At 42.1% G+C, this 144,179-nt stretch overlaps 6 protein-coding genes across 10 annotated transcripts in view; 2 read left to right on the top strand and 4 right to left on the bottom strand.

The window, feature by feature from the left end:
- Positions 1 to 17,517: 17,517 nt before the first annotated feature.
- On the bottom strand, positions 17,518 to 62,244 carry NAGPA (N-acetylglucosamine-1-phosphodiester alpha-N-acetylglucosaminidase). Of its 2 annotated transcripts, none has more exons than XM_077480537.1 (11): positions 62,077 to 62,244; positions 53,914 to 54,396; positions 50,547 to 50,686; positions 47,782 to 47,890; positions 44,313 to 44,441; positions 33,828 to 34,033; positions 31,392 to 31,439; positions 30,569 to 30,697; positions 22,022 to 22,141; positions 21,819 to 21,900; positions 17,518 to 19,978 (listed from the first exon to the last, which is right to left on the bottom strand). In XM_077480537.1, exons 1-11 carry the CDS (start codon positions 62,223 to 62,225, stop codon positions 19,747 to 19,749), a joined length of 1,827 nt encoding a protein of 608 aa, XP_077336663.1. In that variant the 5' UTR covers positions 62,226 to 62,244; the 3' UTR covers positions 17,518 to 19,746. The 2 variants fall into 2 exon arrangements, with proteins under 2 accessions (XP_077336663.1, XP_077336664.1); XM_077480538.1 differs by lacking the exon at positions 62,077 to 62,244 and adding an exon at positions 55,571 to 60,250.
- A 10,388-nt stretch (positions 62,245 to 72,632) lies between these two features.
- LRWD1 (leucine rich repeats and WD repeat domain containing 1) lies at positions 72,633 to 108,164 on the bottom strand. Of its 2 annotated transcripts, none has more exons than XM_077480535.1 (16): positions 108,030 to 108,164; positions 103,633 to 103,734; positions 101,357 to 101,591; positions 99,530 to 99,649; positions 97,662 to 97,814; positions 97,282 to 97,386; positions 96,808 to 97,152; positions 95,502 to 95,628; positions 94,401 to 94,486; positions 92,546 to 92,753; positions 91,641 to 91,713; positions 87,141 to 87,281; positions 82,808 to 82,911; positions 78,193 to 78,354; positions 76,612 to 76,730; positions 72,633 to 73,117 (listed from the first exon to the last, which is right to left on the bottom strand). In XM_077480535.1, exons 2-16 carry the CDS (start codon positions 103,710 to 103,712, stop codon positions 73,091 to 73,093), a joined length of 2,085 nt encoding a protein of 694 aa, XP_077336661.1. In that variant the 5' UTR covers positions 103,713 to 103,734; positions 108,030 to 108,164; the 3' UTR covers positions 72,633 to 73,090. The 2 variants fall into 2 exon arrangements, with proteins under 2 accessions (XP_077336661.1, XP_077336660.1); XM_077480534.1 differs by having other exon boundaries at positions 72,633 to 73,145; positions 108,030 to 108,163.
- Position 108,165: 1 nt separating this feature from the next.
- On the top strand, positions 108,166 to 114,708 carry LOC143982107 (alpha-ketoglutarate-dependent dioxygenase alkB homolog 4-like). The gene is made up of 3 exons (XM_077480536.1): positions 108,166 to 108,309; positions 111,128 to 111,322; positions 113,607 to 114,708. Exons 1-3 carry the CDS (start codon positions 108,208 to 108,210, stop codon positions 114,261 to 114,263), a joined length of 954 nt encoding a protein of 317 aa, XP_077336662.1. The 5' UTR covers positions 108,166 to 108,207; the 3' UTR covers positions 114,264 to 114,708.
- A 2,822-nt stretch (positions 114,709 to 117,530) lies between these two features.
- LOC143982105 (leucine-rich repeat and WD repeat-containing protein 1-like) lies at positions 117,531 to 124,599 on the bottom strand. Its single transcript, XM_077480532.1, has 3 exons — positions 124,456 to 124,599; positions 120,049 to 120,150; positions 117,531 to 117,983 (listed from the first exon to the last, which is right to left on the bottom strand). The coding sequence occupies exons 2-3, from the start codon at positions 120,126 to 120,128 to the stop codon at positions 117,722 to 117,724; spliced, it is 342 nt and encodes a 113-aa protein (XP_077336658.1). The 5' UTR covers positions 120,129 to 120,150; positions 124,456 to 124,599; the 3' UTR covers positions 117,531 to 117,721.
- On the top strand, positions 124,592 to 131,186 carry LOC143982103 (alpha-ketoglutarate-dependent dioxygenase alkB homolog 4-like). The gene is made up of 3 exons (XM_077480528.1): positions 124,592 to 124,735; positions 127,541 to 127,735; positions 130,085 to 131,186. Exons 1-3 carry the CDS (start codon positions 124,634 to 124,636, stop codon positions 130,739 to 130,741), a joined length of 954 nt encoding a protein of 317 aa, XP_077336654.1. The 5' UTR covers positions 124,592 to 124,633; the 3' UTR covers positions 130,742 to 131,186.
- Positions 131,187 to 134,270: 3,084 nt separating this feature from the next.
- The window catches only part of PRKRIP1 (PRKR interacting protein 1), a 38,049-nt gene continuing 28,140 nt past the window's right edge, over positions 134,271 to 144,179 (bottom strand). The window contains exons 5-7 of one of the 3 annotated variants that reach the window (XM_077480529.1): positions 138,301 to 138,353; positions 135,580 to 135,657; positions 134,271 to 134,862 (exon numbers count right to left, since the gene is read on the bottom strand). In XM_077480529.1, the coding sequence (XP_077336655.1) occupies positions 134,783 to 134,862; positions 135,580 to 135,657; positions 138,301 to 138,353 (211 nt within the window). In that variant the 3' untranslated portion in view covers positions 134,271 to 134,782. The remainder of the gene's footprint in view (positions 134,863 to 135,579; positions 135,658 to 138,300; positions 138,354 to 144,179) is intronic. The other 2 variants (XM_077480530.1, XM_077480531.1) reach the window with 2 other exon arrangements.

Genomic DNA, 144,179 nt, shown 5'->3' with positions numbered 1-144,179 from the left:
ACATGTATATGAATAGCACAGTAATAGGAGTCTATTCTTAAGCGAATCCAATTGAAAGCTTCCAATTGGTCGTGGGGGCCATTCCACACGAGGAACACGTCATCGATATACCTATACCAGAGAACAACGTCCCCCATGAGGGGGCCCAAATTCTTTGATTGACCAATCATATGTTTCCACTCCCCCGGTACAGATTGGCATATGATGGGGCACAAGAGGTTCTCATTGCAACACCCTGTACCTGGAGGAAGTGGGAACTATTGAAGGTAAAGTAGTTGTGTTGCAGTATGAACTCAAGGGCACAGAGAAGAAAATCATTGGTCTTTTTTTCAAATCCGCTGTTTTGGGAAATGATGCGTTTAATGCAAGCTAAGCCTTTATCATGGGTTATGGAACTGTACAGAGCCTCCAAATCCATCGCCACTAGGGCTGACGTGGGGGGAAAAATACAGACCATCAATATTCTGAAGCAAATGCATGGTATCACGAATGTAGCTAGGTAAATTGGCAACATAGGGACGTAGATGTCCATCATGGAATCTACTAGGTTTTTCTGTTATGGATCCGTTGCCGGATATTATCGGTATGCCCGATGGATTTTTCATGCATTTATGCAATTTGGGTAATGACGGTAGGTATCCTGGGTAATCTGTATATAGTCCCACTCTGATTTAGTGAGAATATTTTGGGCATAAGCATGATCCAAAGAGTAAAACTCCTGGTGGAATTTCTCAATTTTGATCGTTCAAAATACGATTACACATGTCAACATACATTTCATTGTTCGTTATAACAATATTGCCCCCTTTGTCAGAGGGCTTTATCGTTATACCCGAATTCTCCGTCAGTGTCTTTAAAGCTTCTCTTTCTTCTTTGGATAAATTGTCTTGACCGTGATGTAACACTTTGATTTTACAAATTTTGCTACCAGTTAACTTTACGAAGGTCAACACATTAGAGTTGCTATTCAAAGCCGGAAATTTATCGGACTTATTTTTGTATATGGAAGATATCGGGGGTTCTGTCTGATCAAAACGTCTTAGTAAGTGTTCCAGATGGATCTGATCAATAAGGTCTGGAGTCTCATTTTCCTCTAAAAAGAGTAACCAAAAGTATCCAAGGCTTTAAGTTCCTGTGACTTGAATTTGGGCTTTACAGGAACCTCTTTGGAGTACATTTGTTTTAATATCAATTTTCTAGCAAACAATTTAAGGTCTTTGTTTGTCTCAAACTTATCGAAGTCTTGATTAGGACAGAACCTAAGGCCTCGGGCAAAGATTTGAGTTTCCAAATGTGTAAGTGCATAAGAGGACAGATTCACAACATTTAAACTTGAGATCGATACCTCAACAGAAGAGATAAATTTATCGCTTACCTGATCCGTGAGTCCCTGCGATTCGATGTCTCTGATTGATTTGACCGAACGATCAACTTGTGCACCATTGAGTTGTGGTGCTCTGTTCCCTAGGGGCAACAACTTGGGAAGGAGAGGGTTAAAGTCAGAATGAAAGAGGAGGGGGCATGCTGGAACTAGCTGTTTGATTCCCTGGTGTCGCTTGAGTGCTGCCATGGGGAGGCCGATGGGCCATGTGATTCTGTGATACTTTTTTTGTTGTTCAATTTATCGCTGGATCCACTTCCATTAGATCCTCCCTTGGATTTCCTAGATATTTTAGATCTTAGGGGTCCCTTGGAGGAAACTGAAGATACAGATGATGCATCAGAAAGACCAGGATCATTGTGATATGATCTCCATTTTGAATTTGCTTTCGATCTAAACTGTGTATTTCTCCAATTGTAGGCTTTATTCTCTTGGAATGCATTTTGATTCCTTAAAAGTTTTTTCTCCTTTTTAATCAGAATGTCTCTATTAAAATGTTCTAAATGTTCATTCAATTCATTATCAAACTGTACATATGACACATGGCTTTTAGGCCCCATTAAAACCTGAGCGTTGTAGCTTGAAGCCTGAAGCTACAAAACTCTGGAGGGGAAAAAATCTATTATTCTAAATGGCGATGGTTCACATCTCCACTCCATGTCGCCTTAAGCTGAACGCCTGAAGCTCAAACAAGTTCTGGACCCCTTTTTGTCGCTCAAATCAGGCAGATTTGGGCGTTTCTCTTTTTTACATTGTTGACCTTTTGCCCTGCACAAAATTGTGGCAAAAAACGCTGCAAAATCGCAGTAAAAAACGCTGCAAAAAAACGCCGCAAAAAAACGCCGTAAAATCGCACGATTTTCTGCCTGAAAACTCTACGTTCAGATGTGAATGGGGCCTTAAAAGCCACGAGTGAGATGTACAGAGGTTCTAATTCCCTGTCGATTTCCTTTATTGTTTGATATTCATCTATCAGCAAGATGATAACCTGAACAAGTGGACAGATTCTACTCCCATGCTTTTTTAAAAGACAGTCTGATATTTTCTAAGGTGGGAAAAATTTTAATGCGTAATCCTAATGGATTAATATTGTGCTTCAAATAGTGTTCCAAACTGAAAAAGATAGGATGAAAGTTCTGTATCTTTTTGTTCCTTTTGAGTGAAATTTTTATAGAAACCTGACATAGCATTATCCCAATTGAGGCCTGCATAATTTGTAATAATGATTATAATTCATAAAAGAATTTGTGTATATATATACACACACACACACACACACACACACACACACAGTGCCTTGCGAAAGTATTCGGCCCCCTGGAACTTTTCAACCTTTTGCCACATTTCAGGCTTCAAACAAAGATATGAAATTTAAATTTTTTGTGAAGAATCACCAACAAGTGGGACACAATTGTGAAGAGGAACTAAATCTATTGGATATTTTAAATTTTTTTCGCAAATAAACTGAAAAGTGGTGCGTGCAAAATTATTCGGCCCCTTTACTTTCAGTGCAGCAAACTCACTCCAGAAGTTCAGCGAGGATCTCTGAAAATGTTGTCCTAAATGACTGATGGTGATAAATAGAATCCACCTGTGTGTAATCAAGTCTCTGTATAAATGCACCTGCTCTGTGATAGTCTCAGGGTTCTGTTGAAAGCGCAGAGAGCATCATGAAGACCAAGGAACACACCAGACAGGTCCATAATACTGTTGTGGAGAAGTTTAAAGCCGGATTTGGATACAAAAAGATTTCCCAAGCTTTAAACATCCCAAGGAGCACTGTGCAAGCGATCATTTTGAAATGGAAGTAGTATCAGACCACTACAAATCTACCAAGACCTGGCCGTCCCTCTAAACTTTCAGCTCAGACAAGGAGAAGACTGATCAGAAATGCAGCCAAGAGGCCCATGATCACTCTGGATGAACTGCAGAGAACTACAGCTGAGGTGGGAGAATCTGTCCATAGGACAACAATCAGTCGTACACTGCACAAATCTGGCCTTTATGGAAGAGTGGCAAGAAGAAAGCCATTTCTCAAAGATATCCATAAAAAGTCTTGTCTAAAGTTTGCCACAAGCCACCTGGGAGACACACCAAACGTGTGGAAGAAGGTGCTCTGGTCAGATGAAACCAAAATCCAACTTTTTGCCCACAATGCAAAACGATATGTTTGGCGTAAAAGCAACACAGCTCATCACCCTCAACACACCATCCCCACTGTCAAACCTGGTGGTGGCAGCAACATGGTTTGGGCCTGCTTTTCTTCAGCAGGGACAGGGAAGATGGTTAAAATTGAGGGGGAAGATGGATGCAGCCAAATACAGGACCATTCTGGATGAAAACCTGTTGGAGTCTGCAAAAGACCTGAAACTGGGACGGAGATTTATATTCCAACAAGACAATGATCCCAAACATACAGCAAAATGGCCAAGTCAAAGTCCAGACCTGAATCCAATTGAGAATCTGTGGAAAGAGCTGAAAACTGCTGTTCACAAACGCTCTCCATCCAACCTCACTGAGCTCGAGCTGTTTTGCAAGGAAGAATGGGCAAGAATTTCAGTCTCTCAATGTGCAAAACTGATAAAGACATACCCCAAGCGACTTGCAGCTGTAATCGCAGCAAAAGGTGGCTCTACAAAGTATTAACGCAAGGGGGCCAAATAATTTTGCACGCCCCACTTTTAATTTTTTTATTAGTTAAAAAAGTTTCAAAAATCCAATAGATTTCGTTCCACTTCACAATTGTGTCCCACTTGTTGGTGATTCTTCACAAAAAATAAAAATGTTATATCTTTATGTTTGAAGCCTGAAATGTGGCAAAAGGTTGAAAAGTTCAAGGGGGCCGAATACTTTCGCAAGGCAGTGTGTGTGTGTGTGTGTGTGTGTGTGTGTATTTTATCAAAGTATGCTGAAAATGAAAAACACCAAAATGAGGAAGTGGGTATTTACTACCCAAAAATTTAGAAAATATGGGTTTGTGGTGTTTTTGTTTTTAGCAAATTAAGTCAGCCGACCCACATCCCCAAATTGTATAATAAATCACTAAAAGTGTTTCCTCCAATTGGGACTTTTGAACGGGATGCTGCTTCAGTAAGGTCAGGTAGTATTGTCAAAAATATTGCTTATTTATTAAGATAAAAGATATCATGGTTGTGCAGGACACAGAGATGCAGGATGCAAAGGGGCAAATATAAAAAGGTAAAAATTACAATGCATATAAACCAACACTCAATTGAAAACAATTGTAACAAGAGAGCTAATTCAACGCGTTTCGAATCTATGGTAATAGTTCTCTTCTTCATGGGTAAGTGGTTACATCAAGACGATAAGGTCTATAAATGAGAAAAACATGAATGTAAAAATACATAGTCGGAACATAATAATGATTGAATAATTCACTATGATTGACTTCAGGGAATAATTAAACATACACTGACCCTGCGCATCGCATGAAGATTTGCAATAAATTGTTGCATCCAAATTAAAAGCAAATTGAGGAAAGCTGTGGCCTTGAGGGCAACCATTATAGCTCGGAGTGACATCACCATGTGACAAGCATAATTGGACGCCGACCGTTCCTCTCCCCATCAGGGGCTGCCGTGCACCTGAAGGGTGCTCATTTCATGGCTCCACCCCCCTACTTTGATGCCTGGGCTGCTAGTGGATGGCTGACAAATATAAGCAGACACATTACATGGGTCCCTTGTATGTGGTATACCGAGAGGGTTATGGACCTATGTAGACACTTCTCTGCAGTAAGGTAATGCACCATCTTGCAACTATATTGGCTTGGTCTATATTTTGGCATACATACACATATATGCATTGCCGATGGGGTACATATTCATGTCCCCTCTTTTTATTCCTCAGCTTTTAAGTAATCTAGTAATTATTATTTTATATATTTATTCCTTATTTGCAGTCCCTTGTCCCATCCCTGTTTGGGTGAGTGGAAACAGTCTACTGTTTGGTCTCTGTAGCCTTGCTTTGCTTCACAGCAATCAGGCCCTCTTCCCTCACATACCTCGTAGCCGGCTTGGTCGGGTGGGTATATTTTCACCCATACCATGTTAACGATTCTGAATTTGGGGGTATTCTGTCTGGCTATGCCTTTGATATATATTTTTTTATATTTACTCAAGTTGTACTTATTTTATTTTTAGTATTCTGGGCCATCCACGTGATATACAATCCGGGCTCTCTGGGGTGCCGTCCTAGAGCGCCCTCTGTGATTTGACGATCTTTTTGAGTAATCTGGCCTTTCCATCTCAAGTACGTCTGCCTTTCTGAGCTCCAATGGTCGTGCTCAAGGCCGCAGCTTTCCTCAATTTGTTTTTAATTTGGATGCAACAATTTATGGCAAATCTTCATGCAATGCGCAGGGTCAGTGTATGTTTAATTATTACCTGAAGTCAATCATAGTAAATTATTCAATCATTGTTATTATTTCAGTGTTCTATGTATTTTTACATTCATGTTTTTCTCATTTATAGACGTATTATCGTCTTGATGTAACCACTTACCCCTGAAGAAAACTATGATAGATTTGAAACACGCTAGGTTATCCTCTCGTTACAACTTTTTTTTCAATATAGTGTTGGTTTATATGCATTGCAATTCTTACCTTTGCATTTGCCCCTTTGCATCCTGCATTTCTGTGTCCTGCAGAACCGTGATATCTTTCATCTTAATAAATAATATTTTTGATAACAATAGTGCCTGACCTTACTGAAGCAGTGTCCCATTCAAAAGTCCCAATTAGAGGAAACCCACTTTTAGTGATTATACTTACCTGTAAAATCCTTTTCTTTAAGTACATCATGGGACACAGAGTTAGGCTAATATTCATTACCTACTGTGACATCCTAGAGCAATAGCCTTGAGGGGAGGGAGACACCTGCTAACATCAGACCTTATACAGCAGCCCGCCGTACACTGCGGCCAAAAGCCAAATCCTTGGCTGCTCGAACATCCACTTGATAACATTTTGTGAACATATGCACTGAAGACTAGGTAGTAGTCTTACAAATCTGAGCCACAGATGGTGAAAAGCCCAGGAGGTTCCTACACTCCTGGTAGAATGAGCTCTCAACTTAAAGGGAGGAGCTTTGCATTTCAGACCATAGGCCTGAATGACCAATTGACGGACCCAACTGGCAATGCAAGCTGCCTGCCCCTTCTTGGGTCCTTTTGGTAAAACAAAAAAAGGAGTCTGATCCTCAGATCTCCACAGATCTAGACAAACCTTGACTGCCCAGAACAACATCCAAGGAATGCAGTCCTCTCGCCGAAAGAGGCTGAGAAAAAAAAAAAGGCAACATTATGTCCTAATTTAATTGAAATGCCGACACTACCTGTGTCAAATGGGATGGAACAGGTCGTAACATGACTCTGTCGTAGTGAAGGATAAAGTATGGTTCCCTGCACGAAAGGGCTGCCAACGCCGACACCCTTCTAGCCAAGGTGACGACCATCAGGAAGCTTGCATGACAGCAAGTCTAATGGAATTTCCTTGATAGGCTCAAATGGTTGTTTCTGTAACACAAACAGCAACAAGTTCAATTCCCAAGGAGTGCAAATTCTAGTTGTAAAGCATGGAAGGGGCATAGCTTGCCATCCCTAAATATTTGAGTCATATGAGTGATCCCATATTGTTTCCATTTTGCGCTATATTGTAGTTTCTCCAACTCCACGTACCATTTACACAAGTTGGACTGAACCTGGTGTATCCCTCAACTTGTTGCACTAACCTTATTCCATACTTTCTGCATCAAATTGTAAGTGGGGTAGAGCTTATTTGATTTAGCAAACTGCAATCCTTCCAGGCCCTCTGCAACTTCCCCCCCCCCATAGCAATACAGAGAAGTTGGGTCTACCAAGTTCAATAATAGATTTTTATCTGGGCCTAGAACTGGCTATGTGTTGTAATTGCGAGGCCAGATAGTAGAGACATGGGTTTGGAAGAGCCAACCCACCTGCCTCCTTGACTAGCTGCAACTATTCCAGTTTCACCCTGGCAGTCGAATTGTGCCAGATGAGAACGGAAGATTGAAATAATGATGCAAAAATGTTTCAGTGAAACAACCATCAGAGAGTTGTGGAGTATTTATAGGATCTGTGGCATTAGGATCACTTTGATCAAGTTTATCTTACCTCCCGGAGAGCTTTTCAATCGGGATTACACCTTGAACCGGCCCCAGCGACGGGGACAGGTCCAAGGTGATATATTCCAGAGGGTGGGGTGTGACCTGTACACCTAAATACCTGAATTCAGAGGATACAGGCATATCCATTTAGGGATACCGATTGCGGTGTCTTATCCAACATCATAAGTGATGACTTGGTCCAGTTGATCACTAAACCAGAGTAGTGGCCAAACCTTTGAATGACCCCCATGGCCTCCCTCAGGGAGGACAACCTGTCTCCCAGTAGGAGCATGGCTCGATAGCGAGAGCAAACAAGAGAGGGGATAGAGGGCATCCCTGCCTTGTGCCTACAAATAGGGAGCGTAACACTGTACTTTAGCCTGACTCTGTGATCCCTGCCTTCGGGGGGGGCTATATAATAATTGAACCCATGCAATATATTCCTTCCCCAGTCCAAATTTGTGAAGGATAGCCCATAGATATGACCATTTAATACTATCAAAGGCCTTGTGGGCGTCAAAGCTCTATCCCCCATGTTATCAGACCTGGGCTTAATATTATTAAACAGCTTGCGTGAATTTATAGCCATCGATTTCTAAGGCATAAATCCTGCTTTATCGGAATGAATTATGGAGGATATTACCTTGTTCAATCTTATGTATGGCCAACACCTTTGCCAGTATTTTCACATCTGTCTGAAGAATGGATATCGGTCTGTAGAAGCCCGGGGTCCTTACCAGGTTTTAGGAGTAAGACTATAATGGCTTTAGTCAGAGGGTGGGAGGCACCCATTTTTTTTGGCTTTGTTGAACACCTAACAATTTAGGCAATAGGGTCTTGTCATGTTGCTCTGCAGGAACACCATCCTTCCCTGGTGCTTTGGAGTTAGGGAACATCCCGGTTGCCACTTTAAGCTCCTCCAAAGTCAGAGGGGCATTTAGTGGTTGCCTTGCACTATCTGACAAAGTCGGCAGTTTCACTTCCCCAAGATGTGTGTAAAGAATCTTGCATGTAAGTTTGCAGAGTTCGGTATAAATCAGAGTAGTAGGACTCAAGCACTGACATAATTTCATCAGGTGCGTTTGTGACAAGAGTCAACTTAAAGGCAGAGAGAACCATCTCGGTAAGAGTCTGGATCAAAAGCCTCTGCGACAGAGGCAGACATCAACTGCATATCTTGTCCAGATTGCTCAGAAGCAGACTCATCCGCCAGGCCCTCCACAGAATCCAGAGTTTTTAGCTCTTCCCCATCGTCAACCCATTCCTGCTTCAAACTAGGAGGCTCTGGGAGGGGGATCTGTCACGCTTCTTGCCACCCTGCAGGATGCAGGCATACATGGCAGGAATCCTGTGCTCTAACCCGACTAGGGCCAAGGATAGACATCCTTGGTGATAAAGGGTGAAAAGCTAGTACAGATATATTAACCGGTTTACTAGTGAATAACTGAAAGCTAGCAATTTAATGTGTAATTGGTGCAAGGATAAGATTAGCTATTGTGCATACATATGGACCATGGTATAAATAGGTGTACTTACACCTACATGTACTTACGAAAAATTGGAGATATTGCACAAACAGTAAATATAGGGTTAACTGCAACAGGGTAAAATTGATTAATTAACAAATTAATTAACTATAGTTGGTTAATAATTCTCAAATAAAATTAGAAAAGGGACTGAACTGAAAAAATAATTGATACTGACCAAGAGGAGATCAACTTTGAGGTAACCATATATACCAAGGGGAGTGTTGTGGTACTTAAAGACAGTCCCTAAAAACACAGCACTGAATGGATTCCTGGATAAGGAATCAGTGAACAAAAAGCATCCAGCCAAGAGATAAAAAAAAATCCCAAGAGTTTACTGGAGGGTTTTGAGAGGTAGCTAGGGTGCTGGTAGCCATTGTCTCATAATTTGGACATTTATTGTATAATGTTGATATGAAACTATTGTCTGTCAATATGTATGAGTTTCTCTTTTACTACCAATTTCGCACTGGAGCTCATGTTTTAATTACCATGTTAGGGTTTTTTCATATTAATAAATACAGATTTTTTCATATATTGTTCATTCATTATTCCCTTTTTTATGTTTTGCTGCCTAAAAACCCCAATTTAGGGGAGCCCTTCCCATTTTTTTTTTTTAACAATAGAAGAAAGAACTGGAATTAGTACCATATGACCAAAATCTGATGAAGCAATGATGGGAAAGCAAAGACGCTGTCGCACTCTACCTTAATGATCGCCATGTAAAACAAAATCCCTGTATAGAACCGCCGCTTGGGTAAAAAAAAACAGCTGTGGCAGATAGTCAGGTAAATGATGCTGAAAGGCGTCCTTAAAAGTAAATGCGCCCCGCCTGTAGCCAACCAATCAGAGAAGCCGATGTGATGTCATCCAGGCACCCGACACACTCATGTCCGCGTCGATGTCCTATCATTGTGGAGGTGGGCAGGGCCCGTAACTATGTGTGTGCTGACATGGAGCTGTCAGGAAAGACTGGTGCTTAACGCACTGGGTAAAGTGGCGACCCAGTCATGGGTGTGGCTAACAAGAAACATCATAAAAATGGTGGTCAGAAAAGCCACATCAGAAAGCAAAACAATGAATGCCACAATATTTCACACAATAAACCAGGAACATATGCTTTTTTTAATCATGCCTTTATTGGCTCAGTGTCAATGTATGAGAATACATTTTGGCTCAGTTTGTGCGTACATACAAAATAAGGCAATTCTGTATAAATTTTTTTTTACAAAAAACATCCTTAATTTTTATAAGAAATTAATACTTTCATCAACCACAACTGCATCACAAAACTGATTACAAGGTCCTGGGCAGTTCTTGCAAAGTTATCTTTGTTTCTTTGTTGCATTTACACTTATACTGTAGGTTGCCCTGCATCCAGTCCCCACCATACAAATGTAACTGCAGTTACACTTTAAATAAAGGTTCACAATAATTCCCAGGTTAGATATAGCTACTGAAGTGCAGGTAAAGAGAAAGTATAGTGCAAGTATTGCAAGTACATATTTTTGAGTTAGTACTGCAGTGTTTACCATCAATACTGTAGTTAGTATTGTAATGATCCCAAAACACACATTAAACTGTTCTACAATTCAAAAATTAGGACATCTGCTGAACACCAATGAATGAAAGAAAAACTATCCTTCAGAAAAATCTAGTTCCCTCATGCACACTGAAGCTCAAAAAAGCTGCTTCTTCAGGCTTTTGAGCTTTTTTTCCCCTCCGCCTGTAAATGCCACTCCACGTTAGCCTATGTGTCCATGCACATTATAGGAATTTTTCCAGGAGTTTAGTTGAAGGGGAGTTTACAGCCATAAGAAAAAAAAAAAAAAATCACTTGTGCGTTCAGGAGAGGAGCTTTTGAGCATGAAAACGCTCAGAGTGTTCCCATGTTAATGCATTCTAATACACTAACAACAGACGTGGGAACGAGCATGCAAAAATGCGGTCTTTTACCTAGTTTTTGATGCTGCAAACTCAAGTAGGAGAAAAAATGTCTAAGGTTACAGCGTGCATGAGGCCTTACAATCTTATGCTGTTAATACTTTCTAAGTTCGGACCTGAAACAAATATCAATGGTCAGTTACATTAGAAGTTCTTATGTACATACATGTAGCTAGGCAAGTAGCAATGGCAGCCTTCATGTATCTCTTTATTTTTTTATTTAACTGAAACTTTTTTTTTTTTAAAAAGGATAATTATATATAATCCTTCGCCTTCCCACTTAAAAGCGGTTGTATGCTTTAGTAGGGAACCCCCCCCCCCAAAAAATAAATAAATTATGAAATGCTTACCTTAAATCGAAGCTCCTGCACTGCCACCGTTCATCACTGAGAGAGCTAACATGTTGCCTCGGTTATTCTTCCAGGTTCGCGGCTCCAGCGCTGCAAGTGGCCGGAGCTGTGATGATGTCCTCTTGCCGGCAAGGAGCTCCGATTTTCAGCAGCGTCCGCCGGACCTTCAGAGTGTGTGCGTTGCTGACGTCAGTGGTTGCATGCAAGGTGAATATCTCCTAAACCGTACAGGTTTAGGAAATATTCATTTTACCTACAGGTAAGCCTTATTTTAGGCAAAACTGTGCAAGCTGGGTATAAAACTGCTTTAAAAAGACCAAAGCCCTGATCCGGTTGCCACAGAAAAAAAATCATAAAATCAAAAAAAACTTCAGAAAATAACTGGAGCAGAACCAGGAGCTCAGAGATCTGCAACACAACCTTTAAAAAGAGACCCTGACCCCATGACTAACTTTTAAGTAAAAACACAAATTAAGTATACATGCATTTACATGCCTAATGCAGCATTTTTTCTTTACATAAATCATTTCTTCTCGTTGCATCTCTAAACTTTCTACAAATGTAAACACGTTATGAAAAAGGTAAAATTTCCTAGAACATATTCCCTAGCAGAGTCCTCTTCCTCCTTGCACATTATAGCCCTCTCCTCTTCTAGAAGTGTCTAATTACTCTCAGTGCTGGTCCAGCTCCATGACCTGAATATATAGCCTTTTAAGCAGCAGCTGGGGAAGGAGTGAGGGGGGAATACTATAGAACAGGGGTAGGCAACCTGGGGCTCTCCAGCTGTTGTGGAACTACATTTTCCATGAGGCATTGCAAGGCTGGCAGTTACTACTCCCAGAGGCATGATGGCACATGTAGTTCTGCAACAGCTTGAAGATCCCAGGTTGCTTAACCCTGCTATAGAATGTCACTTGACTGACAGCTCAGAGTCTGTTGGGTTGGCTGACATCACACCCAAGATAATGGCACCTAGTAGCATTGTCATGACTTTTAAAAGGTCTATAATGGAGGCTTTCACAGGTAAATAACATACATAGATTTAGTTACATTCACATTTATTCTTATGGAAAGATTGTTGTTGAAATGAATGGTCTGGTGACAAGGTCTCTACAAATACTATTCTCAGTGCTTTGTATTATTCCACAAAACAGTATATCAGTATTGTCTATTCCACCAGTTCATGAGGCTGTTCTGGGTCTCTACCTCCCTGCACTGACTGACTACAAGTAAACCGCTAAACGAGCTTTTAAATGTAGCCAGAGAAAATATGAAATTTAATCAGAAAGGTAATTTCTACCCCATAACCAAAAGAAAGCAGTCGAGTGAGGTCACTGCTAGCATAGACTGACTAGAGATGCACAGAAATTTCAACGGCTGAAACATATCAGGCGAAAATTGGGTTTTCGTAGTTTGCGGATAAAGAAAAGGGTGCCGATAATGGCACCGAAAACGCACGCAATTTTCGGTGCACCTCTAACTGTGATATTATAAAAGCATTATTATCAACAGTGAACCAAGATTGTAACATAAGCCCATTGATAATAAATGTATATTACAACTGTCAAACTCCCCTAAGAAAAATAATAAATGTATAACACCATGTGGATACAGTTTGCCAAAACTTAAAGATAACGTATTGTTGCATTTTAAAAATCCTAGCTGAATCCCCCCCAAGGGAACCAAGAGCTGGTAGCACTTGGTCCAGTTCTGATCAGTGCTCTGGTTGTGTAGCTAAGGCAGCCAAATGTGCCCCACTTCCTATTAGTTATACAAACTACTATGACACAGTCAGTGCTGTGTTAGAGGCAGCGGGTAAGGCTACAATTAGGAGATTTGGCAAGTTGGAACATTGTACAATCAGAAAATGTGGGGAAGGGGGCTGTGACCACGGTGCTGGCTTTGTAGGAAGGCCCACACATTTGGCTTCAGCCTGGGGTGGAGCGACAGCCAGCACAAACCGTCATAAAAATTTAATTTTATCACACAATGGTCCACAATCAAAGGCTTCATTGCACTTGGTCTCCTGGGGGATTCAACAAGGATTTTAACGCTGTGGCGATAAGTCTTCTTTAATGGCATTTATTTAGTAAAGGCAAACCAATATGAAAAAAAGCATGTGAAAGTCAATTTAAATATGAAGTACACTATATTACCAAAAATATTGTGACACCTGCTTTTCACGCACTTGAACTTTAATGGCATCCCAGTCTTACTCCGTAGGGTTCAATATTGAGATGGCAGCTGTAACATCTTCAACTCTTCAAGGAAGGCTGTCCACAAGGTTTAGGAGTGTGTCTATGGGAATGTTTGACAAATCTTGCAGAAGCGCATTTGTGAGGCAGGCACTAATATGAACGAGAAGGACTGGCTCCCAGTCTCCCCTCAAATTCATCCCAAAGGTGTTCTATCAGGTTGAGGTCAGGACTGTGCAGGCCAGTCAATTCCTCCACCCCAAACTCTCTCATCCATGTCTTCATGGACCTCGCTTTGTGCACTGGTCCAAATCATTTGGTGGAGGGGAAATTATGGTGTGGGGTTGTTTTTCAGGGTTTGGGCTTGGCCCCTTAGTTCCCGTGAAGGGAACTCTTAAGGCATCAGCATACCAAGCCATTTTGGACAATTTCATGCTCCCAACTTTGTGGGAACAGTTTGGGGATGTCCCCTTCCTGTTCCAACATGACTGCACACCAGTGCACAAACAAGGTCAATAAAGACTTGGATGAGTGAGTTTGGGGTGGAGAAACTTTACTGGCCTGCACAGAGTCCTGACCTCAACCCAAATAGAACACCTTTGGGATGAATTAGAGCGGAGACTGAGCCAGGCCTTCTCCTCCACATCAGGGTCTGACCTCACAAATGTGCTTCTGGAAGAATGGTCAAACATTCCCAGAGACACACTCCTACCTTGTGGACAGCCTTCCCAGAAGAGCTGAAGCTGTTATAGCTGCAAAGGGTGGGCCAACTCAATATTGAATTCTACGGACTGAGACTGACGCCATTAAAGTTCATGTGCATGAAAAGGAAGGCATCCAAATACTTTTGTTAATATAGTGTATGTAAGGTAGAATGCATGAGAAAACATGCATACTGAGAAGAAAACAAAAGCACATCCAAAAGCACTTTTACAACCTTCACCTAGACTTATTTAACCAGAGGTCATTGATGCCCAGGCTAAACTTTGCAGTGACAGCATGTGTTGGTTAACACAATTTCTATTACTAATTAGCATATTTAAAAAATTTAGAAGGTATTTATTTGGCACATTGTGGTTTAACCCTTCACTGCTACAGACTTAAGGCCATACAAGATTAATTTTCTTTTGTTCAACCTGCTGGTTGAATCAATTCCCCCATACATACACATTCGAGGTGGATGGGGAATATCTCTCCTAAAGCTGGTGGCACTGATTGATCAAAAACTTTCTAACCAGATGCTTGTACAGAAGTTAATTGAGAGATTGACTTCTGTACAGCCTGCCCACAAATGGGTCCAAATTTGGCCAGTTCCTGATGAACCAGCTGAATTTCGATCCATCTATGTATGGATCGATGTACGTCAGCAGCAGTAGTGGCATGTAAACATTGTTTGCTTTCTCACAGTGAGCGCTCAGCTTTCTTGAAGTGATTCAGACAGCTGTAAGCTGCCGGAACACTTCCACATGAACTCGGAGGTTAAAGAAGTCCAGCCAACTGCACTATGCTATCACATAAAGGGCCGATCAGCCCCCTTGTGCTAATAACAAAAAAAACTAAAAATAATTAAAAAGTGTAATAAAACAATATTAAAAAAAAAAAAAAAAAAAAAAAAAAAAAACACACATTTTTTTCAAAGCCCCACCACCCCACCCATATAATAAAACAAAAATGTACACACATATTGGATATTGTATTAGAATATATTTTAGAGCCAACTCTAAATTAATGAGCTTTTAAAGTGTTGCTTACAGACAACTGTAGATACAGTAGGGTGTGCACAATTTTAAGGCTTGACGTGCTTGGTATCTATTTTTGCAACACAACTTAAACTTTTATATTATACAAAAAATATGGGAGTTAATGAACTGTACCTATAATAAGGCTTACCTATAGGTACTGTAAATAGGAGATATTTATTGTAGATGCAGCTGGTGACATCACTGATGCATGCGCTCTGAAGGAACGGCATACCCGTGCCGTCAATGGCAGTTCCTGCGCGGGAGTGATGTCATTGTGGCTCCAGCCACTCACAGCCAGAGTCCGCAAAACCGGCAGGAAGACAAGGTGAAGATGTTAGTGCGGTGAGAGTATGCCGCTGGAGGCCTTCTTTCTAAGGTAGGTTTCACATAATGTGCATACTAGCACATTATGACATTGCCTTGCAGGTTTTCAAAAAATAAAAAATTTAAAAAGCCAGCAGATTACAACAGCTTTAAATTGAGTGTGTGCACTAAAATAATGAGTATATTTTTCACTGAAAAATATCAGTTGCGCTAATATTGTGAGACAAAAAAAAAAATAATAAAAAAATGTAATTGCCCCTTATATTCTCCACAAACACTACATTTTCTAAAAGGGATACCCCTTTTAGAAAACATGTAATGTTTGTGGAGATTCAAGAAATATTCAGTCCTAAAATGTGTATTTAACGCATGCGCAAGGATAAAACAAAAAAAAAAAAAAAAAAAAAAAAGTTAATAAAATACAGGGGTTGGACAAATACTAGGGAAACACTACATGATTTGGGAGGCCTGAAAGTGATAACGTTTTTTCGCGGAAAGTGGAAGTGATGTAACATTTTTTGCTTCCGCTGTGTGATAAGACACCTAGCTAACAGAGTCATGTCAGAGTTTCAAAGAGGGCAAATTGTTGGTGCCCACTTAGCTGGTGCTTCTGTGACTGAAGCTGTCAATTTATTTGTGGTGTCGCGAGATACAGTCAAAAGGTTATGATGGCATATAAAGTTTCCAGGAGAACGTCGTCTGATAAGTATAAGCGCAATAGACATGGTCAACTGACCAAAAGAAACAAAAAGAACATTGTGCAAGATTGTGACCCATATTTTTGCATAGTGGTAACAGATTCAATTATCTACAACCCAAGACTTGTATTTGCCAATTCCCCAGAGAATTCAGGCCGTGTTGGATGCCAAAGGCGGTCCAACACCATGTTTGGTAACAATTTTGTTCTTTTACCATACTTGTTTCCATAATTTTATCCAATCCTTGTAACTGTTCTGTTTTATTATATGCTGACAAATGTACTATAAATGTAATTGAAAATTAATTTTAATATTTAAAACCACTGTCAGATTTTTTTGCAATCTGTGCCCCAGGAAGTTTTTACTTTCTGAGCTGTAGACCGTGTGAGGGAAATCCCCTATTAGAAAGTTGTCACGAGTGCATGATGTCACAGGAAAATTAGATCCACAACACAGGCACAGAGAGCAATAAAAACCTGACAGGAGTTCCAACTGTTCAGCACTTACAAATCTTAAAAAAAAGGTTTTGCCTTTAGTTATACTTTAATAAAAAAAAAAAAAAAAAAAAAAATACACCACCTGCTTGCTTCATCTAATAAACACAAAGTGTCCATGAGTAATATTTTGTACTTGCCTAATTATAGAGAAAAAATACTTTACATTTCAGGCTACGTTTCCACCCATGCGACTTGGGACTGCAAGTCGTACACCATGATTTCCAATGACTATCGTTCATATTTGTGCGACTTCAAGTCGCAGTTACTTCAGCCCCTGTTCACACCGCATCCAATTTGCAGGACATTTTAAAATACATTCATTTGAATGCATCTGGTTCACATATGTGCGCTGAATTCGCACTGCGCATTGCACAAAAAACGTGTGAGTTTACTGGGCATTGCGGTGTGAATTACAAGCCCATTATCTTCTATGGGAACGTATCTTATTCGCAGATGCATTCCGTTCTGAACACGAATTCTCTCCTTCTCCTCACTACATCTCCCCCCTCTCACTGCTCACTAATCCACAGCTAAAATGCAGAGGAACCTCTGAACAACTGATTTTTATCTTCGCAGTGAAACTGGAGCTTCAATTCGCAACGCACATGTGTGAAACCCGGTCCCTGCACTACTTTGGTCCCACTTTGATGCGACTTAAGGCCCACAGACCTCAAGAATACACAGGCATTGCTTCACGGCAAAAAAAAAAAAAAAAAAAAAAATAAAAAAAAACAATCACACGACTTTCAGGTCGCAATAGTGTAAATCTAGGCTTATAGTGTAGCCCTCAACATAAAGAATATAAATAACCAAAAAAAACAAAAACAACTTATGCATGCCCTTTTAGTTTAAATTGGCTTTCTAGTTGCAAAATGTTTTCTTCCTGACGATCATTACTCATGCCCACATAGTTACTTGGCAATATTTGAAATAATCAGTTTAGATAATATGTATATATAAAAATTAGGATCTTTACAGTTAAAATAAAAATCCTTTTTGGCTACTGTACTTAACATAAACGTCCTCTTCACATTGCCGATTACATGGTTCTTCCTTCCAGGGCCATGTTTTGCAGGCACAGGGATGCACAAGGTGTTGCGTGCATCCCCATGCCAGCAGTCCCATAGAATTCTATAGCACAGCCACTGTGCTCAAATATGACATTTGTGTGGGTGTGAGTGCCTGTCCCCGAATTCCCAGCAGTTTGGGGCTGTGCACCAGCACAAATGTCATATTGAGGCACAGTGTCCATACAGCCGCGTATATCCATAGACATCTATGAGACTGCCAGCAAGGGGATGCTCGTGACACAGCCCTGCACAGGGCACACAAGTAATTAGCCATGTGAATGAGGACAAACATTTGCACATGCCCTCCACTGACTATAAAACAAAAAATATATTGGCACTTGAATAGTGGAGGACAAGTTCAAACAGGACCTTTTAAGACATAAATCCAGTGTCATGGAAATACAGACATATAATAAAATACACGTATACATTCATCAATATTATCAGGATCAAAACAGCGTCCTGAGTACTGTACCATTATCATCATCAGTGATCTGATGGTATACTCATTCATTATCTTCAAGCTTTAAAACCCCAGTACGAGGTTGGGATTAGAGGTCGACCGATATTTGCCGTTTTTTAAATAATCGGCATCGGCCGATTTGAGCTGATAAAAAGCCGATTTAGAACTACAGCGGGACTTTTCTATTACAGAAGTCATTTCAGTCAGTGTAAGTTGCCTGAGTCGTCATAGCAACACTTTCCTCCTCTCTGGGCAGCCTGCCAAGAAAAGAACTAAATGATACAATGTTTACACTTCTGAATGAATGAAGTCATCTCTCTGTGTAGAAGTTCTCAGTTTAACCATTTAAAGACTAAATCTTTTCTGACACTTGTTGCTTACAAGTAAAAATCTTGTATTTTCTGCCAGAAAATCACTTAGACCCCCCAAAAATGATATATATTTTTTTAGCAGAGATCCTAGGGAATAAAATAGCGGTTGTTGCAATATTTTATGTCACACGGCATTTGCACAGAGGTCTTTCAAATGCATTTTTTTTAGGAAAAAAATACACTATTTAAAAAATAAAATAAAAACAGTAAAGTTAGCCCATTTTTTTTTTTTCGTCCAAAAGTTTTGACTACCCGTTTTTATTTAATGTATAGGTTTTTTTTTTTAATCTAAATCATACATACAAGTAAACTGATTGGGGGTTTTGTTTTGTTTAATAAATGTTTAAATGTAAGAAATTTTCTGTATCACGTATGAAGGCCGCTTTCACACTGGAGCGGGCAGGCGTTGATGGTAAAACGCAAGTTTTAGCGGCTCTTTACCATCATTTTAGCGGTGCTATTTGGCTAGTGGGGCACATATAACCCAGCTAGCGGCCAAGGAAGAGGTTAAATGCGCCCATGAAGCACTGCTGCCAAATCGCATTGCATGCGCTTCGGCAGTGGTGCCCATTCATATCAATGGGCAGGAGTGGTGGAGGAGCGGTATACACCACTCCAAACGTGCTGCTTGCAGGACTTTTTTTTTAAGATCCTGCCAGCGCATCGCCTCAGTGTGAAAGCACTCTGTCTTTCACACAGACTGCAGGGGAGCCATTTTACAGGCGCTATTTTTAGCCCAAAAGCGCCTGAAAAACGCCCCAGTGGGAAAGGTGTGTTAGATCAAGGGGGATTAAAAAATAAAAAAGGAAAAAAATAAATAAATAAAATAAAATCGGCCTAACATATCGGCCCAAAAAAAAACGGCATCATATATCGGCTATCGGCCGCCATGATTTCTAAATATCGGCATCGGCATCAGCCAGAGAAAAACCCATATCGGTCGACCTCTAGTTGGGATGAATGTAAGGCACAAGGTTTCTGCATGTCATAGATTGCATAGGTAGATGCTGAACCATCTGCTTCATATTTGTCCTAGCCTTCAATCTCCACTTTTGCGAGGTGAGGTTTCCACATCTGTATCAGAGTTGTACAAATCGCAGGACTCATACATATCTGGAACATCCACATTCCCATTAATTTTTCGCAGCTGCTGGTAGGAATAGGTCCAATCTGTACGTTTTTCTTTACATGTCCAAACTTGCTTGATATTAAACACAACACTGATCACAAGAAGCAAAGCAAGAGTGCAGGTTACTATTGCCCATGTTTTTCTGCAAATGAAAGGAGGGTGGGTTAAACAGAATACAACTGTAGTATCAGGGTTAAAGCGGTTCTCCAGTCAAATCTTTGGTATCAGCTGACTTCATAAATTGGACACTTATCTGTCCATGGATCAAATGCTGCCCTTACCCAGGCTTATTTTTCATTAGCCTTTGGGTTCCGAGCATCTTAAAAGTGGGCAATGGGCTGCGACAGCTTGTGGCTTCAGAGCCGGCTGCCAATAGCGCTGCACATTGTGAGCGGTGCCGCTGTCTTCTGGGAACTGTGACGTGTCCCAGAAGACTGCAGGAAGGGAGGAGAACTTCTGCTTGAATTGCCTAGGCAATCCAAGTGGAAGTGAGAGCGGGTACCTGTCAAAACCAGGTAGCCCCCCCCCCCCACAAAGATTACATGACAAATTACGTAAAGGAGGGGTGGAGAGGACTTAAAGCAGAACTTCCCCTTTTGGGTGAAGCTCCACTTTTACAACTAATCCTTTTATTTACTGAAATATACAGGATTTTGCTCATTGTGCGATTGGTTAAATAAAATGTAAAACACTGACTGAATCTAATCAAAAGCAGAAGTAGTATGAACTATATGTCAGTAACAGTAGCCAGATTTTCCAACCTATCCTGATAAAATGGTCAAATGCAGAGAAGCAGTATGGGAGCCAGGATCTTAAGCTCACAACACACATTACAATCTGAATGTACAATTTCTGTTAGATCTACCAACAACTAGGTAGTTCAATAGCCTGCTTGACTGGATACAGACTGATTGGCTAGTTTAGCTAGGTCCTCATATTACATTCATTTTTTTAAATCTAAAGTTGATTGTACAGTCTGATTGTAACATGTATTGTGACCCTAATGCCCCGTACACATGATTGGACTGTCCGACAACAAAACCATGGAATTTTGTTTGAAGGTTGTTGGCTCCAACTTGTCTTGCATACACACGGTCACACAAATGTTGGCCAACAATTACGAATGTAGCAACATACAAGATGTACGACGAGTGGATAAAAAGGAAGTTCAATAGTCATGTGATCTCTCCATTATGAATGCTAGTTTTTCAAGAGTGCTTCCAGCTTGTACTTGATTCCGGAAATGCATGGACTTATGTGCGACGGACTTGTGTACACATGATCGGAAAGTCCGACAACAAACATTTGTTGGCGGAAAATTTGAGAACCTGCTAGCCAACATTTGCGGAAATTCAGAGAACAAATGTTCGATGGAGCATACACACGGTTGGACTTTCCGCCAACAAGACCACATCCAACATTTGTTGTCGGAAAATACGATTGTGTTTACGCGGCATTAGAGTTGTTTAAAGTAGAAGTCCGCCCTAACACTAAAATCCCTGCATCTACAGACATCCACGATCTAACACTAACCTATCTAGCCCTGTAAAGAAGAAATCAGTATACATACCTTTCCACCACTGAAGACCGGAGTGGCTTCAAAAAAGGTATGCATACTGATTTATTTTTTACAGGGCTAGATAGGTTAGTGTTAGATCGTGAATGTCTGTAGATGCAGGGATTTTAGTGTTAGGGTGGACTTCTACTTTAATTTTACTGCAGAAGATCTCTGCACATTAGACAGGTTTCCATGCCACGAGTGTCTACACTCTCTGCAGCGTTTGTGCTGGGAACAGAAATAACACAGGGCCAATGTCCCAGCACTAATTATTTAAAAGTACACTTCAGTAAAACAAGAACATTTTGTGCTCTTGCAGACATATGTCCAGGATTTTACAGCCCATACAGGAGAGGGATGTTTTTGCAAAAAAAAAAAAAAAAAAAAAAAAAAAAAAAAAAAAGAAGGGACACACAAAACTTACTCAGTGAAATATATTATTTTGGCATCAGAAGGTACTTCTTTCCACCAAGAAGCATACATCAGTGATTCCGTACAATGACCAACTGAAATATAAGAATGTGAATTCAAATTAAACACACAAGAGTTCTTGTTGCAATCACTCCAACTGTAAATCATCTTAATTTTCCTGCGTTTTTTTTTTTTGTGCAACAAATAAAAGCATACCTTCTTTTGGTACACGCCCATCAGTAATATTGCAGCTTCCAGTAGCATGGTCACAGTAACACTGCTTTTCACAATGGCAAACTTCTTGGCACTGTAAACCATAAAAACCAAGTGGGCACACTGCAAAGAATAAATAACACATTACATTGTTAGGCAGTATAAATATACAAATAAAATGTATAGATATTTCAGATTTTTCTACTTATTTATACAGTGCAGTTTTACTTTAAAATATTAGTGCAAAATGAAAAAGTGAAATATACCTAAGATTCAAACACTTTTGGATTTATATGGGCTTTTAGTTGGGAAAATATATATATATATATATATATATATATATATATATATATATATATATATATATATATTTTTTTTTTTTATCACACGTAAATGATTCAAACAAATTTTAATATTACACAAAGATAACCCGAGTAAATACAAGATGCAGTTTTTAAAGTTATTTCATTTATTAAAAGGGAAAAAAGCTGTTCAAACCTGCCTGGCCCTATGTGAAAATGTAATTGCCCCCTCATGCTGAACCATGTATGAACTGTGATTAACCACAATTTTTGGGCAAGCCGAGTTAAAATTTCACTTGCCACACCCAGGCCTGATTACTGCCAGACCTATTGAAACAAGAAATCACATAAATAGTAGCGGTCTGACAAAGTGAAGCATGCTAACTTATCACAAAAAGCCACACATCATGCGACGATCTAAAAAAAATTCAAGAACAGATTAGAAACAAAGTAATGTACATGTATCGGTTTAGGAAGGGTTTCAAAGCCATTTCTAAGGCCTTGGAACTCCAGTGAACTATGGGGAGAGCCATTATCCACAAATGGAGATAACTTGGAACAGTGATGAACCTTTCCAGGAGTGGCCACCCTACAAAAATGACTCCAAGAGCATGACCAGGACTCATCCAGGAGGTCATAAAAGAACCAAGAATAACATCTAAAGAAATGCAGGCCTCAATTGCCTCAGGTAAGATCAGTGTTCATGATTCAACAATAAGAAAAAAAGACTGGGCAAAAATTGCATTCATGGAAGAGTTTCAAGGCCAAAGCCACTGCTGACCAAAATAAATAAATAAATAAAAAAAAGAGAATACAAAGGCTCGTCTCACATTTACAAAAAAAAAATCTTGATTATCCAAGACTTTTAGGCAAATATTCTATAGACTGATGAGAAAAAAAAGTAACAAACAAAAATTTGGTTCAAACAAAGAAAAATTTAGGTTTTGGCGTGGCCTAGTCAAAGCCTGGACTTAAATCCAAATCCAATACAGATGCTGTATCATGACCTTACCCAGGCCATTCATGCTGGAAAACCCTCCAATGTGGCTGAATTAAAACAATTCTGCAAAGAAGCGTGGGCCAAAATTGCCCCACAGCAATGTGAAAGACTCATTGCCAGTTAGCATAAACGCTTGATTGCAGTTGTTGCCACCAAGGGCGACACAACCAGTTATTAGGTTTAGGGGGCAGTTACTTTTTAAGTTAAAGCCAGGCAGGTTTGGACAGCTTTTTTGCCTTAATAAATCAAACTACCATTTAAAAACGGAATTTCTTTATTGTACATAATCTGACACAGAGCCTTAAGTAATTACTTAATGGGTTATAGGTCACATTCAGGACACTGGTATACCCAATCCAAGAAGTTCACTTCCTATATAAGCCCTCCTCCTTCCATGAGCACATCAGCTCTTTTGCCAGTGTCTAAGATGTTGGTCACAAGTGAATATGTGCTCTGTGGAGCTCCAGGAGGGATCCATGCTGGATTTTAAAGGATGGTACCTGAGGGCCTCATATCCGATGCACAAGGTTTTGCCTCTCTTTGAAGGGCTGAACCCAAGAACCTAGGGCTTTGGTCTTGCTTCATTACCTGGCTTCCCTGGTGGGGTGCTTTACAGGTCCAAGGGAGTTGGAACCAAGATATATAGGGACCCAGTCCTTGAAGGTTTGCTAAACACAGCCCACCATGATGGGTAAAGGTTGGATTTTAATTCAGCAAACCCTGCGGCGGGGATAAGGTAAGGGAAGAAACTTGGGTATTAAAAACATCTATGTACTCTTCCATTAGGGAAAAATCATGCCTTAATTCTCCACTAGAGGGAGTCTATGCACATACCTTACTCTGTTTGCTGTAAAGCTCAGTCTGTGTGTGGTGGTAGCAGCGTGTGCAGGGAGATTTTTTCCAAGGTAAAAAAAAAATCTGCAAAATGTTTTCCTCCTCCTCCCCCCCCCCCCCATGGGACCAGAGGGTTAGGGGGGACATCAGTACTGTACCCCCTTACATTACACCTCCCCGCTGCGGGGGGGGGGGGGGGGGGGTGCGGAGGTCCCGCTGGTACTGCCAATTGTTTTACTGTGGATGATATTACTGTTTGTCCGACTGCTGCTGGATGGGCTCTGCCTTCCTTCCCCCCTCCTCAAATTGATAGTGCAGCTGCTTCTTACATCTCAGCCCCTGTATACGTGACCGAATATGTCCTTTCCTTCTCCCCGCAGGGTCTGGAAGAAAGATTAACGGCTTTAATCGCATCCTCTATTCAAATGCATAGGACGATACCCCTCCCCCACTTCAGAACCTTTGCAAGGGGCAATAGTGGTCACAGGATGAGGCGTTACCCTCACTCGATCAGGAGGAAAAACAAACAGATGATTCCTCTGTGGAGATAACAACGGTAGATTAACCTTTTTCAGCCTCTCAATCTGCAAAATTGCTGATGCAATCTCTTACGCAGATGGTTCGCTCCACTTTCATGCTACCCCTAATAGAGTCTCCTGAAAGCTTGGTTTCTTCCTTGGGTTCCTTAAAACCTTCGCAACCTTTCCATGCATTTCCTGCACATGCATTACTAGAACAGCATACTTTTGCTGGATGGGATCACCCGGATAAACATTGTCTACCTCCTAAGATTTGCAATTCTCTATCCCCTGGAGGAGAAATTCTCGAAAAGATGGAAAATACACGCAGTTGGCGCTATGTGAATAAAGGCCTAACTTGCCCAGTAGACAATGCACAAATGCTTAAGGATCCAACAGATAAAAAGTTGGAATCCCTGTTAAAAATCTACTTTTTACATGGCAGGTGCTGTTACTCAGCCTGCAGTTGCTACAACAGGCGTCTGTCAATTCCTAAAGGACCAATTTAAACAGGCCCTTAGAGAGCTTCCTGCACAACAAGCTCGGGATTTGGCTGAACTACCAAAAGCATTATGCTTTGCCATAGATGCCATTAACCGCCTAAGAACCGCCTCACACCAATATACAACGGCAGAATGGCACGGCTGGGCACAAGCACATACAGGTATGTTGCCCTTTAAGTGCCCAGCCATGGGTGACGTGCGCGCCGCCGGCGGCGCACCAGTGACCTGGTCCGGAGCTCAGTGATCGCGGGACCCACATACTCGATCGCTGCCGGTGTCCCGCGATCGGGCCACAGAGATACCGTATTTGCCGACGTATAAGGCGACTGGGCGTATAAGACGACCCCCTATTTTTCAAGTGAAAACACAGGTTTTGGGCAATACTCGCGGTATAAGACTACCCCCCTTCTGAGGCAACACCATTTAAAAAAAACATTACAACCATTAACAAAACACAAAGCAAGAATGCCAACTACTCATCCGCCATGCTGTGATATGTCATAAAGTAAATCAAACAATAATAAACACAAACGAACAGAGATCTATTGAATGCCACAACTCTGAAAAGTAGAATTTTTCACTAACCAAACCTATACCACTTTAGGGTTACAGTCTATGGGAATTGTCCACCAAAATGCATTTAATAACCCCCCTTTCATATGTTCCAGATTTACCTGTCCCTCTTGGGTGCCTGGGACCTCAAAGGCAAATAGCAGGATGTATAGTAGTAGGAGATCAGTGAATGGATTTACCCAGGGAAGTATGGTGAGCAGTGTATTATTTTAATGAATACAACGCCTGCTTGGATTGGCAGAGGCTGTAGCATCATCAGCCCTTGCCTCTCTAAGCCAATCCGAGCAGGCTACTCTATGTAGCCTGCTCAGATTGGCAGAGGTTGTTACTCCAATCCAAGCAGGCTCTGTATTCATTAATAGAATACATCGCTCGCCGGGATTGGCTCAACGGCGTATACTGTTTGTAGCTGAAGCCACATACAGTATTAGAGGGCTGACATCCATCGGGCAGCATTGTATACCTGTATACCCAGCGTATAAGACGACCCCCAATTTTTGGGCATTTTTTTTTAAGTGTAAAAGGTAGTCTTATACGCCAGAAAATACAGTAAGTGTAAATGAACCTCTCCTCGTGCCTCCTAGTGAGGCTGTCACTGATCGTCTGTTCCCTGTTATAGGGAAAGACGATCAGCGATGTCAGACGCCAAGCCACACCCCCTACAGTTAAAAACCACACACACACTTAACCCCTACACTGCCCCCTAGTGGTTAACCCCTTCACTGCCAGTGACATTTTTACAGTAATCAGTGCATTTTTAATTGCACCGATTGCTGTATTAATGCCAATGGTCCCAAAAATGTGTCAAAATTGTCCGACGTGTCCGCCATAATGTCGCAGTCACAATAAAAAAATAAAAATAAAAGCTGATCGCTGCCATTACTAGTAAAAAAATAATTATTAATAAAAATGCCATAAAACTATCCCCTATTTTGTAGATGCTATAACAAACCACACGCTTATTGCGATCTTTTTAAACCAAAAATATTTAGAAGAATATGTAATGGCCTAAACTGAGGAAAAAAAAATTTTTTTTTTATATATTTTTGGGGGATATTTATTAGAGCAAAAAGTGAAAAATATTGATTTTTTTTCAAAATTGTCGCTCTATTTTTGTTTATAGCGCAAAAAATAAAAACTGCAGAGGTGATCAAATACCACCAAAAGAAGGCTCTATTTGTGGGGGAAAAAAAAGGACACCAATATTGTTAGGGAGCACCGCACGACCACGCAATTGTCAGTTAAAGCGACGCAGTGCCGAATCGCAAAAAGGGGCTTGGTCCTTGAGCTGCAAAATGGTGCAGGGCTTAAGTGGTTAAAGATTCTACTCACCAGGCATTCTGCCTTATTCTTATGCTTGTGCATATGCGTAGAATCCTGTGGTTAAAAAATTGGTTCGCTGAAGCATCATGTAAAAACCTCTTAACTGGTTTCCCTTTTCATTGGGAGTGACTATTTGGAGAAGACTTGGACAAATATATCCAATTTCTAGTGGAAAAACCTTCAAACCTTTTTATGGTACCAAAACTAGATGTCAGACACATTCTAGATCTAAAAAAATCGAAATCAGTTCCTGAAGATCAGCGCCTTTTGCATTGAGATGCTCAGGTCAGTAGTTTCTATCCTTCTAGGAGAACTTCTATATCAGGGATGCATATCTGCATGTCCCTATATTTCCCACTCTCCAAACGTTTCTGAGGTTCAAAGTAGAACAGCAGCATTTTCAGTTTGTAGCCAGCCTTACCCTTCTGGCTGGTCACAGAAACCCGGGTGTTCACAAAAGTGCTGGCCCCACCTCTAGCCAGGTTAAGGGCACAGGGCATAACAGTCGTAGCGTACCTAGACGATCTATTACTAATATATCAGGCGGTGGCTCATTTGGAGCAAATCGTACGCACTACAACCAACTATCTGAAAAGTTTGGGTTGGATTCTGAACCTAGAGAAATGTTCCTTAACGCTAAAAAGGCTGAAGTACTTGGGTCTGATCATAGACAGCCCAGGAAAAAAAGGTGTTCTTGCCTCAGACAAAAACTCCGTAAGAGAGCTGGTGTGGATGGTCAGGTCAAATGGCGATCCCTCCATTCACCTTTGCATGAGGCTGCTAGGAACCATGGTGGCTTCATTCGAAGTAGTTCCCTATGCCCAGTTTCATTCAAGACTGTTGTAAAACAGTATCCCGTCTGCTTGGAAACAAAACAATTCAAGCTTTAGACTTGCCAATGCAGCGGTCCCCAAGAGTGTCCCAAAGCATCCATTGGTGGTTACTAACCCAGAATATGCTGAAAGGAAAATCCTTCAGACCAGTCATCTGGAAAGTGGTAACAACGGATGCCAGCCTTTCAGGCTGTGGAGCAGTACTAGAGAAGACAACTGTCTAGGGATATTGGTCAAGAACCGAAAATAACCTATTCCATCAATATCGTAGAAATTCGGGCAGTATGTCTGGCTCTAAAGGCCTGGACCTTCGGGTTACAGCTTGTCCTGTCAGGATTCAATCTGACAATTCCACAGCTGTGGCCTATATCAATCACCAAGGGGCCACTGAAAGTCTCTCAGCGCAGAGAGAGGTGAACCATATTCTAAGTTGGGCAGAAAGGAATGTTCCGTGCCTATCGGCAGTCTTCATTCCGGGAGTAGAGAATTGGCAGGCAGACTACTTAAGTCGCCAGCAGTTATTACCAGGGGAATGGTCTCTTGACCCCGACATATTTGGGTCAGTTATCGCTACCCTGATTAATGCAAGGAAGCCAGCTTCCAGAACTATAGAGTCTGGAGGACTTAAGTTTCCTGGTGTGAATCCAAGGGTTGGCACCCTTGGAGCTATAGCATAGGCAGAATTCTTGGCTTTCTACAATTAGGGGTAGAAATGAAAATGGCCTTGAGTACTATTAAGGACAAGTTTCAGCTTTATCTGCCTTATTTCAAAGACCACTTGCTACTCTCTCTTTAGTCCAAGGTTTTATGTAAGGGATTACGTGGCTTAATCCACCCGTCAAACCTCCCTTGAACCCTTGGTACCTGAACTTCGTTTTGTCGGTGTTACCAAACAGCCATTTGAACTGATACAACACATTCTCCTAGTCCTGACTAGGAAGTTGTTATTTTTGGTCGCTTTCTTGTAAAGAGCGATATTAGATTTGTCACGAAGACAGAGTGGTTTTATGCCCTCATCCAGACTTTTTGTCAAAAGTGGTTTCAGGTTTTCACCTGAACCAAGATATTGTCCTGCCATCGTTTTTTCCAAAACCATGTTCCAGGAAAGAAAAAAGTCACTACATTGTCTTGATGTGGTGAGAGCAGTGAAAATCTATTTAAAAGGCAACTGCTCAGATTCGTAAGACCGATGTCTTATTCTATTATTATTTAGGTCCTCAAGTCTGGGGGCACCCTCCAGGTTGTGTCTCCCTCCCTTCAAGTAGCATTGCTATGGGACGTGCCATTAAGTAATTACTTAAAGAGAAGGTCCGCCAAAAATTTTTTTTTTTTTTTTAAGTCAGCAACTACAAATACTGACTTTAAAAATATGGACACTTTCCTGCCCAGGGCGCCCACAATGTCAGCACCCGAAGCCAATCTGTCGCTCGGCTCTGGAGTGCTGCCAACATCTTCAGTAACGGAATCAGGAAATGAAGCCTTACAGCTTCACTTCCCGGTTCTCTACTGCGCATGATGCACTGCGCAATCTGGATGGTCCCCTGTGGTCTCTTGGACCCGTGTGTTTCCCAGCAGATAGCGGGGGCGTGGCAGGAAGAGGCCCGGAAGTGGGTGCAAATACTTATTATTATACAGGTATCTACACCCCCTGAAAGGTGCCAAATGCGACACTGGGGGGTTCCGAAAAGCAGAGGTTCCATTTTTGTGTGAACCTCCACTTTAAGGCTCTGTGTCCCCATGAAGTACAACAAAGAAAATAGGATTTTTATAACAGCTTACCTGTAAAATCCTTCTCTTGGAGTACATCATGGGACACAGAGGTCCCTCCCCTCTTTTTTGGGATTCAAGTATATTGCTTTGCTACAAAAACTGATGTGCTCCTGGAAGGAGGGGTTATATAGGGAATAAACTTCTTGGACTGGGTATACCAGTGTCCATCACCTGAAGGTGGCCTATAACCCATTAAGTAATTACTTAAAGCGGAGTTCCAGGCTTTTTATGTTTATTAAAAGTCAGCAGCTACAAAAAGTGTAGTTGCTGACCTTTATTAAACAGACACTTACCTGTTCCACAGGCCAGCGATGTGGCCAAAACGTAGCGCCGCGCCTCTCCTCCTCCTCTCCACCAGCGCCTCCATTGCCACTCTGGGCACCCGGCCGCGACAGATTTCTGCTTCACGGCCGGGCACACATGGCGCATGTGCGAGTCGCGCTGCGCTCCCGGAGAGGACAGGCGATCTCCTGGGACCCGTCACGTGTCCCAGGAGAACGCCTAGAGGGAGGGGCTGCCCAAGGCGAAAGGAGGAGTCGCCATGGCAGTCCCTGGGGGTGGAAGGAGGAAGGGGGACAGGAAGTCCCCCTCCTAACAAAGCCCCCCCCCACCCCAGAAAAATGACATGCCAAATGTGGCATGTAAGGGGGCGAGGAGTACTTAAAGTGAAAGTTCCATTTTTGTGTGGAACTCCGCTTTAAGGCTCTGTGACCCATGATGTACTCCAAGTAAAGGATTTTACAAGTAAGCGGTTATAAAAATCCTATTTTTCTCGGGTTATCTTTGTTTAATAATAAAATCTGATGATGATCTGAGTCATTTAAGTGTGATAAACATGCAAAGACAAAAAAAAAAAAGCAATGTGAATGATAAACTATAAATTTTGATCAATACCTTCTTCACAGTAGGGCCCGTGGAATCCAGGTGGACATGTACAGTTCCCATAAATGTGGTCGCATGTCCCATTGTTCTGACACAGACACTTGCTGGCACATCCATCTCCATAGTAACTCTGAATGCATGCTAGACAAAAGAAAGAACATGGAATATGAACATTCATTACTTCCATGTGGCAAATTATACTGTTGCTTGCTTATCTGGATGTCCACTACACTTTAATAATGCTCTCTGCCATTGGTTTTGCTCTCACATTTTACAATTTCCAATATTTGTAATGAAACTGTTGTAAACTGAGCATTTTTAGCTGATAGAAAAACAGCTGCAAACTCAAGGGCCGGAAATATGGAAACCTGAATGTTTGCTGTGCTGAGTTTTTCCCCATGATCAGACATTTTCTGCATTTCTCAATTTCCTCTTCCTTGTTGTTCTTAAGGACCTGTGCACACGGGTTTGTTTTTGAGCTGCTTCAGAAACGGTAAGCAATGTTTTCATTTGATCTTACAAGCAGTGTTCACCCATTTATAACGCAGCATTTACTTTGCTTGCATACTTTTGGTACATGCAGGATGTCCCATTTTCGATACATCTGAACTGTTTTTTTTTTCTCAAAGATATGTGCAGATTGAAAAAGGTTTATGGTGCTTGCACCTTTAGCAGTTTTTTTTTTTGCCTTTGATAATTGTTTATAACCATACAGGTTCACTTTCTCCACATATAAGAGCTCTTGGGAAGACTCTGTGACCCCAAGGGAGCCTACACATACCACTGGTGTAAACCCTATATGTTTACCCTGTAATTAGGCAAGCATGAAAATTACCATCACTGCAGTTACTGCCTGTCCAGCCAGCGTCACATTTACATCCAACTGAAATGAAAGAAAATAGAACATTTTAGAAATTTAACATTATAGTAAATCATCTAAACATGCATTATACTGCATTAATGTGCATAATATTTTCCTACAAGTAATTCTAAAAGCATAAGGTTTTTTTTTTTTTTGTTTTTTTTTTACTTTTTTTGCATTCAAGTAAAAAACCTTTCATGATCAGCTAACCCCAGACCCCCTTACTTACCTGGCTTCTCTTTTGTTCCAGCGATGTGCCATCAGCTGCGGTGCTACTCTCTCTTCCAGTATTCATAGGACACAGACGGCAGTGGGAGCCATAGGCCAAAAAAATTACTTTAATGAATTAGGCGCACGCAGATGTACGTCCATTTTTTGAAGAGGGATATCTCGGTAGCGGCAGCTGCTGCTGCCACAGCCGAGATATCCATCTCTTCAGGCGCCAGTCGTATGTGCGATAATGGTGGTTTCTGCAGCAGGTTCGCCGCGAGATCACCGCTATCAGTGGCAGGAGAGGTGTCACCCCCCTCCCGCCGCTCTCCTGCACCCTCCGCCGCTTACCGGAGCCATCGGTAGTGGTACAGGCGATCGGGTCCTTTCCTGTGCTGGGTATAGAGACGAGTGAGGCCAAGATGGCCCCCAATCGTCTCTATACCATAGGAGGGCGGAAGCAACGTCAAAACGTCACTTACGCCCATACCTCTTAAAAGGTATATTTTTTCAGTGTCATTTTTTTTTTCAAATGACTATTTTTTTTTTTTTATTGCATTTAAGTTCAAATATGAGATCTGAGGACTTTTTGACCCCAGATCTCATATTTAAGAGGACCTGTCATGCTTTTTTTCTATTGCAAGGGATGTTTACATTCCTTATAAGAGGAATAAAAGTTATCCATTTTTTATTTTGTTTTAAAACAGTGTAAAAATAATAAAATCAATTAAAATAAAGTAAAAAATAAAACGTTTTTTTAAAAACACCCCGTCCCGACGAGCTTGCGCGCAGAAGCGAGCGCATACGTGAGTAGCGCCCGCATATGAAAATTGTAGTCAAACCACACATGTGAGGTATTGTCGTGATTGGTAGAGCGAGAGCAATAATTCTAGACCTAGACCTCCTCTGTAGCGCAAAAAATGCAACCTGTAGAATTTTTTAAATGTTGCTTATGGAGATTTTTGAGGCGAAAAGTTTGACGCCATTCGACGAGCGGGCGCAATTTTGAAGTGTGACATGTTGGGTATCAATTTATTCGGCGTAACATTGTCTTTCACAATATAAAAAAAAAAAAAAAAATTGGGCTAATTTTACCGTTGTCTTATTTTTTTTATTCAAACGTTTTTTCCAAAAAAAGCTCACTTGTAAGACCGCTGCGCAAATACGGTGTGAAAAAAATTATTGCAATGACCGCCATTTTATTCTCTAGGGTGTTAGAAAAATAAAATAAAAAAAACACAACAATCTAAAATGTTTGGGGGTTCCAAGTAATTTTCTAGCAAAAAAAAAAAAAAAACTGTTTTAAACAGATTGGCTTTAAACTCCATGAAACGCGTAGAGTCCATACTCAGGGATGCCAAGTCAAGTTCACCCTAATTATGAATTTTATTAATTATATTTATATCCAATGATAATCATGTTCACTTGATCTGTGTATCCATTTAATTACATTTTAGGATTGCTTGCACCAATTATGTTTTCTCCATCTACACACCTTATATGCCAATATGATTTGTTATGCTATGTTATGCATGATTTATATATTATGATACATTATACAATACTCATTAATTGAATTATATCTGATATATATTGATGGTTTAGCAATTCCCCATGGTTACACAGACCTTCCCATGCATGGGGCTGTGATAATGAATTTACTTTTAGATATCCCAAATTACGTCCAAAAAATTCACACTTGGGGATGATTAGTCAAGTTTACCCAATTACTAAGCCTTTAATTAGGATTTATATTCTAGGATAACCATGATCACTTGATCTGTGGATCCATTTAATAAATTTTTTAATTGTGTTTGTACTAATTATGTTTTTTCTATTACAAATATTAAATATATTAAACATGATGATTAATATTTTTATGCCATGTTATACATGATGCATTATATATTATGATACATTACTTATTATTTTTCATGAATTTAATGTAATTTCATTTACTGGATTAATTAGCAACTTTCTATGGTTACACAGATCTTCCCATACAGGAAGAATTTACTTTGAGGTATCCCAAATTATCCTAAATACATATTCCTCAGCTAAAGTCCCACAACTTCCCTTTTCCGTTTATTGTAAAATAGATGTGAAATAAGACCCCTTCTACAAATAGAAAAAAAAAAAAAAAAAAAAAAAAAAAAAACAACACACAATAATAATAATAATAATAATAAAATTACATACTCTGGGTGCATTTCCCATGACCACTACAGTTTGAAGAGCCACAGAGAAGGACGTCACAGGAACTTCCAGTCCAGTAACCAGTACAATGACATGCTCCTGCAACACACTGTCCATGGCCTCCACAGTCAGGGGGATCACAGTACGGTTCATGGACACAGACAACAGTAGACACACTTCGTGGACAGCGCCACATTGATTCATTCAGGCTATGAAGACAAGAATTAACACTGTGACAGGCTACAATTACTGTAAGTGATAAAAGGAACACATTCTTTAGCTGTAATAGAAAAAAAAAACATTAGGCTTCATGCAAATTAGCTTATAAAAATGCTCCTAGCAGCAGCTTTTTTTTTTCCACTTCTAGAAGCAAATAGGATAAAACACTATGTGTCCATGAACACAATTAGTCTAGAAGTGTTTTTGAAGCTTCAGCTGCCAGGAGCAGAAAAAAAAAAAAAGTATATATAATAGGGTTTTTGTACTCACCATAAAATCCTTTTCTCTGCAATACACAGACCGACACAGCACCCACCCCTCCCTTTTCTCTTTACGTTATACTGCTTGTTGACGTATTGATGACTGCATGGCAGGCTGTGGGGTTGTTACCTAAGGGACCGCCCCTTGGGTGGAACTGGAAAGTTCTGTGTTTTACATAACATGTAATGCCTAGTATTCTCCTAAAAGGTGGCCCAACAACCCAATGGCTAAGAGAGGAGCGGTGTCGGTCGGTGAATTACAGAAAAAAGGATTTTACATTGAGTACAAAAAAAAAAAAAAAATCTAATTTTTGCGCAGAGCAGCCACCCAGTAGCATTAAAGCTAAATGGGCTGGTCAGTAAGTGGATAAGCTAACAAAAAAGGTCAGAAAAAAAAGCTGGATGGAAAAACACTCATAATTAGCTTTTTTGTGCCACTTTTAGAAGCATTAGCGTTTATTGCCGTTTTCTGTGTTGTTCCTCTACGCAGAAAAAAAAACCTGCTGGAATCTAGGAGTGTTCACTGTTTTATTTTTTATTTTTTTTCCTGCAGGTAAATCACTCCAAAAAAAAAAAAAAAAAAAATGCTAACTTTTTTTCTTCTCTATTAGCCATTGGGACATCCTCAAGCAGTGCCAAACCAGCATTAAAAAATAAATAAATAAATAAATAAAAAAAAAAACATTTCATCCACCAGTGGGAACTAGTGTAACTTTACACACAAAAAACAGTGCGTGGAAAAAAATAAAAAAAATAAATCTACCACAAAACCAGGGTACCCTCAACAGGAGTGACTACCCACAACCGCACTAAAAAAACTGCGGAATGTAATGCAACAGTGCACATTAACTTAACGGTACTGTGTTTTTATCCAAAAACCAGGAAAAAAGAAAACTATTGCATACCCAATTGCAACTATACGGCCGCCTGAAAAACTTTGCGGCCAAAACAGGCATCAGCTGATGCACCAACGTCTACCTTGTAGAACTTGGTAAACGTGTGGACAAATGAACAGGTCGCCATTTTACACACTTGGGCCATGACCGGAAAGGGGGGCACCTGCCCCTTCAAGGTGTAGGCTAGACTACAATCTGTCTGATCCACCTGGAAATGGTGGCCGACAAGACCGCCATGCCTTTCTTTGGACCAGCCACTGAAACAAACAGCGAGTCTGACTTCCGAAAGGGAGCCGTGGCAGACGAATATACCTTCAGAGCCCGAACCACATCCAGAGCGCGAAGGGCCACCTCCTTAGGATGTGTCGGCTTAGGACACAGATGGTAATACAATGTCCTCATTGATGTGAAATGCCGAGACCACCTTCGGCAAAAAAAGATGGTTGCGGACGCAACACCACCTTATCCTTGTGGATAACCAGGTAGGACGACTTGCAGGACAAAGCCGCCAGTTCCGAAACCCTCCTGGCCACTAGAAAGACCACTTTCTGGGAAAGAGTCAACAGAGGGATCTCCTTGATATTTTCAAATATTGTTTTTTGCAGCGCCGATAACACCAGGTTCAGATCCCACGGGGGTAACGGTGGACGCACCGGAGGGACTACATGTTGCACCCCTTGAACAAAAGGTACTCACTAGTGAGTGAGATAACAGGGGTCATTGAAAAAGGACAGCCAAGGCTGATATTTGTCCTTTAATGGTGCTTAACGCCAACTTCTGGTCTACTTCTCGCTGAAGAAACAGCAGGATCCTGGATATAGAAAAGGGAGCGCGGATGCCATCCCTTTCTCCTCACACATGGAGATGTAAGCCTTCCAGGTACGATGATAAATCTTCCTAGAAGAGGATTTCCTTCTCTCAACATAGTGGGGATCACCGAGTCTGACAGACCTCGGTTCCTCAACCCCTGGCTCTCAATAGCCATGCAATTAAAGCCAGCGATGGTAAAGCAGGATGGAGAATCGGACCTTGAGACAGAAGGTCCTCTCGTAAAGGCAGTCGCCAGGGGGTGTCTGCCACCAGCCGCACTAGGTCTGCATACCAAGGACACTGACGCTTGTTCCTCCTTGGCGATTGTCTGACTGGATCCTGATCGGACGCCCTTGCAGTCTCATCGACCATGTGGAGAGGCATAGCCTGATCGCTCTCAACTCGAGCAGATTGATTGGCAATTTGGATTCCTCCGCCGACCAGAGGCCCTAAGTCGACTGAACCCCCATCACTCCACCCCAGCTGGATAGGCTGGCGTCCGTTGTGATCACTGTCCATTTTAGGAGGTAGGAACGACTTCCCGGACTGAAGCACCGGGGACCTCAGCCACCAGATCTCTGACTAACTGGCACACCTGGATCTGCCGATACAGGGACAATGTAGAATTGTCCCACTTTGACAAAATCTCCTTCTGCAGAACTCTGGTGTGGAACTGGGCATACGGTACTGCCTCGAAGGAGGCCACCATGAGACCCAGAATTCGCATGCAGAAGCGAAGCGACGACCACTTGCGGTTCATCAGCAGTTTAACCGCGGCTCAGAGTCTGCAGCTTGTCTGAAGGGAGAAACACTCTCGCTTCCCTGGAGTCCAGCAGTAAGCCTAGGTACTCCAAACGCTGGGTCGGTACTACCACCGACTTGTTTAGGTTCAACAGCCACTCAAATTCCTGCAGGGTCTGCATGGTGATCGCCACACCCTCCTCTAACTGAGGCAGAAGATGCTCTCAGGAGGAGATCGTCTAGGTATCCCACGATCGCAATCCCATGTTTTTACAGTAACGCCAAAACTGGAGCCAATATCTTGCTAAAGACTCGGGGGGGGGGGGGTACATGCCAAACCAAAAGGGAGAGCCACAAACTGATAGTGGACTTCCCCGACTGCCAACCACAGAAACTTGATGCCGGAGGTAATTGAGAGCTTTTAAATCCAAGACACCTTCCTTCTTGGGAACTACAAACAGATTTGAGTAGAACCCCTGAAAACGTTCCGATTCCGGAACAGGTACAATCACCCCGTGATTCAGCAAGTCCCTTATGGCCCCCAAGAGGGCCTCCCGATGAGCCGGGAGAACTGGAATGCTGGAGGGGAAGAATCTGGCGGCCAAGAGAGAAACCATCTTGTAGCCTGAGGAAATCATAACGCAGACCCATTGGTCGGACAGTCAAGAGGACCACCTGGCTGTAAACTCCCGAGGGCGACCCCCCACCCGAGACACGGGTGGGGGCAAACCTTCATGCAGTAGCACTTTTGTTTGCAGGCTCGTTAGGCTTGCAGTTCCAGGGATGTTTCTGTCCTTCCGTGAATGTCCTGTTGGGCTGGGGACGTTTGGCAAAAGCTCCGGGCGGACAAAAAAGCCGATTGTGAGTGGAAAAGGAAGGCCCTTGCCTACGGCATGGCTCCTTAGCCTTCTTGGCCTGTGGGAGGAGCGTACTCTTTCCACCAGTGGCATTCTTAATAATGTTATCCAAAGAGGTTCCAAAAAGCCGGTCGTAAAGGAAGGGAGGATCCGTCAGGGCTTTCCTGGATATCTGGTCAGCAGACCAGCATTTTAACCAAATCAGGCGCCGCAGCGCCACTGCTGACACTTCCCCTGTTATCCAGGGCTTCAGAGTATCCAGGACCGCGTCACAAACGTACTTAAAGCGGGAGTAAACCCGCTGAATTAATTTTTATTTTTTTCCTGACCTGCAAGGGAAAAGGCATAATGAGCTAGTATGCACCGCATAGTAGCTCATTACGAAATACTTGCCTTAGAACGAGGCCTCGATATCTCAGACGATCCACGGTGAGGGAGCCGACATGTTCCCGCGGCGTGTCTTCTGGGTATTGCGGCTCCGGCGCTGCGATTGGCCGAAGCCGCGATATCGTCACTCCCGCGCTTGCACGTGGGTGGTTTCTTTTCGGCAAAGTCCGGCGTCCACTGGGCTTTCAGCCGAAAATCCCCTGTGTGCATGCGCTGCTGCAGTCAGCAGCGCATTGCGAGGGGAATATCTCCTAAACCATACAGGTTTAGGAGTTTTTTTTTACCTACAGGTAAGCCTTATTAAAGGCTTACCTGTAGTAAAAGTAAAAAAAAACAAAAAAAAACAAACAAACAACCAGTATACAACCACTTTAAGGCCTTGCACTAGTTGGTCTGCTAGTTCCACGCAGACAGGAGAAGCCCATTGTTCTCCCAATTCACGGTGAAACAACTTTGCCCACTCAGCAAGACCCCTTTCACACCGAGGGCGTTTTGCATTAGTAATAGCGTCTGCAATCCGCCCTCAAACTGCTGCTCCATTCATTCAGATGCCAGTACTGGTCGCACGGCTGACCCCCACAACCGTGAACAAGGAACGAGCCACTGCCTCGGCCTTCCTGTTCGTGGGATCCTTAAATGCAGGAGTCCCCTCTACCAGGATCGTGGTTACTTTGTTTAACCTGGATACTGGGGGGTCCACGACCGGAGGAGCCGACCACTTTTTGAGAAGGCTCTCCTTGAAGGGGTAACGCACCGCCATGTATTTCGGGACCGAAAAAGTCCATTGCGGGAGATCCCATTCCTTGTAAATTAACTTAAGTCAGATATGGGAACACCTATCACACGTATCACGCACAGCTGTAATAAGTGCTCCAACAAGCACTTTGTTGCGCACGGACCCGGACGGGGACTCATCCTCACTGTCCGAACGGTCCTGGTCAGCGTCATCTGAAACAGAGCTGGGGTCACCAGCCTCAGCAGGGCCCGAGTCTGCGTCAGAGCTCTCCCCAGAGGACGGGGGGGGGGGGGGGGGGGGTTGGTCGCTTTTTAGCACCCACACACCCCCTCCATCTTGGCAATTAAATTGAAGACCGCTGACAAGGCATTCCGCAGATGAACCGGTTGCAATTGCCTGGATTTCGGGGGAAGAAACTCCAGTTTCTGAAGCATGCTGACCCTACCCTGTCTGCCACCCGAAGGGGACAGCGACACCCTCCTTACTGTTGCTGGCTGAGGGGCTCTTTCCCGCAGTACTCACCACCCTGAGGGGTTCTGCGCTATCCAGCAGGTAGTTTCTGTAGTCTCTGTTGGCTCCCAGGTGCAGAGGAATCATCTCTGTGTCGGTTGAAGCAGCTGCTAATGGCGCTGAAACCACTCTGCAGTGTGCTCAGGCTCAAAGACAATGGCCGCCCAGTGTCCAGTATAAGGACATAAAATACAGGAAAAATGGCCGCCAGAGCACAGGAGCACATGCTGCCGCTAGAGAACACTGAAAAACATGTTCAGGCTTCCAGAAGACGGCCGCCGGCGCCCAGTAGAAGGACAAATCACAGGGAAAACGGCCGCCGAAGCCCAGGAGAGAATGCTTTACCTTGCCCACACCTAAGATGGCCACTGACGCAAAAACTATGAGGGACAGAGGGAAACAATGGCAGCGAAACAGCGCTGCACAGGACACAAGTACGGCCTCACAGGCACCTTCCAGGGGACTTGAAAAACAGGACCCAGGCACAGCCAGCCAGTGCAACCCACCCCCGCCAAGGTGAGAGCCCTCCCGGAGAGCCCCTGCACAGACACACACACACCGCTCTGCAGCATCCCCCACAGGGAGGGGGGGAGGGAGAAAGGGAGGTGAGGAACCTCCAAATCGACCTCCGAGGTAGGGAGAGCTGTACTTACCAGTCCTGAAGAGCTGGGAGACATTCCATCACAGACCCACACTCTGATCAGTCAGGGGTGGCTGCTGGCCCGGCACACTGTGATGCAGACATCAGTAGCCTGGTCATATGTGTGCCCTGGAGCATAAAACCTCATCGACCACCTCTGGAGCTGAGGTTTCGTCATGGCCTGCCTAGCGCGGAGATGCGGCCTGCACACGCTCGATGGCCAGGCTGGGGAGATTACAAGGATAAGGGTATCCAGCCTGTCACCCAGCCGGCTGTTGATAGCAGATCACAGGATCTATCATCTTGTGCAAAAAGCCAAGCTTCTGCAGAGAGAAAAAAAAAAAAGACAGACCGATAGGCCCGTCAGGGTTGCTAGGTCCTTCTCCTTCACTAGGCAAAATAAAAATGATGACTGCATGGCAGGCTGGAGGATTGTTACCTAAGGGACCGCCCCCCTGGGTGGAACTGGAAAGTTCTGTTTTACATAACATGTAATGCCTAGTATTCTCCTAAAGGGGGGCGTAACAATCCAATGGCTAACAGAGGAGCTGTGTTGGTTGGTGAATATAAGAGAAATCACGCATATATACACCTTGGATCTGCATTCCTGGGTAAGGGGCGCACGTGCCTGGCTGTGCTGTAATTCGTCACAGCACATGCCAATCACCAGGTCTTGGCCAGTGATCGACCACCCGGCGATTGGCTCTGAGTCTCACGGAACACAGCTCTGAACGTAAACAGCACAGAGCTGTGTTCAGTCACAGGGGATCTAGTTGGTTTTTCATTTCCTGCTAATCAGGGAATGAAAACAACTAGATCCCTGGTAAAAGCAGCACACACAAACACTTAGTAGGCACACATTTAACCCCTTCCTGCCCAGTGTCATTAGTACAGTGACAATGCAAATTATTAGCACAAAATCACTGTAATAACCGCACTGGTGATATCAGTGGCAGTTAGTTGCCACTCAATGTCAGTGTTGGATTGGCCCAAGCATTACACATCGTTAGGCACTCCTTGTTCGCCCTAGATGTTAACCCATTCCCAGTCTGTCATTAGTACAGTGATAGTGTATAATATCACCGATAACTGTATTAGTATCATTAGTGATGTCAGTGGCAGTTAGTTTGTTCCCACCACACTATCACAGTCCTATTATAAAAGTCGCTGAGCACGGCCATTACTAGTATTACAAAATAAATAAATTCCATAGCCCATAGTTTGTAGATGCTTTAACTTTGACACAAACCAATATACACTTTTTGGGATTTTTTTTTTTTAACCAAAAGCATGTAGCAGAATATATTTTGGTGAAAAAATGTATTAGGAGATTTATTTTTAATTTTTTTTTTTTTTTTTTTTTATACAGGATAGGTTTTATAGCCGAAAGTAAAAAAAAAAAAAAAAGTTTAATTGTTGGTCTTCTTTATTTTATATAAATAAAAAAACCAGGAAAGAAGAAAAGAAAGATTGATTTGTGTGATTATATATATATATATATACACACACACACACACACACACACACACACACATACATACATACATACATACACACACACACACAGACACATATTATATATATATACACACACACACATATAAATTTTGTTTGAGTACAGCATTGCATGACCACACAATTGTCAATTAAAGTTGCGCAGTGCCGTGCAAAAAGTGGCCTGATCATGAAAAGGGTAAATCAAGTGGTTATAGTGTGCATGGAGCCTTTCAAAATCAGAGTTATGCAGCCAAAAAATAAAGAAATGACAGAGAACAATGTTGTATAGCAGCTTAGTGAAAATGTGCACAAAACACCTTTAAAACTATGCTATAAAATGACACTAACACACAAATAATGTAAATCTGTATTCATCTCAACTTGTGAAAGCTGCAAAAAAATTAAACAAAATACTAATATACAGTGTGATGACCTATACTTTGTGCAATTCAGTTAAAGACAAACTAAAATTGTAAAATGTACAATAATACATGGTTGCACAAACATGCATTAACTGCTTTAATATTGGGCACCTTCATCCCTTTCCTGCCCAGGACAATTTTCTGCTGTCACATTTTGAATGAAAATTGCGTGGTCATGTACCCAAATGAAAATGTTATCATTTTCTTCACACAAATAGAGATCTTTTATTGGTAATTTATCATGGTAAAGGGCTGCCGTGATTGTCTCTTTACTGTAATCAGCTGTGTCTAAAGCACACAGAGTGTATCCGATGCACCCCCCCCCCCGGGCACATTAGAGGCACACACAAGGGAGGATATCCATAGACATCCTCCCAGAACTGGAGGCCCACGCCATCTTTCAGCTATAGCGTAGGTGGCAAGTGGGTAAACCAATACTTGTAGCAGCACATTTTGGGGTAGGAGTACATCAGCATGGCACATCTTCCTTTGGGAGTCTTTCCACTTGTCCTAAACAAAAAAAATTAAAAATGCTTCGAATGTGTCAGATTGTGAGGGAACCTGATGCGCACAGACCGATTCAGGTCACCTCACAGATTTTCAATTGGATTCAAGTCTGGGCTCTAGCTGGACCATTTCAAAATGTTAAATTTTGTTCAAAGATGCATTTTTTTTGTTGATATGATGGTATGATTTGAATCGTTCAGCTGAGAGGTGAAATTCCTCTTCATCTTCTTAGCAGAGGCCTAAACGTTCAGTGCCAATATCGGCTGATATTTGGAACTGTTCATAAGTCCCTCCACCCTGACTAAAACCCCAGATCCAGCTGAAGAGAAACTACTGCTTCAAAACATAATGCTGCCACCACCATGCTTCACTGTGGGTATGGCGTTTTTTTGGTGATGTGCAGTGATGGTTTATATGGCAAACATAATTTTTAGAATTATTGCCAAAACATTTAATCTTGGTCACATCAGACCGGAACACATTTCCCACATGCTTTTGGCAGACTTGATGTAGTTATGTTCCAGGCTTGGATGTTTTCAGGCTTCAGTCTTGACACCCTACCCCACAGCCCAGATATATGAAGAATACGGGAGATTTTTGTCACAGGTGGTACACAATCAATACCTGCCAGAAATCCCTGCAGCTCCTTTAGGCTAGGTTCACACATATGCGAATTGGATGCGTTTTGAACCGCAATCAATTCGCATAATATGTGAAAGAACATTGCTTTCTATTGCGTCTGTCCACATATGTCCAATGCAGCCAAAGTGCAAATTGAAAAAAATTAGTCCTGTCAGTTTTCTAACCAGTGTGGTCCTGCTCAGGTGCGAACTCAGACCCATTGACTTCTATGGGAATGCTTCTGAATTGCACATGTCATTCAGTTGTAAACAGGATAAAACCCTGACCTGATCCTGATGTAAACCTGACCCAATACCGATGCAAACCTGACCTGATCAAAAACTGACCTTTAACACTGAACAACTACTTTGTCAATTAGCTGTGAAAACGGAGCTTCAATTCGCACTGCACATGTTTGAACACAGCCTCAATGTTGCTGTATGCCTCTTAGCAGCCTTCCAGACCAGTTTTGGAGGAATGTCTAGTTCTTCTTAGTAGGGTCACTGCTGTGCCATATTTTCTCCGCTTGGTAATGACTGTCTTCACTGTGTCCCATGGTATATCTAATGCCTCGGAAGTTTTTGTACCTTCTCATAGCGAGATCCATTTAATGCTTTGTAAGCTCTTTATGGATCATTGCTTTTGTTGTAAGAGACTGGTTCAACACCATCATTTTTGTGTTTCGGATGCATTTACATGCGTTTTTGATGCATTCTGGTCATCTCAATTAAGGATATGTGCATTCTGGTGCATTTTCCAGTGTTCCATGCAGCATATTCTACTTTTGTTGACTGCACTAGAACACACTACACTGGTGTGAACTAGGGCTTCAGAATACATGGAAAGTACGTTGCATGCGTTTATTTTTTATTTTTTTGTAGATTGCAAATGCAGTGGAGTGCATTTGGTAGGCATCTGTCCTAAAAGGTCAGAAAAATTCTACTAAAACAGCTGAACTTTATATAGGCTTAACCAGTCGCTTACACTGATGGTAGGTGTGTACTGACTACTATCAGTTTGAATGTGATTGATTAATTCTGAACACATCCCTAATTATAAGAGGGTGTGTACACCTATGCAACCACTTTATTTTATTTTTAATCACCACTAAACAATTTCCATTTATTTTTAAGTGAATTGCACAGAGTATAGATCACATTAAAAAGGTGGAAAAAAATTCGGGCCATTTTTACTAGGGTGTGTAGACTTTCTTTCCACTGTATAATTCATTTAAATATTTGCATGATTTATAGTATTGGTATAACACTATTCAATTTTCAGCCCAACCCTGGCAAAAGCGATTAATTTCATATAGCCTGCCTAGCACTTTTCATACATAAATGCATCCCTTATTTTGATTAGAGAACTGAAATTTCAGTACATACCAATGATCGGAAGGATAACTGGCCAGGGTTTCATTAAGTACCAGAGTGGCTGATCCCCCTCCATCAAGGTTAATGGCATTGTAAACTCCTCGATCCTTTAGGAAATTGGCCATCTCCCACAAGTTTAGGCTGAAGATTCAAAAGAAAAATAGGATTTTTTTAAAATTTTCCAACAAAAATGTTTACATATATACAGTAGGTTGGAGAGATTTCATGACATAATTCATAATCAAGTCACCCTCTTCTTTACAAGTTATGTATATGCTGGTTATTTTGAAATGACGATGTTAAACTGTATACGATATTGATTAAACCCTACTCATCCAATCTAGACTGGCCCTGCCAATGCATGCCAGCGAGTTGCTGTTCCTGGTTGGCAGTAACACCAATATGAAGGCATCCAGCCTCTGCAGCTTACTATGACGACACCCCAGAAAAGCACAGGGCAACTGAGTGACAGCAGCTCATCCAGACAAGCACACATGACTGATCCAGAGTTAGCACTGGACCCATAAAGTGTAAGGCTGCTTTCACACTGAGGTGCTTTGCAGGCGCTAAAGATAGCGCCTGCAAAGCACCCTGAAACAGCAGCTGGTGTGTCTCCAGTGTGAAAGCCCCGGGGGCTTTCACACTGGAGTGGTGCACTTGCAGGGCGGTCAAAAAAGTCCTGCAAGCCGCATCTTTGGACGAACAGCGCCGCTTTACCAGCAGCGTCCGTAACGCCCCAGTGTGAAAGTAGCCTTAGACCTAAATAGGAGTCATGCGACTGCTGAAAATAAACGATTTAAAAAAAAAAAAAAAAAAAAAAAAAAAAAAAAAGGTACTTATTTCATTATATTTTGGCTGATTTTACCATGGATTGCTGATTTATTGTGGGCCTTGCTAAAAGAGTTAGGGAATTGATTAAAGTTTATATATTCATTAACAAAAATGTTTCTGTCTTTTATTTAGAACACTGACATTATCAGTTAGGAGTAAAATGTGCAGCAAATCTATTTCTACAGAAAAGACACATGAAGAATTGAAGAGGCCAGCTTGAGGCCAGTAGCACTGTTACCAATCCTGCTGAATACCAAACAAACAAAAAAACAAACAGGGTCTCGCAGTATCTCTGCTAAGGCTCCATGCACACTGAAGCTCAAAAAAGCTATTTCTGGACGCCAGATTGCTGGCAGAAAACGCTGGTTGAAAAACCTGCTTTTAACAGCGTTTTATACTAGCGTTTTACAGCGTTAGCGTTAATGGGAGTTTTTTATAAAAATACACAGAGGACACTCCAAAAATCCCACAATGCATTGAAAAATAGAATGCCGAACACTAATGAACAAGCGTTTATCAGCGTTTGTCATTTTTTGGCGCTGAAAAACGGCACTTTGAACGCGAATTTCTGGTGTTCAGAAAAAAGCCCATAAACTCCACTGCTCATTAAAGCTGAAAAACGTCCATGTGTGCATGGACACATAGGCTAACATAGAGTGGAGTTTATGGGCTTTTACAAAAAACGCCCAAACTCCAATAAACTGCAGTTTATCAGCTTCAGTGTGCATGGAGCCTAATAGTTAGACATACCATGTAGAATAAGCTCTGATCTCCATATGTAGGCAAGACTCCGGATGTTGCAGACCTGCTGATCTCATTTTTTTATGCATCTGAATTTTCAGAATGGTCTCACTTTAAGGAACAGGCATGTTTGCCGACCTGAATTATGCATTAACTGTATTGCGTTTTTCTTCAAAGTCAAGTCTAGGCTGATTTAACCACTTAAGGACCAGGCCTCTTTTTTTCAGACTTGGTGTTTACATGTTTAAAACTGTTTTTTTTTGCTAGAAAATTACTTAGAACCTCCAAACATTTTATATTGTTTTTTTTCTAACACCCTAGAGAATAAAATGGCAGTCATTGAAATACTTTTTTTCACACCGTATTTGCGCAGCGGTCTTACAAGCGCACTTTTTTTGGAAAAAAATCACTTTTTTGAATAAAAAAAATAAAAGACAACAGTAAAATTAGCCCATTTTTTTTTTATATTGTGAAAGATAAAATGGTACGCCGAGTAAATTGATACCCAACATGTCACGCTTCAAAATTGCGCCCGCTCATGGAATGGCATCAAACTTGCTGGCGACATTTAAAAAATTCTACAGGTTACATTTTTTGCGTTACAGAGGAGGTCTAGGGCTAGAATTATTGCTCTCGCTCTACCGATCGCGGCAATACCTCACATGTGTGGTTTGACCACCGTTTTCATATGCGGGCGCTACTCACGTATGCGCTTGCTTCTGTGCGCAAGCTCGTCGTGACGGGGTGTTTTTAAAAAACTTTTTTTTTTCTTATTTATTTTAATTGATTTTATTTATTTTTACACTGTTTAAAAAAAAAAAAAAAAAAAAAAAAAAAAATGGATCACTTTTATTCCTATTACAAGGAATGTAAACATCCCTTGTAATAGAAAAAAGCATGACAGGTCCTCTTAAATATGAGATCTGGGGTCAAAAAGTCCTCAGATCTCATATTTGGGCTAAAATGCAACAAAAAAGAAAAAAAAAAAAAAAAAAAAAAAGAAAAAGAAAAAATGACATTTAAAAAAAATATACCTTTAAGAGGTATGGGCGGAAGTGACGTTTTGACGTCGCTTCTGCCCTCCTATGGTATAGAGACGAGTGGGGGCCATCTTAGCCTCACTTGTCTCTATGCCCAGCTAGGAAGAGGACCCGATCGCCTCCGCCGATACCGACGGCTCCGGTAAGCGGCGGAAAGTGCGGCGGGAGGGGGGGTGGCACCTCTCCCGCCGCCGATAGCGGTGATCTCGCGGCAAATCCGCCGCGGAGACCACCGTTATCGTACAGCCGACCGCCGCCTGAAGAGATGGATATATCGGTTGTGGCAGCAGCTGCTGCCGTTACCGAGATATCCCTCTTCAAAAATAGGACGTACATCATCGTGTGGCGGTCGGCAAGTGGTTAAACATTTTTTTTTTTTGCAAATCCATTTACTACCGTATGTGATGCACAAGCCTAAGGTAAGCAGAAAGCTTCTTTTACCATCCCTGTCTCTCCAAGACACTGCAGCTCCATGTTGGAGGGTTTTAGTAACAGAGGCAGTTCTATCAATCCAGAAAGCAGAGGTCAGGACTTGGTGTAGCAAGGTACTGAATGACAAGGTACAGGCTTGTGAACCAGCATGGACAATGTTGATAACCATGCCATCTGCAGTTTTTTTTTTTATCCCACTGTAACGCAATTAGGCACAGTCTACATGAGAGTGACAATTCTATTCTAAGTTCAGGAGTAATGCAGTATTGTTGCCACCCCATCACGGGAAGCTGCATTAGGTATACTTTACTGGCAGGATTATAAAGCATTTGTGGGACTTTGCAGGGGGGACTGAAAGAAAACTGTAATTGCAGATGCACCTATAATTAAGTGCTGCTGTACATTGTTCTTTAACAGGAGGCCATAGAGAGACTTACCCTCTCCCATCAGTCTGTCCATCTGCATGAAACAGAATAATACGCCCCTTTTCATCATGCCCCAGTGCTGTTCTAGCCGATATCTTATTAATAAACGCATCAAAATTTCCTGGTGAACAAAAGAGAGAGTTAAGTTTACCGAGATGGAAAAAAAAAAAAAAAACACACACACACACACACACACACACACACACACACACACACACACACACACACACACACACACACACACACACACACACACTTTCTACATTTTAAAAAACTGCTGACAAGGAAGCTTTTTATGGCAGAAGGGATTCTTTATGTCTGACAAATACTTCGCCCTGTCTGTCATTTTTTTTCCCCAAGTGTATATTCCTGGGGCAAGAGTGCATGGAGGGGAATGCAGATATCGCAGCGCTGGAGGAGATCACTTTGCTGGGTGTGTCATACTTGCACATTATGGGATAAAGCTCCCAGGAACCAATATTTCGCATTTTCTAGGCTGCTTACTTCTGCTTTTACATAATATCGGTGTATACTTTAAGGCTACTTTCACACTGAGGAGCTGGGCGCGCTGGTGGTAAAGCGGCGCTATATTTAGCGGCGCTTTTCGGCCGCTAGCGGGGGTAAACCTGCCCCTCTAGCGGACGAAATGCGCCGCTAAAAGAAAAAGGGTTAGGTAAAAAAGGTAAAAAGGGTTTGGAGCGCTGCCCCATTGTTTTCAATGGGAAGGGGCGTTTTAGGAGCAGTAAATATACCGCTCCTACAGCGCTCCAAAGATGCGGCTTGCAGGACATTTTTCAGCGTCCTGCAAGCGCACCGCTCCAGTGTGAAAGCCCTCGGGCTTTTACACTGGAGATACAGGAGCCGCTGTTTGAAGGCGCATTTTCTTTAGCACTCTAGCGCCTACAAAGTGCCTCAGTGTGAAAGGGGCCCAATTCCATTTTGTGTATTATCCCTCAAACATTGAGGCATCGAGATGCCATCTTTGTGAGTCACCCAGAACAAAGGCAGCATTTCACACTGGATTACTGCAGGGACCTAGAAGAAATATACAAAGCACACCAAAATTCAAGAAATAGTACATAGGCCTCTTGCATTCAGAGGATATGCGTTTATGCCACTCTTCAACTTTAGGGACTAATGCCGCGTACACATGATCAAACAAACAATCTGGTGGAAAAGTCCGGCAAACTTTTTTTACCCAAAAGTCTGGCGGACTAAGAAAGTAGTTTTGCACCAAAATATGACAATACAGCAGTGTGTGTGCTAGACCACCGTACTTTTGAAATGAACTGACTTTTCCCGCACGGAGAAAAGACCGTTCATTTTGAGTGCGGCTATGCTTCATTCGCTGGCCCCGTCACCTGGTATGGACTTAAAGGGGAAGCCCTACGGCAAAAAAACGGCATGGGGGTCCCCCCCAGGTCCATATCAGACCCTTATCCGAGCATGCAACCCGGCCGGTCAGAAAAGGGGGTGGGTACGAGTGAGCACCCCCCCTCCTGAGCCTTACCAGTCCGCGTGCCCTCAACATGGGGGGGGGGGGGGGTGCGGTGAGGTCCCTGCCCATTATGATGTCACAGCCCCAGCATCCTCTGGGACTGTGACATCATAATGGGTGGGGACATCATCCGGCGATGTCCCTATATAAGTCGCTGCACGCCGTGTGCCTGTCATTGTGGCCAGAGACAGCGATGAGTCAACAGCTCAAGAAGAGAAAAACAGAAGGCCAGAAGACAGCGGCGACAGAAGACCGGGCCACCGCTTGTAAAAGAGCTAGAAGAAAGCACGGAGGCCTGGCAAGAAGAACCAAAGAGGGGGACAAGACCCCCGAAGAGGGGGACAAGACCCCCGAAGTTGGAAGAAGAGGGCGGCGACGAAGAAAAGAGCTAGCAGAAGACGTCCCCCAAAGACGGAAGAAGACCCCCGGAGCTGTGCAACAAACCATTTTTAACCCTTGTGGGTTGTGTTTTTTTTTTACATTTTTTTCACAGGTGAATGGGTAGGGGTACATTGTACCCCATACTCATTCACATAGGGTGGGGGGCCGGGATCCCCCTTATTAAAAGGGGGCTCACGGATTCCGATAAGCCCCCCGCCTGCAGACCCCGACAACCAATGGCCAGGGTTGTCGGGAAGAGGCCCGTGCAGCCCCCCCTTCCCCAAAGCACCCCCCCATGTTTAGGGCGTGCGGCCTGGTAAGGCTCAGGAGGGGGGGGGGGGGGGGGGGGGGGGGTCGCTCGCTCGTCCCCATCCCCTTTCCTGACCAGCCGGGTTGCATGCCCAGATAAGGGTCTGATATGGACCTAGAGGGGGACCCCCACTCTGTTTTTTTGGCGTAGGGCTTCCCCTTTAAGTCCATACCAGGTGATGGGGCCAGCAACGCTTCATTCGCTGGGCTCGGTTACCTGGAGCCGCGCTCAAAATTAACGGACTTTCCTCCATGTGTGTGCGCGTGCAAGTCCATTAATTTAAAAAGTACGGCGGAAAAGTCCCGTGTGTGGGCAGGTCAGCTCGTTCGGACAGTCCGGCGGACTTTATGGCGATTTGTCTGCTAGACTAAGTGCACCGGATAAGTCTGATCGTGTGTACGCGGCATAACATGATATAGATTGCAAAAAAAACAAACAAACACACACACACACGTTAGGCCCAAATCACATAGCATTTTTAATGGACATTTTATAGAAAAAATATATATATTTCTTGGAGTATTTGAAACTCATCCTGAAATTGTGGCACTTTGATAAGGAATATAGCAGGTCAAAGATTAAACTAACCTGTAGTTTGAGTCTCCTCGCATTCCACACTCTTGCTCTGGGAAATATACACCTCTCCGTTCCGCAACAACCACACAACTCCACTCACAAGCTGTACAAAAGGATTCTCCTTATCCAAGACCTCCTCTTCAGATAGATAGCTATAATACACATAAAGTGGACACAATCAAATAGCTTAAACCCTTATTTCCCCATCAGATGACAAATATTCTAACAAAGTTCAATTTGTTATAGAGAAAAAAAAACGCTTACTAAAACCAGACAAAGATGATTTAATGATATTTCATTAAAAGGGAACCCCTGTATCCCTTAAAGCATGGGTCTTCAAACTATGGCCCTCCAGTTGTTCAGGAACTACAATTCCCATCATGCTTAGTCATGTCTGAATGTCAGAGTTTTACAATGCCTCATGGGATGTGCAGTTTTGCAACAGCTGGAGGGCCGTAGTTTGAGGATCCCTGCTTTAAAGGAAACCTGTATTGAGAATAGTATGCATGCTGCCATTGTACATCTCTTGTGACTCTCTCTTGTCTCTCTTTTGACAAGTCTGACATTCTGATTAAAAAAGGATAAGTTCACCTTTTACAGGTTAAAAAAAAAAAAAAAATGCGTATTTAGTATTTTTTATTTCTGGAGCCTCTACAGCACTGCACCAGCAATCTGCCAGTGTATCTGTGTGCACGTGCGGGTAAGCAGATACAATAGGACAGGAAGAGAGAATGAATTACCACGGCGCTTCACCAAGTCATGGTAGTTAATTGAAAACTACAAGCAGACAGCCGCAAAGGCTGCCAGACCTTGTAGTTTTCCCATTCTCAGAACACTGTGAATGAGTGACAATGCCGTCAGGGGAGAAGATCCCTGATAGCTGTCAACTCGGGGGAATCAAGGGGTGCGGGGGCTGGTCCATTTGTAACAGGTTACACTCTGAATATGGGTGCAACATGTTACAAAAGGTGAACATATTTCAATTTAAAGTGGTTCTCCAGCAGCCACAGATTCTGTAGCTTCTGACTTCCAATAACAGGACACTTACTCGACCAGAGATCCAGCTCCATCCTCACCCAGGCTAGTTCTTCACTAACCTTTGGGTTCCCCGGTGCCGACATCTTATCTGTGGGCAGTCGGTTGTGTTGCTTGTGGCTTCAAAGCTGGCTGCCTACTGGGCTGTGCTTTGTGAATGGTCCCACATTCTTCTGGGACATGTCACAGAATAGGAGAAATTTAGCGGAACTGCGCTTTAAAGCCAGTAAAATGCTAGGCAGTTAGTATTTTCGAAAGGAAGTCAACAATGGTGACTTCAGTTTCCTTAATAACTGAATTGCAGACATACAGATAGAATAAAAAAAAAAAAAAAACCCTGTCCCACACTGAATAATCAGAAAGAGGACTACAACATTTCCTGGTTCAGCATTACAGCTTCATGTGTCACCTTCCCATTTATAGCACAAAGGACATGCTGCCGATATATTCTCTAATGAGCAGGCTGGAGGCAGAAATGTGTTAGAAAAGGCTGCAAAGCTGAACCAGGGACTCAACGTACCATAAATTAGCAAAATAAATAAACAGTGTACATATACAGGCAAGTTCAGCTTTTTCTCAAAATTATTCCAGACCCCCACACTAACCCCCCTCTACACATTTAGCTGTGTTATCAGGTCTGTATTTACCTCCTCTGAAAGCTGCAGTCTCCTGCTCTGTATGCAGCCTGGTTGGTAAAAATCCTACTGCTCCTGCTCACTAACATCCCATAGACCTGAATGGGACATTCGGGGCAACTGCCCATTTAAGAATATGAATGTTAGCTCACAGGAAGCCTGGCAGAAGAATTCTATTTTTCTACGTGAAAATGGTGCAGGAGACCAAAGCTGTCGGGGAAGGCAAGTATGAAGGGGCAAGGGCCAAAAAGTATTTAAGGACTAGGCTATATTAGTTAAAAAAAAATAAAAAAAATAAAAAAAGGAAGAAAAAAAGCTGAATTCACCTTTAACGGTTTGGCAGGATTTTTTCTTTAACCTTTGCATTTTTTTGTTGATGTGTTTCCAATGAACGCAATAAAAAAACACACCAAAACATATCACTGTGCATTTTAGGGCCCATTCACAATTTAGCGCTGTGTTGTGGTTTGTTAACAAATGCATGGTTATGCTCCTTGTGTTGCATGTTTAGCGTGCAGCATTAAAAGAAAATTATGTGCATTTTTTTTTCCAGAAACATACTTACCTAGGTGGATGCAGTATCAATGCTGCACCTGTCCACCGCCAGCTCTAAGACTGAGAACCAAGCAATCAAACACTGCCGATTGCTCGGTTCTCAGGGCACCCTGAGGAGACAGCTGGTGACTAGAGAGCGGTAACTGACAATCTGCCCCCCTGGGCTGTGGAGAGGATGGGAGCCGCCAGCTCAGGCTCTCAGCAGCTCGCTGAGAGTCTGAGCCATGCCAGTCTAGGCATGTGGGCGGATCCTGACTTAATTGCCACAATCAATCTTGGACCACCTCTGTGACATCAGCCGACAGCAGCCCACTGACAATAGGTCACGGGAGTGCAGAATGAGCTGCACCCCTGTGATCCACAGGAGAAATACAGCCAAACGAGCTGTAAAAAAAGTAGATCACATATAAGGGCCCATTTGCATGGGCACTGAGGTCTGTAAAGCTTGAATGGGCTGCGTTTATGTGGCTTCAGCTGCCAGGTGCTGTGTGCAGTCCATGTAAGTACATGTGAATGCAGCGGCTGCATGGACACAGCTGCCTGTTCTAATTTGACAGGAGAGTGAGTAGGTAGCGCCAAATGCAGACAGTCTTTCAGTGATTGCTCACCTGTATGGCTGTCAAATTAGGCCAAGAAACCATCAGTGCAGTGCATTGCATGGGCTGCCTGCATGTAGCATTCTAGGCTCAAGCCACATAATCCAATGCCCTCTCATGGTCTACTGCAGCCTCTCCCTGAACCTTTTCAACATCCTTGAAATAACTTTTCAGTCTCAGGGAACCCCTGCTAAAAATTACTACATCTACAACTCATGATACATTAGTGTGTTGGTCAGTGGGAAAAATGTTCCTTACACTTGTGGTCAGTGGGAGGAATTCCCCTCTTACAGATAGCTAAAAAGATCTATTAGGTCATTGTGAACTCATTTGAGAGGCAGAAATTGCCAATTGCTCACGGAACCCTAGCAACCTCTGGAGCATCACTAGGATCCATGGAACCCTGGTCTATGAGCCTTAGTGCCTGTGTGAATGAGGTCTTAGAGATTGGTTAGCCCTGTATTTGTCCAGTCAGCACCACCAGTGACCCAGAGAAGTCATAAAAATGAATACAAATAAAAGCATGGAAACTCGTTTACAAATTACAAAATTTCTTACCCAATCACCATGGTACCATCAGCCCTAATGCCAAACTGGGCATTTTGTATTCCTTTTGAGTTCTGTACCAATCTGCCATCGCTGACAATGTTTCCAAGACATTGAAAAGTTGTAGTATTAAAATATCCTCCGTTCTGGGCCACAAGGCACTTTCCATATTTTGCAGTTTCTTCCACAGTTGCCGTCAAATTACTGGCACATCCTCCAGGACTCCCAGGCTCCAGCACAGATACAGTCCTCAATGGGTTATTGACAAATGTAAAGTGCCCATAAACAGCCTTTTTAGGAAAACCATTAAACATTGAGATATAAGTCCTAGTGAAAGCTGTCGGCCATGTTGTATCATTATTACTAGGCCATGTCTCGTGCGTTTTGTTTCCATGAGTGACACGCAAACAGTCTCTGGTCTCACGATGGCTACGGCTTGGTCCATGCTTAGAAAGGGGGTGATAAGGGGACAGCAAGTCATCAATCAGTGAATTTCTGCAATAAGACAAACACAACAGAATTATATTTGTTCATTTTACAGCACAAAGAATGACAATATAAACTTCTATTATTTATAACATGTCATTAACATTTAGGCTGTGCAGTTTCTGTAGAGATTTTATTTTTATTTATTTTTTTTATTTTTTATTTTTTTTAGCAATTAGATGGATCAGAGCAATTCCGATTGGTCAAAGCAGTCACATGCCTTTGCTGACCAATCAGAAGCACTCTGATCGAAGTGCTACAGAAGGAAGGGGAAGAAGAGTCCGGATTTGAAATACCTAGACCTCTACTCCAGCTGCATTGGCACTGACAGCTCATCCTCCATGCAGGTAAGTAAGTTTATCTTTTTGGAAAAGGTAAATTTACTCTTTCAGCTGAGCTCCAGCCTTACGGTATATATTTTCCACACTTGAAGCAAGCCCTTTCCTGTGTTAAAACTGATTGCTCTGAATCTTCTGCAAACTTGCAGCTCCACAATATAACCCTTTTAAAGTGGTTGTAAACCTACAACACATGAATAAATACTGTTGCCAGGATGATAAAGTATTTATCTGTACGTGGTAGGGCTGCACAATTTTGGCTAAAATGAGAATCACGATTTTTTTTTTGCTTAGAATAAAGATCACGATTCTCGTGGTGTAACATCTTTCACATTAAACAAAAAAAAAAATAATAAAAAAAAAACAAAAAAAAACAACTTTATTGTTTAGTTTAGTTTTTTTAAAATACATTAAAGTGTATTTTTTGTTTTTTTTAAACATATCATGTTTGGATGTTCCAAGTAATTTTATAGCAGAAAAGGTACCAGTTACTTACCGGTAGCTGTCTTTCTGGGAAATATTCCAGGACGGCACACCTGAGAGATGAGAGGCTCCTCCCTACAGGAAACACAATCAATCGACAGCTGTTTTAAGTCCCCATCCTTCCCCTTGATGCTCAGTTTGTAGAGAAGTAACTCCTGAACCCGGTTCACAAGGGAAATCATTCCTCATAGGCACTCACCTTCTAGTGTTCTACAATTTTCCCTCCTCCAACGGGCGGGAAGTAGGCCTGCCGTCCTGGAAGATTTCCCAGAAAGACAGCTAACGGCAAGTAACTGGTACCTTTCTCAAGTCATCTTCCAGGATGGCACACCCAGGAGGATAAACAAGTACCTCAGGCCTACCTTAGGGTGGGGCCACTGCAAGACCCTCTTGGCGAACCTTGGTTCTGCAGTGAGCTTTACCGCCACTCCATATGCTCATATGCTTGATGAAGGTATCTTAGTTGGATCATGCGGCTGATCTGCAGGTCTGCTCCACGGATGTCCCTGCCTTTTCCGCTTCGGATGCAGTATCTAGGTGGAATGGGCTCTTAAAGATGGAATCAGAAAACAGGTTAAACTTGTAGGTTAGCAATGTTGCCTGTCTCACACATCTAACAACCATGGCCTATTGTGCCTGTAGGTGCTACTTCGAACCAATAAAAAGATAAAAATCAGAGACCTGTGTTGTAAGACAAGGACACTATATTAATCAATAAGAGGGCCTGTCTTAACACTACCCTGTTCAGGGAAATAAAACTGCAAAAAAGGGGGGGCCTGACAGACAACCTTTTTTGTTCCTTTTTATCATTACGTCAGCAGAGACTAAAGGGAAGCCTACTTAAGGGTAATAGATCAACAGAAGCTTGATCCCTGGGTTTAAGGCATGCCCAACCTATGGCTTTACTTACGCCTGAGAGCCTACTTCAGGGGATTAAAGTCCCTAGCAGGAGTAGACTACCCATATTGCTACGTCTAGTTGTGCTAGAAGGGCGAAATGAAGGCCATGCACCGAGCCAAAACCTATTCGATCGTGTATACATCTTTATACTTCATTCTCAGGCCCTAATACTCTTCTGAACAGAACTCTCCAAGTTCTTACTAAACAGGGCGATTCGTTATCCCCTTCCTCCAGTGTCCCATAACCCTAGGAAATGGTTCTGGCATCCCTGAATGTAAGGGGGTCGAGGTTTTCTGACATGTGGCATCTGCAGCCCGAACTCCTGGCCCCTCCATTGAAAAGAAGGCTGAAATACAAAAGGTGATACATTATTAATATCACAAATAAAAAGTTCATAGATTGTGGGCATGGCACAATAGATTTAGACAGAAAGGACACAAGCATAGACAACAATTTTGTGTACTCGAGTGTGACTAGCTAAACCAAAATATCAAATATGGGAAGAGACCCAAATCTGAACCTCAACGTAGACAAACAGTCCTCACAGTCTGGTTTTCTGATGTGCTGCCAGATGTAAAAACATTAAGACACAAGCAAACCCTAAATGCTGCGAATTTCTGAAGTGCAGCTAGCTAGGTCATTACTGATATATAAATACAGGAAGGACAGGAACCCCCTTTACTGTTGTGTTTTAGTGATGTACAGCAAAACAAGGCTATAAAGACAGAAAGACCCAAACTTCTATGTTGCGTATTTCTGACAAACCACCAAATACAGTTATAAGATCAATATGAACACCAATTGCCGTGTTGTGCATTTCTGCTATGCCACAGGGTAAAATATGGAACACAAGACAATCCTTTCTGTCATGCACTTATGTAGTGTAGTTCAGATAGAACCAACACTGAGAAAGGACACAAGCAACCTGCAGCATTGTGTTTTTCTGAAGAGCAGTAAGGCAAGGCAATATGAAACAGAAAGCACCAACAAGCATCAATCTTGAGTATTTCTGCTGTGCAACAACATAAAAGCAGACACTGAGGAAAAAGACAGACAGCCTTTACAGCTGCAATCTTTCTGGTCTGCTGCAAAATAAGACAATAACGCCATGATGAGTATTCCTGCTGTGTAGAAAAACCTCAACCAGAAGGGACAGATAAGCTTAGGGCTCCCACACCCGTGCGACCCAACCTGCAACTTGGGACTGCAAGACGCATGAGAAGTCATACACTATGACTTCCAATGGGTATCATTCGTGTCTGCGCGACTCCAGCAGTCCCCGATTCCTGGATCCACAGACCTCAAGATAACACAGGTCGCAGGGGAAAAAAAAATAGCAATTTTCAGGTCGAACAAGTGAGGGGTCCCCAATGCTGTGACTCCCTGGAGGAGTGCAGCCAACAACCCCCTGCTGTGTATCCCTAAGATGCAGAAAGGTACATCAATGAGAAACACTGCTCACTGCTGTGCCTGATATACAAACGATAAGGCAGTAAATATAGGACATACAGGACACAAACATTCAATCTTTGTATATGTCTGATGTGTAGCAATATACCAATACTGAGCAGAGATGCCACCAGCCTCAATGTGTCTCTCAGCTGAGCAGCAAAAACAAAATCAGAAAAAGACAAGCAACCTTCACTGCTGTGTCCTTTCTGATATGCAGCCAATAAGGCAGTATATGCAAGCCATAAAAAAAGGACAGACAACCTTCAATCTTGTATATGTCTGATGTGCAACAATATAACAATTCTGAATAGATAGCACATCCATATTGAAGCGATTTGGCCTTGCGACTCAACATGACAAATCGCATAGCTAAAATCAGCACGACACCACTTTGTGGTGCTACACAGGATTACCAAAGGCAGTATATGTACTACACCTGGCAGGGGTTCAATTTGTATTTCTGCTATGTAGCCCAACAAATTCGAACCATCAATTTTCACTGCTGCCTTTCTGATAAGGCAGTAATACAGGACACAAAACCCCACAGACCTTAATCCTGTATATGTCTGATGTGCAACAATTAAACACTCTGAATAGAGATAGCACATCCATATTGAATGATTTGTCATGCGACTCAACATGTCAAATTGCATGCTTAAGCTCGGCAGCCATTGCCGTTAATAGCACTGTCTGAGCAGAGATGTCACCAGCAAGGACAAACCTTCACTACTGAGGTCTACTGGTGTGCAGCCAATGAGGAGTCATGGTCTATCTCTTTATGAAATAACCAGCAGGCAATTTATTTCATAGGCATAGCCTGGGCTGTAGATACTAAACCTTCACCACCAGTATATACACATGGGGGGGGCAAGGCCTTCCGTTCCTCATTCCCATCTGAGGTGGTTAAGGCAGACATCCGCCGTAGTGAACTGGTGCCTCCTCGCTCTAGCGAAAGGAGGATGTGGGCGCCTGCTCCTGCTGACTCTCAGCCTTCCCTCCTGGGTAAGAACGCCGCCGCCATTTTCTCGAAGTTTGAAAATGACACGGGTGCTTGTTGCCGCGCCCTCTCCAGCAGCCCACGCAAGCTACCAGGCACCCAGGAGTCAGGGACACGATCCCCCTGGAAAGAACCGATGGCCAGCACCCCCGTCTGAACAGCCACCTGGACAGGTAAGGAGGGGAGACAGGATAATGGCCCCTGAAGTTCTGGGTACACCACTGTACCCAGGGTCCTTCAGCTCTCAGGGGGGGCTCTTCCAATTTCTGATGCCCCCCCTGAGGAAAAGATAGGGGAACCCCCCAGGAAGGACAAGAATATCCTACCAGAGCCAGAGGCTTCCTAAGCTTGTGGTCCGGCTCCCAGGGGGAGACCACCAGCCCCAGGCTTCGGGTCATTTGGAAAAAAACTGTTTCTCTGTGTAGGGAGAAACACAATCAAAAACTGAGGATCAAGTAAAAGGGTGGGGACTTAAAACAGCTGTCGATTGATTGCGTTTCTTGTAGGGAGGAGCCTCTCATCTCTCAGGTGTGCCGTCCTGGAAGATGACTTGAGAAATAAATGATTTTTACTAGTATTCAACAAATGTCAGAAAAAGTTTGGTCTTTAACCACTTGCCTACCGGGCACTTGCACCCCCTTCCTGCAAAGTGGATTTTTCAGCTTTCAGCGCTGTCACACTTTGAATGACAAATGGAGCGGTCATGCCAAATTTTTTATCATTTTATTCACACAAATAGAGCTTTCTTTTGGTGGTATGTAATCACTGCTGGGTTTTATTTATTTTTTACCCAAAAAAAAAAAAAACAAAGACCAAAAATGTTGAAAAAAAAAATGTTTTACTTTTTTTCTGTCAGTAAATTTTTTAACCAAGTCATTTTTCGCCTTCACCAATAGGCTGAACTGGTGGGCATTGATGAGGTGGCACTAATATGCTGTACTCATGAGCACTGATAGGGTGGGAAGCAATCAGTTAAATGGTTAAACATCCTTCATTTACACGCAGGAGTTCTTTCCTTTGATAAAAGAACGAAAAGATACTTTTTGTTTCTACTTATTTGTGTATGTTGTGATTAAACTTGACAAGGTGCCTGGATTTTATTTTTTACTTTTTTGTTTTTCCCCAGCTGTGAGAACTCTCTGCACTTGTTAGATAGAATCGCGACATGCTGTTTTGAAGATTGGGAAGAGAAAAAGATTGCAATTCTTAACGATTAATTGTGAAGCTCTAGTACATGGCTTCTAATTCTAATCCTACCTTCCACAACTCACCCTCTTTCCTACACCGAGCCCCACAAAAGTCCAGAATCCATGGGTGGGTCTACGCTGCTGCGCCCGGTGGGCAGAGCCGTGATGTCACTAGCCCACCTCTACACTCCTTGTGCTGGCAGCGGCGCAAGTACTAACCTAATGCTTGTTATACTAGACGCTCACAGCCCCCCTGTGACTCCTGCGCTTGTGCCACACAGGGTGTAGTGGGGAGGAGTTTTCAGTCTAAGACAGGTATTTGCACCCACTTCTGGGCATAGACTAGTCATAGAATAGTCTATGCCTCTTCCTGTCCTGGCGCGTTGTCTGCTGGGACACACACGGGTCCCAGAGACAGCGCGGACCATTCCTATTGCGCTGCGCGACTCGCGCATGCGCAGTAGGGAACCGGGAAGTGAAGCCGCAGCGATTTACTTCCCGATTCCCTCACCTAGAATGGCGGCGGCAGCAGCAGCCGAGTGATCGATCGGCCTCGGGCTGCCGACATCGCTGGATCCTGAGACAGGCGAGTGTCCATTTATTAAAAAAGTCAGCAGCTGCAGGCTTTTAATATTTTTTTACAGTGAAATCCTTCTTTAAATATGAGATCTGGGGTCAAAAAGACCTCAGATCTCATATTTGGACTTAAATGCAATAAAAAAACTAATAAAACTGTCATCTGAAAAAATTATATTGAAAAAATGTGCCTTTAAGAGGTGTGGGTAGAAGTGACGTTTTGATGTCGCTTCCTCCCTGATATGGTATGGAGGCGGGTGGGGGCCATCTTAACCTCACTCATCTCTATACCAAGGAAGTGACAGGATCTGATTGCATTTGCCACTGCCAACGGCTCTGGTAAGGGCGCGGGAGAGTGGCGGGAGGGGGGGTGGCACCTTTACCGCCGCCGATAACAGTGATCTTGTGGCAAATCCACAGAGGCCACCATTATCGTTTACCGAACCGCCGCCTGAAGAGATGGATATCTCGGTTGTGGCATCAGCTGTTACCGTTACCGAGATATCCCCCTTCAAAAAAAAAAAAAAGGGACTTATATATTATCGTGCGCCGGTCGGAAAGCAGTTAAAGACTAAAACTTTTTTCTGACACTTGTTGCTTAAAGCGGAGGTCCACCCTAAAGTGGACCTTCCGCTCATTGGAATCCTCCCCCCCTCCGGCGCCACAATTGGCACCTTTCAGGGGGGAGGGGGTGCAGGTACCTGTACAGTACAGGTATCTGCACTGTCTTCCGGCATAGATTCTGCAGAAGGTACGCCCCTTTCCGCAGAATGTACGCCCCTTTCCGAAAGTCCCCCGCTGCCTACTGGGAAACACACGGATCCCAGAGACAGCGGGGACCATCCTTATTGCGCAGCGTGACTCGCGCATGCGCAGTAGGGAACCGGGAAATGAAGCCGAAAGGTTCCACTTCTTGATTCCCATACCTAAGATGGCGGCGGCAGCACCCGAGAGATCGGCTTCGGGTGCCGACATCGCGGGCGCGCTGGGCGGGTAAGTGTCACTATTTTAAAAGTCAGCAGCTGCAGTATTTGTAGCTGCTGGCTTTAAAAAAATAAAAATAAAAAATAAAAAAAAAACGGCGGAACTCCCGGCAGACTCCCGCTTTAAAAGTTAAAATCAGTATTTTCTGCTAGAAAATGACTTAGAACCCCCAAACATTAAATTATATATATAACTTTTTTTTCTTTTAGCAGAGACCCTATAGAAAAAAATGGCAGTCATTGCAATAGTTTGTCACATTGTATTTGCGCAGCGGTCTTTCAAAAGCAATTTTTTGGGAAAAAAAATACACTTTAATTAATTAAAAATAACTAAACAGTAAAGTTAGCCCAACCTTTTGTATAATGTGAAAGATGTCACACCACGAAAATCGTGATCTTAATTCTAAGCAAATAATAAAAATAAAAAAAACACGTGATTCTCATTTTAGCCAGCATTGTGCAGCTCTGGCAGCTCTAGGTGGAATGCTGGAAACTGATGTAATTGGGGGCTTTGGTGAGCAGAAACACTTACATCAGAGTTCCCCTTTACACCAAAGTCCACAGCTTTCCCACTTAAAACAATAAATAAAAGAAATTGCTGTGCGCCACTAAAGTGTTCGGTTTTGGCCCAAAGAGAAGGTGACAACCCTAGGTATAACCCAGCTGTAGGAGGAAACTCAGGCCTCTCCTGTTCATATAAACACAGCCTCCCAGTCACTAAGAATGGGGAAGTTAGGATACGTCATCATAGAATTAGCTGGGTGTCCATGTACCTGGCGCTGACACACAGCCAGCAGTGCAGTATCAGTGCGATCCTCAGCGTGTCCTTCCAGCGGGCACCGGGGGTGTTATGTGCCCGGACACAGCGCACCAATCTCATCAGCCGGGCACTCTCCTCTCTCCCTCCACTGGGCGCCGACATGTTGGACACAGCGCGGTCACATGACTACTTCCGGGAACTCCCAGCACTGGTACCACGTGACACGTCATGAGTAACACGCTTCCTAACAGAACTGTGTTTCCTCTTATCACCTTGTGTGCTCTACTACTCCAATTACTGATCACATGAGCTCAGTCACAGAGCCACTGTAAGCCAGTGTAGTGTGAGTCCGAGCCTGACATCATCCATGACTTCACCTGCCTCCTGCTCATTGGACCCTTTTCATGCTGGAGCATTAAAAATAGCGCCTGCAATTCGTCCCAAAACAGCTGCTCCATGCACTCGGGCCTTCACACTGGAGCGGTGCGCTGGCAGGGCGTCAGAAAAAGTCCTGCCAGCAGCTTCTTTGAAGCAGTGAACTCACGACTCCTCCACTGCTGCTCCCCATTGAAATCAATGGGGCAGCGCTGCAATACCGCCAGAAAAACGCTGCTCCGGCAGCCTTTTGCGGGTGGATTTAACCCATAAAACAATGGTAAAGCGGCACTAAAAATAGCGCCGCTTTATCGCTGACGTCCAGGGCGGCTCAATGTGAAAGGGGTCTTACTTAGACCCCTTTCACACCACACCACACCGCCCATAGTGTGGGCGATAAAATGCCGCTATTTTTAGCTGCGTTTTAACACTGGATTTGTGGCGCATTTCGGCCGCTAGCGGGGCGCTTTTACCCCGCTAGCGGCCGAGAAAGGGTTAAAACCGCTGGAGATATTACAGTGCTGCCCCATTGCTTTCAGTGGGGAGCAGCGGTGGAGGAGCAGTAAACACACCGCTCCAAAGAAGCTGCTGGCAGGACTTTTCCCTGACGTCCTACCAGCGCACCACTCCATTGTGTAAGCCTGAGCCGCAATCCACCCGGCGTGAAAGGGGCCTTAAAAAGTTTGTAAAACTCTCTGTGGAAGGCTTACCTATAGGTACAGAAAATATCTCCTAAATATGCAGTGTTTAGGAGATAATTACTGTGTGTTGCGCCAATGATGTCATCGGGGCACATGAGCAGTAAAGAAACGGACCTCCGTGCCGTTTCTTCACGAGTGCATGCATGACTGGCGGCTTTGGCGCGCATTCGCAGGAGTGACATCACATGACTCCGGCCAGTTACAGAGCTGGAGCCCGCGGCCCCAGAAGGAAGAGGGGCGAACATGGATGCAGCGGGGACGGCGCAAGCTTTGTTTCCAGGTAAGTGTCACATAATGTGCTAGTATGCAATGCATTCTAGCACATTGCGCTTTTACTTTGCAGGGGCACCAGGGTTTACTTCCTCTTTAACCACTTGACAACTGGACACTTAAACCCTGACCAGACCAATTTTCAGCTTTCGGTGCTCTCACACTTTGAATAACAATTACTCAGTCATGTAATACTGTACCCAAATTATTTCTTTGTCCTTTTTTTCATACACATAGAGCTTTCTTTTGGTGGGTTTTTTATTTTTTGCGCTATCAATGAAAAAAAACACGAACATTTTGAAAAAAAAAAAAAAAAAAATTTTTTTCTCAGTTTGTGATAAAATTTAGCAAATTATTGATTTTTCTTCAAACTTTGGCCACAATTTATACTGCTACATATCTTTGGTAAAAATAACCCAAATTAGTGGATATTATTTGGTCTTTGTGAAAGCTGTGGTGCAAATCATAAAAAATTGATCACACTTGATGTACTGGTGGCCTATCTAATTTCTTGAGACCGGAACAAGCCAGGAAAGTACAAATACCCCCCAAATGACCCCTTTTTGAAAGTAGACATTCCAAGGTATTTAGCTAGATGCACAGTGAGGTTTTTGATGTTGTCATTTTTTCCCACAATTCTTTGCAAAATTAAGATTTATTTATTTTTTCACAAAATTGTCATAGGTTATTTCTCTCACATGACATGTGTATACCACAAATGACACCCCAAAATACATTCTGCTACATTCATCCTGAGCATTACGATACCACGTGTGGTACTTTTTCACAGCCTATCCACATAGAGAGGCCCAACATGCAGGGAGCGTCGTCACGTGTTCTAGGAGCATAAATTACACATCTAATTTCTTGACTACCTATTACACTTTTAAAGGCCCTGGAGCACCAGGACAATGACACGTGGCACTGATGACAGATGGCCTGTGACACTGACAGATGGCACTTGTACGTGGCACTGATATGTACTGTAGGCACTTTATTTTCCCCCTTTTTTTCACTCATAATCTGTAGCCGTTTGCTCTCCCTCCTCACACTCTGTGTGAGGAGGGAGAGCCGGTGATGAGAGATGATCTCATATGTTTACACACGAGATCATCTTTCATTGGACACTCAGATCGAGTGCTAAATGGCCGCTGTGATTGGCCATTTAGCAGGATCTGTGATTGGCTATGTCCAAGGGACACGGCCAACACAGAACTTCCCCAATGCGCATCCATGGCAGTGCTCATTGGGGAAGTAAACAGGACGTCCAGGGACGCCCTCCCGGTCATTGTGCGCCACGCTGTAGCCGTCTTTCGACTATAGAGCAGACGCCTAGTGGTTAAAGTGTTAGTTCACCTTTACCAAAAAACTGCCTATGCAGGTAAGAGGTGCCTGTAGATAAAAACTGTGTATCTTTGTCTAAACTTGAAAAATGCCCTTGTTATAGGTGTAGGCCATTTACATAACTCCTGAAACCTGACTGAAAACACCCTAGGACAGTGATGGCGAACCTTGGCACCCCAGATGTTTTGGAACTACATTTCTCATGATACTTATGCACTCTGCAGTGTAGTGGAGCATCATGGGAATTGTAGTTCCAAAACATCTGTGGTACCAAGGTTCGCCATCACTGCCCTAGGACCTTGCTAAGTGGGGCCTAGCTGTTCCTGTTCAACATCACAGGAGTGAGCTCTCAAATGCTAAGCTAAGAGGTACCGCATCAGGGGAGAGAAAGTGCATAGGAGGGGGTTTGAATCAGAAAGCTTGTTCCCATGATGGTGAGGTGAGCAGTAATGGCTAGGCCTGTCATAGCAATGTTCTAGGCATTTTCCAGTCAGGCTTTATGAGGCACCTAAAGTGCCTACCCCTTTAGCAAGGGCATTATTCAAATTTAGTCAAAGCTATTTGAACAGTTTGTTTTTATCTACAGATGCCCCGTATCTGCATAGGCATTTTTTTTGGTAAAGGTAACCTATGTCTTTAACCACCTAAATACCAAACACTTTTCCCCCTCTTCCTGCCCAGGCCATTTTTAAGTTATACAACACTGTACCCAAATTAAATTTTTATCACTTGAGACAAATAGAGCCTTCTTTTGGTGGTACAGTATTTAGTCACCACTTATTTTAATTGTGTTATATAAGCGAAAAAAATACAATATATTAATAATAATTTTGGAAAACAAAAACTTTATTTTTAGTTTCTATAACCCAATTCACTGTATATTATCTAGTCTGTGTGAAAGTTATAGTCTATCTAGTAAATAATACAAACTATGGTATAATATATATATAAATTTGAAAATTGATCAATCCTGATGTACGGACTTAGCAAAAGTCCCTAAATATATCCTGTATTTTGTAGACACGATAGCTTTTGCGCAAACCAATCAATATACACCTACAGCGATTTGTTTTACCAAAAATATGTAGAAGAATATATATTGGCCTAAACTGATGACTAAATGTGTTTTTTTATATATTTTTTGGATACGTATTTATTTTTTTTTCTTCAAAATTGTTGCCCTTTGTTTGTTTTATAGCGCAAGAAACAAAAACCGCAGATGTGATCAAATATCACCAAAAGAAAGCTTTATTTTTTGGGGTAAAAAGATGTAAATTTTGTTTGGGTATAGTATCGCACAAACGTGCAATTGTCAGTTAAAAAAAAAATGGCCTGGTTATTAACCGCTTGCCGACCGGCTCACGCAGATATACGTCAGCAGAAGAGCACCTACAAGCATATTAACCACTTGCCGACCGCCGCACGACGATATACGTCGGCAGAATGGCACGGGCAGGCATATGGGCGTATATATAAGTCCCTGCCTGCCCGCGGGTGGGGGGCCCGATCGGGCCCCCCCCCGGTGCCTGCGGCGGTCGGCATTTCTTCGAGAGCGATCCGGGATGAGGGGGCGGCCATTCATTCATGGCCACCCCCTCGCGATCGCTCTCGACGAATGGAAATCCCCGGTGACATCACTTCCTCTCCTGTAATGTAAACACAGGAGAGGAAGTGATGTATTCTCTCCTCCGTGTCGGTATTTTCCGTTCCGACACGGAGGAGAGCGGATCGGTGAGTTGCACCAACACTCTACACACACAGTAGAACATGCCAGGCACACTCACACCCCCCCTTTACCCCCCGATCACCCCCCCAATTACCCCTGCCCCCCAGTCACAGTGACACCAATGTCATTTTTTTTTTTTTTTTTTTTTTTTTTTGCATTGGTGTCATTTGTGACTGTAATAACTGTTAGGGCAGTTAGAGTTAACCCCCTTTAGTTCTAATGTACCCCCCTAACCCCCCCAATAAAGGTTTAACCCCGTGATCACCCCCCGTCGCCAGTGTCACTAAGGCTGGGTTCACATTGCAGCGGTTTATGAGAACGAATGTGATTCGCACCGCACTGCAGTGCAAATCACATCCGATCTCTGTGCGATTCGAGTTCAGCCATTCGCCGCACCCGCCGCACCCGCCACACCCGCCGCACCCGCCGCAAATTCGCACGGGACCCTTTTTTTGGCCCGCAGCAGAATCGGATCGCATGGGTGTTCACACCATGCGATCCGAGTTTGCAGATCGCACTGCGATATGCGAACTGATCTGGGGGTGTCAGTAACATTTCACTGACACTCCCAGCAGTTCGCATAGGGCAGTGTGAACTGCCGCCGGGAGGCATGCGATGCGGGAACCCGCCGCGGATTCGCGGCGTTTCCGCATCGCTCCAGTGTGAACCCAGCCTAATAAGCGATCATTTTTCTGATCGCCGTATTAGTGTCACAGGTGACGCTAGTTAGGCAGGTAGGTATTTAGGTTCGCCGCAGCTTTTTATAGCGCCAGGGACCCCCATATACTACCGCATAAAGCCCCCTGATTGCCCCCTAGTTAACCCTTTCACCAGTGATCACCATATAACTGTTACAGGTGACGCTGGTTGGTTAGTTATTTTTTTATAGTTTCAGGGCACCCGCCATTTATTACCTAATAAAGGTTTAACCCCCTGATCACCCGGCGGGTGTCATTTGTGACTAATAACTGTTAGGGCAGTTAGGGTTAGCCCCCTTTAGTTCTAAGGTACCCCCCTAACCCCCCCAATAAAGGTTTAACCCCGTGATCACCCCCCGTCGCCAGTGTCACTAAGGCTGGGTTCAGATTGCAGCGGTTTGAGAACGGATGTGATTCGCACCGCACTGCAGTGCAAATCACATCCGATCTCTGTGCGATTCGAGTTCAGCCATTCGCCGCACCCGCCGCACCCGCCGCAAATTCGCACGGGACCCTTTTTTTGGCCCGCAGCAGAATCGGATCGCATGGGTGTTCACACCATGCGATCCGAGTTTGCAGATCGCACTGCGATATGCGAACTGATCTGGGGGTGTCAGTAACATTTCACTGACACTCCCAGCAGTTCGCATAGGGCAGTGTGAACTGCCGCCGGGAGGCATGCGATGCGGGAACCCGCCGCGCATTCGTGGCGTTCCCGCATCGCTCCAGTGTGAACCCAGCCTAATAAGCGATCGTTTTTCTGATCGCTGTATTAGTGTCACAGGTGACGCTAGTTAGGCAGGTAGGTATTTAGGTTCGCCGCAGCTTTTTATAGCGCCAGGGACCCCCATATACTACCGCATAAAGCCCCCTGATTGCCCCCTAGTTAACCCTTTCACCAGTGATCACCATATAACTGTTACAGGTGACGCTGGTTGGTTAGTTATTTTTTTATAGTTTCAGGGCACCCGCCATTTATTACCTAGTCTCACTAGTGTACCCCTAAATTTAGGGGTGTCTACTTTCCAAAATGGGGTCATTTGGGGGGGGTTTGTGCCATCTTGGCATTTTATGGCCTTCAAAACTGTAACGCCCTTAGAAAGCCTGAAGGCGGTGCTTGGTTTTCGGGGCCCCGTACGCGGCTAGGCTCCCAAAAAGTCCCACATATGTGGTATCCCCGTACTCAGGAGAAGCAGCAGAATTTATTTTGGGGTGTCATTTCACATATGCCCATGGCATGCGTGAGCAATATATCATTTAGTGACAACTTTGTGAAAAAAAAAAAAAAAAAAAGTTTGTAATTTTCCCGCAACTTGTGGCAAAATATAAAATATTCCATGGACTCAACATGCCTCTCAGCAAATAGCTTGGGGTGTCTACTTTCTAAAATGGGGTCATTTGTGGGGGTTTTGTGCCATCTTGGCATTTTATGGCCTTCAAAACTGTAATAGGTAGTGAGGAGTGAAGTCAAATATTTACGCCCTTAGAAAGCCTGAAGGCGGTGCTTGGTTTTCGGGGCCCCGTACGCGGCTAGGCTCCCAAAAAGTCCCACATATGTGGTATCCCCGTACTCAGGAGAAGCAGCAGAATTTATTTTGGGGTGTCATTTCACATATGCCCATGGCATGTGTGAGCAATATATCATTTAGTGACAACTTTGTGAAAAAAAAAAAAAAAAAAAAAAAGTTTGTAATTTTCCCGCAACTTGTGGCAAAATATAAAATATTCCATGAACTCAACATGCCTCTCAGCAAATAGCTTGGGGTGTCTACTTTCTAAAATGGGGTCATTTGTGGGGGTTTTGTGCCATCTTGGCATTTTATGGCCTTCAAAACTGTAATAGGTAGTGAGAAGTGAACTCAAAAATTTACGCCCTTAGAAAGCCTGAAGGCGGTGCTTGGTTTTCGGGGCCCCGTACGCGGCTAGGCTCCCAAAAAGTCCCACATATGTGGTATCCCCGTACTCAGGAGAAGCAGCAGAATTTATTTTGGGGTGTCATTTCACATACGCCCATAGCATGTGTGAGCAATATATCATTTAGTGACAACTTTGTGTAAAAAAAAAAAAAAAAATTTTTTTTTGTCATTATTCAATCGCTTGAGGCAAAAAAATAAAATATTCAATGGGCTCAACATGCCTCTTATCAATTTCCTTAGGGGGTCTACTTTCCAAAATGGGGTCATTTGGGGGGGTTTTGTACTGCCCTGCCATTTTAGCACCTCAAGAAATGAGATAGGCAGTCGTAAACTAAAAGCTGCGTAAATTCCAGAAAACGTACCTTAGTTTGTAGATGTGACAACTTTTGCGCAAACCAATAAATATACAATTATTGACTTTTTTTTTACCAAAGACATGTGGCTGAATACATTTTGGCCTAAATGTATGACTAAAATTGAGTTTATTGGATTTTTCTAATAACAAAAAGTAGAAAATATCATTTTTTTTCAAAATTTGCGGTCTTTTTACGTTTATATCGCAAAAAATAAAAATCGCAGAGGCAATCAAATACCATCAAAAGAAAGCTCTATTTGTGGGAAGAAAAGGACGCAAATTTTGTTTGGGTACAACATTGCATGACCGCGCAATTACCAGTTAAAGCAGCGCAGTGCCAAAGTGTAAAAAGACCTCTGGTCATTTACCAGCAAAATGGTCCGGTCTGAAAGTGGTTAACATACCTGTACGCGGTCCTTTAAGAAGCGGTTTTCAGGCACGCCACGAGCTCCACGAGTGTGATCGCGGGTCCTGCTGACTTGATGTCTGCGGGGATATGCGCAATTGTCTCAAGGAGAGGTAGAATGGGGAAATGTTGATTTAGACCCCTTTCACACCAGGGCGTATTGCAGGCGCTATAGCGTTAGAAATAGCGCCTGCAATCCGCCCTAAAAAAGCTGTACCATTATCTGTAGTGTAAGGGCTTTCATACTACAGCGGTGCGCTGGCAGGACGTCAGGGAAAAGTCCTGCCAGCAGCTTCTTTGGAGCGGTGAAGGAGCGGTGTGTTTAGCGCTTCTCCACCGCTGCTCACCATTGAAATCAGTGTGGCAGTGATGTAATACCGCCGGCAAAATGCCACTATTGCAGCGTATTGGCGGCGGTTTTAACCCTTTCTCGGCCGCTAGCGGGGGGGGGGGGGGGTAAAAGGTAATAGCAGCTGCGTTTTACCGCCCACGCTATGGGCGGTGTGGTGTGAAAGGGGTCTTAAACAAGCATTTACCCGCTCTGCCTAGTGACACTGATCACCGCTCCCTGTAAATTGGGAGCGGTGATCAGTGTCGTGTCAAACATAGTGTCCCCCCCACAGTTAGAATCACTCCCTAGGACACACTTAACCCCTACAGCTCCCCCTAGTGGTTAACCCCTTCACTGCCAGTCACATTTACACAGTAATCAATGCATTTTTAATTGCACTAAACTATCCCCTATTTTGTAGATGCTATAACTTTTGCGCAAACCAAACGCTTATTGCAATTTTTTTTTACCAAAAATATGTAGAAGAATACGCATCCGCCTAAACTTTTTTTTTAAATATATTTGTTGGGGATATTTATTATAGCAAAAAGTAAAAAATAATGCATTTTTTTCAATATTGTCACTATTTTTTTTGTTTATAGCGCAAAAAATAAAACCTGCAGAGGTGATCAAATACCACCAAAAGAAAGCTCTATTTGTGAGGAAAAAAGGGCGTCAATTTTGTTTGGGAGCCCCAACCGCGCAATTGTCAGTTAAAGTGACGCAGAGCCGAATTGCAAAAAGTGCTCTGGTCTTTTGCCAGCCAAATGGCCTGGGGCTGAAGTGGTTAAGGGGGCAAATCTGGGCTGCTCTGTGAAAAACCAATGCACAGAAGTAGGTAAATATAATAGGTTATTTTTAAACAGAAACAAACAAAAAACAAGACTTTAACCACTTTGCGCCCACGCTATAGCCAAAAGACAGCTACAGAGCAGACGCTAAATGCCGGGAGGGTGTCTCTGGACGTCCTCCCGTGCGCCGCCGCGCATTGGGGAAGTTCTGTGTTGGCTGTGTCCCTTGGAAACAGCCAATCACAGATCGTGCTAAATGGCCAATCACAGCAGCCATTTAGCACTCAATCGGCGTGTCCAATGAGAGGTGATCTCATATGTAAACATATGAGATCATCTCTTATCGCCGGCTCTCCCTCCTCACAAAGACAGCGTGTGAGGCGGGAGAGATGAACGGCTGCAGCTGTAGCGTCATTGAGAACACACACAACCACTTGTCCCTAGTGCCACCTATCAGTGCCATCTGTCCCCTGTGCCACCTGTCCCCAGTGCCACCTATCAGTGCCATCTGTCCCCAGTACCACCTGTCTCCAGTGCCACGTATCAGGGCCACCTGTCAGGGCCACATATTAGTTCCATTTGTCATCAGTGTCACGTGTCATCAGTGCCACATATTAGTGCCATTTCTGTCATCAGTGCCACGTATCAGTGCCACGTGTCGTTGTTCTGGTGCTCCAGGGCCTTCAAAAGTGTAATAGACAACAAATTAGATGTGTAATGTGATGGCGCTTCCTGCATGTTGGGCCTCTCTAAGTGGCCAGGCTGTGAAAAAGTCCCACACATGTGGTATCGTAATACTCAGGAGGAGTAGCAGAATGTATTTTGGGGTGTCATTTGTGGTATACACATGCCATGTGAGAGAAATAATCTATTACAATGACAATTTTGTGGGAAAAAAAAAATCTTAATTTTGCAAAGAATTGTGGGAAAAAATAACACCAAAAACCTCCCTATGCCTCTTACCAAATACCTTGGAATGTCTACTTTCCAAAAAGGGGTCATTTGGGGGGTATTTGTACTTTCCTGGCTTGTTCAGGTCGCAAGAAATTAGATAGGCCACCAGTACATCAGGTGTGATACATTTTTTAGGATTTGCACCACAACTTGTAGCCTCTCTAATTTTCACAAAGACCAAATAATATCCACTAATTTGGGTTATTTTTACCAAAGATATGTAGCAGTATAAATTATGGCCAAAATTCATGAAAAAAATAATAATAATAATTTGCAAAATTTTATCACAGAAACAAAGAAAAATTAGTTTGTTTTCAAAATGTTCGGTCTTTTTTCATTTATAGCGCAAAAAATAAAAAACCCCAGAGGTGATCAAATACCACCAAAAGAAAGCTCTATTTGTGGGAAAAAAAGGACAAAAAAGTCATTTGGGTACAGTGTTACACGACTGAGTAATTGTCATTCAAAGTGTGAGAGCACTGAAAGCTGAAAATTGGTCTGGGCAGGAGTGGGGGGGGGGGGGGGGGGGGGGTGGGCGGACGGTTTAAGTGCCCAGTAGGCAAGTGGTTAATATCACTTTAAGGAAGAAATAGAGAACATTTTTGTCATTGCGTGAAACTAATAAAACTTTAGAATAAAGAGTAGAACAAGGATAATCATTCATAAGATGATAAAAAAAAAAAAAAAAATGAATAAGCAAAATCTGAAAAATAGACTTTTATTTTCCATGTTATTAATCTCAGTAATATTTAAACAGATTTTAACATAAATTTTGCTTTAGATGTTTACAGGAGGTGTGACATTTCACTTGACTGAGTTAAAACATTATTTACAGGGACAAAAACTATAAAATATAAAACATGATATAAAATACAGAATTCTTCTTTTCCAACCGTTCACATAATGAAAAATATTTAAAATTTAACAAATTTTTAAATATTACATACCAAATAAAACCTGTTAATATAAAATGTTTTCAGTATTATTATTTTTTACATAAAAAGAACTAAAAGAACCTACAAAATTACAGTTTTTGTAATCCCAGAGAAAGGTCCATCTCTGTAGGTTTCCCAATTATAAGATTTTCCAGATACCAATAACATTTTTGTCAGTTAAGGCAACTAAATATTCCTTTGCTGGATTTACAACCACAGTGTTGATCATAGTCTTTTCCATTTTCCCTTTTGCTGAAACGGGAGATGGCCAGTTAATAACCTGTTTAAATGAGGCAAAAAAAACAACATTATGAGGATTTAGGATGGTCTAGGTGTAAAATAGGGACTGGATCAAAAATGTGTGTAAGAATTTTTATTGGAATTGAAGATAACAGAAACATACAGTATCTCACAAAAGTAAGTGCACCCTCACATTTTTGTAACTATTTTATTATATCTTTTCATATGACAACACTGAAGAAATTACACATTGCTATAAATGTAAAGCAGTGAGTGTACAGCTTGTATAACACTGTAAATTTGCTGTCCCCTCAAAATAACTCAACACACAGCTATTAATGTCTAAACCACTGGCAACAAAAGTGATTCCACCCCTAAGTGAAAATGTCCAAATTGGGCCCAATTAGCCATTTTCCCTCCCACTGTCATGTGACTTGTTAGTGTTACAAGGTCTCAGGTGTGAATGGGGAGCAGGTGTGTTAAATTTGGCGTTACCGCTCTCACTCTCATATACTGGTCACTGGAAGTTCAACACGGCACCGCATGGCAAAGAACTCTCCAAGGATCTGAAAAAAAGAATTGTTGCTCTACATAAAGATGGCCTAGGCTATAAGAAGATTGCCAAGACCCTGAAACTGAGCTGCAGCACGGTGGCCAATGCCATACAGCGGTTTAACAGGACAGGTTCTACTCACAACAGGCCCTGCCATGGTCAACTAAAGAAGTTGAATGCACATGCTCAGCATCATGTCCCGAGGCGGTCTTTGGGAAATAGATGTACGAGTGTAAAAGACATTAATGGCTGTGTGTTATTTTGAGGGGACAGCAAATTCACACTGTTATACAAGCTGTACACTCACTACTTTACATTGTAGCAAAGTGTCATTTCTTCAGTGTTGTCACATGAAAAGATATAATAAAATATTTACAAAAAATGTGATGGGTGTACTCACTTTTGGGAGATACTGTATTGTATAGACATGTGTTAAAGCAGAACTTACAGCGGAACTTCACTCTCTCAATCAACAATGACTATTTTTAATCCTTATGCTGCTAGCATTAGTAAATAGATAGGCGAGTATATCATATTTGCTTATTTTAAACTTTTTTTTTTTTTTACATCTCTTTAGTTAACTCCTAGTTTCCATGTCTAGGCAAATGACATACATCCGAGGAGTCTTTAGTAGGGGAGGAGGGGTTTTCTTAGCTAAGCACACTCTCTCCTGTTTGCATGCCTGAGCTAAGGGCAAGTAGATTCCAGGAAGTAAAAGCTACATAGTCATCTCCCCTTACTCCCGATGGCCATGGCCAGAAATTCTAGGGGGCGTTTTTAAAAGTGATTTCTCAACAAAAAGCACAGAGACATGTGTGGATGACGGAGTTTGCTTTGAACATTAATAATTAAATACTATTTCTGGTTTGTGCTGCTCAGATGAAGTGTAGTTCCAATTTTTTTTTTTGCTGCGAGAAAAACAAATACAGAGCCTCTGGGCATACCCCAGCTCAAAACCAAAAAAATAAAATAAAATAAAAGGGCATAACAGGGAAAAACAACAAGAACTTGCATAACAGCAACAACATAAATCTTAACATCCCAAAACTTGCTGCTTAAATAATGATGGAAGATGGCTCACTCACACTTAACAGTCCACTGTATCAATCCCCCTAGGTGTGTAGGGCATGTACTATGTTGCCACATTGTCATATCTGTAGGATATGTGGACTCCCCTGCATAGGACTTATTAGGGTAGATTATTATCAGGGTCTTGCTGTGGAGTCACAGTGGTATCAGACCATACACCTTAAAAAAATCTCAGGCAACCCCTGTATGTGTAGGTTTCTTGATACAGCGGGATGATCGAAATTGACCTGTGACTTTCACATATTGAGAGTAGGTGCAGAAGAGGCTTCCGAGCGTAAAGTAGAAGCAAACTGAGCAACGTGGGAACAGCTCTAGATAGGGTCAGGGTAGTTCCAATTTAAAGCCAACCTCCTTGTTTCCTATCACTTTAACCACTTGCCTACTGGGCACTTTTACCCTGTTTTGCGCACGCAGAACAGTCCCAGAACTAGCCGGGCCGCGCTGTAGCCATCATTCAGCTATAGCGAGGTCAGCAAGTGGTTAAATATTTAATTTGGACCGAGCTGGCTCCAGCTAGTACACAGTGATAGGTTCGGACTTCCCATCTCACACGTGGAACAAAATAAGTCGGTCTGATTAGTGTTCAGCCGTTTATAGGCAGCTTTGTATTCTGTGAATGAATACAAAGCTTCCTCTGATTGGCTGTGGTGAAGAGGCGAGCCAATGACATCACACTCTATGACTTGGGCAATCAGATGCCTATATTACATTGCTAAGTGCTTTACAGGAATTGTATAACTGTACTGTAACAAGTGAGGCCAGCTTAACACTGCAAACTTTTTCATAGCTTAGAAAATATTTTCTTTGTTGATCAGTTCAAATTTTTATGTTTTTCAGTGCTAAAACAGCCGTGTTGGTAGGCTAAGAGCCAAGGGAGATATATATATATACACATACATATACACACACACACATACATACACATATATATATATATATATATATATATATATACATACATATATACATACATATATATATATATATATATATATATATATATATATATATATATATATATATATATATATATATATATATATATATATATATATATATATATATATACACACACACATCTCTGAAAAGATAAATAAAATATATGGTCCTCAGCAGAGCTAATAAAGCAGAACTATGAGTTCTAGTAAGCAGTTCAGCACTGTGCATGCATTTGAGACGTTTGACACTAATTCCTTCGACATATCACATCATATTCAAATTTATGTACTGTATTTATTGGCGTATAACACTCACTTTTTCACCATGAAAATCAGGTGCAAATAGCGTGTGTGGTATATGCCAATACAAAAAAATATATAATTTAGTTTTTCCCTGAAACTTCCCTCTTAAAATGAATGTGCATGTTATACACCTGTGCGTGTTAGGCCGCGTACACACGGGCGGACTGTATGGCCTACTTAGTCCGTCATACAATCCGACGGACAGTCCGTCATACTTTCGAATGAACGGACTTGACCACACACGGATAGCCAAACAGTCCGACGACAGCTTGCACGATGACGTGTACAGCACGTACGAAGGGACTAGAAATAGGAAGTCCAATACACAGCAATGCACCCTTCCGCCGTGTAAATCCTTTCTGAGCATGCGCCATTCTTAGTCCGTCGAACTAGCCTACTCACGAGCGGATTGTCCGCTGAAACCAAAGTATGACGGACAGAATTTCGAAAAATCCGAAATACTTAGTACGCCAGACTGCACGCTGAAAAAGTCAGCTGAAGCCCACACACGAGCGGACTGTCCGCTGAAATGTGTTTCGACGGACTAAGTAGGCCATACAGTCCGCCCGTGTGTACGCGGCCTTATACGCCGATAAATACGGTAAATAGAAACAAAACTGTACCTTTGTGGGTTCTTTCAGAGCACCGCTTGAAACTCCCTTCTGTAACTCAGCTTGACAGGATTCAAGATCATAAATCCACATTTTCCCAGCCTCATCACCACAGAATAGGCAGAGTCCTTCTGTAAAAACAAATATTGTATGCAATGGGAGAAGAAATATTTGTGTTCTATACACCCAGCAGATTTAGTCCTTTAGTTCATGGAAATAAAGAAGCTGATGTGCCGGGGCTGTTTGACACCATGTTACTCTAGTCCCAGCTTCCATAACACCCAGTCTGATAGGTTGGGAAGCCTTCCTTCCTGAGCAGCAAGGACATATATGTCAGAAGAGCCATGACTGACAATTTAGATGATTCTCATCTAACATCAGTGCCTGACCCCACACATGCACAGTGCATTCTGGAAGAATGGTCTGTTATAGCTGCAAAGGATGGGCCAACTCAACATTGAACCCTACTGCCATTAAAAGTTCATGCGCATGTAAATGCAGGTGTCCCAATACTGTTCCTATTCTACCTATTCTTTAAAGCGTATGTTTGGTAGATTTTATTGTAAATATATAAGTTTCTACATTGTACTTCAATTATTTCTAGCCTACTCCTATTACTCTGGACAATTGTGAAGATAGTAAATTTACTTTGATCCTCACACATTTACTACATGAAATCTGTCACAAATATTCACTATGCACTATAAGTAGGCACTACTGTGTAGTAGAATTCAAAGAGCCTTCCTTCTGAACTACAGAGGTACTCAGAAGAGGGGTTTTTCAGGAAGCAAAGTCAGTACAGCAATCACTGCTTGCAGGCAGGAAGGTACCATGGGATATGTAGTCCTTAGAAATTGAAAGTAAGCAGAGGAGATGCTGCAAAGCATGCAGGGAATCCCGGAAAGGGATGGAGACAGGCAGAAATCACAACATGAAAGTATATTTTTTAAGTAAGTTTATAATTGGTTGGAATTGTTATTACAATGATAATGTTATAAAATGAAAAAGTGTATGCTTTGCCCAAAGATCTCTGTTTAGAAAAAAGTTATTATGAGGGTAGTAATCTGTCACACAAAACAGACCTTTTCAGTATTTTTGATCAAAGATCATATTATTCTCTTAGTAGTATTAAAGCTGCCCTGTCACTATAAAGGTCAGAACTAAAGTAAGTGTAAAAGAAGATGTATATTTCCTTTCTCATAGCTGGAAGTCTGAATCTCTGCCGTATTGCTGCACATATCTGACACGTCCGAGAGTGTAGCATACCTGCTGTGGTTGATCCCTTTTTTTTTTTTCCCATTTATTTTAATCTTCTTTATTTTCACATTTTTACATGCTTATCCTGCTGACTCCTACATCACTACAGGCTGTACAAGTTGGCAGGAGGAACCACAGCACAGAATGTGGGAGCAGGTTTTTGACACACTCGGCAATAGTTTGTCTACACTTGGCATCAAATAAATAAAGTGTCTGTATTTTAGCAGTACAGAGAGAAAAACACAGAAAATAGAGGTTGTATATGCACAGACTGCAAACTTCAAAAATTGGATTAAAAAAAGTAAAAAAAAAGGCAGAAGAAAGTATGTACTTTACCTGAAGAGGTTGTCAGTGTGAGGTATGGTTGGTCAGTCTGTGACCACTTCAGCTCTGCTAGTACAGCTGCCTCCACTTTCTTGGAGCTCTTAGAGCGCTGTTTAAGGAAAGACTCCTTCCAACTCCAAATATATATGGATCCTTGCATGGAACTTTTAGAAGCTGTAATAAAATTAATATTTTAGTACTGTCATAGACAAACACCGGAGAATTAAAAATATTGGTCCACCAAAATTTTAGATTTCAAGGGATGCAGGAGAGTAAACCCACCTAACAGTTTCTTAAATCATTAGGACATTCCAATGATGGAATGTCTATTTTGGAGTTTCTGGTCATCAGAATATTTACATTTATTTTATGGAAGATAAGGCTCCAAAATTTTTTTCGGAAGCCAGAAGGTATCTTTCAGCAAGATCCAACTATGGCTGAAACATTACTTTTGGGTAGACTGACACTTTAACCACTCGACCTCCAGGCCAATTCTGGCTCTTCGCTTCTACATGTAAAAATCACTTTTTCCCTAGAAAAATTACTCAGAACCTCCAAACATTATATATGTTTTTTTTTAGCCGAGACTTTAGGGAATAAAATGGCAGTCAATGAAACTTTTTACATCACACGGTATTTGCACAAAGATTTTTCAACCACAAACTTTAAAAGTTAGCCCAATTTTTTTGTATACTGTGAAAGACGTTACGGCGAGTAAATAAATACTTAACATGTCACGCTTTAAAATTGCGCACACTGGTGGAATGGCACCAAACATCAGTACTTAAAAATCTCCATAGGCAACGCTTAAATTTTTTTTTACAGGTTACATTTAGCGTTACAGAGGTGGTCGTGGGCTAGAATTGTTGCTTTTGCTCTAACGCACATGGCGATACCTCTAATGTGCGATTTGAACACAGTTTACATATGTGGGCACGACTTAAGCATGCGTTCGCTTTTGTGCATGAGCATGTGGGAACTTTACTTTTTTGTATTCTTTATTTTACTTTTATTTATTTTCACACTGTCTTTATAATATAATTTTTTTTTTTAAATAAATATATATAATCTCTTTTGATCATTTTTATTCCTATTATAAGGAATGTAAACATCCCTTGTAATAGGATGACAGTTCACCTCCTCTCACCTGTAAGAACGATCAAGCGGCTGTACTGCCACTATGATTGTTCTTACTTTGTACAGAATTAGCGGCGTAAAAAATATCCCCACTCTAAGTCCATGATGTCATATGATGTACCTTGGGCAGGAAGCAAAGCTTTACCCCCTTCATGACCTGGCCATTTTTTGCCATACGGCACTGCGTTACTTTAACTTATAATTGCTCGAGCGAGCAACACTGTACCCAAATAACATGCATGTCATTCTCCCCCCCCCCCCCCCCCCACAAATGGAGCTTTCGTTTGGTGATATTTGATAATCACTTTATTTTTTATATAAAAAAAATGCAAACACACCACACACATTTCTTCATAAATTAAGCCAATATATATTTTGCTACTTTGTTTTTTATACCAAAAACACCCCAAAAAGCATATATTGGAGTAGTTTATGCAAACATAGCGTCTACAAACTATAAGATACATTTGTATATTTTTTTTCAATAATAGTAATGACGACGATCGGCGATTTACAGTGGGACTGAGATATTGCGGCGGATTATCACGGACTCTGACACAGTGCGGGAACCAGTGACACCAACAGTGATCAGTGCTAAAAATATGCACTGTCACTGTACTAATGACACTGGCTGGGAAGGATTTAAACATCTAGGACAATCAAAGGGTTAAATTTGTGCCTAGCCAGTGTTTTTGTGTATATAGTGTGGTGCTTTCACTAGGGGAAGAGATCGACTCTAGCCTAGAGACACACACACACACACACACACACACACACTGCCTTGCGAAAGTATTCGGCCCCCTTGAACTTTTCAACCTTTTGCCACATTTCAGGCTTCAAACATAAAGATATAACATTTTTATTTTTTGTAAAGAATCACCAACAAGTGGGACACAATTGTGAAGTGGAACGAAATCTATTGGATTTTTGAAACTTTTTTAACTAATAAAAAAATGAAAAGTGGGGCGTGAAAAATTATTCGGCCCCCTTGCGTTAATACTTTGTAGAGCCACCTTTTGCTGCGATTACAGCTGCAAGTCGCTTGGCGTATGTCTCTATCAGTTTTGCACATCGAGAGACTGAAATTCTTGCCCATTCTTCCTTGCAAAACAGCTCGAGCTCAGTGAGGTTGGATGGAGAGCGTTTGTGAACAGCAGTTTTCAGCTCTTTCCACAGATTCTCGATTGGATTCAGGTCTGGACTTTGACTTGTCCATTCTAACACCTGGATACGTTTATTTGTGAACCATTCCTTTGTAGATTTTGCTGTATGTTTGGGATCATTGTCTTGTTGGAAGATAAATCTCCGTCCCAGTTTCAGGTCTTTTGCAGACTCCAACAGGTTTTCATCCAGAATGGTCCTGTATTTGGCTGCATCCATCTTCCCCTCAATTTTAACCATCTTCCCTGTCCCTGCTGAAGAAAAGCAGGCCCAAACCATGATGCTGCCACCACCATGTTTGACAGTGGGGATGGTGTGTTGAGGGTGATGAGCTGTGTTGCTTTTACGCCAAACATATCGTTTTGCATTGTGGGCAAAAAGTTCGATTTTGGTTTCATCTGACCAGAGCACCTTCTTCCACATGTTTGGTGTGTCTCCCAGGTGGCTTGTGGCAAACTTTAGACAAGACTTTTTATGGATATCTTTGAGAAATGGCTTTCTTCTTGCCACTCTTCCATAAAGGCCAGATTTGTGCAGTGTACGACTGATTGTTGTCCTATGGACAGACTCTCCCACCTCAGCTGTAGTTCTCTGCAGTTCATCCAGAGTGATCATGGGCCTCTTGGCTGCATCTCTGATCAGTCTTCTCCTTGTCTGAGCTGAAAGTTTAGAGGGACGGCCAGGCCTTGGTAGATTTGCAGTGGTCTGATACTCCTTCCGTTTCAAAATGATCGCTTGCACAGTGCTCCTTGGGATGTTTAAAGCTTGGGAAATCTTTTTGTATCCAAATCCGGCTTTAAACTTCTCCACAACAGTATTACAGACCTGCCTGGTGTGTTCCTTGGTCTTCATGATGCTCTCTGCACTTTCAACAGAACCCTGAGACTATCACAGAGCAGGTGCATTTATACAGAGACTTGATTACACACAGGTGGATTCTATTTATCACCATCAGTCATTTAGGACAACATTGGATCATTCAGAGATCCTCGCTGAACTTCTGGAGTTTGCTGCACTGAAAGTAAAGGGGCCGAATAATTTTGCACGCACCACTTTTCAGTTTTTTATTTGCTAAAAATTATCCAATAGATTTCGTTCCACTTCACAATTGTGTCCAAATGTTGGTGATTCTTCACAAAAAATTAAAATTTTAAAGCCTGAAATGTGGCAAAAGGTTGAAAAGTTCAAGGGGGCCGAATACTTTCGCAAGACACTGTATATATACGCAGTATACAGGGCTCAAAATTTAAAGTCCTCAGCTTCTAGCCAGGCCTTACGAGTTACTCGCCACCCGTTGCCCCACCCAACCTCTACCCGTGATCCCGCCCCTAAACACTCTCTCATAAATGAAGTCATGAAATTACACTTAATGTTTTATGCAAAAGTTACACAAATAAATATTAACAACTTTATCAGTGCCCATTAGAGCGACCTAATCAATGCAGCCTCAACAGTGTCCATCAATACAGCCCCAATGCAATGGAATTGGAGGCATAGGTATGTTGGGTCAGGTATTGGTGCACACTGAGGGCGGACCAAGAGGGTTTGAGCCTGCCCACATAGGACTGCCTTGAGACATGCATTGCCCCTCTCCTTAGATGTGCAGCAGGAGGGATGTGGAGAGGGGCGATCCCAGGCAGCTGACTGCTCCTATTAAATTGCCTGTGCTGCAAGCCTGTGCAAGGGGCAGGGATGTGCGGCAGAAGGGAGGTGGAAAGGGGCAGTCCCAGGCGGCTGACAGCTCCTACTTAAATGGCCACACTGTGAGCCTGTGCGTGGTGGGGTGGGGCACTGGCTATACAACATTCCTGGGACAGCACAGCCCTGTCGACACTCGCATATTTCCACTCACCAAATGCAGGTCGAGTGGAAATTGAGGGTTGATAGAGAGAAAATCATAATATATATATATATATATATATATATATATATATATATATATATATATATATATATATATATATATATATATATATATATATATATATATATATACACACACACACACACACACACACACACACACACACACACCCCTGCCGCAGTAAAATTGCTATAGGGCGCTCAGCAAGTAGTTACAGAACAAACCTAACTTTCGATTGATCATGTTATGCTGTAAAAATAATTTGCATTGCTCTGCCTACTATCCTAAAATGAGGACAAATCTCACAATGTCTGATGTCTGAGACATGCAAATACCTTTACGTTCTAAGAAGACTCTACTGTGCAAAAACAAGGTATGGCCTCTCTGGAACCAGTTAAAGCTAAACAAACATAATTGCAGCTAAATACATTAATACAATTTAATAAAAATGTACTACAAACTCACCAATTAGATCATCATTCAGAAATGCCAGTCCATCTATAGTATGATAATCATGGTCATCTGATTTTTTCTTGTATATCGGAAAACTGAATTCTGCATGATAGGAACTGAATAAAGGCAATAATAAATATTAAGTGAACAAAATATGGGGATAATTTTATGGCATTTTTATTAATAAATTTTTTTCTTTTACTAGTAATGGCAGCGATCAATGATTTTTATCATGATTGCGACATTATGGTGGACACATCGGACACTTTTGGTGCTATTTTGGGACCATTCACTTTTAAACACTGATCAGTGTGATTAAAAATGCATTGGCAGTGAAGGGGTTAACCACTAGGGGGTGCTGCAGGGATTGTGTCCTAGGGATGTGTTCTAACTGTGGGGGGAGGGGCTGTGTGTGACATGACACTAATCACCGCTCCCAATTACAGGGTGCTGTGATCAGTATCAGGGGCACTAGTCAAAACGGGGAGATGCTTGTTTACATCAGCATTTCCCCATTCTTCCTCTCCATGAGACGATCACGGGTATCCCCATGGACATCGAATCTGCAGGACCCACGGTCGGACTCATGGAGCTTGCGACAGGTGGGCACGCGCACCTGCTATTCAGACCTTGCGAGATCATGTAAAATAACGGGATTTTGCGCAGCGGAGCCAACCTGCCACAGTAAAACGGCGGCTGGTCCGCAAGCAGTTAAAGTGGATGTAAACCCTCACATATACCCAGTGTGAACAGCCTCAGATGATACACAGATGAAGCAAATCTTCCTACATAAGTTTTGCTTGTATATCTGCTGTCTTCATCTGTATATATCCTTTAGAAAATGATCTTCCTGTTAAAGTTTTGCTCTTTCTGGTAAGCACTGGGAGTGGATTATTGGCATACAGATAAAACAGCTGACTGGAGGAAAGGCACACTCCCCCTCTCCACATTGGCAAAGGAAGAAAGGAATGTGCAGAGATCTGCTCTAAGCCCTTGTACACACGGTCGGACATTCCGACAACCAAATCCGTCAGATTTTGTCTGACAGATTTTGTCCGAAACTGTTGCATACAACACGGTCGGACAAAGTTGTCGGAAAATCCGATCGTTCAGAACGTGGTGACATTATTTCGTTACGACGGGACTACGTTCAGGCTAGTAGCCAATAGCTTTGGTCTAGGAATTTGATTTGAGCATGCGTGGCACTTTGTCCGATCGGAATTCTCTACACATGATCGGACAAGGTCCGATCAGATCATGTTGTCGGAAAATTTTATAGCCAAGCTGGAAAACTTGGTCTGTCGGATATTCTGACGGAAACAGTCCGATGGAGCCCACACACGGTCGGATTATCCGACAACACGGTCCGATCGGACATTCCAACGGAAAATGTCCAACCGCGTGTACAAGGGCTTAGATAGCAGTCAGCCTGCCAATCTATTTATAGCAACCTCTCCAGACACACAATTCTAACTCCTGTCTTGGAGAACATGTGAAAAGTTATTAGGCTGATAACAGAGCTACGGAGCAAGAGACGGCTACGGGGACATAGTGCTTTGAAGAAGGATAAGAAAATATATAGGTGTCCAGTTCAAATTTCATGAATCGGGTTTACATCTATGTTAAAGAAGATCTATCATAATTTGTTGTTAAATTCCACCCCCTATGCAACTCCAACAACAGCTTTAAAGGGGGACAACTTTGATTAAATACTAAAACGAGTCACGGTAATGGACTGAGCTTCGCGTACCGCCCCACCTCTCGGATCAGAGCCACTTGTTCTTCCGGCTCCTTCCCCCGCTGCATGGAGTGCAATACAGGACGCCAGCCCAGCGTCACCCGGGGTTTTGTTACAGCGCATCTGGAACCTTTTATCTGATCTGTCCTTTGAGACAGTGTTACCTCATCCCTGGCCATTTAACCCTTACCATCCCAAGGAGGACGGCACCCCTCCATCAGTATGTCGCCAAGGGATCTGTAGTATGGAGTAAGGAGTCCCTCATGCCCTGACTGAGAGCCAGCAGATTTAAAGCCGAGAGTTAACCCCTTGTTTCCAGAGGAAAGGCGGTACGGTGTTTTATTAATTTTGCTTTATTTCCACAATAAAATTTTATTTGACTGAACAACAAGTGCTTTCCACATTTTCACGTTGGACATTGATAAACTTGTTCCTGGGCATCTTTTGATTAAATGAACTTATTTTAATTCATTTTCGTCTGGTTCCATTGAGCGACAATTTTAGTATTCAATTCATGCCAACCTCTCTCCAGAAGTTTTCAGCTGCACTGGACTCTAGATGAAGTCACACCTTTGATTTTGACAGGATAATATTTCAGATATGACTGTACATTTTAGCACTGAAGTTATATGTTGTTGATTTTTGGGGACAACTTTGATGCCTGCCTAGTGCCTCACAACTGCTCTCCTAAAAGTCCTTCATGTTCTGCCCGTCCTCTACATACATGCATGTCATAATCTCTAATCCCTTCAAAAGAAACCCTGCCAACAACCTGTTGATGGGCTTTCCATTGAAGGGTATAGAGTTTACACATGCATGGTTCGTAGAATAATACGAATTTGGAAGGTTTATAGGCTGCGCAATGCTGGACAGTGTTCATATTGATGATCTTGGGAGGAGCAAGTTACAAGTATTTATTTATTATAGGTACTTACAGTATATAGCACCAACAATTTATGCTGCGCTTCATAAATATTATACATACACATAAGTCCTTGCACTCAAGGAGCTTACCATCCAAGGTCCCTAACTCACAATCATACATACTGTTAAAATATTAATTAACTCAAAAACTTCTAAGTGATAAAAGTTTCTGAAAATATATGCAAGTTATATGTACGGTAATAAGTGATGGTTTCTAAAGGTCACAGAACAACAGATCGTATAGGGAGGAGTGGTTTTGCTGAGTAGGTATTTCTATTTTTGAGTTACAATGGGTGGAGTTATGCTACTTAGGTATATATGCAAATGTGGGAGTTATTAGGATATGCTGACATAACATCATGAAAAGTATAAGAAGGGAATAAGATTAAGAGAGGATTGGTGGAAAGAGAAAGAACTCTACACTTTGGAGAATGTAGATCAGATGACCCTTTCCTCCTTCTGAGGCCATCACCATGCCATATGTTACCAGATGTCAATCTTGTCTTTGCTTATCTTTCTGAACAATAAACCAACTATTGAACAGATGAAGGATTCTTCAATTTCTACTCCTGAAAGTACGTTTGAAATGCCTTGGAGGAAGACATGCATATCTCCGCTACACACCCTTTAGGAGAAGGGATACCGATTCACATATTACACAAAGACTTTGCTATTCATTAAGAAACGCCCCTGTGAGTATAGTAGAATATTAGAGTATTATGTATTTTACTAAGAGTAGAGCTTTTTACTCTCTACTCCATTTCTTACACATACACATAATAGGGCCAATTTAGATAGAAGCCAGTTAAAGAGGAAGTAAACCCTGATGAGTTTACTTCCTCTTTTTTTTCCTGCAAAGGTAAAGCATAATGGACTACTATGCATCGCATAGTAGCCCATTATGTGTCACTTACCTGACACAGGAGCCAGCGAAGTCGCCGCTGTCCCCTGTAGTCCGCCGCATCCATCTTGCTTGTGGCGTCTCGCAGCTCCGCCGAATGACAGCGGTGAAGCCGCGATGACGTCACTCCCGCGCATGCGCACGGGAGTGGCGTCTCGCAGCTCCGCCGCTGTCATTCGGCAAAGCCGCGATGACGTCACTCCCGCGCATGCGCACGGGAGTCGACAAATGCGGCAGCTCCATTCTTGGAACTGCCGCGTTTAGTGCGCCTGCGCGCCCCTGTCTACGGCGCATGCGCCGTAGACAGCGGTGCCCGTTTTCGGGCAAATATCTCCTAAACCATATAGGTTTAGGAGATATTTCTTGGACCTACAGGTAAGCCTTAATCTAGGCTTACCTGTAGGTCAAAGTGGTTTGTAAGGGTTTACTTCCTCTTTAACTTACCAGCATGTCTTTGGCGTGTGGTAAGAAACCGGGAGTACCCAGGGGAAACCCACATAGGCACAATGTGAACATGCAAACTCTAGGCAGGCAGTGCCATGATTTCGTTTTGAACCAACAGCCCTAAGGCTGGCAGGGTACTGGCCAGCCCAAGTATTAACTATTTGCAAAATTCCTGGGGTCCAGAATATGAATGATTACTAAAATGATTGTGTACAGTGAAATGGGAGGGGGAATGGAGGAGGGAGAAAAAAGTGAAAATGGCCAAGTGCACACATCTTTCTTTCAGGCATAAACAACCCCAACTTTTCAGGCAGAGTACATGTTCACTAAATAATTACCATCTTCCTTTTTGATTGTTCAGCGTTATATCCCACACATAGCAACCATCATCACAACCTGCCAGCAAATATTGATCCACGGAGGAAGGTACCAGACAGAGCTGCAGAGGAGTGGATGGAGTGTCCAGTGTCAGCAACTGGCTGCAAAACAATAGTGACAGTAGGTGAGAAACTTTAGGACTACCAGACATTAGCCTGTATTACCAGAGCTTGACATATGACCAATATAAAAAGGAACATATGTAATTTGCAGTTAAAGCATGTATATGTGTATTTATTTTAGTATAGTAAATATGAAATATAATGCACTTTTGCCCATAGCAGTGAGGGAATCCTTCATCGTGCAATTTATTTTGTTGTGTTTATTTGGGAAACAAATACTGTATACAATACATACAATATAGTAAAAAAAAAAACAGTTTAAAAACTTAATAGAAATGTACTCTTTAAAAGATACTCAGGATAAACAGCTAATTACACAATTGCCTATAGGGGAGCAGTGTTACCTGCCAAGAGTTTTTACTTCTGTTCATCCATACCCAATATTTACACAGCTCTACTACAGAGCACCCCAGCCTGTAATTAGACAGTGAAGGAGCAGCAACAGACTAAGGCCGCGTACACACGCGCGGACTGTTGGCCCAACTTTGTCCGTCCAACAGTTTGAGCGAACAGTCCGCTCAAACTTAGCATGGACGGACATGGCCACACACGACGAACGAACAGTTTGCTGAAACCGTGCGCGATGACGTGAACGGCACGTACGACGGGACGCAAAATACGACGTCCTATACACTGCATTATAACTTTCGGCTTGAAAATCCTTTCTGAGCATGCGCGGAACTTTGTTTGACGAACAAGCCTACACACGGGCGGACTGTTCGTTGAAACAAGGTTTCAGCGGACAGTTTTTCGGAATTTCCGTAAAACCTTGTCCGTCCAACTGTCCGCTGAAACTGTCGGCTGAAAGCCCACACACGAGCGGACTGTCCGCCCAAACACTGTTCAGCGGACAAGGTTGGGCCAACAGTCCGCGCGTGTGTACGCGGCCTCACAAGATCATCTACTGCTCACTCCTCCTCAGCAGGTTCCATGTCAGAACATGATGTAAATACAAGACACCCGACTGGCCCAGAGTAATGCTTCTCCCGTTGTGCAGGTGAATACATGAGGATGAGGATCAAGTCATATTCAGATATTTATATTAAACTGCATTAAAAATAGATTTAATGATTTTTTTAAATAGATAATGTATTTTTTTACGTGTGCATTTTAAGAACTGCCTGAAGTTCAGCTTTGAAATCGAAAAGAAGAAAATGACTAAACACCAAAATTAAAGTGAATGTAAACCGTCACATGTACCTAGAGAAGTGAACAGCCTCAGATGATACACAGATGAAACAAATCTGCCTAAATAAGATTTACTTGTATATCTGCAGTCTTCACCTTTATATACAGTATAGAAAGTGCACATACTGTTAGAATTTTCTCTTCCTGATTCACCTGTGGGTATAGATTCTTGCCATACACTGTGAGACAGTTGATAGGAGGAAAGGCACACACCCCCTCTCCACATAGGTAGATACTTTCAGAGCTGTGCTGTGAATAGACTAGCTATCTGCTAATCTATTTATAGCACCCACCTAGACACAAAATTCAGCCTGGTTTTATCACAATTGACAGAACTTGTCAGAAGTTATCATGCTGATAACAGAAGAACCGAGCAGGAGAAAGCCACAGGACGTAGTGCTTTGAAGGGAGATAATATCTGCATTGTTTTCTTATTATTAATAATAATAATAATTATTATTAGAATTCAGGACTTATATAGCGCCAACAGTTTGCGCAGCACTTTACAATGTAGGAAGAAACTACACCAACAGTACAATTCAAAACAAGAGGGTTAGAGGAGCCCTGCACCTGGGAGCTTACAATCTAAGAAGGAGGGGCTAGTGAAACAAAAAAAAGGTAGGGACTGTGAGGGATGAACTGATGAGGGGAGTAGAAGGTTGTTAGCTGGATGCAGGATAGACTACCCTGAAGAGATGAGTTTTCATGGATCACCTAAAAGTGGACAGAGTAGAAGATAGCCAGACAGAATGGGGTAGCGAGTTCCAGAGGATGGGAGAGGCTCTGGAGAAGTCATGGAGGTGAGCAAGGGAGCAAGAGAGCAGAAGGTCTTGGGAGGAGCGGAGAGGACGGTTTGGGTGATATTTGGAGATAAGATTGGCGATGTAGCTCAGGGCAAAATTGTGAATGGCTGTGTATGTTATTGTTAGTGTTTTGAATTTTATTTGTTGGGCAATGGAAAGCTAGGGGAGGGATTGGCAGAGAGGCATGGCAGACACTGAATGGTTTGCAAGGTGTGAGAAGTCTGGCAGTGGCTTTTATGATAGACTGAAGAGGGGGTAGCCTATGGAGAGGTAGGCCAACGAGGAGGGAGTTACAATAGTCAAGCCGAGGGATAACAAGGGAGTGAATAATTGCTTAGTGGTCTCAATGGTTAGAAAGGGACATGTTTTGGAGATGTTTCGGAGGTGAAGTCTGGATGATTTGGACAGTGATTGGATTTTGGGGCTGAAAGGACAGGTCAGAGTCTAGGATTAGACCTAGTACCTTGGCACGAGGGAAGAGACTGATGGTTATACTATTGATCTTGATGGCGAAGTCCGGGGGAGGGGCACGGGCTGGAGGAAAAATTCTGAGCTCAGTTTTAGAATGATTGAGTTTGAGGCAGTGGTGCGACATCCATGAAGATACGTCAGTAAGTAATGCAATAAGAGACTGAAGGAGTGAGGTGAGGAGTAGAGAGATAGATTTGTGTGTTGTCAGCATAGAGGTGGTACTGGAAGCCATGGGAGTAGGTGTAAATGGAGAAAAGAAGGGGTCCGAGGACAGAACCTTACCCCTACAGAAAGAGGAAGTGGAGAGGAGGAAAAACAGTTACAGGTCACACTAAAGGAGTGCTGTGATAGGTAGGAGGAGAGCCAAGAGAGTTTTTTTTTTTGAGGAGTAGGGGGATGGTCAACAGTATCAAAGGCTGCAGAGAGGTCGAGTAGTACAAGAATGGAGTAGTGGAGATTGGTTTTAGCAGTTAGTAGGTAATTAGTGAGTTTCAGTGGAGTATAGCAAGCAGAAGCCATACTGTAAGGGGTCAAGAAGGTTGTTGTAAGTGAGGTAGGAGCTAAGACGGCTGTAGACTTAGCGCTCTAAAAGTTTTGACGCAAACGAAAGCAAGGAGGTGGTCTTAAGTTGAGGGCTTTTTAAGCATGGGGGTGATCAGGGCATGTTTTAGAGGGGAGGGAAAGGTGACATTAGAGAGGGAGCGATTGAAGATGTGAGTGAGGGAGTATAAGATAGAAGAGAGTGAGTTTAGTAGATGTGAGGGAACAGGATCCGGTGGACAGGTGGTAAGGCGGGCTCTTCTTTTCTCTTCTGAGAAAACTTTAGAGACCTCTTTGGTAACAGCCAGGTCACAAGAGGAGAGTGTCGAGAGTGGATTAGTACAGGGTATGTTAAGTGGGTTAGATGTCTGTGCAGTGGAGATGTCCCCACGAACTGTCAATCATTCAAACAAGATTGATGCAATCTCGTGAGCAGTGAGTGAGTTACTGGGTGAAGTTGGTGGTGAAGAAAGTGGAGGAGAGACGATGAGGATTGAAGGACAGAGTATTATTGAGGGTGACAAAGTAAGTTTGTTTGGCAGCATGGAGGGAGCAATTGTATTTTAAGAAGGCAGATTTATATTGGGTGAAAGCATGCTGGGAGTTGGTTTTACGCCACACTCGCTCCAGTGCTCGGCTATGTCTCTTAAGGTTTCTCGTGTTGTCGGTCATATATGTGCCCAGCTCAAATTGCTTATAATCAGGTTTACATCCACTTTAAGACTACTTTTCTAGTAACAGGAGAGCAGCTAATTTACAGTTCTATACTTGACACCCTATAAACGTTTGCGCATGTGCCCATATGTTCTACATACAAAACACTAAACTATTTCATTGCTTCATATGATCTGTAACATTCTGGGATGAAGTATTGGTCACAAACATGTACACATTTCCCAAGAGGTAGAGGCTTAAAAAATAATGTTTAAAGTGTAATTTCACCTTTTCACAAAAAATGAAAAAGGTGAACTAACGCCACAGACCCTCACCACCCCCCTGGTCCTGGCTGCATCACGTGGATGATTAGTTTTCACTGCACATGCAGCTGGTGCAGCAGTCCAAGGATTTGAAAGCTCAAATCTTCTTCCCTTTCTTTCCTTCAGGACGTGAAGTCAGATCAGAGCTATTTTCATTGGTCAAAGCAGTCACATGCCAGCACGTGGCCAATAAGAATCACTCTGGTAGGAGACTGAAGCTTTCAAACCCCTACCTCAGGAAATTCAAACTTTATTGTAAAATTCACAAAAATAAGTGGCTCTTTTTTTTATTTTATTTTTATTTTAGATCACAGCAGTGCCACAACAGTTAAAAATAGGGGACGACTTGTGTAGCTTACCTTGCTCTAAAGTTGTACTCATAGTCTGGAACCCCTATATCCCATAATACGATTCTCTTGTCATAGGATCCAGCTTTCATTAAAAAAATAAAAACACAACATTATACATTTAGATTATTTAATTATAATTTTGCAGATTATTATAAGACCTAATCAGTTGGCCTAAAAAATATATATATTTTTTTTTTAACAAAAAACCCTAGTAACCAAATACATTAGAGTTTCCCTTTAGAACTATGAAATTTCATAACCAGTAGTCTTGCTGGGGAAGTTATGATCAGATGAGCACAGTGAACCAGACTTGGCCTACAGTGCCTAAAGTAACAAACGCGCTGAAGTACAGACAACTAATGGTGCCTTTAAATCAATCCCTGTGGAGCTCTGACCTCTGTAATTTAGTTGCCATATGCTAAAACCTCAGTAGATAGTAGAGCAGGGTTGCCAACCTCCCGCTGCCTTTTTTACTGACAAAGCATGGAAAATTTACTGGCGGAGCAAATTTTTTTACTTGCAACCTGAGAAATTACAGAACTCCTATTGAAAACTAACACAGTGAATATTTAAACAGTATAAACATGATATGAAAACACTGATAATACCTATAAGAAAGTAATTTGCTTGATTTACACTTAAAAAGTCAAAACAGCATGAAATTATCAGCCCCTGATATGTATTGGCAGTTGTAAATAAATAAATAAAAATCACACATTTTTACAAACTGTCAGTAAATGTACTTGCGGTTGGCAACCCTGTAGTAGAGGCTCTAACATTTCAATGACAGGGGGGTAGGTAAAGCAAGTGCTAAATATGTTTTACATTAGGAACAGCGTTCGCATATTGATAAAAATTTAATGCAAAGGCTTAATTTCCATGTAGATATGATTTTCCAGTTTAGAAGCACTTACTGAAGAGAAATGTGTCATGTGCTGGGCTGAAACACATGATTGAGATGGCTTTTTTATGAGCTTTTATTTCTCCATAGCACATGTTAACTTTGGGATGCATCAGTCTGACTACTCCATATCTTCCACCAGCTGCCAAGACATTGACTTTTCTCTTGTGTCCCTCGCTGCTTATCATAGTTAGAGTCGTCCAGGCCAGTGCAAAGAATTCCTAAAATGGGAGGTTTTTAAAATCACCAAAAGTGGAAGAAAAATGTACGACCATTAAATCCTATGGAGCTCTAAAACACTAGTCAGTTGCAGGTCAGTTGCATTTTTAAAAGTCCTGAATGCTGCATTTTGGGCTCATACAAAAAGTCACATGTTTGGAAATGTGACAGGAACACAGTAAAAATGCGACAAAAACACATATGAATATATCTCAGCTGTTGTTGGCGCCCACTCCTCAGCCGCCGCTGACCTAGACAGGGGAGCTGTCTACTGTAGTGACTGTAGCGAGCTGAAATAGGTAAGCATAGGTAGAGGAGGGGGGAGTAGACATTTTTAAGGTTAGTGTTAGGCAGAAATTCTACTTTAATACTTTCATTGACCCAGAACAACACAGATCATCCAAGTGAGAACTTATAACCTGTATACAACTTTGCATCAGTGATTCAGAAATTACTGAAGTACCTGGATCAGCATGACAGCCAGGGATCTTGATATTGTACTTCTCAAAAAAGAAAAGCAATATCAGCCTCCCTACTTCCTCAATAAATGTTGTGTTATTAAGTTTTTAATTTGAGGATGAAAAGGAACTTTTCTGTGATTTTTGTAAATATCTCTATATTTTAACAAATCATATATTGAAAGTAAGCAGCTCTCCATAGACACTTAGGGGAATAGATAACACAATTTAACCTTTTGCTGGCTTTAAAATCGAAGTATGGAATTTAAAACAAAAGAAAACCTACATATGCACCTATGTGGCTAAAGCTTTGGTCCAATGCTGCAGGTGTCCCCCGGTGGATCAAAGACCGAGAGCTGATCGCTTAGTTCTCATTGAGAGTGATGATTGTAAGTTACAGATTCTCTGCTCTGTCCCTCCAGCACACACTGGAGCACCGAGCTATGGAGGGGCAGGAGCAGTTGACTCAGGCTTCCAGTGGTGCACTAAGAGGTTGAGCCAGCTGCCGATCAGACATCTGGGCAGATCCTAACAATATTGTTGGGATGCCTGCAGAGCCTGAACCGGCTCTGTGACATAAGCCACTGTCGGCTTAATCGAGGTCAGAGAAGTGCAGAACTTCTGCACCCAGAGTGCACTCCTGTGAACCAGGAGAAACGTACTGCCAAAACGGTTTGGTCATACTTCTCCTTTAATGCCCACATATCTCTAGTTCCCACCTGCTAAGTACAAACAACTTCGATTTTCAGTGTGACTTCTTTGATTCAGATCATACCTCAAATTGCAAAAGTTAAAAACACCCGGGGAAGGATCCTAATTTAAAAAAACGTGATAGTTATTTTCAACCAAGCACTGAGTCTTCTCTTTGTTGAAGGCCAGGCTTCCCCCAGACATGCTCATAAGTTTTTATGCTGCAAGCCAATATTTGGTAGGCCGTGCCACACTGTTATCAAAGGATGTAGTCAGCCCAGCTTGGGATGGAGCCTGCACGTCTGCCCCCATAGAGGAGGGAGAATAGAGATCACTGGTGGAGGACCCAAAAAAAGAGTAGGTTCTGGGCCACTCTCTGCAATTCTATTTCACAGAGCAGATAAGTATTACATGCTTATTATTTTTATTTTTTTTATTGACTTTAATGTTGTATCTAAAAAGGTTAGTTACTTGTGGTAAGAAATCCTGGCTCACACTTACCTCGCCTGGAACTTTGTACTTCTTTAGAACCTTTCCAGTCTCACAGTCGCTAACACAAACTGACTCTCCACCACATGTTGCAATAACTGAAAGGGTAGAGAATTCATCACATATCAGCTTTGTAAAGTGAAACACCAGTTACAAAAGGTGTACTACCATGAAAAATATTGTATTCTACTATACGAGATTACTACATGTAATGCTAATATTTAGTATATGAATTGCTTTTATTTTTCTCCACATTTCCATGAAGGCCAAGCTCACCAGCAAAAAGTGACAAAAATAAGTATTGGGACACTTTAGAACACCGCCAGTGGTGTTTATAACAGTTACCTTTTATTCTTATGATTATGCCAAATGTTTAAATCTTTTTTTTTTTGGTTTCCTAAAAGAAGCATATATTGCTGCAACTGACTAATAAACTATTACCTCTGGCAGATTACGGCCAAATTTACGGCTGTAAACTGAACTGAAGTGTAAACTGATGTAAAGGGAATCTGTATTAATCAGGTTTTCCTAGCAAGAAATGTGACTGAAATGATGACAGCCATGTGAAAGGTCCCTTATGGTTACTCCAAATCCCTGTAGCTTGGTCTGCATCTGAAGAAAAATACACATTTTGACAAAACGAACAAAAACGGACACAAAAATTGAGAAGCAATGCTCTTCTGGTTTTTTGTTTAGGGTTCATCCTAAGAGCATGGCTTATACCCTGAGATCTGTGCCCCCCCATCAAATATTCAAAGAAACAAAGAAAGTACAATTGAAAAAAGGAATCAGCTGAATACTATCATTTTTTTAGAATATAATATTTTGGTTGACCGTGCTTTAAGCCTCATGCGGAAGTACCATTGGGGCTGTAGGATATATCTACCCACAGAAAACAATTACAGGCTGCAGCTGTGCATGGGGTGGGTATATGCTGGTACTTGTATACTCACATGCACAGATGTACTCCCATCGACGCAGACTGTCTGTGCGTGTTCTTGTGTACGGCCACATTCTGCAATTGATTTCTATAGGTAGCTGTATGTATTCTACAACCCCAGGCACCCATGTGCCATGAGGCCTCAAAACTTTACAGCCACATTTCTGCCTTACCTTTACTTGACAGAGAATCCAGAGCAGGCTCAAAAGCACAGGACCACAGCTGGGTGCGGAAATCATCGCTGTTGTTATTTTTACTGTGGCACTGAAGAAAATGAAGTGGCTCCACATCAAATCCTTTCTGAGAAAAGGGATATACAAAAGCCAATGAGCCGACATATTACACAATGTTGTTATACACATGCCAGCCGAGTGTAAAAGACTCCTTTAGAAAGATGAACCAATAACTACGCATGTAGAGGTGAACATTGCATAGAAATGAATTACAAAACATACTACAAAGACTTGATCAATACACAGGAGTTTATTTATTTTTTAGTACCAGTTCCTTCAATTGGAGAAATTTGATACTGTACATCAGAGTAGTTGGACAAGACATTTATTGTTCAGTCTATGCTTGTACACTTTCCATGACTCAAACGAAAAATAAATATTTTGTCTATTGTTGTCAACCAAATATCCCTATTGAAACACTTCCGCTCACTTCCTTTTTAGGTGAAAACAAACATTTTGATCACTTTCAGCCTTAGTGTTAATAGAGAGGAGCAATCTCCCTAGCAGGGACACAAAAACAACTTGACAGGGAATCTCGCCTCCCCACCTTTACAGCAGATTTAAGCCTCACAAATGATCGATGCGGCAATGGGGGCAGTTACAAGCACGGATCTCCCTGTATAGCTTTTCTGACAGCCGCTTCTCCTCCTTTCCCTCCCGGGAGATCATTACTTGTAACTGCCCCCACCGCTGCACCAATCAGCCTGTGTCCTCCCCGGCTCTCCGGGTCCCCCCCCCTCTTCCTGGATCTGTCAGGATGGAGAGCAGAGGAAGAAGCTGGTAAATCTGTCATCTGCCGACTCTTTCCTTTTCCGAATGCACAGAGTGAGTGATCACTGACCCTGTCCATTCATGACCGAGCATTGTAAACTGTGTTTACGACGCTTCAGTTTATGAATGAACAGGAGCCGCTGTCTCCTGTCCATTCATCTTCAGTTCAGCTGAGGCTGCTGAGAAAGGGACTGGGAAATACGTGTCCTCATTTCCTTTTCCCTGTCTCAAAGGGGAGATGTCAGGGGGAATCTCACCAAAAACCAAAATTACAAAGTTTCATTTAGTGCAGAGTCTAGCCAACATGGATTTCATAGTGGATGAGGGCTGAAAATGAAGTCCAGAAACCCATACAGGTGTCTTCCAAAACAAGGAACTGATATGCAGAGTCAGCCATCATAATAGCTTCATCCCAATCTGAAAGTGACAGGTACTCTGTTCCTTACAGAGACGCGATAAAAAATCCAGCACTTACTTTTTTTAGTTCCCTCTTCTGTCTCCCATTGTCTACTGATCTCTTCTCATCGGGTCCTTTTTGTGATGGTGTGCTCCTTAGATTGACTTTTTGAGGTGTCGACGAGCCACGCTTAGCAGGTTCCTTAACGGGTGTAACGTTTGGTTTATTCTTAAATGGAGAAAGTGCAATATTTGGTTTATTTCTGGATGGTGAAGATCTGTGTGGGCTTTCCGGATGTTTAGATGACCTTCTAGGTGTTAAAGCAAGTGAGAGCACATCATTTGTCCGGAGGCGCTTTGTAGGAGTTCCTACTGCAAGGTCTAATTCACCAGTACGCTTTTTCTTACCAGGAGTTATCGGGATCTTTAGAAAACAAAACACAAAATTTCAATCAGAATTAAAAAGGGAATGTATAGTATTTTAAACTTCAATTAAAAAATAAAAATAAATAAATAAATAATAATAAAAAAAAAATAGCTGGCTTGTGCATACTTCTGTATTATCATCATTTGTAGATACTGGTTCAGGTTGTGGCTCAGCATCCTTTTTCTTATTACATGACAATGAAGAAATTAATTCTTCTGCAATTATATTCACCTGTTTGACAAGTAAAAAAGAAAGCTGGATGAAACAAACGGAAAAATATCAAAAGTCAGGCAGAGTGCACAGTATCAGCTGTATGTTCCTCACTAGATAGGCAGGCAAAGAGCTAACATATAACAGCTTGATGATCAAAATTAAAAAATAAAATAAAAATTCTTAATAATTAAAGCCAAATACAAAATGTCCTCAAAACAATAGATTATAACTTTTCTCTTTATAAATTTAATTTTAGGATGAACATCAGCAATCAACACTCTATTAAGTCTTACTTTCCACTTGGTAAAGTCTTTAAGAGAGTTGGGACCATACTTCACATGATTTACCACTGTCTTCAGAAACTCCTTACTGGCAGATTTAATCATGGCTGGGGTGGGCTTATCAGGCAACTTGTCCTTGTAGCTCTTCTCCCAGTAGCTTTCAACCTAAGAGACAACAAAGAAACATAGCCTTACAAATAAAATAATCAGCTGCTGCATCTTTGTAGCATGACAATGTTTTATATATTCCGAGCCCACCTCATTCCCTGCCCTTCACCCCCTTTTACCCTGCTAGCATAGCATTGAAAAGCAGAGAGACCTAGTAATGGCCTCACTAGGGTTAACATAAGGTATTAGGAGGAGAAAAGAGGAATCCAGAAAGGCAGATTAAAATTCAGCTTGAATATTTAAAGAACTTCAGCGTTTCCTCCCCAAAACATCATATGTATTGTGCATGTAAATGAATCACAACCCCACTGTAAGGCTATAGCAGGTGTCTGAGTCTGATGTCACCCCTCCTGGTTGGATGTCTAAGTTCCTGTTTTCTTTCCTTTTCCAGTCCCGATACATATCCCATGATCCTTTGAGCCTCAGTAGCTTTGGGGCAGGCTATACTGTAGGAGTCACTTGTACCAGTTCTGGGAGTTGATGTGGGTGAAGAGTAAGATTTCTGTGGATGTTTTTGGGCTTTCATGTGACTGGTGAAAGATGTAAGTGTGTCATAGGTCCTCCTGTGTCATTCCGATCGTGCAGCATGCCAAAGGATAATGGCTTACTACAAGATTACAGAGGAAGGGCTATGGGAGGTTACTATAAAAGGAGTTTCCTTCATATATAAATGAATCACTTCTTATGCCCCATACACACGGGCGGACATTCCGACCACAAAATCCGTTGGATTTTTTCTGACGGATTTTGTCCGAAACTTGTGTTGTATACACACAGTCGCACAAAGTTGTCGGAAAATCCGATCGTTCTAAACGAGGTGATGTCAAACGCGTATGTCGGGACTATAAACGGGCCAGTAGCCAATAGCTTTCATCTCTTTGTTTATTCTGAGCATGGTACTTTGTCCGTTGGAATTGTCTACACACGATCGGAATTTAGTTGTCGGAAAATTTTAGACCCTGCTCTCAAACTTCGTGCATTGGAAAATCCGACGGAAAAAGTCTGATGGAGCCCACACACGGTTGGATTTTCTGACAACATGATCCGATCGCACATTTTCCATCGGAAAATGCAACCATGTGTATGAGGCAATAGAGAGCAGAGCTCTGGGAGGGTGGGACTCCTTGTTCATAATGGTCAGCATAATTAACTGGGCAGGACTAAATTTTGATTGTGGTTCAGTCAATTCTGTCCAGCAGCAGTAGAGCTAGCTTTCAGAACAGACTGTGTATGAAGGTGTTTCCTTCCTGAATAATGCTGCGATCTGTGAAGAAGGACACTTCCTGAAGATTTTATAGGGCGGGATCGAATGCTAATTAGAATCAACCTCAACCTGATGTATTCAATCCCATCCCCATCAGAGCTGTGAAGGAAGTTACATCATTAGCCTGAAAGACTACAAAAAGGGGAGTGTTATAGACTGCAGCTGCTGCAGGAAGAGGCTGTGGAAGCAAGACAGTCTATCAGAAGGATATAGAGTGTCACTTGATGCAAAGCCACAACTAAAACCAGAATACCAGGGGATCTGCAGACAACAGAGTAACATGGTACTTTGATCTATGCTGGGATTAATCATTCCATTCAGTTCTCGTGAAAAGAAAGTTGGAATTCAGCTTCAAAACAGAAGTGTATATTCCAAGTCTAAAGTGAATGATATTTTCTATGCTAGTCTGTCTATGCTAGCTGATGTTTTCTATAAGCAGTGCACTTACCCTGGAGCTTAATTCTCTGTGGTTGACAAACCGGACATGATTAGCCAGAGATGTTATATCTTTATTATTCAATCGTCGCAGCTTAGGTAGAAGGCAGAACACCTTGTAATTATCGCTGACCTAAATTAGGTAAGAAGCATTAAAACCGTAAATCAAAAGCGCTCAATAAACTGAAAGCTGGAAAGAAGTGTTAATTAATCCAGTACTTAGCTAGGAAATGTAGCCCGTTGGAGCATATGTAAGCAAAAGCTCAAGAATATAAACCTTTTAGGCTTCATACACACGGATAGCACAGACCTCTCGAGACCCGCTGCCGCATACAGCCACTATTAGAGAAAAATTAGAAGATATGGCTGTACGCGATTATGCACTGGGGGTTGTGCAAAGCACCCGCATTGACACATGCTCCAAACACACAGGGAGGTTGATTTGCTAAAGCCAAATATACTCTGCACTTCAAGTGCATTTGCTCTAGATTGGAGAGAAAGCTCTGAAATGAGGGGAAGCTCCGCTGGTTTCTATCATGCAAATCACGTACAAGCAAAAATGCTGTTTTTTTTTCCCCCCTTGCATGTGATTGAGTATTCTTTGCAAAGTGAAGTTTTACCTCATCTACGAAGCTCTGGAGCAAGTGTGCTTGCAGTGCACAGTATATTTTCCTTTAGTAAATTAACCCTACTACCTGTGTTAGGAGCATACACGTGTGTGTGTGTGTGTGTGTGTGTTCTTTACACAACTCTGATGCATAACTGGGACAGCCGCATCTTCTAATTCCTCTCAATGGGCTAAAGTACATGGTGGCAGCGGGTCCCAGGAGATTATGCAGGCTCTTCAGACTGTACGGCCTTATAAAAATGAACATTACTACTGCTAGCCTCCTTCTGAAAATATGAATGGATCTATAGGTTGATCTTCTAGCTTCAACTGAAGTGATTGTAAAGCCTATATTTTTTTTTTAAGGTTAAACAAAAAACTTTTTATACTTACCTGCTTTGTGCTATGGTTTTGCATAGAGCAGCCACAAACCTACTCTTTTGGGGCCCCTGGTCAACACTCCAGGTACCTCCTTTTCTCTGTTTCTCCATAACAAGCCACTTACTATGGTGGCACACCTACGGGCTGGCTTCCAAGCCTCACTGCCCGTGTCCACAGACATTCGGCTTGGCCCCGCACCCCTCACAGCATTTGAGGAGGGAGTGAAGGGAATAATTAGTGGGGTGTTTTTGCCTTAAATGCAGGGAATGCATTAAGGCAAAAAAAAATAAAAAATCAGTGTTACAGATCCAAAATAAATATGCTCTGATGAGCAGGGCCCTCTGATTCCTACTGTATTAAAGTGTATTATATTTGTACTGTCTACCTTCAAGTTGTAAAGAGCTGCGTAAACTGTCGGTGCTATATAAATCCTGAATAATAATAATAATAATAATGCGAATCATGCGAGTAATATCAGAAGTCCTCATCTGTATGCGGATTCCGGGAAAAGCCCCTCTCACAGGGAGAACACAGTGATTATTGCTAGCAGCTGTAACAGCCACTAGTAATAATCATACGAAAAATTTGGCAGGTTGGTTGCACCCAAGTTGATCGATCAACTTGGGTAGATTCAGCCTGCCCATACATGGTTCAGGCAGAGATTCGAACAGTGTATGGCTGTCTTTAAGTGAACATGTAATTTCAAACCAGACTAAGTAATTAAACTGAAACTCAACTCCAGCCAAAGTTTTTGTTTGCTTTTGCATAGAAGCCGACCATTGCAATCACCCCTGGCAGTGGTTTATCGTGTTGATAGGCCTAGCTTTACTGCAAAGGCAGCAGTTCACTTACAGTAAGATATAGGTTTTCTTCATACAGGACTTCCTCCAGATTAGGAAACTGATGCAGACTGGTTACATCCTCAACCTGATTGTCAATAAAATTTAGCACCCTTAGTTTAGGAAGGCTGATCTTTTGTGGGATTTCAGATAGACTGTTCTTGGAGATGTCCAGTTCTTCGAGATTTATCATTTGTGAAAAAAGATGTGGATCAACATCTTTTGTCTCCAGATGCATTTTAGACAAGCTGAAAAAAATTAAATGCCAAAATTAAATTAAATCAAATTTAGAAATTAAAGAGGATTCCATATGCATCTACATCGTCAACAAAGCTATATATGAAAATGTATCAACAAAAGCACAATTTATGAATAGCTCTTTAAATTGTTATTTTAAAACCTAGGCACAGGCACCAAAATGGACCTTCGGGACGTAGTTTATTGAGCATAGAGTGACCTCTATATTATCAGGGCTGTCAGGATATGCCAAGTCAAATTACAAAAACACTAATGGTACAATTCTCTCTTAGATCCCCATCATAAAAATTCACTGGTGGTAGGCAATAACTGTGTTACCAGGACTTTTTCCAACACCACTGATCTCATACATGAGTGTTTAACAAGAAAGCCGATTGCATGGTGGTTCATGGCAACCAATTAGCTTGCCTTTTTATTTTCCTTAGTGCAGATTAGAATATATATATATATATATATATATATATATATATATAAAAAAGGGGGGGGGGGGCAGCATCAGATGTGGAACATTAGCCAATTTTTCTATATGTACAATACATAAAAACTTAAAGAGTGCGGGAACATCAGAGTCCCTATTAAAGCTTAACTCCATACTCTCACTATCGACCCATAGGTAAGCGCTGCATGGAGTGAAAAGCATTGGGGTGTCTTCTTCCAGGTGGAGCAGGCTGTATATCAGACTGTAAGAGAGAGCGGCTCTTCCTTTTCTTTGTCATTATTCTGCATGAATCCAGAAGGAGCAAAGAGAAACTGGGAGCCATCACTACAAGTTGGAGGATTTGTGAGAAAGTGTGGCTGTAGCAGAACATTGTTTATTGCACTATACGTTGTATTATTGGGCTTTGGCTGTTAACATTCCTCAATAAAATTTTGGATCCAATTAGAGCGAGACTATTTAGACCAACCATCACAAGACATCTTTTGCACTTGCTTGAACCTGAGACGCAACACCATCTAATGAAAGGATTAACCCTCCTGAACAAAAATGGTAGGTTCAATTAGAGCAAAACCATTTAGACCAACTAGTGATCCTGGCCTCCCTTCTCTCCCTGCAACAATGCCATCCTTCCTACTGCCTCCATGGAGAGGAAAAAGGGGCATCGCAGTTTTTTTGTCTGTTTTGTGTCCACAGCTAAAAGTGCCTACAATAGGCAGGTAACCATCAGAACTGGACCACAGTGCAATGGAAGAAGAGGCCTGCTCTGATGAGTCACTTTTTCATTTACATCATGCTTCTAGCAATCCACATGTGTGTTACCTGTGGAAGACATGGCACCAGGATGCAGTATGAGAAGGAGGAAAGCCAACCGAGGCAGTGTGATGCTTTGGGCAAGGTTCTGATGGACAAACTTGGGTCCTACCATTCATGCGGATGTAATTTTGACATGTACCACCAACCTAAACATTGCTGGTGACCAAATAAACCTCTTAATGGAAACAATATTCCCTAATGGAAATGGCCTCTTCCAGCAGGATAATGTGCCTTCCTTGGTTCAAGAACGGTTTGAGGAACACAGCGAGTTTGTGGTGTTGACTTGACTTACAAATTCCCCAGATCGCAATGCAATTGAGCATCTGTGCGATGTGCTAAAAAATACAAGTCCAATCCATGGAGGACCCACCTCGTAAAGGATCTGCTACTGATGGCTAGGTGCCAGATACTACTGCCTTGATGGGTCGGGGCTGTTTTGGCAGAAAAAGGGCAACTTGCTCAATATTAGCTGGCTGGTCATAAAGTTATGGCTGATTGATGTATTCTTTCTACTGAAATGTCAAAGAAATCCTAGTTTGCTTATCTGTATGTATGCTAACTGTATTACGTATTGTGCACTGTTGTACCAAACTGCTTTCTTAGTAACAAATTTACAGAAAAAAAACCCCCATCATCCTAGATATTTTCTGTACCTGCACTATCTTTAAAAAGGAAAAACATGGGAAATGTGCATGCGTTACAGAGATGTATTAAAACAATTCGATTTTTTTTGTTGTCCTGACACACACTTTAAATCACACATTATGATCTCAACTTACTTGAGTGTCTTCAAATTCTTCAAATGGCTGGATTTTGGAAGACCCTTCTTTAATAGGGTGTCTGTTGTTAATTTTGTCATTGTGCTTGCCTGCCAGGTTTTCCTATACAGAAAAGAGATCCCATTTATCAACCAACTCAGAAGACTGAAAAAACAAGCTTTCGAAATGCTGGGTTTTTCCTTTCAGATCTTATTCAATACAAGGTCTTAAAAGTGGAATTAAACCTACCTTTAAAAAAAAAAAACTGCAAGCAAGCAGCTTTATTGTCAAAGAGACATGCTACACCTCTTCTGCAATGTTACAAACTTACCTGCCTGCTCAGTTATCTACCGAATGTACAGCAAGCTGCGCATGTGGTGTAGTGGTTAGCACTCTCACCTAGCAGTAAGAAGGGTCGCTGATTCGAATCCCAACCACAACACTACCTGCCTGGAGTTTGCATGTTCTCCGCGTGCCTGCGTGGGTTTCCTCCAGGTACTCCGGTTTCCTCCCACAATCCAAAGACATGCAGGTAGGTTAATTGACTTCTGTCCAAAATTGGCCCTAGTATATGAATGGGGACCTTGGATTGTGGGCCCCTTGAGGGTAGGGACCGACGTGAGTGTGCAATGTACATGGATAGGGACTAGGGGTGCACCGAATGGGTTTTTTGGTGCCAAAACCGATACCGAAAATGAAAATATTGAGGGCTTTCACACTGGAGCGATGCGCTGGCAGGACGGTGAAAAAAGTCCTGCTAGCCGCATCTTTGCAGCGGTGAAGGAGCGGTGTATTCACCGCTCCTAAACCGCTCCTACCCATTGAAATCAATGGGACACCGCAGCAATACCGCCGGCAAAGCGCCACTGCAGCGGCGCTTTGCGGGCGGGTTTAACCCCTTTTCGGCCGCTAGCGGGGGTTAAAACCACCCCGCTAGCGCCCGCACACCGCCGCTAAAACGACGGTAAAGCGCCGCTAAAAATAGCGGCACTTTACCGCCGACGCCGCTCCCGCTGCAGTGTGAAAGCAGCCTTAGAGACCTGCATTTTTCTGCACTAGAAAAACGCAAATCTCTGCAGGGGGTGTGAATGAGGCCTTAGTCAAAAATCATGAAGTTTTTTTTTGTCCTAACGGCTACCCCAGTACCAGGAACTTGTCTAGGTTTACCCTATGAGGATTTAGAATTTAGTATTAAAATTCTTAGGAAATTGTACTTTGTTGGTTTTTAACATTTTATTTTGTAATAAATGAATATCATATACACTGTTATAAACATGTTTGAGAGAAAAAAAAAATTCCCCCCGTGGTCCTTTGAATTTTCTCATTACTGCAGATGAAAATCAATGTCGATTTGACCCCCTCTAATAATTAAGACAAAATTAACTTTTTTAGAACATTCTTTCCCCAAATATTTCATTCAAAATTCTACCCATCTATGGCCAGCTTTAACGTGCACTGTCCAGTAGCACACATCAAATGAAAATGTATCTTTGGAAGCGCTTGATTTTTCTATAGTGGAACAAGCCTATGGGCTGAAAACCACTCCTGCCTTGAAGGGGTTAACAGAAAATGCACTTAGATTCAGAACATGTTTAGCATACAGTTACATTAATTTACATGATTGTGACTCCATAGGGAGTCATGAGCCTGTAGGTGTAAACATAAACAACGGCAGGCCGTAGCATTGTCTGCACCTGCAGGGTGTGGAGACACCATTACACAACCATACTCCATAGGGGGGCGCTAGACGCCAGGTGTTAAATGTGAACAAAGAGCTTGATTGAAATTCCAATATGTTTCACCTCTGTTGATCCTGGTAATACTCTGAGAATTACTATGGGATATACAGTTCTGTATGTTTCCCAGTGTGCCCGTGCCTTGAGCAATCATGGTCTTTTTTTTTCTATGTCAAAAGTATAATTCTGATATCTTTATGTGACATTTATATACTACATGCTGCACTGTAATCATCATGTGGTCTGTGTGTACATTATAATTATATATATATATATATATATATATATATATATATATATATATATATATATACACACACACACACTTTTTTTTTAACATTTTTTTCCAGAAAGCAGCTGCTTTCCTATGCACTTAGTAGAACTGCAATCTGCTCACATCATTTGTAATAAAAACATCTTTGCCATCCTGAAGCTTCTCTCCAACCACTTTGGATATTATTTTATATATACTGTGATTCTGTACTTGCCAAATATGCTGCAGAAATCTCCCTCTGCCGACTCTGGCTGCAATAATTTTAAGTGGTTGTAAACCCTTACAAACCACTTTGACTTACAGGTAAGCCTTGATTAAGGCTTACCTGTAGGTCCAAAAAATCTCCTAAACCTACACGGTTTAGGAGATATTTACTAAAAGACAGTCACAGCTGTCTGCAGCGTGCAGGCGCACTATCACCGTTGGCAACATGCCACTGGTAACAGCGATATGCCGTTAGTGGCGGCTCCCGTGCGCATGCTGTGCGTGACGTCATCGCTGCTCCGGCACTGTGAGTGGTCAGAGCAGCGATACCCGGAAGAAGATGGATGCTCCATACTACAGGGGGCAGCGGTGACTTCGCTGGCTCCTGTGTCAGGTAAGTAACACATAATGGGCTATTATGCGATGCATAGTAGCCCATTATGCTTTACCTTTGCAGGGTTTACTTCCTCTTTAACTGTGGGCAGCTGAAGCTGCTGCCTGTTCACTTCCTGGACTTACACAGAGACACACCTCCAGCTCTGCAGCTATCATTGGCCCTCTTATGACACACCCTCCTTCCTAGAAAACTCTCACAAATGTGAGAGACAAAGAGCTGTGCATAATGTCATAAGCCTAGGCGAATGACCAGACAAGAAACAGGAAGTGGACTGTATAAAGGTATTTAATGGCGGAAAAAAAATGTTTTACTATCCAAAGTTTAAACAAGGGCAGAAAATGTAATAAATGGAAAGATGAAAAAATTACTGAAGTTCCGCTTTAATGAGATGGTTTTGTATTTATTTATTTTTAAGTCTGTATCTTTGAATTTTCTGTTAAACTGAATAATTCTTTATCAAAAGCAGATTTAAGAAAAAAAGCATACACAATGGCAGCTTTGAAAATATGACTAAAAGGCAACACTTTTTTGGCTGTCTGTGCCCCCATTAGGGAGAGTCACCCTCTATTTGTCCTGTTTACCACTATCATTGAAAGTAAAGAAAATCCCAAATTTTGAGTTGTCCCCAGAAAAGTTACAGAGGGCAAATCTTCCAATGGAGACACCAGTTCTGGTGACCTGGGGGTCCCCAAGAAACTCGCCTAAATTTGCAGGGATACCCCCTCACTTCCTGTTTGGCTATGGCACAGGGAGTGAAGGGGAATCTCTGCAATGGGACACAGATGGCAGGGAAAAAGAAAAAAAGAGAAAGAAAAAATAGACAGGAGTTATAACTGTCCCTTACTCTAACGAAAATTGAAAAAAAATAATGAGGTTTTGCCTATAGTTCTACTTTAACCTTGTTTGCAACTGCAGGGGCTGTGGGGACACCATAATACAGCTATACTCAAATAGGTCCATTCTCGTCATAGGTCCCATAATAACACATACCCCCTTGGTATGTGTACATTATTTAGCAGGACCCCCTAAACTATATATCGTATTATTTATTGATACAATAGATATTGTATATGATCATTTAATCCGCATGCAGAGAAATAATTACTGTACAGCTGCATGTGAACAGTTCAATATTGGCAACTGCTTCCTGCAACATAGTATCAAACACTGCAGTCATTACCATATATGTGTGTAAAAAGTACACTGCCACCTAGTGAGAGTTCTGAGCATAGCAGCCAATAATCCCAATATGCAGTTTAGTACATCCCCATTTTATTCCATTCCAGTTGATCATTATGGCTTTCACTACTTCAAACTGATATCCGATTTATACACAATAATGTATTTTCTTCTACTAAAAAAAAGATGCTAGTGTGAACTTATTACAACCCCCACCAAGTCCAGGAGAAGTACCCTTGGGGTACACCTAGCAGCAATCAGTATACCAGACATCATCAGTGGTGACACATTGATCATCTCTTGTGTAGTACTTTGGATACATGTAAAGCTTAAATATGTGAAAAATATTATACAGTGTGTGATAGTTATGAATATTATATACATATAAGAGTCGCTGATCACTACAGGACACAACAATGGGGATTGCAAATATAAACACAATATAAGACAAGTCAGTAGATCTATCAAACCTTTTTTTTTTCCTTTTAGTTCCATATCATCATACAGAGATACAATCGTGCATCCTTCCATGTCCCCGATTAGTATGTCTGATCAGTCTATGTGATGATGGCACACGTGTTTTACCAGAATGATAGAATGAATGTTCTATGGGGGTGGTCATACATACCGGGTTCTCCAATGTACAACCTGCGATAAGCCTCCTCTGTGTCCTCCGTACTGTCTGCGATCTCTGCACTATTCGCACAACTTCACTTGCACTATCAACATCGCAGCTCCCGCCAGCTTGTCGTCACTTCCTGTGGCCCCTTTCTCCCGGAAGTGTCGCCGTCCTGTGTTAGCTGCCCATGGCTGGCGGTGGTGATGTGTCTGGCTGTGGGTGTAAAGGGATCCGATCCTGCCTGCTGTGCGAGGCCGCAGGCCGGGAGCTGCTCAAGGAGTCACCCCAGGTATTTACCTGATGTCATTACATTGCTCAGCGTGTGGCTGGTTTCTGGTAGGACCTGGGTGCTCTGTGTATGGGGATGGGAAGGAGACACAATTATCAGCACTGTACTTGGAAACTTGTGCTAGGCTTAATGTGCTGTAGGTTTACAATGTTTACACTAGAGGGCGCTCTCTGTCATGACTGCAAGCAGAATTTCCCCCCCATATCCCTTACATATGTAATGTCCTTCTACTACTTACCACCAATATAATGTGGTCCTTCTACTACTTACCACTAAGGCTGAGCTCAGGCGTGTTCACATGGAACACGTGCAGAGCCCGCCACGAAGTCGGCACAGCGATACGCTGATCACAGGCAGTGAGACATGGCCCCGATGCGTGGCTGAAGAGATCCGTTGCCTTGTCAAATAAGGTCCCCCATCCGATAGTGTTCGCTGTGTACTGCGCATGCGCAGTACACAGATTCCGAAAATTGCAGAGGATGAACAGCGCCTGCGCCGTGAGTCCAGGTTCCATCCCCACTATCCAAGTGGACATAGAATAAGAATATAAAAGAGCCGAGCCCGAAGCATGGCGACCGGCCCTCTAATATTCACAACCCTATGTCCGCTTGGATGGTGGGGCCACCACCTCCACTCACGGCGCAGGCGCCGTTCAACTTTGGAGATTTTCCTAAGCTTCGTCCGCCCCGTACTGCACATGCGCAGTACGGGGTGGATGCTATATGATGGCTAGACACTATATGGCACAACACCGGCAATGTCTCACTGCATGTGATTAGCACAGCACAGCGCTGCGCAGACTTCCTGGTGGGCTCTGCACGTGTTCCATGTGAACACGCCTGAGCTCATCCCTACTTACCGCCAGAATAACGTGGTTCTTCTACTACTTGTCACCAATGTAATGTGGTCCTACTTACCACCAGAGTAACGTGGCCCTTCTACTACTTGCCACCAGAGTAACGTGGCCCTTCTACTACTTGCCACCAGAGTAACGTGGCCCTTCTACTACTTGCCACCAGAGTAACGTGGCCCTTCTACTACTTGCCACCAGAGTAACGTGGCCCTTCTACTACTTGCCACCAGAGTAACGTGGCCCTTCTACTACTTGCCACCAGAGTAACGTGGCCCTTCTACTACTTGCCACCAGAGTAACGTGGCTCCTCTACTACTTGCCACCAGAGTAACGTGGCTCCTCTACTACTTGCCACCAGAGTAACGTGGCTCCTCTACTACTTGCCACCAGAGTAACGTGGCTCCTCTACTACTTGCCACCAGAGTAACGTGGCTCCTCTACTACTTGCCACCAGAGTAACGTGGCTCCTCTACTACTTGCCACCAGTGTAACGTGGTCCTTCTACTACTTGCCACCAGAGTAACGTGGCCCTTCCGCCACTGTAAGGCAGTTCTTTTCCCATTGTCCACCATTGTAATTTGCTCTTTCTCCCATGCTCTGTTAGTGTAAGGTGATTCCTCTCCCACTGTCAACAATGTAAGAGTCTCCTCATCCCGCTGTGTGCCAGTGGGAGGGTCTCCTCACCCCACTGACTCTTGCATACACAGGCCGCTGTTCTCTATGGGGCGGTTGGTTGGAAACAAACCACTTGTCTATTTCCATGCGACTGTCATGCAGTTCCCCATCCACCCATTGGATTGATCGGACAGTATCAAATTGGATGTAGGTGGGTGTCATCAGTCCGCTTGCATCCGCTGCTCCATAGAGAACAATGGTTGGTCCAATTGGGTCCTCCTGAAAAACTGACAGGCAGAACCAATCGATCCATCGCTGTGCAAGGGGCCTTAATCTTCAAAGTTTCTATTGCAAATAGATTCAGGATTTTTGTTTTGTTTTAAATATTTGTAATAAACATGTTGGTTGTAATGTGGGGGAAGATACATGGGTCTAATGGAATGTTTGACAATGATTGGAATGGTATCAGTGAGAGGTTAGAATACTTTTTTAGGCACTAAATGATAATCAACATGGAGAGTTTATATATATATATATATATATATATATATATATATATATATATATATATATATATATATATATAGTGTGTAATCTTTTCCTCCTCTCCTGTTTTATCTACAATTAAAGCGGGAGTCCGCCGGGACTCCGCGTTTTTTTTTTTAAAAGCCAGCAGCTACAAATACTGCAGCTGCTGACTTTTAAAATAGTTCTCTAGATCGTCTGTCGGGTGCTGCCGCCGCCATCTTGGGTATGGGAATCAGGAAATGGAGCCTTTCGGCTTAATTTCCCGGTTCCCAACTGCGCATGCGCGAGTCGCGCTGCGCAATAAGGACGGTCCCCGCTGCCTCTGGGATCTGTGTTTCCCAGCAGGCAGCGGGGCACTTGCGGAAAGGGCCGTAATCTACGCCCCTTTCCGCAGAGAGCTATCCCGGAAGTGGGTGCAGAATACCTGTACTGTACAGGTATCTGCACCCCCCTCCCCCCTGAAAGGTGCCAATTGTGGCGCCGGAGGGGGGGAGGGTTCCGATGAGCGGAAGGTCCACTTTAGGGTGGACCTCCGCTTTAAGCCCCATTAGGGGGCAAAACGCATTAGAGCTGGGCAACTTATTTTTTTGTTTTGTTTTTTCCCTCATAGTGTACGGCTCCAGAACTTTGCTGCTATATCTGACTTGTTACATGTTTGAATGAACATAGTGAAGCTCATAGTGTGTAGTGATTTTAGAGTAAGTAATTTTAGTGCAGAAGAGGAGCGTGTACATTTTGTGTAAGGGTGGAGTTCAATTTTAATTACATTTGATGCTGCGTATAGCTGCAGTAAAATGTTTATTTTTTTATATTATTTTGCAGACAAAGTCCTTTACCTACATCCCAAAAAAAGGCATAGCTCTTGGAGTAGAAAACACTGACTCGGCTGGCTGGTGGTTTTCGTACCCAGGAGTGTGTTTAATAGAAGATTTTGTAACAGAAGATGAGGAAAGAGAGATGGTACACACCATGGACCTGGATGATTGGAGACTTTCACAGTCTGGTCGCAGAAAACAAGTACGTATATACCAAAAAAATAGAAGTGGTTGATTCATAGTTAACCATTCATAAGGAACTATTCTTACAAACCAACTCTATAAATGAATGGGTCAGACAAATGGCAAACCTACAATCTGAAAATATTGAGCAAAACTGCAAGTATTATAATCTACTAGCATATAAGCTTAAAGTAGTTGTAAAGTCAGAAGCTTTTTTTTTTTACCTTAAAGCGTTCTATACATTAAGATAAAATGCCTTCAGCGTGCAGCAGCCCCCCTAATAGTTTCCTGAGGTCCATCTCGATCCAGAGATGTCCACAAGTGCTTTGGCTGTCTGACTTTCCCTTCTGATTGGTTGAGACACAGCAGTGAAGCCATTGGTTCCCACTGCAGTCAATCAAAGTCAGTTAGAGAATGAGGGGACGGCTCTGTGTCTGGATGGACACATAGAGCTGCAGCTCGGGTGCCCCCATAGCAAGCTTCTTGCTGTGGGGGCACTCAACCGGAGGGAGGGGCCAAGAGCTCCAGAAGAAGAGGATTGGAGTTGCTCTGTGCTAAACCACTTCACAGGAGTGGTAAGTATAACATGTTTAATATTTTTAAAGGGGGGAAGACTTTAGTACCACTTTAACCAGATCAATACTGGGCCTATTCTGGCACTTCTCCCCTAATCATCATTTTTTTGCTAGAAAATTATTCAGAACCCCCAAACATTATATATGTTTTTTTAGCAGACACCCTAGGGAATAAAATGGCGGTCATTGCAACTTTTTTTTTATCTTGCACGGTATTTGCACAATCCATTTTTTATTTTTTTGGGGAAAAATATCCACAGGTGACGCTTTGAAAATTTTTACAGGTTACCAGTTTAGGTTTTACAGAGAAGGTCTAATGCTAGAATTGTTGCATGTACTGTAACACACGTGGCGTTACCTCACATGTGTGGTTTGAACGGCATTTACATATGTGGGCGGAACTTACATGTGCATTCGCTTCTGAACGCGAGCCACTGGGGACAGGGGTGTTTTAAACATTTTTTTTTTTTTGATCACTTTTATTCCTATTACAAGGAATGTAAACATCCCTTGTATTAGGAATGGTGTGTGACAGGTCCTCTTTATGGAGAGATGCGGGGTCATGCACTATTCCTATTACAAGGGATGTTTACATCCCTTGTAATAGGAATAAAAGTGATCAAAATGTATTTTTATTTTTTTAAGAGAAAGCATAAAAGTGAAATAAATAAAGACAAAAAAAATAAAAAATTTAAAGCGCCCCTGTGCTCGTGCACAGAAGCGAACATTTAGGCCGCGTACACACGAGAGGATTGTCCGCTGAACCGTGTTTCAGCGGACAATCCGCTCGTGTGTGGGCTTCAGCGGACTTTTTCAGCGGACTGTCTGACGAACAAAGTCTTACGGAATTTCCATAATTTTGTCCATCCAAACTTGGTTTTGTCCGTCCAAACTTGGTTTTGTCCGTCCAAACTTGGTTTTGTCTGTCCAAACTTGGTTTCAGCGGACAGTCCGCTCGTGAGTAGGCAAGTTGGACGGACTAAGTATGGCGCATGCTCAGAAAGGATTTACACGGCCGAAGGTTGCATTGCAGTGTATAGGACGTCGTTTTTCTAGTCCCGTCGTACGTGCTGTACACGTCATCGCGCAAGCTTTCAGCGGACTGTCTGTTCATCGTGTGTGGTCAAGTCCGTTCATTCAAATTTTGGACGGACTGTCTGTCGGATTGTCTGACGAACTTAGTTGGGCAGACAATCCGCCCGTGTGTACGCGGCCTTAGAGTGAGAGCAAGAACAATTCCAGCCCATGAACTCCTCAGTTACTCTAAACAGGTAACCTGTAAAACATTTTAAAGAGTCTATGGAGATTTTTAAGTACCAACATTTTTGCGCCATTCCACAAGCGTGGTCAATTTAAAAGTGTGACATGTTAGGTATCTATTTACTCAGCATAACATCATCTTTCAGATTATACAAAACAATTGGGCTAACTTTACTGCTTGCTTTTTTTTTTCTTTTATTCATGAAATTGTGTTTTTTCTTTTTTTGTAAACGTGTTTGAAAAATCGCTGTGTAAATACTGTGTGACATAAAAAGTTGCAACGACTGCTATTTTTTCCCTGGGGTCTCTGCTAAAAAAATAAAAAATAAAACAATGTTTGGGGGTTCTGAGTAAATTTCTACAAAAAATGTAGGAGCGAAGTGCCGGAAGTGGTTAATCTGGAGATTTTTGAGAAATATTGCAAAATTGTATTTGCGGTCTTTTATTTACCTTTTTATCATTATGCAGGATTTTGGTCCAAAGGTGAACTTTAAGAAACAGAAGATAAAGGTTGGCAGTTTCACTGGTCTTCCTAACTTCAGCAAAGTTCTATGGGAACGCATGAAGACACACCTTGTGCTAGAAGGGTTTCTGCCTGTAGAACAGTGCAATCTAGATTATAACTCTGACAGAGGATCTGCAATTGACTCTCACTATGATGACTCTTGGCTGTGGGGTGAAAGACTGGTTAGTCTGAATCTTCTTTCGGATACAGTGCTTACTATGACAAACTCTTCCACAGATATACTGCAGCTCTTCTCTTCTGCAAACCTAAGTGGTGAGCCAACTGAAAGCCTTAATTTAAATGGTAAATACAGCAGTCATCTGAATAATGCACAGTGTGCCCTTCAGGATTCTGCACCACATAGTGGAACACAGACTGCTCTAGTTCCTTGCTCTGAAGTGGAAGTAGCCATATGTTTACCAAGAAGATCCCTGGTAGTTTTATACGGAAAGGCACGGTATAGTTGGAAACATGCTATTCACAGACAACACATCAAGCAGCGAAGAGTTTGCAGCACTTTTAGAGAGTTATCAGCAGAGTTCATGCCTGGTGGTACTCAGGAGAAGCTGGGACAGATGCTGCTGGAGATTGCCCTTGGTTTCCAGGGAAAATCTGTTTAAAGAAGAGTGTCATTGGTAGTCTACTTTTTCATTACCTGTTCTAAGTTATTATATGTATATTATTTTAATTCATTCAATTCAGAAGATCGTTTTATAATTGATATGCTATTAATAAAAGCAGATTTTCTATTTATTTGTTTTATTGAGCAAAAACTCTATTTTCATTATGTGCAGGGCTTAAAAAAAAAAAATTATGAAACCAATATATATTCACTTTATGGTAAGCCCATAAAATACATTCTCAATCAAAAGTAGGGCTCTACAAAACCACAGTATAATAAACGAATGTCGTCAAACCATTTTATTTATTTTTTGTATACGTGAATAAATGTCTGTAACGTGAGATTCTTTAAGATTTAAAAAAAAAAAAAAAAAAGTCCTCCAGTCACTGTGCTCAAAGATGTGTGGCATTCCAAAGATCTCAAAAAAAGTGCCCCAGCACAGTGTGTAAGAAATGCACACTTGCCAACCATAAGGATTTAGCAAGCCTTAAAGAAATGGAATAGTAATGGATATTTTCCTTAGACCCAAGTTCTGTTGAGGAAAGCTTGGGTCCTGCTATTCATGTGGATATTACTTGACAGTTAACCACCTACCTAAATCTATTTAAAGAAAACTTTGTATGTTTCCAATGGATTCACATAATACAAAGCCTTCCATGAGTGGGCAAGGGGAGAGGAGGGACAGGCAGCTACTGTATCAGGGACCCAAAAGTCCTTTTGTCAGAACACTGAATGTATAGTAAGAGCTATACTCCTGTCACTCAGTAAAAATGTAAATATCAAATAAAAGATATAATTGCATGATGTGGCACACACCCCTATATGAGCCAGCAGAATTTTTAAAAGTATTACAATTCTTTAAATGTATCTAAAGCCAAACATTCTCTCAGTATTAAAATAGAAGACCAGCCTGAGCTTGTTTGGCTGGGCTTCTCCTATGGATCACAAGAGTGTAATTCATTTTGCAGCAGAAAGTGGTCTGAAGTCCACTCTCTGCTGACGTCATCCAGACTCTGGAGGTCTGGATCTGCCGGGTGCCTGGACTGATGGCTGTCTCAGCGAGCCACGGGGACGGCCGCTCCCCGCCCCTCCACAGCTCAGCGGTCCAGTGAGTGTGGAGGAGCAGAGCAGGAGAGCTGCTGATTGACAGGCAGCAGCTCTCCTTTCGGGGAGCTGTGTTCTCAGTGCAGAGACACCGGGGGAAGGATAATGGAGGAAAAAAACAAACAAACCCATACTTCAAGATGTGGAGAAAAGTTATAGCACTCTGTGTGCCTGCTGTGGAGATTCGGCTCCTTACTATTGCTGACAACTGTCACCAGAATATAAGTGTTGAGAAATTCAGAATTTGGAGCTGGTACATTGTAGGGGGGGGGGGGTGGTTTGACCATTCTCCTACGTCCCATGAGGCATAGGAAGACTGACAGCCACAAGTATCCAGAGGAAGAAGAATGGTGGGACTTGTAGTTTTGCAACAGCTGGAGGTCCGCTAATTGCACATCCCTGCTTTACACGATTAGAACTGTTTAGGCTTTTTTTTTTTTTTTTTTTATAAAAAATCAAATTTGCATTATTATCAAGCATCCCTTGTTTGTCAAAAAAATTGGCTTCAGCTTGATTGGATTTCTAAAGTTTACAGTAGCTGCTTTGTCACCTACCTAATCTCACACACTAGGGTTGATTTACTAAAACGGTGCAAAATCCAGTGCAGCTGTGCATGGGAGCCAATCAGCTTTCTAACTTCAGCTTGTTCAGTCAAGCTTTGACAATAAAACCTGGAGCTGCACCAGATTTTCACTCTCCAGTTTTAGTAAATCAACCTCACCCATCCTAGATCTTAATGTCGCGTACACACGATCGGAATTTACCACAACAAATGTTCGATGGGAGCTCAAAAATTTGAGAGAGGGGTCTCAAATTTTCCAACAACAAAATCCGTTGTCGGAAATTCCGATTGTGTGTACACAATTCCATGCACATCAAAATCAAATAAGTGGTGCTGCGCTCCCTTAAAATAAGTAAATTAATTAATCTAAAGTGCCTGATGCTTACTATTAATTGCATACAAAATTGCATATAACTAAACAATAGTGTAACCCAACTATCGTGACCAAACGTAGTCCGTGAATAAAGTGTCAAGTGCTAGAATAAAATAACCATACAATATATGCGCAATATTAGAGTGTCCAGTGCTTCATGAATTCACAATCACATAAACCAGTGAGGGTATATAATACAAGCAGACTTATACCTCAAACAAACAGTTGGTACAGCAAACTGTATCAATAATGACATATATGTGAATCCCACAGTGCAATAAAAACATATAAATAGAAGAGTCTCTTAAAAAAAAAAATATAAAACACATATAAAGTGCCACGTGACGTCACAACTCTGATGCATAACTGGGACAGCCGCATCTTCTAATTCCTCTCAATGGGCTAAAGTACATGGTGGCAGCGGGTCCCAGGAGATTATGCAGGCTCTTCAGACTGTACGGCCTTATAAAAATGAACATTACTACTGCTAGCCTCCTTCTGAAAATATGAATGGATCTATAGGTTGATCTTCTAGCTTCAACTGAAGTGATTGTAAAGCCTATATTTTTTTTTTAAGGTTAAACAAAAAACTTTTTATACTTACCTGCTTTGTGCTATGGTTTTGCATAGAGCAGCCACAAACCTACTCTTTTGGGGCCCCTGGTCAACACTCCAGGTACCTCCTTTTCTCTGTTTCTCCATAACAAGCCACTTACTATGGTGGCACACCTACGGGCTGGCTTCCAAGCCTCACTGCCCGTGTCCACAGACATTCGGCTTGGCCCCGCACCCCTCACAGCATTTGAGGAGGGAGTGAAGGGAATAATTAGTGGGGTGTTTTTGCCTTAAATGCAGGGAATGCATTAAGGCAAAAAAAAATAAAAAATCAGTGTTACAGATCCAAAATAAATATGCTCTGATGAGCAGGGCCCTCTGATTCCTACTGTATTAAAGTGTATTATATTTGTACTGTCTACCTTCAAGTTGTAAAGAGCTGCGTAAACTGTCGGTGCTATATAAATCCTGAATAATAATAATAATAATAATGCGAATCATGCGAGTAATATCAGAAGTCCTCATCTGTATGCGGATTCCGGGAAAAGCCCCTCTCACAGGGAGAACACAGTGATTATTGCTAGCAGCTGTAACAGCCACTAGTAATAATCATACGAAAAATTTGGCAGGTTGGTTGCACCCAAGTTGATCGATCAACTTGGGTAGATTCAGCCTGCCCATACATGGTTCAGGCAGAGATTCGAACAGTGTATGGCTGTCTTTAAGTGAACATGTAATTTCAAACCAGACTAAGTAATTAAACTGAAACTCAACTCCAGCCAAAGTTTTTGTTTGCTTTTGCATAGAAGCCGACCATTGCAATCACCCCTGGCAGTGGTTTATCGTGTTGATAGGCCTAGCTTTACTGCAAAGGCAGCAGTTCACTTACAGTAAGATATAGGTTTTCTTCATACAGGACTTCCTCCAGATTAGGAAACTGATGCAGACTGGTTACATCCTCAACCTGATTGTCAATAAAATTTAGCACCCTTAGTTTAGGAAGGCTGATCTTTTGTGGGATTTCAGATAGACTGTTCTTGGAGATGTCCAGTTCTTCGAGATTTATCATTTGTGAAAAAAGATGTGGATCAACATCTTTTGTCTCCAGATGCATTTTAGACAAGCTGAAAAAAATTAAATGCCAAAATTAAATTAAATCAAATTTAGAAATTAAAGAGGATTCCATATGCATCTACATCGTCAACAAAGCTATATATGAAAATGTATCAACAAAAGCACAATTTATGAATAGCTCTTTAAATTGTTATTTTAAAACCTAGGCACAGGCACCAAAATGGACCTTCGGGACGTAGTTTATTGAGCATAGAGTGACCTCTATATTATCAGGGCTGTCAGGATATGCCAAGTCAAATTACAAAAACACTAATGGTACAATTCTCTCTTAGATCCCCATCATAAAAATTCACTGGTGGTAGGCAATAACTGTGTTACCAGGACTTTTTCCAACACCACTGATCTCATACATGAGTGTTTAACAAGAAAGCCGATTGCATGGTGGTTCATGGCAACCAATTAGCTTGCCTTTTTATTTTCCTTAGTGCAGATTAGAATATATATATATATATATATATATATATATATATATATATATATATATATATATATATATATAAAAAAGGGGGGGGGGCAGCATCAGATGTGGAACATTAGCCAATTTTTCTATATGTACAATACATAAAAACTTAAAGAGTGCGGGAACATCAGAGTCCCTATTAAAGCTTAACTCCATACTCTCACTATCGACCCATAGGTAAGCGCTGCATGGAGTGAAAAGCATTGGGGTGTCTTCTTCCAGGTGGAGCAGGCTGTATATCAGACTGTAAGAGAGAGCGGCTCTTCCTTTTCTTTGTCATTATTCTGCATGAATCCAGAAGGAGCAAAGAGAAACTGGGAGCCATCACTACAAGTTGGAGGATTTGTGAGAAAGTGTGGCTGTAGCAGAACATTGTTTATTGCACTATACGTTGTATTATTGGGCTTTGGCTGTTAACATTCCTCAATAAAATTTTGGATCCAATTAGAGCGAGACTATTTAGACCAACCATCACAAGACATCTTTTGCACTTGCTTGAACCTGAGACGCAACACCATCTAATGAAAGGATTAACCCTCCTGAACAAAAATGGTAGGTTCAATTAGAGCAAAACCATTTAGACCAACTAGTGATCCTGGCCTCCCTTCTCTCCCTGCAACAATGCCATCCTTCCTACTGCCTCCATGGAGAGGAAAAAGGGGCATCGCAGTTTTTTTGTCTGTTTTGTGTCCACAGCTAAAAGTGCCTACAATAGGCAGGTAACCATCAGAACTGGACCACAGTGCAATGGAAGAAGAGGCCTGCTCTGATGAGTCACTTTTTCATTTACATCATGCTTCTAGCAATCCACATGTGTGTTACCTGTGGAAGACATGGCACCAGGATGCAGTATGAGAAGGAGGAAAGCCAACCGAGGCAGTGTGATGCTTTGGGCAAGGTTCTGATGGACAAACTTGGGTCCTACCATTCATGCGGATGTAATTTTGACATGTACCACCAACCTAAACATTGCTGGTGACCAAATAAACCTCTTAATGGAAACAATATTCCCTAATGGAAATGGCCTCTTCCAGCAGGATAATGTGCCTTCCTTGGTTCAAGAACGGTTTGAGGAACACAGCGAGTTTGTGGTGTTGACTTGACTTACAAATTCCCCAGATCGCAATGCAATTGAGCATCTGTGCGATGTGCTAAAAAATACAAGTCCAATCCATGGAGGACCCACCTCGTAAAGGATCTGCTACTGATGGCTAGGTGCCAGATACTACTGCCTTGATGGGTCGAGGCTGTTTTGGCAGAAAAAGGGCAACTTGCTCAATATTAGCTGGCTGGTCATAAAGTTATGGCTGATTGATGTATTCTTTCTACTGAAATGTCAAAGAAATCCTAGTTTGCTTATCTGTATGTATGCTAACTGTATTACGTATTGTGCACTGTTGTACCAAACTGCTTTCTTAGTAACAAATTTACAGAAAAAAAACCCCCATCATCCTAGATATTTTCTGTACCTGCACTATCTTTAAAAAGGAAAAACATGGGAAATGTGCATGCGTTACAGAGATGTATTAAAACAATTCGATTTTTTTTGTTGTCCTGACACACACTTTAAATCACACATTATGATCTCAACTTACTTGAGTGTCTTCAAATTCTTCAAATGGCTGGATTTTGGAAGACCCTTCTTTAATAGGGTGTCTGTTGTTAATTTTGTCATTGTGCTTGCCTGCCAGGTTTTCCTATACAGAAAAGAGATCCCATTTATCAACCAACTCAGAAGACTGAAAAAACAAGCTTTCGAAATGCTGGGTTTTTCCTTTCAGATCTTATTCAATACAAGGTCTTAAAAGTGGAATTAAACCTACCTTTAAAAAAAAAAAACTGCAAGCAAGCAGCTTTATTGTCAAAGAGACATGCTACACCTCTTCTGCAATGTTACAAACTTACCTGCCTGCTCAGTTATCTACCGAATGTACAGCAAGCTGCGCATGTGGTGTAGTGGTTAGCACTCTCACCTAGCAGTAAGAAGGGTCGCTGATTCGAATCCCAACCACAACACTACCTGCCTGGAGTTTGCATGTTCTCCGCGTGCCTGCGTGGGTTTCCTCCAGGTACTCCGGTTTCCTCCCACAATCCAAAGACATGCAGGTAGGTTAATTGACTTCTGTCCAAAATTGGCCCTAGTATATGAATGGGGACCTTGGATTGTGGGCCCCTTGAGGGTAGGGACCGACGTGAGTGTGCAATGTACATGGATAGGGACTAGGGGTGCACCGAATGGGTTTTTTGGTGCCAAAACCGATACCGAAAATGAAAATATTGAGGGCTTTCACACTGGAGCGATGCGCTGGCAGGACGGTGAAAAAAGTCCTGCTAGCCGCATCTTTGCAGCGGTGAAGGAGCGGTGTATTCACCGCTCCTAAACCGCTCCTACCCATTGAAATCAATGGGACACCGCAGCAATACCGCCGGCAAAGCGCCACTGCAGCGGCGCTTTGCGGGCGGGTTTAACCCCTTTTCGGCCGCTAGCGGGGGTTAAAACCACCCCGCTAGCGCCCGCACACCGCCGCTAAAACGACGGTAAAGCGCCGCTAAAAATAGCGGCACTTTACCGCCGACGCCGCTCCCGCTGCAGTGTGAAAGCAGCCTTAGAGACCTGCATTTTTCTGCACTAGAAAAACGCAAATCTCTGCAGGGGGTGTGAATGAGGCCTTAGTCAAAAATCATGAAGTTTTTTTTTGTCCTAACGGCTACCCCAGTACCAGGAACTTGTCTAGGTTTACCCTATGAGGATTTAGAATTTAGTATTAAAATTCTTAGGAAATTGTACTTTGTTGGTTTTTAACATTTTATTTTGTAATAAATGAATATCATATACACTGTTATAAACATGTTTGAGAGAAAAAAAAAATTCCCCCCGTGGTCCTTTGAATTTTCTCATTACTGCAGATGAAAATCAATGTCGATTTGACCCCCTCTAATAATTAAGACAAAATTAACTTTTTTAGAACATTCTTTCCCCAAATATTTCATTCAAAATTCTACCCATCTATGGCCAGCTTTAACGTGCACTGTCCAGTAGCACACATCAAATGAAAATGTATCTTTGGAAGCGCTTGATTTTTCTATAGTGGAACAAGCCTATGGGCTGAAAACCACTCCTGCCTTGAAGGGGTTAACAGAAAATGCACTTAGATTCAGAACATGTTTAGCATACAGTTACATTAATTTACATGATTGTGACTCCATAGGGAGTCATGAGCCTGTAGGTGTAAACATAAACAACGGCAGGCCGTAGCATTGTCTGCACCTGCAGGGTGTGGAGACACCATTACACAACCATACTCCATAGGGGGGCGCTAGACGCCAGGTGTTAAATGTGAACAAAGAGCTTGATTGAAATTCCAATATGTTTCACCTCTGTTGATCCTGGTAATACTCTGAGAATTACTATGGGATATACAGTTCTGTATGTTTCCCAGTGTGCCCGTGCCTTGAGCAATCATGGTCTTTTTTTTTCTATGTCAAAAGTATAATTCTGATATCTTTATGTGACATTTATATACTACATGCTGCACTGTAATCATCATGTGGTCTGTGTGTACATTATAATTATATATATATATATATATATATATATATATATATATATATATATATATATATATATATATACACACACACACACTTTTTTTTTAACATTTTTTTCCAGAAAGCAGCTGCTTTCCTATGCACTTAGTAGAACTGCAATCTGCTCACATCATTTGTAATAAAAACATCTTTGCCATCCTGAAGCTTCTCTCCAACCACTTTGGATATTATTTTATATATACTGTGATTCTGTACTTGCCAAATATGCTGCAGAAATCTCCCTCTGCCGACTCTGGCTGCAATAATTTTAAGTGGTTGTAAACCCTTACAAACCACTTTGACTTACAGGTAAGCCTTGATTAAGGCTTACCTGTAGGTCCAAAAAATCTCCTAAACCTACACGGTTTAGGAGATATTTACTAAAAGACAGTCACAGCTGTCTGCAGCGTGCAGGCGCACTATCACCGTTGGCAACATGCCACTGGTAACAGCGATATGCCGTTAGTGGCGGCTCCCGTGCGCATGCTGTGCGTGACGTCATCGCTGCTCCGGCACTGTGAGTGGTCAGAGCAGCGATACCCGGAAGAAGATGGATGCTCCATACTACAGGGGGCAGCGGTGACTTCGCTGGCTCCTGTGTCAGGTAAGTAACACATAATGGGCTATTATGCGATGCATAGTAGCCCATTATGCTTTACCTTTGCAGGGTTTACTTCCTCTTTAACTGTGGGCAGCTGAAGCTGCTGCCTGTTCACTTCCTGGACTTACACAGAGACACACCTCCAGCTCTGCAGCTATCATTGGCCCTCTTATGACACACCCTCCTTCCTAGAAAACTCTCACAAATGTGAGAGACAAAGAGCTGTGCATAATGTCATAAGCCTAGGCGAATGACCAGACAAGAAACAGGAAGTGGACTGTATAAAGGTATTTAATGGCGGAAAAAAAATGTTTTACTATCCAAAGTTTAAACAAGGGCAGAAAATGTAATAAATGGAAAGATGAAAAAATTACTGAAGTTCCGCTTTAATGAGATGGTTTTGTATTTATTTATTTTTAAGTCTGTATCTTTGAATTTTCTGTTAAACTGAATAATTCTTTATCAAAAGCAGATTTAAGAAAAAAAGCATACACAATGGCAGCTTTGAAAATATGACTAAAAGGCAACACTTTTTTGGCTGTCTGTGCCCCCATTAGGGAGAGTCACCCTCTATTTGTCCTGTTTACCACTATCATTGAAAGTAAAGAAAATCCCAAATTTTGAGTTGTCCCCAGAAAAGTTACAGAGGGCAAATCTTCCAATGGAGACACCAGTTCTGGTGACCTGGGGGTCCCCAAGAAACTCGCCTAAATTTGCAGGGATACCCCCTCACTTCCTGTTTGGCTATGGCACAGGGAGTGAAGGGGAATCTCTGCAATGGGACACAGATGGCAGGGAAAAAGAAAAAAAGAGAAAGAAAAAATAGACAGGAGTTATAACTGTCCCTTACTCTAACGAAAATTGAAAAAAAATAATGAGGTTTTGCCTATAGTTCTACTTTAACCTTGTTTGCAACTGCAGGGGCTGTGGGGACACCATAATACAGCTATACTCAAATAGGTCCATTCTCGTCATAGGTCCCATAATAACACATACCCCCTTGGTATGTGTACATTATTTAGCAGGACCCCCTAAACTATATATCGTATTATTTATTGATACAATAGATATTGTATATGATCATTTAATCCGCATGCAGAGAAATAATTACTGTACAGCTGCATGTGAACAGTTCAATATTGGCAACTGCTTCCTGCAACATAGTATCAAACACTGCAGTCATTACCATATATGTGTGTAAAAAGTACACTGCCACCTAGTGAGAGTTCTGAGCATAGCAGCCAATAATCCCAATATGCAGTTTAGTACATCCCCATTTTATTCCATTCCAGTTGATCATTATGGCTTTCACTACTTCAAACTGATATCCGATTTATACACAATAATGTATTTTCTTCTACTAAAAAAAAGATGCTAGTGTGAACTTATTACAACCCCCACCAAGTCCAGGAGAAGTACCCTTGGGGTACACCTAGCAGCAATCAGTATACCAGACATCATCAGTGGTGACACATTGATCATCTCTTGTGTAGTACTTTGGATACATGTAAAGCTTAAATATGTGAAAAATATTATACAGTGTGTGATAGTTATGAATATTATATACATATAAGAGTCGCTGATCACTACAGGACACAACAATGGGGATTGCAAATATAAACACAATATAAGACAAGTCAGTAGATCTATCAAACCTTTTTTTTTTCCTTTTAGTTCCATATCATCATACAGAGATACAATCGTGCATCCTTCCATGTCCCCGATTAGTATGTCTGATCAGTCTATGTGATGATGGCACACGTGTTTTACCAGAATGATAGAATGAATGTTCTATGGGGGTGGTCATACATACCGGGTTCTCCAATGTACAACCTGCGATAAGCCTCCTCTGTGTCCTCCGTACTGTCTGCGATCTCTGCACTATTCGCACAACTTCACTTGCACTATCAACATCGCAGCTCCCGCCAGCTTGTCGTCACTTCCTGTGGCCCCTTTCTCCCGGAAGTGTCGCCGTCCTGTGTTAGCTGCCCATGGCTGGCGGTGGTGATGTGTCTGGCTGTGGGTGTAAAGGGATCCGATCCTGCCTGCTGTGCGAGGCCGCAGGCCGGGAGCTGCTCAAGGAGTCACCCCAGGTATTTACCTGATGTCATTACATTGCTCAGCGTGTGGCTGGTTTCTGGTAGGACCTGGGTGCTCTGTGTATGGGGATGGGAAGGAGACACAATTATCAGCACTGTACTTGGAAACTTGTGCTAGGCTTAATGTGCTGTAGGTTTACAATGTTTACACTAGAGGGCGCTCTCTGTCATGACTGCAAGCAGAATTTCCCCCCCATATCCCTTACATATGTAATGTCCTTCTACTACTTACCACCAATATAATGTGGTCCTTCTACTACTTACCACTAAGGCTGAGCTCAGGCGTGTTCACATGGAACACGTGCAGAGCCCGCCACGAAGTCGGCACAGCGATACGCTGATCACAGGCAGTGAGACATGGCCCCGATGCGTGGCTGAAGAGATCCGTTGCCTTGTCAAATAAGGTCCCCCATCCGATAGTGTTCGCTGTGTACTGCGCATGCGCAGTACACAGATTCCGAAAATTGCAGAGGATGAACAGCGCCTGCGCCGTGAGTCCAGGTTCCATCCCCACTATCCAAGTGGACATAGAATAAGAATATAAAAGAGCCGAGCCCGAAGCATGGCGACCGGCCCTCTAATATTCACAACCCTATGTCCGCTTGGATGGTGGGGCCACCACCTCCACTCACGGCGCAGGCGCCGTTCAACTTTGGAGATTTTCCTAAGCTTCGTCCGCCCCGTACTGCACATGCGCAGTACGGGGTGGATGCTATATGATGGCTAGACACTATATGGCACAACACCGGCAATGTCTCACTGCATGTGATTAGCACAGCACAGCGCTGCGCAGACTTCCTGGTGGGCTCTGCACGTGTTCCATGTGAACACGCCTGAGCTCATCCCTACTTACCGCCAGAATAACGTGGTTCTTCTACTACTTGTCACCAATGTAATGTGGTCCTACTTACCACCAGAGTAACGTGGCCCTTCTACTACTTGCCACCAGAGTAACGTGGCCCTTCTACTACTTGCCACCAGAGTAACGTGGCCCTTCTACTACTTGCCACCAGAGTAACGTGGCCCTTCTACTACTTGCCACCAGAGTAACGTGGCCCTTCTACTACTTGCCACCAGAGTAACGTGGCCCTTCTACTACTTGCCACCAGAGTAACGTGGCCCTTCTACTACTTGCCACCAGAGTAACGTGGCCCTTCTACTACTTGCCACCAGAGTAACGTGGCTCCTCTACTACTTGCCACCAGAGTAACGTGGCTCCTCTACTACTTGCCACCAGAGTAACGTGGCTCCTCTACTACTTGCCACCAGAGTAACGTGGCTCCTCTACTACTTGCCACCAGAGTAACGTGGCTCCTCTACTACTTGCCACCAGAGTAACGTGGTCCTTCTACTACTTGCCACCAGAGTAACGTGGCCCTTCCGCCACTGTAAGGCAGTTCTTTTCCCATTGTCCACCATTGTAATTTGCTCTTTCTCCCATGCTCTGTTAGTGTAAGGTGATTCCTCTCCCACTGTCAACAATGTAAGAGTCTCCTCATCCCGCTGTGTGCCAGTGGGAGGGTCTCCTCACCCCACTGACTCTTGCATACACAGGCCGCTGTTCTCTATGGGGCGGTTGGTTGGAAACAAACCACTTGTCTATTTCCATGCGACTGTCATGCAGTTCCCCATCCACCCATTGGATTGATCGGACAGTATCAAATTGGATGTAGGTGGGTGTCATCAGTCCGCTTGCATCCGCTGCTCCATAGAGAACAATGGTTGGTCCAATTGGGTCCTCCTGAAAAACTGACAGGCAGAACCAATCGATCCATCGCTGTGCAAGGGGCCTTAATCTTCAAAGTTTCTATTGCAAATAGATTCAGGATTTTTGTTTTGTTTTAAATATTTGTAATAAACATGTTGGTTGTAATGTGGGGGAAGATACATGGGTCTAATGGAATGTTTGACAATGATTGGAATGGTATCAGTGAGAGGTTAGAATACTTTTTTAGGCACTAAATGATAATCAACATGGAGAGTTATATATATATATATATATATATATATATATATATATATATATATATATATAGTGTGTAATCTTTTCCTCCTCTCCTGTTTTATCTACAATTAAAGCGGGAGTCCGCCGGGACTCCGCGTTTTTTTTTTTAAAAGCCAGCAGCTACAAATACTGCAGCTGCTGACTTTTAAAATAGTTCTCTAGATCGTCTGTCGGGTGCTGCCGCCGCCATCTTGGGTATGGGAATCAGGAAATGGAGCCTTTCGGCTTAATTTCCCGGTTCCCAACTGCGCATGCGCGAGTCGCGCTGCGCAATAAGGACGGTCCCCGCTGCCTCTGGGATCTGTGTTTCCCAGCAGGCAGCGGGGCACTTGCGGAAAGGGCCGTAATCTACGCCCCTTTCCGCAGAGAGCTATCCCGGAAGTGGGTGCAGAATACCTGTACTGTACAGGTATCTGCACCCCCCTCCCCCCTGAAAGGTGCCAATTGTGGCGCCGGAGGGGGGGAGGGTTCCGATGAGCGGAAGGTCCACTTTAGGGTGGACCTCCGCTTTAAGCCCCATTAGGGGGCAAAACGCATTAGAGCTGGGCAACTTATTTTTTTGTTTTGTTTTTTCCCTCATAGTGTACGGCTCCAGAACTTTGCTGCTATATCTGACTTGTTACATGTTTGAATGAACATAGTGAAGCTCATAGTGTGTAGTGATTTTAGAGTAAGTAATTTTAGTGCAGAAGAGGAGCGTGTACATTTTGTGTAAGGGTGGAGTTCAATTTTAATTACATTTGATGCTGCGTATAGCTGCAGTAAAATGTTTATTTTTTTATATTATTTTGCAGACAAAGTCCTTTACCTACATCCCAAAAAAAGGCATAGCTCTTGGAGTAGAAAACACTGACTCGGCTGGCTGGTGGTTTTCGTACCCAGGAGTGTGTTTAATAGAAGATTTTGTAACAGAAGATGAGGAAAGAGAGATGGTACACACCATGGACCTGGATGATTGGAGACTTTCACAGTCTGGTCGCAGAAAACAAGTACGTATATACCAAAAAAATAGAAGTGGTTGATTCATAGTTAACCATTCATAAGGAACTATTCTTACAAACCAACTCTATAAATGAATGGGTCAGACAAATGGCAAACCTACAATCTGAAAATATTGAGCAAAACTGCAAGTATTATAATCTACTAGCATATAAGCTTAAAGTAGTTGTAAAGTCAGAAGCTTTTTTTTTTTACCTTAAAGCGTTCTATACATTAAGATAAAATGCCTTCAGCGTGCAGCAGCCCCCCTAATAGTTTCCTGAGGTCCATCTCGATCCAGAGATGTCCACAAGTGCTTTGGCTGTCTGACTTTCCCTTCTGATTGGTTGAGACACAGCAGTGAAGCCATTGGTTCCCACTGCAGTCAATCAAAGTCAGTTAGAGAATGAGGGGACGGCTCTGTGTCTGGATGGACACATAGAGCTGCAGCTCGGGTGCCCCCATAGCAAGCTTCTTGCTGTGGGGGCACTCAACCGGAGGGAGGGGCCAAGAGCTCCAGAAGAAGAGGATTGGAGTTGCTCTGTGCTAAACCACTTCACAGGAGTGGTAAGTATAACATGTTTAATATTTTTAAAGGGGGGAAGACTTTAGTACCACTTTAACCAGATCAATACTGGGCCTATTCTGGCACTTCTCCCCTAATCATCATTTTTTTGCTAGAAAATTATTCAGAACCCCCAAACATTATATATGTTTTTTTAGCAGACACCCTAGGGAATAAAATGGCGGTCATTGCAACTTTTTTTTTATCTTGCACGGTATTTGCACAATCCATTTTTTATTTTTTTGGGGAAAAATATCCACAGGTGACGCTTTGAAAATTTTTACAGGTTACCAGTTTAGGTTTTACAGAGAAGGTCTAATGCTAGAATTGTTGCATGTACTGTAACACACGTGGCGTTACCTCACATGTGTGGTTTGAACGGCATTTACATATGTGGGCGGAACTTACATGTGCATTCGCTTCTGAACGCGAGCCACTGGGGACAGGGGTGTTTTAAACATTTTTTTTTTTTTGATCACTTTTATTCCTATTACAAGGAATGTAAACATCCCTTGTATTAGGAATGGTGTGTGACAGGTCCTCTTTATGGAGAGATGCGGGGTCATGCACTATTCCTATTACAAGGGATGTTTACATCCCTTGTAATAGGAATAAAAGTGATCAAAATGTATTTTTATTTTTTTAAGAGAAAGCATAAAAGTGAAATAAATAAAGACAAAAAAAATAAAAAATTTAAAGCGCCCCTGTGCTCGTGCACAGAAGCGAACATTTAGGCCGCGTACACACGAGAGGATTGTCCGCTGAACCGTGTTTCAGCGGACAATCCGCTCGTGTGTGGGCTTCAGCGGACTTTTTCAGCGGACTGTCTGACGAACAAAGTCTTACGGAATTTCCATAATTTTGTCCATCCAAACTTGGTTTTGTCCGTCCAAACTTGGTTTTGTCCGTCCAAACTTGGTTTTGTCTGTCCAAACTTGGTTTCAGCGGACAGTCCGCTCGTGAGTAGGCAAGTTGGACGGACTAAGTATGGCGCATGCTCAGAAAGGATTTACACGGCCGAAGGTTGCATTGCAGTGTATAGGACGTCGTTTTTCTAGTCCCGTCGTACGTGCTGTACACGTCATCGCGCAAGCTTTCAGCGGACTGTCTGTTCATCGTGTGTGGTCAAGTCCGTTCATTCAAATTTTGGACGGACTGTCTGTCGGATTGTCTGACGAACTTAGTTGGGCAGACAATCCGCCCGTGTGTACGCGGCCTTAGAGTGAGAGCAAGAACAATTCCAGCCCATGAACTCCTCAGTTACTCTAAACAGGTAACCTGTAAAACATTTTAAAGAGTCTATGGAGATTTTTAAGTACCAACATTTTTGCGCCATTCCACAAGCGTGGTCAATTTAAAAGTGTGACATGTTAGGTTTAAGTACCAACATTTTTGCGCCATTCCACAAGCGTGGTCAATTTAAAAGTGTGACATGTTAGGTATCTATTTACTCAGCATAACATCATCTTTCAGATTATACAAAACAATTGGGCTAACTTTACTGCTTGCTTTTTTTTTTCTTTTATTCATGAAATTGTGTTTTTTCTTTTTTTGTAAACGTGTTTGAAAAATCGCTGTGTAAATACTGTGTGACATAAAAAGTTGCAACGACTGCTATTTTTTCCCTGGGGTCTCTGCTAAAAAAATAAAAAATAAAACAATGTTTGGGGGTTCTGAGTAAATTTCTACAAAAAATGTAGGAGCGAAGTGCCGGAAGTGGTTAATCTGGAGATTTTTGAGAAATATTGCAAAATTGTATTTGCGGTCTTTTATTTACCTTTTTATCATTATGCAGGATTTTGGTCCAAAGGTGAACTTTAAGAAACAGAAGATAAAGGTTGGCAGTTTCACTGGTCTTCCTAACTTCAGCAAAGTTCTATGGGAACGCATGAAGACACACCTTGTGCTAGAAGGGTTTCTGCCTGTAGAACAGTGCAATCTAGATTATAACTCTGACAGAGGATCTGCAATTGACTCTCACTATGATGACTCTTGGCTGTGGGGTGAAAGACTGGTTAGTCTGAATCTTCTTTCGGATACAGTGCTTACTATGACAAACTCTTCCACAGATATACTGCAGCTCTTCTCTTCTGCAAACCTAAGTGGTGAGCCAACTGAAAGCCTTAATTTAAATGGTAAATACAGCAGTCATCTGAATAATGCACAGTGTGCCCTTCAGGATTCTGCACCACATAGTGGAACACAGACTGCTCTAGTTCCTTGCTCTGAAGTGGAAGTAGCCATATGTTTACCAAGAAGATCCCTGGTAGTTTTATACGGAAAGGCACGGTATAGTTGGAAACATGCTATTCACAGACAACACATCAAGCAGCGAAGAGTTTGCAGCACTTTTAGAGAGTTATCAGCAGAGTTCATGCCTGGTGGTACTCAGGAGAAGCTGGGACAGATGCTGCTGGAGATTGCCCTTGGTTTCCAGGGAAAATCTGTTTAAAGAAGAGTGTCATTGGTAGTCTACTTTTTCATTACCTGTTCTAAGTTATTATATGTATATTATTTTAATTCATTCAATTCAGAAGATCGTTTTATAATTGATATGCTATTAATAAAAGCAGATTTTCTATTTATTTGTTTTATTGAGCAAAAACTCTATTTTCATTATGTGCAGGGCTTAAAAAAAAAAAATTATGAAACCAATATATATTCACTTTATGGTAAGCCCATAAAATACATTCTCAATCAAAAGTAGGGCTCTACAAAACCACAGTATAATAAACGAATGTCGTCAAACCATTTTATTTATTTTTTGTATACGTGAATAAATGTCTGTAACGTGAGATTCTTTAAGATTTAAAAAAAAAAAAAAAAAAGTCCTCCAGTCACTGTGCTCAAAGATGTGTGGCATTCCAAAGATCTCAAAAAAAGTGCCCCAGCACAGTGTGTAAGAAATGCACACTTGCCAACCATAAGGATTTAGCAAGCCTTAAAGAAATGGAATAGTAATGGATATTTTCCTTAGACCCAAGTTCTGTTGAGGAAAGCTTGGGTCCTGCTATTCATGTGGATATTACTTGACAGTTAACCACCTACCTAAATCTATTTAAAGAAAACTTTGTATGTTTCCAATGGATTCACATAATACAAAGCCTTCCATGAGTGGGCAAGGGGAGAGGAGGGACAGGCAGCTACTGTATCAGGGACCCAAAAGTCCTTTTGTCAGAACACTGAATGTATAGTAAGAGCTATACTCCTGTCACTCAGTAAAAATGTAAATATCAAATAAAAGATATAATTGCATGATGTGGCACACACCCCTATATGAGCCAGCAGAATTTTTAAAAGTATTACAATTCTTTAAATGTATCTAAAGCCAAACATTCTCTCAGTATTAAAATAGAAGACCAGCCTGAGCTTGTTTGGCTGGGCTTCTCCTATGGATCACAAGAGTGTAATTCATTTTGCAGCAGAAAGTGGTCTGAAGTCCACTCTCTGCTGACGTCATCCAGACTCTGGAGGTCTGGATCTGCCGGGTGCCTGGACTGATGGCTGTCTCAGCGAGCCACGGGGACGGCCGCTCCCCGCCCCTCCACAGCTCAGCGGTCCAGTGAGTGTGGAGGAGCAGAGCAGGAGAGCTGCTGATTGACAGGCAGCAGCTCTCCTTTCGGGGAGCTGTGTTCTCAGTGCAGAGACACCGGGGGAAGGATAATGGAGGAAAAAAACAAACAAACCCATACTTCAAGATGTGGAGAAAAGTTATAGCACTCTGTGTGCCTGCTGTGGAGATTCGGCTCCTTACTATTGCTGACAACTGTCACCAGAATATAAGTGTTGAGAAATTCAGAATTTGGAGCTGGTACATTGTAGGGGGGGGGGGGTGGTTTGACCATTCTCCTACGTCCCATGAGGCATAGGAAGACTGACAGCCACAAGTATCCAGAGGAAGAAGAATGGTGGGACTTGTAGTTTTGCAACAGCTGGAGGTCCGCTAATTGCACATCCCTGCTTTACACGATTAGAACTGTTTAGGCTTTTTTTTTTTTTTTTTTTTATAAAAAATCAAATTGTAGCTGCTTTGTCACCTACCTAATCTCACACACTAGGGTTGATTTACTAAAACGGTGCAAAATCCAGTGCAGCTGTGCATGGGAGCCAATCAGCTTTCTAACTTCAGCTTGTTCAGTCAAGCTTTGACAATAAAACCTGGAGCTGCACCAGATTTTCACTCTCCAGTTTTAGTAAATCAACCTCACCCATCCTAGATCTTAATGTCGCGTACACACGATCGGAATTTACCACAACAAATGTTCGATGGGAGCTCAAAAATTTGAGAGAGGGGTCTCAAATTTTCCAACAACAAAATCCGTTGTCGGAAATTCCGATTGTGTGTACACAATTCCATGCACATCAAAATCAAATAAGTGGTGCTGCGCTCCCTTAAAATAAGTAAATTAATTAATCTAAAGTGCCTGATGCTTACTATTAATTGCATACAAAATTGCATATAACTAAACAATAGTGTAACCCAACTATCGTGACCAAACGTAGTCCGTGAATAAAGTGTCAAGTGCTAGAATAAAATAACCATACAATATATGCGCAATATTAGAGTGTCCAGTGCTTCATGAATTCACAATCACATAAACCAGTGAGGGTATATAATACAAGCAGACTTATACCTCAAACAAACAGTTGGTACAGCAAACTGTATCAATAATGACATATATGTGAATCCCACAGTGCAATAAAAACATATAAATAGAAGAGTCTCTTAAAAAAAAAAATATAAAACACATATAAAGTGCCACGTGATTCGTAAAGTGCTTCTCCATGTACAGGGTGCCAGAAAACATCATGAAGTCATGTGACACATGAGGATACGCGTCGGAATAGGAGGAACTAGGACACCGGAAGTGACGTCCGAGACACGAACGGAACGCTCGGCTGTGCTTTTTGTGAATTACTTATCCATTGTTTGAGTACCTCTCCACTGTCTTGGTTTTAATAATAAAAAAAGTATATATGTACTTCACCATTGGAGCCTTCCCTTTCCTTTTAAGAGATCCTGTCATTCTAACAATTGATGTGGGGACAAGATCCATAATCCGGAAGTAGGGGTACACCGCCTGGATTGTTTGAGATCCTCTTTTTCTGCTGTTTACCTTACAGCAGTAAGGTAAGGGGCCACTTCACTTGATGTATGTGGAACACTGAAGAGGCACAAGAGTGTGTACACACTGTGTTTTCTGACACCCTGTACCTGGAGAAGCACTTTACGAATCACGTGGCACTTTATATCTGTTTTATATTTTTTTTAAGAGACTCTTCTATTTATATGTTTTTATTGCACTGTGGGATTCACATATATGTCATTATTGATACAGTTTGCTGTACCAACTATTTGTTTGAGGTATAAGTCTGCTTGTATTATATACCCTCACTGGTTTATGTGATTGTGAATTCATGAAGCACTGGACACTCTAATATTGCGCATATATTGTATGGTTATTTTATTCTAGCACTTGACACTTTATTCTTGGACTATGTTTGGTCACGATAGTTGGGTTACACTATTGTTAAGTTATATGCAATTTTGTATGCAATTAATAGTAAGCATCAGGCACTTTAGATTAATTTATTTACTTATTTTAAGGGAGCGCAGCACCAATTATTTGATTTTGATACACGTTTTTCCGTGGTAGGGTCTATACCTCTGTCGGTGTTCTGCTGCAACCCATTCCTAGCATTTAGTCAGATTATATACGATAGCGCGGGGATACTCCAACTCTTACAATTCCATGCACGCTCGGAATCAAGCAGAAGAGCCGCACTGGCTCTTGAACTTAATTTTTCTGGGCTCATTGTACGTCACCATATTCTTGATGTTCGGAATTTCCAACATTTGTGTGACAGTGTGTGTTTGCAAGATAAGTTTGAGCCAACATCCGTCAGAAATAAATCCAAGATTTTGTTGTCGGAATGTCCGATCGTGTGTATGCGGCTTAAGAGAACATAGCTGTGTCAAATAACAGAGGCAAGCAGTTGAGTGTATTGAATGTACAGGGTCAGAGTATTGATACCGTTATACACTAAAGAATGCTGAAACCGAGCACAGTTATAATTTAAGGCTGGATTTTCAAAATTTTACATTAGGCCAATTGGGACAGGCTCAATTAACTAGTGTTTCTGAAATAACCCTTAAATATAGGGAACACACATATAAATACACAGAAGAACAATGTCAATGCATGGTCAAAATCTAAAATATCTGCCTTGTGTGTAATCAATAAACCCCATAATCTATGGATTTGTTCATAGATGGCTTCTATAATACAATTATGACTTGTAACTACTACAAAATAAAGTATACATATCGGGTCTGTCACTCTCATGCTGTTCTTGTAGGGCTGGCTGTGTTTTAGCATCCAGTTTTAGATCAGGGCCATGATCCAAGTCCAATAATATTCAAATTCTTATTTTTTGGAAGCTTTTCAGGCCAAGGAAAAGTCCATAAATGGCTCCTAACACAATACAACATCTAGTCATCAGACCCATCCTCTTCAGAATCTTCAGCACTCATCTCCTTATCTTCCACTTTTTGAGGATCCTTCTCTGTTCCTAAATTAAAAAGGCACATAGCAAATTTAAGATTCAGGGGTCAAGATTAGTAAAAAGTAATTAGTTTGCATTATGATTTTAAAACAAAAACGTAGTCTACGACAATGATGAATAAAAAAACGTGCCTATTTCTCATCACCTCCAATCAGTCATCTTCAGATTTATTTTGTAAAGTAAGGGCAAAAGGACAGAAACCATTTCTACCCACTAAAAAGATCACAACAGTGAGAGTATTGGATAGTACTGATATGATGCTCCCAGCTACCAGAAATGTGCCCATGTATTATGCATGAGTGTTTAATTACCTCAACATGGATAACAGACATGCAAAAATAATTAATTGGATGGACAATCTCATAAAAAAAAAGATTTAGGGCCAGTTCACACCACATGCAGTCCAGTGCGTTTATTTTTTCTGCATCAAAAACACATAGAAAGTAGGTTATATGGTTTTCAATAGCATAGTTCACACCAGTGCTTGCAGTTCCAGGGAAAAAAGTAAAAACGTGCTGCATTTTTCCTGCACTGGAACACACATATTCTTATTTAAATTTAAGAAAAAAAAAAAGGAGGGGGAAAATGCACTGGACTGCATCAATGCGTCAAAAACGCATATGCAGAAAAACATCTGGACTGCATTTCTATGGTGTGAACTGGCCCTTAGGGTGTATTCTACAGGTCATAGTCATGTAATATTCAATAGAATGATGTCCACACCTTTCAATAATCTGATTGTTGCTTCAATTACATCCATGGAAATGAAAACATATTTGGGCATTTTCAGTTCAGTACCAACTGTAGAAAAACAACCAGGAAGGTGGAAAAGTTTTTATTTATGCTTGCAGAATATGGGGTAGAATGATAAAACAGAGTAAGGGCCAGTTCACACCATAGAAAAGCAGTCCAGATGCTTTTTTGCATGCACGTTTTTGATGCGTTCCAGTGCATTTTTCCACCCTTTTTTTTTTTCTTAACCTTAAATAAGAACATGGATGTTCCGGTGCATTTTTGCTGCTTTTTACAGCGTTCCAGTACAGGAAAAATGTAGCATGTTCTACTTTTTTTTTCTAGAACCGGAACTAGACGCACTGGTGTGAACTATGCCATTGAAAACCATATAAAACTACTTTCTATGCACTTTTGATGCAGAAAAAAAAAAACGCACTGGAGTGCATGCGGTGTGAACTGGCCCTAAATGTTTATCAATTTCAGCTTTTTATCAGAAAATGGAAAAAATTATGGGATAACCAGCTAACAGGAAATGAATGTACTGTGGGCAAATCCCGATTTCTGCAGAAGATATGTAAACAATTGGCTCCCCTTAGTTATCTTGCAGTATCACAGGGAGGCCTACCATGATAATGTGAGGTATCTTCTGGTGTGTTTGAGGAAGAAAAGGCCGGGAGCACATCATACAAGAGTAACAGCACTCTAAGGTAAGGGACATAGCCCATACTCCTGTGCACTGATTGACATACACAATGGAATTCATAAAGACTGGGGCAGACAGGTTTTATGAAAGTGTCCCTCATGCATTGTGAGAGCGATATTGAATGCCCCAAATTCATGTATCTGTCTAGAACTTGTACTTGATTTTGGCTCATGCTGCACCATTTTTAGAATGCACTCGAGACACTTTCACAAAATCTCTCTGTATGCCAAATGAGTTGGCCTTACTTAGCTCCACTTTTATATTTGACGCATTCAATGCGACACAATGTAAAAGTGGCACATTTTAGAACTAATTGAATTTTGTGCACAAGTCAATATCTGAGCCAAAAGTGGCGCAATACATTAACAAGAGGGGTTAACGCCAGAAAAGTGGTGCAGCAAATTTACTGAATTCCCTATACTGTGTCACAACAGAGTGCTGGGGCAATGACTGGCTGCATTGTGTGCTGGAAGTCACAGAACTGGCAAAAAGCTGGCTTATGTTATCCCTAACAATTACCTTCTCTTATTTGTTCTCTTTTTTTCTGTTATATCAAAACACTTTTTTTTTTTTTTTTTGTTTGTCTGTTCATTAAGGGCCAATTCACACTATGTGCGGTGACAGACGTTTTACTGCATGGTAAAACATCTGTCACTGCAGAGACACAAAGGAAAAAATTGTTTCTTATGTGTCCCATTCACACTGCATCACAATCTCGCACTGCACTGCAGTGTGCTGTGATAAATGCAGAAATGCTGCATTTTATCGCAGCTCGTCAGCCCGAATCACACTGCAATGTTTGGCGGACTGTGTACGTTTTGTGCACCTCAAATAAAGGGTCTAACAGACTAAAAAAAAAAAAAAAAGGGAGCAATGCAAAGGCAATCATTAAATCGTGCACCACACTGACCCCGTGCACAGAGACATGCCAGTAAAATAAAAAGGAAGCATGAGCCGATAAGTTCCTGTGCTATCTCAAGCAATGTTATCAGCTGTGCCCAGATCACCTCAGCTAGAGGATTACAGAACACCTCCCCCAAATGCTATGGAGGAGAGGGGAAGGGTTTTGTAGTCCTAACACACTTCCTCTTCTAAGGCGACAATGGAACTCCTCTATAGATACAATACAGCGATTGAGTGTGGCCAACCTAAGACAGGAAGAGTATTACTAGCAGGATCATCAGGTACAAGTAAAGAAGAAAAACAGAAAACGAATGCAGCCACCACATCTAAAGACTGGCAAGCTAAAATATATAACTTTTGTTGCTGGGTTTATATACACTTAAAGTTGGTATAGTATACATGTGTATAGATTTGGAATAAATCTGCTGGTAGTTATGGCACTAGAGCAGATAATCATTATTTATAGTAAGTGTGTTTTTTTTTTTCTCCTGATGCCATCTGACATTTGAACACCTAGGACAATATTACTCCCTCTAGCTTCACTCAGGTGTAATGCCATATGGGAGTGTTAGTTACACTTTTATTGGTCCTATATTCATACACTTGTTAGCATTTGGATACATTTTATTGCAAATACTATTGCAGTGATAATATTGTGCACGTTTCATGCCCTGATATCATTTAGCTACAAATTGGAGGGATTATATATATTTCTAGGTTGTATGGCATCTTTTGTGTTTGTGACCAGGTTCATACAAGAATTCTCTTGAAAATGTGTTCACTTTTTTTTATTAGAAGTTATTATGAGGCTGGCTTCTGTTGATAGGGGGATCACGATCTTATGGGTATATTGGGACATGTATTCTACTACAGGAATGTTTGGGGATACCTTGTACACTTGTAGGAGTCATACTTTATGATAGATCTATTGCAAAATAATAAAAGTATTTGCAATTATGCTTTATATCAAAATTGGTGCAGATATTTTTATTAGGATTTCAGTTGGTGTGTGATAAATGTGATTTGTCATTTAATGGTAAATCATGAATTAAATATATATTACACACAAAAAAAAAAAAAAAAAAATTATATTATATACAAACCATTGTTTTCTTGTTTTGCTTTTTTAGCCTTTTTCTTCTCTTTAAGTTTTTGTCTGTAAATCACATCGAATGTCAATTTAGTCTATATAGCGCCACACATTTATGTTACGATTTTCACATACAATATAAAAAGTAAATGCTAAAATAAACATGAAAAAATATATGATGAAATATTTACTGCCAACAGAAACAACCCATAGTACATCAGCAATTTTTCTCAGTATTCAACCTCATACAAGCAAGGTTTAATACAAGACACATGCTTTAAAGGATAAGTTCACCTTACGCAGCCGCTCCCCCACTCCTTGTGACAGCGGGTGGGGGATCTTCTAGCGCCCGCTGTCACAATTTGAAAACAAGGTGGCTGTTTGGTCTTCAAAAGGGTAGACAGGAGAGACTTTCAAAACACAAATTAATACACTCCTATCCTATTTCTGCTCCCCTTTTCCACCCAACAATGGATGGTAAACCTTTCCCAGACTATGGACATTCAATAATTTACATCTTCCTAACAAGCAGTAAAACAGCTCTTAACAAGCCATCTGTGACCTCTCTTGTGACTTGTACTATGAAGTAATTAATTCTCAGAGATCACAAAGACTAGGGTCAGATTTCTGGTTTCTAGCAGCTAAACACCCGCTGTGGCTGGCAGATTGACAAGATACTTTAGCAGTATAAAGTAATAGAAAACAATAAAAATTAAAAAACCAGAGATGTCAATGCCTTTTTGTAAACTTTGAAGACACGTTTCTCCACAATGCCCGAGGCTACAGGAGGTGCATGACAGCTTGTTTTAATGTGCTTTTACTGTTGGTTCAGAATATATTCAGTGCCTTGAAAAAGTACTCGTACCCCTTGAAATTTTCCACACTTTGTCATGTTACAACCAAAACCGTAAATGTATTTTATGTGATAGACCAAAACAAAGTGGCACATAATTGTGAGGTGTAAGGAAAATGATAAAATGTTTATTTCTTTTTTTGGAAATTTTTTACAAATATCTGAAAAGTGTGGCGTGCACTTGTAATCAGCCCCAGAGTCAATACTTTGTAGAACCACCTTTCACTGCAAATACAGATTTTTGCACAACTAGAACAAAAAAAAAAAAAATATTTGCAAAATAGCTTAAGATCTGTCAGATTGGATGGAGTGTGTCTGAACGGAAATGTTCAAGTCTTGCCGCAGATTCTCAATTGGATTGAGGTCTGGACTTTGACTGGGCCATTCTAACACATGAATATGCTTTGATCTAAACCATTCCATTGTAGCTCTGGCTATTTGTTTAGGTTAGTTATCCTGCTTCAAGGTGAACCTCCGCCCCAGTCTCAAGTCTTTTGCAGACTAACAGGTTTTCTTCCAAGATTGCCCTGCATTTGGCTCCATCCATCTTCTGATCAACCCTGACCAGCTTCCCTGTTCCTACTGAAGAAGGGAATCCCCACAACATTTTGCTGCCACCACCACGTTTCACAGTGGGGATGGTGTGTTCAGGGTGATGTGCAGTGTTAGTTTTCCGCCACACTGGTTTGCTTTTAGGCCTTTCAGGGCTGGACTCAGCCCTTCCTTCTCAGAGCTTTGTATGCAGCTGTCGGTTAATTGCAAACACTCTTCATTCCAGTGACTCACCTGGTCTTAATTTCCTGCTCGTCAGCTAGCTCTGCTAGCAATTTAAACTCAGATGCTCTGTACCTTCACCTTGGTCAACATATTCGGACTCTCTGCTGTGTTTTCCTGTGGAAGACTTTTGCTTAGCTGACTTCTCTTCTGGTTCCTGATCCCGTTTGGTGCACCTGACTTTGCTGATCTCTGGACTCCCGTTTCTCTGTCTTGTTCCGACTACCCGTCTTTGTTACCGAACTCTGGCTATGTTTGCTTTGTTTATACCATTTTACTAAATAGTATGATTTTTACTGCACTTCTGTCTTAGTCTGATTCATGGTTCCCGACAAGGCCAAAAAGTAAAATTTCAGTCTCATCTGATCAGAGTGCCTTCTTCCACACGTTTTCTGTGTCCCCCAAACGGCTTCTCGCAAAATGCAAATAGGACTTATTTTGGCTTTCTTTCAGAACAGCTGTATTTATATTGAGATTAAATTACACACATTTACTAAATTAGGCGACTTCTGAAGGCAATTGGTTCCACTAGATTTTAGATAAGGGTATCAGAGAAAAGGGGTCTGAATACAAACGCACGCCACACTATTCAGATATTTATTTGTAAAAATAAATTTAAAACCAGTTATTTTCCATCCACTTCACAATTATGTGGCACTTTGTGTTGGTCTATCACATAAAATACCAATAAAATACACTTATGTTTTTGGTTGTAACATGACAAAATGTGGAAAATTTCAAGGGCTATGAATACTTTTTCAAGGCATCGTAAATACGTTGGTGTGCATATTCTGCGCATAGGTTCACTTTAACAAATTTGATAACAGGGGACATCATATCCAGTTCATATTTTTTCTTTATCTTTTAAACTATCAAAACATACACAGAAACAATGACTGCTAAATCTGTTTAAATGTTGTCAGTCATTGGGGATCTACTAGTAGTGTAGGTGAGTTGGTAAAAAGGGGGGGGGGGGGCAGAATTGATTAACTTTTTCCACATAAAGTTGGAGAAAAGGGTAATTTTTCAGGGGAATATAAACATTTTGGGGCAAAAATGTACAGTGCCTTTAACCACTTCAGCCCTGGAAGAATTGGCTGGTCAATGACCAGGCCATTTTTTTGCGATTTGGCACTGCATTGCTTTAACGGATAATTGCGCGGCCATGTGGCATTGTACCCAAACAAAAGTGGCATCTTTTTTTTTCCTACAAATAGAGCTTTCTTTTGGTGGCATTTGATCATCTGTGCGCTTTTTATTTTTTTGCGATATCAACAGGAGGAAGTGAAATTAGATATAGGCTTAAATAAGGTAAGTGAATGGAAAAAAATAACACTAAATTGCCAATTAATTTTAAGGATGCACATTAGTGCTGCATGGTGAGGAGTGAAAAATGTGGGTGGAACTCCGCTTTAAGCATTTTTTGGTGTGAGGGCTAAATGGGAAGATACTCCACTAGCCCTAGGAAGAACAGTATCTCACAAAAGTGAGTAGACCCCTCAGATTTTTGTAAATATTTTATTACATCTTTTCATGGGACAACACTGAAGAACTTACACTTCGCTACAATGTAAAGTAGTGAGTGTACAGCTTGTATAACAGTGTAAATTTGCTGTCCCCTCAAAATAACAACACACAGCCATTAATGTCTCAACTACTGACAACAAAAAATTTCCAAATTGAGCCCAATTAGACATTTTCCATCCACAGTGTAATGCGACTTGTTAGTGTTACAAGGTCTCAGGTGTGAATGGGGAGCAGGTGTGTTAAATTTGGGTTTATCGCTCTCACTCTCTCATACTGGTCACTGGAAGTTCAACACAGCACCTCATGGCAAACGACTCTGAGGATCTGAAAAAAAAAGAATTGTCGCTCTACATAAAGATAGCCTAGGCTATAAGAAGATTGCCAAGACCATACAGCGGTTTAACAGGATAGGTTACACTGAGAACAGGCCTCTCCATGGTCAACCAAAGAAGTTGAGTGCATGTGCTCAGCGTCATATCCAGAGGTTTTCTTTGGGAAATAGATGTATGAGTGCTGCCAGCATTGCTGCAGAGGTTGAAGGGGTCAGCCTGTCAGTGCTCAGACCATACGCCACACACTGCATCAAAATGGTCTGCATGGCTATCGTCCCAGAAGGAAGCCTCTTCTACAGGTGATGCAAAAGAATGCCCAAAAACAGTTTGCTGAAGAAAAGCAGACTAAGGACATGGATTACTGGAACCATGTCCTGCGGTCTGATGAGACCAAGATAAACTTTTTTGGTTCAGATGGTGTCGAGCGTGTGTGGCGGCAACCAGGTGAGGAGTACAAAAGACAAGTGTGTCTTGCTTACAGTCAAGCATGGTGGTGGGAGTGTCATAGAGCAGCAACAGACCACTGCCTTGCAAAAGAAGCTGAGGGTAAAGGTGATGGACTGGTCAAGCATGTCTCCAGACTTAAACCCTATTCAGCATCTGTGGGGCATTCTCAAATGGAAGGTGGAGGAGAGCAAGATCTCTAACATACACCAACTCCGTGATGTCATCAAGGAGTGGAAGAGGGCTCTAGTGGTAACCTGTGAAGCTCTGGTGAACTCCATGCCCAAGGGGGTTAAGGCAGTGCTGGAAAAGAATGGTGACCACACAACATACTGACACAATTTGGACATTTTCACTTAGGGGCTTACTCACTTTTGTGGCCAGCGGTTTAAACAGGCTGGATTCACACCTATGCAGTTTTAGTGCTTTTTGCACTACAGTCCATTTAACATTGTTTACTATGGAACGTTCTGTACTGCAAATCTGCAAAATGCAAAAAGCACTAAAAATGCATAGGTGTGAATCCAGCCTAATGGCAGTGTTTTGGAGGACAGCAAATTTACCATATATACTCGAGTATAGGTCGATCCGAATATAAGCCGAGGCCCCTAATTTACCACAAAAAACTGGGAAAACTTATTGACTCGAGTATAAGCCGGGGGTGGGAAATGCAGCAGCTACTGTAAGTGGCAAAGAGGGTCAACAATGCCCATCTGCAGCTGCATGTCTCACTGTGTCCTGTGTATACCTCCCTGTGTCCTGTGCAGATCTGCCTACCTCACTGTGTCCTGTGTATACCTCCCTGTGTCCTGTGCAGATCTGCCTACCTCACTGTGTCCTGTGTATACCTCCCTGTGTCCATTGCAGCCTACCTGTGCTAATCTTCATCCTTTGTGTCCTGTGCATGCCTCCGTGTGCCCATCTGCAGCCACCGATCAGCGTGTCATAAAAACATACAGCGGCCATTCCAGTATTCAAAAGCCGCGCCTCCTCTTCGTCTGTGATAGGCAGAACACTCAATTTCCCAGCAGTCAGTTTTCAGCCTATCACGGACATCCGCTCATCCTCGTCTGAGGTATGAGGATGAGGGGATGTCTGTGATAGGCTGAAAACTGACTGCTGGGAAATTAAGTGTTCTGCCTATCAGACGAGGAGGAGGCGCGGCTTTTAAATACTGGAATGGCCGCTGTATGTTTTTATGACACGCTGGCCACCGTCTGTCTACATGACATGCCTGATCAGGTAGGCAGACGGCGGTGACTCGGGTATAAGCCGAGGGGGGCACTTTCAGCCTAAAAAAAAAGGGCTGAAAATCTCGGCTTATACTCGAGTATATACGGTACACTGTTATACAAGCTGTACAGCCACTACTTTACATTGTAGCAAAGTGTAATTTATTCAGTGTTGTCACATGAAAAAAATAAAATAAAATATTTACAAACATGTGAGGGGTCTACTCACTTTTGCGAGATACTGTAGGTCTTGGGACATTTTAAATTAGGCAGGCCTGAGACCATGTCAATAAATCACACACCTGGATTCAGAATAATTGTATCTTGGGGCAGGGGCATATAGCCTAAATTAAAACCTGCTTCATGTCTGCAGAGGCAAAAGCAGAGTGGAGAAATGTATTTTTAGTTTTTTAAAAACCACAGAGGGGTATAGTATATCTGATGAAGTTTGAATTTAATGAATTTTTCTTTGGAGGAAATAACTGAGGACATATAGGTTTCCTCAATATTTTCCCAAGTCTTCTGAACAATTGTAATATAATATCATGCCATTTGGATTTAAATAGGGCAGTATGTGACTTAAGCAGTTTGCAGCTTGATATAGTACTTGGAAATCAATTTTCTATTATCGCAAGATAATAAAAGTTTTTCCAAAATGTTGGTGTCAGTTTGAGATCAGCATACCAGTAAATGTAAATGCATGTAAATAAGCCTATGTAAAGGAACCCTG

Source organism: Lithobates pipiens, unplaced genomic scaffold, assembly GCF_037356315.1.
Source record: "Lithobates pipiens isolate NorthernLeopardFrog02 unplaced genomic scaffold, aLitPip1_a1.2 Scaffold_16, whole genome shotgun sequence".
In the NCBI taxonomy this organism is placed as follows: Eukaryota; Metazoa; Chordata; class Amphibia; order Anura; family Ranidae; genus Lithobates; species Lithobates pipiens.
Note: the sequence above shows the minus strand (reverse complement) of the source record. Positions and strands in the feature narration are given on the sequence as shown.

What these genes read in the sequence shown, in the direction of transcription:
- LOC143982107 (XM_077480536.1), top strand. Translation starts at nt 108,208, where the DNA reads ATGGCTGGCGGTGGTGATGTGTCTGGCTGTGGGTGTAAAGGGATCCGA. An exon ending in TGCTCAAGGAGTCACCCCAG is followed by an intron (nt 108,310 to 111,127) that starts GTATTTACCTGA and finishes ATTATTTTGCAG; the next exon opens with ACAAAGTCCTTTACCTACAT. An exon ending in AGTCTGGTCGCAGAAAACAA is followed by an intron (nt 111,323 to 113,606) that starts GTACGTATATAC and finishes ATCATTATGCAG; the next exon opens with GATTTTGGTCCAAAGGTGAA.
- NAGPA (XM_077480537.1), bottom strand. Translation starts at nt 62,225, where the DNA reads ATGTCGGCGCCCAGTGGAGGGAGAGAGGAGAGTGCCCGGCTGATGAGA. An exon ending in TGGCTGTGTGTCAGCGCCAG is followed by an intron (nt 54,397 to 62,076) that starts GTACATGGACAC and finishes GTCTTATTGCAG; the next exon opens with AAATTCACTGATTGATGACT. An exon ending in GGACAGACTGATGGGAGAGG is followed by an intron (nt 44,442 to 47,781) that starts GTAAGTCTCTCT and finishes TTGAATCTTCAG; the next exon opens with CCTAAACTTGTGGGAGATGG.
- LOC143982103 (XM_077480528.1), top strand. Translation starts at nt 124,634, where the DNA reads ATGGCTGGCGGTGGTGATGTGTCTGGCTGTGGGTGTAAAGGGATCCGA. An exon ending in TGCTCAAGGAGTCACCCCAG is followed by an intron (nt 124,736 to 127,540) that starts GTATTTACCTGA and finishes ATTATTTTGCAG; the next exon opens with ACAAAGTCCTTTACCTACAT. An exon ending in AGTCTGGTCGCAGAAAACAA is followed by an intron (nt 127,736 to 130,084) that starts GTACGTATATAC and finishes ATCATTATGCAG; the next exon opens with GATTTTGGTCCAAAGGTGAA.
- LRWD1 (XM_077480534.1), bottom strand. Translation starts at nt 103,712, where the DNA reads ATGACAAAATTAACAACAGACACCCTATTAAAGAAGGGTCTTCCAAAA. An exon ending in AAGAATTTGAAGACACTCAA is followed by an intron (nt 101,592 to 103,632) that starts GTAAGTTGAGAT and finishes AATTTTTTTCAG; the next exon opens with CTTGTCTAAAATGCATCTGG. An exon ending in AGTACAAAGTTCCAGGCGAG is followed by an intron (nt 92,754 to 94,400) that starts GTAAGTGTGAGC and finishes CTCCCATTTTAG; the next exon opens with GAATTCTTTGCACTGGCCTG.
- LOC143982105 (XM_077480532.1), bottom strand. Translation starts at nt 120,128, where the DNA reads ATGACAAAATTAACAACAGACACCCTATTAAAGAAGGGTCTTCCAAAA. An exon ending in AAGAATTTGAAGACACTCAA is followed by an intron (nt 117,984 to 120,048) that starts GTAAGTTGAGAT and finishes AATTTTTTTCAG; the next exon opens with CTTGTCTAAAATGCATCTGG.